Consider the following 144179-nt stretch of genomic DNA (forward strand, 5'->3'; position numbering starts at 1 on the left):
CAAGGTGAACCCATCAGGCACACACTTTCTTAAAAAAAAAAAAAAAAAGCTTCATTTTTTTATAAATAAAACTAAAATCCAAATTACATGCAAGCATTTTATAACAAATTAAGGTTACTTATATATAGACTTTTTACTATAAACCTTTCCTGTTTTTTGTTTGGTTGGCTGGTTTTTTGAGACAGGGTTTCTCTGTGTAGCCTTGGCTGTCCTGGACTCACTTTGTAGACCAGGCTGGCCTCAAACTCACAGAGATCCATCTGCCTCTGCCTCCCAGAGTGCTGGGACTATAGGTGTGTCAGGACAGGCTCTCCTATTACAAGTTTTAAGGTAACTTTTTGTTACAGATTTCACAGATCTTTTGAACCATATCCAATTAGTTGACAAATCCTAAAATACAGAAAGTTCACAGACTAGTTTTACAAATCCTTAGCTGCTGTTAATCCCAGCACTCAGGGAGGCAAAGGCAGGTAGATGGATGTGAGTTCCAGGCCAGCCTGGTCTACAAAGTGAGTCCAGCACATCCAAGGCTACACAGAGAAGCCCGGACTCTAAAATGGAAAAAAAAAAAAAAAGATGGGAGCCAATTTCTAGAGAGTTCTACAAACCAAGATAAGGAGATGATAAGCAGCCCTAATGCCTATTGGGAATAGTTTACTTTTTAGCTGTTCTTAAGCTTAGAAGTGTGTACTGGGACGTTCCGATTGTCTCCCCTTTTTCCTGTCACAGAGTCAGGTAGCCTACTGCTGGAAGCATGGGAGGCATGGAGGTCCCTGTGCTCACAGGTGAGCACTGGGGGAACCTGGAATGTTAAGCGCACAGGGGACTGTGTCATCAACGGCAGAGATGCATAACCTGTTACCCACCCAGAAGGCTGGGAGCTGACATGGTGACCTTTGTGCTGTCTATGTGTCAGCAACTCCAGATCCTCCCCAGGACCCTTTTCATGAGCTTGAGTCTATAGAACCCATCTTTATAAAAGTTGTCACACAGATCTATAAAATCTCTCTCACAGAGAAACCCTGTCTCCAGAAAACAAAAATAAACAAAAAACCAATAAAACCTGTCTCTATTGATAGGTCACATGTACTTTACAAAGAGTCTTGCTGAAATTATATCTGATCTTCGTGTAGCTTATTTTGTGCCTTAATTGTACACATAGGATTGAGTTATCAACAGGAAAGTTTTCATCAAATTGTGTTGTGCTTAAATATGTCTAAAATAAATTACTGGGGTCAGACTGCTGAAGTTTGAACCAGCACTGGCTGCTTGCTAGTGTAGTGTTGAACTGAACTGCCTCATTGCCTCAGTCAGAGCATTGCTTAGCTGGTCTGTGGTGGCTGCACAGGTCCCACACAGCCTACCTCACCCAGGACAGAGACTTTGGAGGAAATATTTTAACAAACATGCTTGGGTCTAGAGCAGGTGGGCCAAATTCCAACTGCAGGGTCAGCCTCTTTTTGTTGTTGTTGTTCAAGATAGGGTTTCTCTGTGCAGCCCTGGCTGTCCTGGCACTTGCTCTGTAGACCAGGCTGGCCTGGCTCAGAGATCCGCCTGCCTCTGCCTCCCTAGTGCTAGAATTAAAGATGTGTACGGACATACCCTGCTAGCCAGCCTTTTAGTAGAAACAATTAGCATGAAACAACTTTTCAATATTATTCACCCAAAAGACATCAGCATCTCTGTAAGACTGAACCCAGTAATGTACATATCCATAACAAATGTGTGTGCGCCTGAAAATCGGAAAGACAGTCTGAAATGCTTTTACCTCTTAACTGTTTGTTAAAGATACAAGAAAGACTTTTCAGGTTTAGGGAGGTGGAAACACAGTAGACCAAAAGCATAAGGCAAAATAATTCTATGCTCTCAGTTAGTAATAGAAGTTTGGAGGCCCAGCAGAAATGGTGGTGCGTATTCTAGCTCTGAGTGGGGTTGCAAACCAGAGCCAAGGAAAGGATTAAAATGAACTGTGTTAGGTGGGGGAAGGCCTTCTGACCATGGAAGCATTCCATCTTGTGTAGTTACCCTAAATCCATTTAGATATTAGAAATTGAACCAGGCTATGATGGCACATGCCTTTAATCCCAGCACTGAGGAGGCAGAGGCAGGAGGATCTCTGAGTTTGAGACTAGCCTGGTCTACAGAGTGAGTTCCAGGACTAGGGCTTGACACAAACACATACATACAAACCTGTCTCAAAAAAAAAAAAAAAAAAAAAAAAAAAAAAAAAAACATTCTGAATTGTCTATTTGTCCAACATGTAGGGAAGCCAGATTTGGGCCAAGAGCTGAACAAGTGAACTCAAAATGAGCTCTCCCAAATGGAGCTTTTTAGATTTGCCTGCAGCCAGCCTGAGAGTGTTTGTACTTTGGAATGGAAAATTTAGAACCTATAGCAGGGGATGAGGATCAAGGCAAACAGGGGTCAATATCCAGCCACTTAGACCATCATCTTAGTCTCAGAATGAGACTGGCATGTGCCTGGAAAGTCAGGGGCAACCCCAACTTCTCCAATTGCAGGGTCAAGAAACCTCAGGGCCAGCAGAAGGTTCTCAGAGCTTTCCGCTGATTGAGTGGTAGGCCAGTGGAGGATTCCTGGGAAATCCTGCTTGCATCCTTAACCGCTAAGAGGGGTAAAAAACTGTTTCAGACTGTCTTTCCCAGTTGCAGGCGCACACACAAACTGGTTACTTTCCTTTCATCCCATATGTTGTAGGAACTGAACTCATGTCATCAAGCTTGATGGCAGGAGCCTTTACAGACTGAGCATCTTGATAGCGTTTGGGAGGTAGGGGGCAGTGGTGCATGAATGGAGAGGTCCAAGGGCAGTTTGTAGGTTCCCAGGCTTGGTGACAAGTGCCCTTACCACTGGGCCATTTCACAGGCCCATGTGTTTCTTTTTTAATGTTAATCTTTCGCTCCCGTTTTAGCATATGTGCTGCCAAAGCAGGCACCCGAGTGCTGCTTAATAAAAGGGAGATTAGATCCCCGAGGAAAGAATGCTAGCTTTTACAAAACCTTGGCTTTAACTTGTTTGTTCGTATGTCTCAGGTAGATGAGAGGATAATGGCCTGGCTGCTTTTCTATGGAGAGGCACTTTCTTTCACAAACTCTGTCCCCTACCCCCTCAGGGGCTCCACCCAGCTTGACAGACTCCACCCATGCTGGCTCTTTCTTCTGCCTGCTAGATCTTGCCTGCTAAAATGACAAATTACCCATTTGTGAATGTGAAGCCCAGCCTTGCTGATAGGCTGAATGGGAAACCTTTCAGCAAGAAACTGCGCTGGGGTGGTGCATGGCAGCACACAGCCATGATTCCCAAGCCTCCCTCTCTCTCCCTCTCTGTCTCTCTGTCACTCTCTCCCTCTGGCAGTGCTTTTTCGCTTACATCTTGGCTCTGAAACTCCAAATACCCTTCATTTCCCAGCAGCCATCTAACAAGGACTCAGACAACCTGGAGATGGGCTCAGAACCATAGAGACAAGTGCCCCAACATGTGCCCCAACATGCCCACCTAGAAGAAGGCGCCAGATCCACCGGAGGCTGCTGTTACAGGGTCACAACGTGCTTAACATGAGTGCCAGGCTCCAAACTCCAGCCCTCTGAAAGAGCCGCAAGGGCTTTTCAAATCTCCAGACCACCTCTCCAGCTCCTCATTTAAGCATTTAGATATGAACAATGGCTCACCCCTGTAATCCTAGAACCCAGGAAGCTGAAGCAGAAGGATCACCCCAAGTTCCAAGCCAGTCTGGGCTACTGTGTGAGATCCCGTCTCTAACAAAACAAACATAAATTTAAAAAAAACAAAACAAAAAACAGGCAGATTGGGCATGATAGTGCACACCTTTATTCCCAGCACTCAGGAGGCATAGACAAGGCTATGACAAACCCTGACACGCACACACACACAAAAGAAAGAAGCCGGCAATGGCGTGTTCCCTTATTTCTAGCACTCAAGAAGGCCAAATTAGCCCTTTATTAGACCTCAACCCAGAGCATGCTGTTGCCCTTGGCATTGAAGCACCAGAGTAGGACATTTTAAAGGTGGAAGCCACAATGACATTATGTTTTGTGTTAGGGAAACCTGGTGACATTTGTTTTGGCTATACATTCAACAGATATTTCATTTACACATTTAGGCCATGGTCAGGGTCATGAAAAAAAGTCCAGAAGACCAAGACAGACCTGACTATTCAGGAGCTAGGTGATAAAAAAAAAAAAAAGCACTTGGTCAGACAAAATGGAGTTAGGATAAGATCAAGATGAAATGGCATTACTTCAGTCACTTCAGATGAATGTCTACAGTTCAGATTTGGCCTGGTCTACATAAAGAGCTCCAGGCCATCTAGGGATACATAGTAAGACCCTGTCTCAAAAAAAATTAATATTAATATAATAATAGTAAATTTATAAATAAAAAATTCAAAGGTGAAATAATTGTATTCAATTGTTTGTGTTTTTGTAGTGGGGTAGCCTAGACTCACTCTATGAGGGTCTCCAGCCTATGACTTCTTAGTCCTGGGATTACAGGTGTGTACCACCATGCCTGGCTGATTATCTTAATGTCTCTGTGGATCTAAGTCCAGGATGGTGACACAGGAATATGAACCTAGCAATTTCAAAGGAGAGACAAAAGGATCAGGAGTTCAAAGTTAGAAACCATCTCTGCCAGATAGTGAATTTGAGGTCATTGTAAATTCCATAGACCTAGACTTAAGACAACCAAAACGCCAAATCTGGACTGGTAAGTTGAGTTTGTTGCACTGTCCTGTGAATAGCTTCATGGCTGGTCTCTAGGGCCTGTCCCCCACAGTCCAGAAGATTCACACAGGCAAATCTTCCATTATGCCCAAGCCTGGTCCTGCTTTGTCATTTCCAAGGATGCTGAAGGTCCTGGGAGTCTTAATGGGGGCTGTGCACAGGGCCTTTCAGCACTCTTTTAAGACTGTATGTTTCCACTGATGGAGCACTTGAGGTCACCTTCCTCTTCAATGTCCTACCCTACTGGTACATGAGCCAGCCGGACAAAGGTCCCATGAACCAACACTGCTGGCTTTCCCCTCAGAGGCCCAGCCCAAACAAAGGGGCCTCGGGTCTGTCAGGGCTTCTGGTCCCCAACTGCCTTCTAGGCCACAGGTCTCTTTCCTAGTCAACCTCATCCATAATGCAGTGGCAGTGCTCTGAAGAAAGCCCAATTGACTCCCTCTCTCTCAGAGCAATCATGAGGATGAAGCAATTACACTTAATGACACAGAGGAAAGGAAACCATTCTGTCTGCGTTTCAGCCCCACCTCGAGAAGATCATGTGGCTTTTGCATAATTTTGAAGAATTTCTTAGCAATAGTTTCATAGGTCTTTTGTGTCCTAACTGAATCAACCTGTCCAAACAGCTCACAGTTTCTGAAGCCAAACTGTTCTTAAGTAATTGAATGGGAAGTTTCCTAGAAGTGAAAAGGACAGTGCTGTGATGGAATTTAACTGTGGACTCACCTTACAAGCGGTGCAGCAGGGCCAGCAAGATGGCTCAGCGGTAAAGGAGCTTGCTTTCAAGCTTGACAACCTGAGTTTGATCCTTGGAATCTACAAGATAGAAGGAGAACGACTCCACAAATTCTCCATATGCAAGCTGTACACACACACACACACACACACACACACACTTTCTTTTTCCCCTCCAGACAGGGTTTCTCTGTATATCCCTGGCTGTCCTGATAATTGCTTTGTAGGCCAAGCTGGCCGCAAACTCAGAGACCCACCTGTCTCTGCCTCCTGAGTGATGGGCTGTAAAGGAATGCCCCACCATCCTGGCATAGTTTTAAAATTATGTGCATGCGCTGAGGATTAAGTGCCCTGCATGTGTCAGACAAGCCCTCAGCCACCAAACTACAGCCCAGCCCTTTCTTCAGTCTGAGGGTGAAACTAAATTGTCCCACACAAGTCTGGTTATGCCTCAGACTAGGATGACTCACCTGAGGTCATTGGCATTAATTCAAGGGCTTCATGTATACCAGCCTTGACATTCTAATCATCACCTAGGAGCTGAATCACAGTAACATGCCATCACACTGAGTTATCAGGTGGACTCATGCAAGCTAGACTCTGACACCTCAGTTATACCCCCACTTCATGGTACTCTGTCATCTATTTAATCAGCATTGATTAGTGAAATTCCTGAAAACTGACCATAGAGATTTTTGTTTTGTTGTCTTTGTTTTGTTTTTGAGACAGAGACTTTCTACATAGTCCTGGTTGTCCTGGAACTCACAATGTAGACCAGGTTGACCTCAAACTCACAGAGATCCTCCTGCCTCTGCCTCTCAAGTGCTGGGATTAAAGGTATACTCCACCCTACTGTACCCAGCTGACCTTTGTTTGTTTGTTTTTTCAAGACAGGGTTTCTCTGTGTAGCCTTGGCTGTCCTGAACTCTGTAGACCAGGCTGCCCTCAAACTCAGAGACCCACCTGCCTCTACCTCCCTGAGTACTGGGATCAAAGGTGTATGCCACCACACTAAACTCAATTGAAAAATCTTTAATCCAGCTGGCTGTGACAATACCTACGTATTCAGGGAAATAGGTGTAGTAGCCTGGTGTGTCCAGAGCATGGGGCTTTTGAAGGCAGAAACCAAGTCCTGGCACCTTGTGTATCATCTTGGCAAGGAAGTAGTCTTCATGTAAGCAAATGAGAGAACCAGGCCTGATACCCCGAGGGCCACCCAAAGGTCACTAGGAACTAGACCTAAATAAGGTCACCCAAAAGTCACCAGGAACTAGTGACCCCCACCCCTACGTCACCAGGGACTAGGCCATGGGTCACCAATTCCAGAAACAAGACCAGATGATTCCCTACCCAAGGAACAATCTGAGGATAACCATAAGATAAAGAAGGTATCTAATCTCAGGGTGGGGCATTTGTGCTGAGCAGACCACTGACCTTGTAGTAGAACATTTTATGGCTCAGAAAATATCCTGACATTCCTGAAGTCTATAGGTAGCTCACTCAATGTTATGTTAGTTAACCAATCACTTTGTAACAAGCTTGCCCTTGGTCACCCAATAGTGTAACTGTTAAACAGGAAATTCCCAGTCCTTCCTCAAATCCCAATTAAAGCCCTTCTGTGCAGCTGCTTGGGGCTCTCCTCTCTGATCCACTGCATTGGTGATGATGGAGAGACCAAGCCTAAGCCCAAATAAAGCTCTTTGCTCTTGCATATGTGGGCCAGCTCCTGGTGGTCTTTGGGGATCTTAAGATCTGGGCATAACACAAGCAATTTGAAAGCATCTAAGATAGGAGGAGGTTAGCTGGAGGAGGTTCCTCCCAGTTTAACCGAAGCTAAGCTAAGTCATCTAGGACAGCCTGACCTTGGGTTCCTAGAACAGAGTTGGGTAATTTCCATGGGATTCTCCATCAAGTAGATCAAATTCTAGTTAAACCAGAAGTGGCCTCAGCAAGAATACAAGTTGGAAGGACCTCTGCACTTCCTTGCCAGTCCCAATACCCTAAAAAGATTCTAACTAGACTACAAAAGTGAACATTCCTCAGCTAGTGATTTCTAATTGTTTAATTTTTGCAATGCTAAGGCAAAAATAAAACTGCCCTGTATTATTTAGTCCACCTAGTATTTCCCTAGCAGGTATCTGTACAAAATCCGATTAGTTTAATTACTGAGCTTAAGATTGTATCAGGCATAACCATCTCCCATGAGTCCCAATTAAATAAGGCTGAATCAACTTTTTGCCAACAGCATTTGTGCTAAGAAAAAAAAAATCACCATTGCATTATTCTAAACACTGTTAGAAAACAGATAAGATACCTTTTAAAAGGCTTTTTTTTTTTTCAGTTTTACTTTTTACTTTATGTGTATGAGTATTTTGCCTGCATGTACATTTATGCTCCACATTTTTGCCTGGTGCCTGCAGAGGTCAGAAGAGGGCATCACATCCCTGGAACTAGAGTTAACGGAAAAGTTATGAATCACAATGTAGATGATAGGAACTGAATCTGGGTTCTCGGCAAAAGCAACAAAATTCACGTATTCACTGACCCAGCTCTCCAGATCCAAAAAGATTTTATTTTTATTAATTGTGTTAATGTGTATCTGTGTGTGCGCGTGCATGTATGTGAATGTGGGTCCAGGTGTCTGTGGGGGCCAAAATGGAGATGGATGCTGGGAAATGAACTGGTTCTGTGAAAGAGCAGTATACATTGCTGAGCCATTATCTCTTCTGTCCAAAAAGCTTTTCTCTTAAAGGGTTAGAACCTTGGAAATATCTATCTATCTATACACACACATATATTAATCTTGGAAAATGGCTCTGAAATTCCAAAGGGTGAGGAAGGAAACTCTGAAATCATTTTGAATGAATTTGTTCAGCAGGGCTGAAGAGCTGGCTCATTTTTCACATGGGCTGCCAAGTTCACCAGCCGTGTGTGGGTGGGGGATCTCACTCTCACTTTTTAACTTCATGTGCTATTGCTATTCTTAAACCACAGTCTTAGGGACGTGAAAAATCTCATTAGGAGCTCAGATTCTTCAGATGTATTTAATTTATATACCATTTGACCAAGTGTCTCAGACCAGGCTTAGGGGGCAGCTTTTTCACTACCCTACTGTGGGGATTGTGTAAAGAGAGGGTCAGTTTAGTGAGGGATGAATTTTCCTGTGGTTTTGTACCTAAATTGCCTTCGGGGTCCCACTTAGTGGTTCTGAGCAATCATTGTGTTGCCTAAAGAGCAAACTCTCCAAACCTTTGTCCAACCTAAGCTTCTAAAAGCTAGAGTGCCCTTGGGTTTGCTGCTGAAATTGCCCAGGGACCTGCTCTCAGACAGTGGCTTTCACTTCCTGTCTTCATAAATGTCCAAGAGTGGGCATGAGCAGGCCAGGTGTGGGAAAAGCAGAACTCTCTAAAGTCTACGCCCTCGTGTCATTCTAAAATAGAGCTGGCATCCTCACCTTCGTTTCAGAGTCTTTCTTTCCTCACCCCACACTAATTCCTGGTCAATGTAAGTTAAAGGATTTTCTGTCATACAGAGCTGAAAGCCTGTCAGGTTTTGTGAACCATGCCTGGCACACTGGTAGCCAGGATACGCCAGGATGCCCAGGCAAAGTCAGGACTCTATTCTCTACTTATTTTGTTTGTTTGTTTTTGCTTTTCTAGACAGGGTTTCTCTGTGTAGTCTTGGCTGTCTTTGAAGACTTGGACTTGCTTTATAGACCAGGGTGGCCTCTGACTCACAGAGATCCACCTGCCTCTGCCTCCTGGAGTGCTGGAATTACAGGGGCAGGCCACCTGACCTAGCTGCATTCTCTACTTTTAAGGGAAGGTGGAGCAAGCACACCTCAGGCCACTTCATTATGTCAGAAGTTTGTTCATCCTGTTAGTAAATCTGCAGAGAGCTGGGGCTTCCTGGCAACCAAGTGGCATAAATTGAAGAGATTCAACCGTCACGAGAGAGACACGTAACACTGTGTGTCATCCCTGTTTGTTCTGGCGGATGGAGCTGAGGCTCTCCATAGCCTCCCAGTGCCTCTGGAATACTGCCATCCCACCAGCTGATGGCTCAGTCAGCCCCTCCTCACCCCCAACCAAAGCTTTCTGGACCCTTCACCACATCTTGGCACAGAGGAGGTGTTTGTCTTGATTAATTGATTGATTGATTGATTGATTAACTCATCTGTTTTTAGACAAAGTCTCAATATGTAGCCCTGGCTAGCCTGGACCTTTCTGTGTACCTTAGGCTGGTTTGAAACTCACAGAGACCATCTTGTCTGTATCTTGGAAGTGCTGTGATCAAAGGTGTGTGCCAAGATGTCCACGCAATATGTTCTTTAAAGATTTTATTATCATAGATTTGGTTTTATTTATTTTTTAATGTCTGAGTATTTTGCCTGTATGTATGTGCACCCATATGTGTGCCTGTACCCACAAACATGTGAAGAGGAAGAGGCTGGAGGAAGACCTGGAGGTGGAGTCACAGAGAGCTGTGAGCCACTAGGTATGGGTGTTAGGAACTGACCTCTGGTCCCAAGAGAAGGAAGTACTCTTAGCCACTAAGCGCCTTCTCCAGCCTCAAGTGTTCAGTAAATCTTTTTAGAGTAAATACAAATCCCAGGTATAGCCACAGCTGACCAGTTGTCCCGGCTGCTGGATGATCAGGACCCTTTCTGTCTGCATGTATCTGTGGCTCTGGATTATGGCAGAGGCCATTTATCCCCTAACACGAGGGTTAGCTGTTTAAGAACATTCTCTGTACACGTTGAATTTTTGCCAGTCTGGGCAACTAAAAACCTAGTCTAAATTGGGCGCAGTGGCACACAGCTTTGATCCCAGCACTCAGGAAACAGATGCAGGCAGATCTCTGTGAGTTTGAGGCCAGCCTGGTCTACAAAGTGAGTCCAGGACAGCCAGGGATACACAGAGAAACCCTGTCTGGAAAAACCAAAACCAAAAAACCAAAACCAACTCTCACTTCCCAACCCCTTCCCCTCAAAAAAAAAAAAAAAAAAAAAAAGAAAAACTAAAAGAGAAAGAAAGATCAGTCAGAGAGGGGCTGAAAAAATGTTTAAAAATCTGCATTGGAAGCCAGCAGGAAGTCTTATTCTAAAATAGAGAATCTGTTTTGGGCAAATGAACTTCTGTTAAATTACACCTTAGTTCTAATTAGGTTGATAATTAAGTTCACAGATACCCTCTTAAGAAAGGATTATGGATAGGTCATTCAGGGAAACTGGGTGGTTCTTGAGTCTGGTGTAATCCCAGCTCTGGGGAGCAGATGCAGAATGGGCAGTTCAAAGCCATCCTGAGCTGTTTATGGCATCCACGGGGTGTGTCAGTTTTTCAGAGACGTTTTTTAGCCCAGACTGAACACCAACTGCAGACCAAATGAGTGGTCCCTGCAAGTCTAGCTAAAACTGAGTTTCTTGTGGTTACTAGCAGGAACATGTGTGACTCAGACGGCTGCATCACTGAAAAATCCACACCAGTGTGTGGTGAGACCTGAGGGAGGCTGCAGCCCTGGAGATCCCTGCACTTCTGGCAGGAAGAGTCCTGGCCTCATTTAGCTTATCTAACCTTGGGGAGTTGGGGAGGAGGTTTGGGTGACTTTTCGGTCGCCTGAGCTTGGGGGAAATCTTGCAACTTTCATGGACAATTCTTCTCCTTTCCTGGGAAGGTTTAAATTAGGAGATGATCACACAGCAATTGAAATTCAAGTTTGAGTTTGACCAGTTTTGCTACATAGGACTCTGCCCCAAAACAAAATCAATGAAATGTGAAGACACAGCCTGAGGTGTGCTAGAGCTGGGAGGCAGAGGCAGGTGGATCTCTGTGGGTTCGAGTCCAGCCTGGTCTACAAGTGAGTCCAGGACAGCCAAGGCTACACAGAGAACCCCTGTCTGGAAAAACCAAACCAAACCAACCAACCAAATAAACAAAAAAATCATGAAGACACATCCCCTGGACAGGCAGCAGCTACTTGGATTGCTGCCCTGTAAGGAGGGCCTGATAGTCTGGTCCAATAGCCTCATGGATAGAATGTTAAGACCATTTCCTCATCACATTTTAATTCTTTCTTTCTTTTATTATTTTTATTTTTTTGGAGGGGGGTGATGTTGAGACAGGGCTTCTTTTCATAGCCTTGGCTGTCCTGGATCTTGCTCTGTAGACCAGACTAGCCTTGAATTCACAAAGATTTGCCCGCCTCTGCCTGAGGGCTGGCATCAGAGGCAGGTGCCACCACTGCCCAGCTTTAACTGCTACCTTTAGAGAATCTAGAATCTAGGAGATACATCTCTGGGCACTCCTGTGAAGGGTTATTATTATCCTGATTGCTTGTGTTAGGCCCAGATCTTAAGGTCCCCAAAGACCACAAGGAGCCAGACCACATATGCAAGAACAAAGAGCCTTATTTGGGCTTAGGCTTGGTCTCCCTACCTTCACCAACGCCGTAGTTCAGAGAGGAGATCCCCAAGCAGCTGCACAGTAGGGCTTTTATTGGGGTTTGAGGAAGGACTGGGAATTTCCTGTTTAACAGTTATACTATTGGGTGACCAAGGGCAAGCTTGTTACAAAGTGATTGGCTAACTAACATAACATTGAGTGAGCTACCTATAGACTTCAGGAATGTCAGGGTATTTTCTGAGCCATAAAATGTTCTACTACAAGGTCAGTGGTCTCTCAGCACAAATGCCCCATCCTGAGATTAGATACCTTCTCTGTTTTATGGTTATCCTCAGGCTGTTCCTTGGGTAGGGAATCTTCTGGTCTTGTTTCTGGAATTGGTGACCCATGGCCTAGTTCCTGGTGACATAGGGGTGGGGGTCACTAGTTCCTGGTGACTTTTGGGTGACCTTGTCAGGCCTGGTTCTCTCAGTTTGACGGAGATGGGAAAAGCTGTCTAAAATGGGTGGCACCGTTCTCTGGGCCAGAGATCCCGGGCTATATGAGGGTGGACACATCAGGTCGGGCAATGGCCTGTATGCATTGATTTCTCTCTCTGGAGTGGGCATGGAATGTTGGAAGCTGCTTCGCGCTCCGGAGGATGTTGGGACTTCCCGGCCAGGATGGATGGTAACCTGGACCTGTGAGTTAAAGACAAGCCCTTTTTAAAAGCTTTGTCATGGTGGGGTGGGAGTGGGGTAAGATGCACCATGACATATATGTGGAGCTCAGAAGACGATTGCACAGTTTGTTTTCTGCTTCTGCCATCATGTGGGCCTGAGGGGTTGAACTCAGGTTGTCAGGTTTACAGGGCACACACCTCTACCCTAGAAGCCATCTCTTCTGCTCCCTCAAGTTGCTTGTCACATGATCCATCACAGCAACAGAGCGACAAAGACAGCAAACTCCTCCTGTAAACAGACTGCACATGAGTTCCTGATTTTCCTGCCACTACTTCCTAAGTGCCAGTTACTGTGATTCATTGTCCTTTGCCAGCCAGACATGTTCGACACGTCCTACACAGGACTGTGTCTGTCCTGTGAAATAACTTTTTTTTTTTTTTTTTTGGTTTTTCAAGAAAAGGTTTCTCTGGGTAGCCTTGGCTATCAAGGACTTGCTTTGTAGACCAGGCTGGCCTTGAACTCAGAGATCTGCCTGCCTCTGCCTCCCTGAGTGCTGAGATCACAGGCATGAGACACCATGCCACCACGCCAGGCCCTTTTTGAAGTCACAAGAAAGGCTTTCTGTGGATTTATAAAGTCCCAGGAATCTGAAATAATAATGATTCAAAACTTGCTGGGCACTGTGGCATATGCCCCCGATCCTAGTGCTGCTAAGCCGGCTCACTGGTTAATGGTACTTGCCTGATGATTAGAAGTTTCATCTCGAAACCACAGGGTGGAAGGAGAGACACCAGAAAATGACTCTCTGACCTGGACACCTATAGCATGACACATACACACACACCACGAATAAATAAGTACATAAAATTTTAAAATTTGATTCCTGTTTTTTTTTTTTTCTTTTTTTTTTTAAGACAAAACAAAAATCATGCTGGACGTGACAACATAATCCTATAATCCATTCACCCAAAAGGGAAAGTGAGAAAATAGGACTTCTGCAAGTTCTAGGCTATCCTGGGCTGCAGAATGAGATCCTGTCTAAAACCCAACAAATAAGGATGAAGAAGGTGTGCTGTGGTCAAGACACTTCTTCTAGAGGACCAGAGTTCTGTTCCCAGCACCCACATCAGGTGGCTTACACCCAGCTGTAACCTCTGCTCCAAGACCCTTTGACTTCCACCAGAGCCTAAATTCACACGCACGCACGCACAAACACACCACTAGATAAAAATGAATCTTAAAAAACAAATAAAAAATAAAAATTCAAGTTGCATATGAACATTAGCAACTGTTAATAAATTTGTATGGTTTTGAAAAATTTATTTAACTGTATGTATATTTAGGAGAGGGTTGTGTGTGTGTGTGTGTGTGTAAAATAGGATCCTTGCTGTGCAGTCCAGCCTGATCTGAAACTTGTAATCCTCTGTCATTCACACCCCTAACCCCTCAATGAAAATTAAATGCTTGCTGGGTAACGTGGTACGCACCTGTGATCTCAGACCATTGAGCTTTAGGCCAGCCTGGACTACAGAGTTTCTTTGTGTGGGCCTGGGTGTACTGACACTTGCTCTGTAGACCAGGCTGGTTTAGAATTCAGAGATTCACCTGCTTCTGCCTCTTGAGTGCTGGGATCAAAGGTGTGCTCCACCACTGCCCAAGTATTTTAAGTGTGGCTGTGGGTGAGCGTGTGAGTGCCGGATCGGGAATTTCAGGGAGTTGTGATCTGCCATATGAGTGCTATGTCCTCTGCAAGAACAGTCCATGGGCCATCTCTCCAGCCCTTAAAATATTATAGGTTTTGATTTACAAAGTTATAAGAACATATTTCAGGGCTCAGTGGAATATAATTCAATGAAATTGACTCAGAAAGTTTGAAGGGCTAGACTGAATCCCTAGGACTGAAAAACAAGCAAGCAAATAGAAACAAAACAAAACAAATGCCCCCAAAAACAAAAACAAACAAAAAACCTTAGACATTTATTCATGACAATCTTTGAGGCAGGATATTTTTCACTTGGGAGTTAGAAAATTAATTATACTTATTTAATTTTGTTTTTTTTTCGAGACAGTTTATCTGTGTAGCATTGGCTGTCCTGGACTTGCTTTGTAGACAGGCTGGCCTTGAACAAGGTAGAGAGATCCTCCTGCCTCTGCTTCCCTGAGCGCTGGGATTATAGGCGTGTGTCAATATGTCCAGCGAAAACTGATTTTTTAAAACATTTATTTATTCACTTTGTGTGTGTTGGCACGAGCCATGGCACATGTGTGCAGTTGACAGGCTAATTCTGGGGAGCTCCTTCCACCGTGTGGACTCCAGGCTTTAAGCTTACACATTGAGCTGTCTTCTTGGCCTTGTTTGGCGTATTTTATTTTCTTCTTCTGGAGGCTTGTCATGAGTTTGAGGCCAAAGTGGGCCACACAATGGGTTCCAGAAAAAAACTGGGTCTAGAACAAGATCTTTTCTAGAAACAAAAACAAAAGGATCAAGCAGACCAGCCCACCCAATGATGAAACACTGCAAAGCAGTGTCTGGTTGTGGGAAGAATTCCAGCTCAGTTCCTAGAGAGCTTCACTAGCATGCCAGGATGCTCGACATACGGATATGGCAGCATACATCTGGAACAGAGCAGGTAGAGGCAGGAGGGTCAGGGATTCACAGTCATCCTCAGCTACATAATGAGTTCAAAGCCACCCTGAGTTACAGGAGAATTTGTCTAAAGGAAAAGAATAAAATAAAAAGTGGTTTGTGACTCTTGAGCTGAGGGAACTACCTATCCTGCTCTGGTGTCAGGCTCCTCTACTGTAATTTATGTTAAAACACTTCCTTACCAACAGAGTAATGTATTTATGTGTAAATTAACTTTAATCTACCCTCTAGGGGAGGTGAGTTACCATTAGAGTTCTATTAGGAATTCACACTCCAGGGGAGGTTAGCTACAGTCTGAAGTGCCCTAATCAGGAATCCATACTCCCCAGGTGGCTACTTAAGCATTTCAAGAATTTTTATTGAAATTTATACCACAAGGTTCAATAATTAGCAGAAATGATGTCAGAAAAATATTTTCGTTGGTGAAGTGAATGGTGTCCCAGATCTGTGGTGCACTAGGGGCTTTACCACCACTTTCTCCTGAGTGTCATGTGTGAACACATGACCACAGTGGAAGGTTCATGAAAACAGGGATGTTTACTGGCTTTATTCACAGCCGCCTTACCTGGAGCAGAGAAAGGAGTTGGTGGGGCAAGGTGGCACTTCAGCCATAGATGCTTACCTACCATGACTGAGGTCCTGGGTGTAATACCCAAACTAGGGGAAAATAGGACCAGGGAGGTCTACATAGACCAGGGAGTAAAGGCACTAGCCTAGGAAGCTTGGCAGACTTGGGTTCAATCCCTGAGGCCCACACGGAAGAAGAGTCAACTCCTCCAAGTTGTCCTCTGCCTTCCACTCGTACTCCATGACATATGCATGAACTCTCTCTCTCTCCCTCCCTCTCTCTCTCTCTCTCTCTCTCACACACACACACACACACACAAACACAAATAAATAAATACACATTTAAAAAAGAAATTATATCTGGCATATAACAGACACCAAATATATTCAATGTGTATGGAAAACATGCTCCTTGGACCTTGTAGGTGAGACTCCGCCTGAGTCCTTGTTAATCATCCTCTGCTACTAGATAAGGACAGGCCTGCAAAGGAGATTGGTTGGCTGCCACTATTGCTGCTTAGGTGACACTCCGGATTGTTCTTCCTCAGCAGATTCTTTGGAGACAAGCCTGGAGACAGTGAGGAGTTTCTTAACCTTACGCAAACAGTTGTGAGACTGCTTTAAAAAACAAAACATTTAATTTTCTAAGTATTATAATCTACCACTGATAACAGTGTGATGAGGAAAGCAGGGGCCTGGGGGCCCTGGGCTGTTTGTTATTTCATCTGCTCTGGAGCAAAAGGCAGGAGGATTGCAAATTCACTGGTTGTTCCAGGAGTGAGGAAGGCAATGGCTTGCTAATTTGAATAAAGGGTAAAATGTGATTTACAGAAAAGGGAGGAATGGGGAGGAAAGTGGAGTCACAGGATCAGAAGTTCAAGCCCATCCTCAGCTACATGTGGAGTTTGAGGCAAACTTTGGGTACAAGAGTTCTAAAACTAAAAAACAGAAACAACCATGGCAAGCCAGGTGGCAGGGGCACATTCCACTTTTAATCCTGGCATTCAGGAAGCAGAGGCAACTCAACTCTTGAGTTCAAGGCCAGCTTGGTCTACAAAAACAGTTCCAGGATAGTCAGGGCTACACAGAGAAACCCTGTCTTGAAAAATAAATAAGTAAAAAAGAGAATGCTGTACTGCTTTGCAGAAGACCTGAGTTGAGTTTGCTTCCCAGCACCCATACTGGGTGGCTCACAAGTGCCTGTAACTACAGCTCCTGGAAGAGCCAATGCCCTCTTCTGGATGCCACAAGCACTTGCACTCACATCCACTCACCCCCAAACACATTCAAAATTAATTAAACAAATAAATCCTTAAAAATAATAATTCTTTTTTTTATTAAAAAGATTTATTTATTTTATTTATATGAGTGTTCTATCACATTATAGATGGTTGTGAGCCACTATGTGGTTGCTGGGAATTGAACTCATGACCTTTGGAAGAGCAGACAGTGCTCTTAACCACTGAGCCATCTCGACAGCCCCCAAAAATAATAATTCATAATAAAAAATTTTTAAAGAAAGTTAAAAGGACAATTTATAAAAGAGCACATAATAGAAGAGGCTATTTTCAAATTTTATACCTGAAAAGGGTCAAATGTCCAGAATAAATAAAGAATTCTTATATGCAACAATAAAAAAACAACTAATTTTAAAAATAAAAAATAATAATTTAAGGTCATTCTTAGCTACATATCAAGTTCAAGGTCATTTAGGCCACATGAGACTCCCTCAAAAAAACAAACAAACAAACAAAAAACATTAAACAGGGATGCAGAAATGGTTCCAAGTTAAAGAAGATTGACTGCTCTTCTAGAGAACCCAGATTTGACTCCCAGCGTTCACACGGTGGGGTCTTGATACCCTCTTTTGTCCTCTGTGGCTACCATACACAAACATGATGCATAGATATACGTGCAAGCAAAATACCAGGACACATAAATTAAGACAAACAACAACAAAGTGAAACAGCCTGGGCATGCAGCATACATACATCTTTAATTCCAGTACTCACGAGGCAGAAGCACGTGGCTTTCTGTGAACTAGAGGCCAGCCTGGTCTACAGGTCAATTTTCCAGGCTAGTCTTGCAAGGCCACATAGTGAAACTCTGTTTTAAAAACAGAAAAAGAAAAACTACAAGAGAGATAGAGATAGGCAGACAGTCAGAAAAACAGATAGTTAGAGAATAGGGAGAAGTTCAAGACTACCCTCAGCACAAAAATTCTAACCAGACATATAATCTCTTTCTATTACCTCTTAATGGGGTCAGGCAGATGCAGTCTTAAGTACCCAAGTTATACTGATGGACTTCAACTCCAAAACTACAATCACATGAAGGATGGCATGGAGGTCTTGTCTTTCTTTCTAGCTTTAACATCTACAAGATTCTATCTCTCTTCCTTCGTATTTCCTGTCAATGCCAAGGCACTCAGGGGACGAGGTCATCCTGGGACTATTGATCTTGCTCACTACGCACAGAAACTAAGTAAAGGGACATGAAACTAGGGTGCGACATTCAACTCCACTGTCAATTTTAAGAGACATTCTTAGGAGCATTAATTTGCAGTGTGGCAGGAATCCCAGCTTATAGCTGAAGTGGGTCAGTTGTTCTGTGGTCAAGCACGCCTGGACATGTCTGGTGACCTGTTGAGGCAAGACTGAGACAAACTGGCTGACTTCCTAGAACAGGACTCATTTCAGTGAAGAGAGAATGAGAGAAGCTGTGTGAGAAAGACTTAGTCACGCGATGGAGAGTCATAAAAGCCGCTCAGGGTAGCTGTGACTCAAATCCGTCACAAGTCTAGGCCCATGCAAACTTGTCTGCATCTCTCAAGGAAACAGCATTCAGAGCAAAAGCATAGGAGCTCTTTCACAGAAAGCCTGGAACCCTGGGCACAGCAGCTCGCAGGCCAGGTTTCCGCTAACAACGCGGCTCCGATCTCTCCAGAGTACGTGCTGGCTCTGCCTGTTGGGTTTGTCTTTCAGCGCCTGTCAGGCACAGTTGGTACCTGGAACAGCAGAGGCAAGCGTGGGGAGGTAATGAGATGAAGTGTCAGGACGCTTCCCAGGGGTCTTCAGTGTCCTAACTTAGGTGTGAGGGATAGGATAATCAGTGAGATCCAAGTCAGGGTTTCTTTGTGTAGCCTTGTCTGTCCTGTACTCGCTTTGTAGACCAGGCTCACTTCCAACTCAACTCCTAGCGATCACACTGCCTCCGCCTCCTGAGCGCTGGGATTAAAGGCGTGCACCGCCACAGCCGGGCTCCTGCTTCTGGAGCGCTTGCCATTACCTTGGTAGGCTACATGTTCCTTCTGCTGTATTATTTTATTTTTAATTTTTTTTATTAGGGCAGTAAATTTTGGAAACGTGAAAGTGCTTTACCAGGGAGCTCTCTGGGTGAGTGAGGGGGGCTGGGTGGGCTAAGAATGTCTGAGGGAACTCTCACTCTTTGAGAATGCCTCCTTACTCCTGAGAACCAGATGTGCCCTGGAGTCAGGGTGTGACAAGGGCTTCAGACCAGCGTTTCCTCATTATTTTACAAAACAAAGGCCCCACTTTTCCTTGGTGAAAAAGTTAGGAAGATGCTAACCTCCCTGTGGCGCTTAGGAAAGGGACGCTGGCCCAGAATAGGGAAGAGCTTTCACTAGTCTCAGTTGTTATCTTTCCATCCCGGCGTCAGACCTTCCGGAGTCAGACAGTTGTGAGCCGCTGTGTGGGTGCTGGGAACCGAGTGCCGGGTCCCCTGAAGCGCAGCCAGAGGTGTTAACGGCCGAGCCACCACGACACCCCCTATAAGTTACAGCCTGCTACAGTAGCTTCACCCCAGATTTTATTAGCGGCTCAACCAAAGTCGGAGGACTTTGAGCCAAAGCGCTGTCTGCTTCGTCTGAGCTGCCCTCCCTGAGAGGCTGGAACGTTGGGAGAGGTAAGCCGGCCCGGACGAGAGTGAGGCCTACAGCTGTGCTCTCAGGCTCCACGCCTCGAAAAAAGCCGTTTACTTTCTGCACGCTTTCTGTGGCCCGTCTTTGAGTACGGCAGGCGCTCAGAAGGCCAGGCAGACACTTGCTCCATCTACGGCCCCCTTCTGCAGAACACACTTCCCAGACTCTCCGAGCGGATGGTGTTCTCTAGAGAAGTACGGGGCTGTGAAAACCCCCGCCGACTTCGGGTTTCGGTGGCTCGTCCCGCCGCCAACGGGCGCGGGAAGGCGTGGGAAGGCAGCTAGAAACTCTGAGAGGCGGGGCCGGCGGGGGGCGTGGCCGCCGGCCGCCGCGCAGGCGCGCTGCCTCCTCCGCGTGAGTGCGCGCGTTGCGGCTCGTGTCCCAGTGCGGACCCCGTAGCGCGTGTGCAGCCTGACGCAGGCCCGCGGGCCCTCCTCCCGCTCTGCGGCGGCCGCGGCCGAGAGGAGTTCGGGGCGTGCGGGCGGGAGGGGGCGAGGCGGCGCGCCGCGAGAGGAGGCGGCGGCGAGAGGAGGCGGTGGAGCAGCAGGCGCCGCCATGGCCGCCGCGCTCGCCGACATGGCCGACCTGGAGGAGCTCTCCCGCCTCAGCCCGCTGCCGTCCGGCAGCCCCGGGCCCGCGGCGCGCGGCCGGGCCGAGCCGCCCGAGGAGGAGGAGGACGACGACGACGACGAGGCGGAGGCGGAGGCGGTGGCCGCGCTGCTGTTGAACGGCGGGGCGGGCGGCGGCGCGGGGGGCGGCGAGGCGGAGACCATGTCGGAGCCGAGCCCCGAGAGCGCCAGCCAGGCGGGCGGGGACGAGGACGACGACGAGGAGGACGACGAGGACGAGGGCAGCAGCAGCGGCGGCGCCGAGGAGGAGAGCAGCGCCGAGAGCCTGGTGGGCAGCAGCAGCGGCGGCTGCAGCGGCGACGAGACGCGCTCCCTGAGCCCGGGCGCGGCGAGCAGCAGCAGCGGCGATGGGGACGGGAAGGAGGGCCTGGAGGAGCCCAAGGGACCGCGGGGCGGCCCGGGCGGCCCGGGCAGTGGCGGCGGTAGTAGCAGCAGTAGCGTGGTGTCGAGCGGAGGCGACGAGGGCTACGGCACCGGGGGAGGCGGGAGCAGCGCGACCTCCGGGGGCCGGCGGGGCAGCCTGGAGATGTCGTCCGACGGGGAGCCGCTGAGCCGGATGGACTCGGAGGACAGGTCAGTGCGCCGCCACGGGGACTCCTCCGGGACCCCGTCCGGGGGACTCGGGGGACTCCTTCCTGACTCTGGAGGGCACTCTGTCTGCGTGGATCCCGTCTAGGGAATTCCTCCCCGACCCCACCGAGGGGACCCAGGGGACTCCCCTTGGACCCTGTCTTGGGGACTCCTTCTGAACCCTGTTGAGGCGGCTCCCTTGCCCGATCTCCCACCTCCTGGACCCGGATCCGGCCAGGGGGACCGCCCCGCAGCGAGCCCCTCGCTCTAAGTAGACTCCGGGGCTTCGCCGAGGGGACCAGGGGGACTTTCTGGCCGCAGTCCTTTTCGTGCCTTGCGCCTCCTTCCCGACCCCGCCCGCCCGTCGCTCGCTCGCTTTGGGAACGTCTTCGCCGCGATCCCTTTCCCCCTGGCCCCCAACTCTGGGACCCCAGCTCCCGGGGACTTTCCACGATCTCCCGCCCCCTGAGTTCTCGGCCCCTCCCCCAGATTTCAACTCGGAAATCCCTGGCGGCCGCCGCGCCCCTCTCTCGCCACTGAGCGGCTTCCAACTCCTCACCATCCCCCTCAACTCTCCTTTCCCCACCCTCCTTCCCTTGGCGCGGCACTCCCTTCGGACCGAAGGACGACTGTATCCCGGAGACAGCCCCCCAAAGCGGCCCGGACGCTCCAGCCGAGCTCCCGAGGCCCTTGATGTACACCTCGGTACACAAGGTTAGCTTCGTGCATCGGTGTGCGGGAACACTTGTCAGAACTGTAATTGACAAGTGTTTTCCAATATGGCTGGTCTCCTGGATCTCACAGAACTAACTTGTGCAGGGAGGAGACCCCAGCCCTGGCTTTGCTTTACTTTAAAAAAACCACTGTTGGTCCATTATATGTAATCACTGCTCTCCTATATGTCAGTTATATCGTCTCTATGGGGATTTGAATCTTGGTCATCAAATCTGGGCGAAAGTTTAAAACAGAAAGACCATTGTGGAAAGGAACAGTGAATTGATGCCCTTTACAGTAACTTTGTCGAATCGGAAAGAATTGGAGTCACTAGATAAGGCCATGAAGGTTTTAAAAAATTATGTTGTGGCTTTAAAAAAACGGCACTATACTGTGATACTTAAATCCCGCTTGGTGTTTTTTTTTTTTTTTTTTTAAGTCACGAATGGGGGAGGTTTTTGGAGGAATTAGTGCTTTTCTAGAGCACGTTCTGGATAGAACATTTAAGAAATGTGGTATGTTTGGTTGCTGCTCTAGTTTTTGATTGCTTTGTAAAATTTCATAATCGAACTGATCGATTTTTAATATACGTTTAAAAGAATCTCACGCCTATTATGTTCCTAAAGTGTATTAGCAGTTATTTTTCACCATCTGCTTGTGCTTTGATGATTGAAATTTATAAACCAATAGTGTTTTTTCTCCTTGGGTTGAATTTTGGTGGTTGGGGTGTCTGGCTAATATAACCCAGTTGAGAATCTAGCCTTTTTTATATACCTTAGCACCTGCACCCACCACCACACCTGAATTTTGGTTTGGTTTTTAAGTTAAAGCATTTTGAAATCTTTAGGAATTCTGGTTGCTAACAAAGATGAGCATGTTATATTTAGTGATAGGGAAATATTCTAGAAAAAAAAATCTCTGGATTAAAAAATAAGACAAGTAAATACTTGTTTTTTCTCCTCCCTCCAACATTGTTATGACAGGGTTTCACTTTTTAGCCCAGAAACCCTCAGCCTCCCAAATGTGGGAGCCACCATATATCTAGTTTAAGAAAGGCTCCTGAGCCGAGTTGTGGTGGCATACATTTATTATCCCAGCACTTGGGAGGCAGAGGCAGTCAGATCTCTGTGAGTTCCAGGACTGCCAGGGCCACACAGAAACCTTGTCTTGAAAAAAGCAAACAAAAACAAAAAAACTCTCCAGTGGATGTAAAACAGATTGCTCTTTAGAAAATTTACTCACTGTTCCTTTAGAAAACTTGTGCTGAACGGTGTAGGTACAGTTGGGGAAGATAGTATCTTTAACAGAAATGAAAAGTTCACGCGGGGCAACCTGTTTGGGGGGCTGCTCTCTGCTGCAGGAAGCTGTTACTCAGTAAAACCTTGTCTGTCTGTCCTTGAGAAGCACCCAGTTGATTGAAATTGCACAGTGTAGCATGTGCTGTCATGCACTGCCGTGTATGTGTCTGTCGGTGACATCTACCAATTCTTCTGCCTAGTGTGCACATGCATGTTTGCCATCTCTTCATTTCACCCTCACAGTTATGACGCACGAGAAGGGGTTATTTTAACTTCCATTTAGCAGATGGGAAGCAGAATTCCTTAAGACGCAGTTGGGTGTAAAACAAGATTTGCAACTCATTTCTTCCTCACAAGAGTTCACTTTATTTAAATCAGGTAGTTCGTAGCTAATTAAATAGTTCACTTTAATATTTAAGAAAGAAAGTTTTTTTGGCTTATAGTTCTTGGGCAGGGGTGGGTTGGGATCTGGGGAATACAGGCCATAGGGACAGGAAAGGCATTGTGGCAGGAGCAGGAAGCTGGCTGCTCACACTATGTCCACACTGTAAGACTGGGCATGGGAGGAGCCTGTGGGCCTCCCCTTTATTTTTTAGATCTATACAATCCTGTCTATCTTGGAGCTACGTGTGTAGACCGTGTAGACCAGCTGGCCTCAAACCCAGATCCTTGTGTTTCTTTATGCTGGACTATACCTGCTTTATAGAAAGCTTGGATCTGGTCATGCCTATGTTAGACCTCTGAGATATTCCTTGGGAGCTGTCCACAACATGGTTTGGGGGAGGGGCAATAAAGTCCCCCATGCAGGGGGAGGTATGGCTGGAGAGGTTTACAGCTCCGGCCAACAATAGTTCACATGAACTAACAAGTGACAAGTGTCCTAGAGCCATGTCCTCTATGTTGCGCTCCCCCACCTCCATCACTTCCTTTCAGAAGACAGTGAATTTTTTGATTAACAATAGTTAAATTGGTAAATTGTTTTCATTTGGTATTGAATATCAGTGAAGAGTAACTTTGGTGCCAAAAGGCTAAATAAGGTTAAAAAAAAAATGAGATATGCTTGCTTTCTTTTTTCTTTAATCTTTTAAACATTTATTTATTAGTGTGTGTAAGCGCGAGTGCATGTTGCACACTTGTGGAATTCAAGGAGGACTTGCTGGTTCTCTTCCAACATCTTGTATAAATTGGGGGAATCCAACCCAGGTCAGCTGGCTTTGCAGCAGATGCATTTCCCTGCTGAGTGAGCTAACTCACTGGCCCATTCTTGCTTCCTTGATGCTGTTAAACATTGGCAAATGAAAAAATGCTATAGTCATCGTTTCAGGGTAGTAGCTTTTTCACCTGTGTGGGGAATCGGTACTAGTGAAATTGGATTGTAGCCTTGATGGTTTTGAAATACCTCCTGTTGGCTTTGAGTTTTGTGTTTCAGAGCTAAAGTTTGGAAAGGATCTATACTTTGTTTTTTGGCAGAGTCTGATTCTGGTTTAGACTGGCCTGGTGTATCTAGGCTAGCCTCAGACTTGCGGCAGGCAGCCTTAATCTCCTGAATGTTGGGATTACAGGTGTGAGCTATCATGCTGCCTAGGAGGCATAATTAAACTTTGAGCTTGCCTTTATTTAGATTGCACCAGTCTGTGGACTCATTCTATATTTCATGGAAGTGAGTTGTAAGTTTCGTAATTAGAAAGATACAGTAATTTAAAAGTTCTTTTTAAAAGAGGCATTCCTGTGACAGCAATACCTTTATCTTTTGAACTTTTTGTACTAGAATCTTTAACTTTTCTGGTAGAAAAGCCCTGGTGTGGTGGTGTAAGCCGTTAATCTTAGTAATGTGGATGCAGAGGCAGAGAGAGGATGGTTATACAGAGAAACCTTGTCTCGAAAAGAAAAAAGAGGGAAAAAATGTTGAACGTTTGAGTTAATCTGCCATGCCTTAGCATTTATGGAAATTTCTTAAGTATCTGTTCTGCTTATCGAAAAAATAGAAATGCTTAGGTATTAGAATATTTAATTTAACGGTGTCATTTACAAACATGAGTTAGACATTTTTGTTTTTAAAAGATTTTTTTAAAATTAGATTTAGTTATGTGTGTGCATTTGTACTTGGAGGGTGCAAACGCTTTCAGAGGCCTGAGGCATTGGGTCTCCCTGGAGATGGAGATCCAGGCAGTTGTGAACCTGTTGTAGGACCAGAAGAACAAAAAGTGTTTGCCCTTAAACCATGACTTATCCTCCAGCCTTGTGTTAGAAATATTGTAGTGATAAGTGACCAATTTCTGAAGCGATTAAGTGACATGTTTTATCATAACAAGAAATAGGTTAAAGCATATTTGATATTATTTTAAAATATTTTATTTTTGTGTGTCTGTGTGTGTTTATGAGAATGTGATGTAAGATTTTTTTGGTCTGGAAGATAGGGTGACAACTTCTGGCTTGATCTATCTTGTATGTTGACATTTAGACTTTTAATTCCAAGGTAGATTTTCCAAAGTAGATTTGGCCATAGCTCCTAGCAGATAATTTTATTTTTGAGACAAGGTCTCAATGTTGTCTATGCTAGTTGTAGTCTGACTAGCTTAGAGCTCCTGATCCTTCTACCACAACACATTCTCCAAATGTTAGGATTAACAGAAGAGACCTATCACACCTAACACCTAGCTCCGCAAATTTAATTAATCAAAGTTGAAAATGTTAGATTTTAAGCTTTACCTCCTGTTATTTGTTATGGTGGGAGTTGCAGTGGAGAATTGGGTAGTGGTGCAGTGGACCGTATGCCATTTCAGCTTGGACTAGTGATGCAGTCAGCAGGAACTTCAGGTAGCCCAGTGCCTCAACACTTGCATAGGGCACTTTGTATGGCATCAATATAGACTGGCTGGTTTCACCCAGAGTTGATCTGAGAAGGAGCCAAGGGAAAGCCCCAGAGCTCTCTGAGCCAGATATACCTCTGGTAAGTATTTTCTTTAATCTATGTGTATGGATGTTTTGCCTGCATTTGTGTCTGCACCACATGTGTGCTTGGTTCTATTGGGAGCCCTGGGACTGGATTGTATGGGTTTTAGAATTAAACCCAGTCTTGTGGAAGAGAAGTAGCCAGTGCTTCTTACAGCTCAAAGCTTTTTCTGTTTCTCTTTTAGTCTCTGATACATTTAACTGCTTTTCACCTGTGAGAGAAACAAACTTTTAAACTCTCAAAAGCTACAGTTTACATGGGGAGTGTGGAGCTCCCCTGTAATCTCATCTCTTGATAGGTAGGGGCAGGAGGATCATCAAGCAAATATTAGGTTGGCTTAGCCCACATGAGTTTCAAGTCAACCGAGGCTCATATATACATATCTTGGCTCAGAAAACCAGCCACTCTGCCAGGTGGTGGTGGTGCATGCTTTTACTTCGAGCACTCAGGAGGCAGAGGCAGGCAGATATCTTCTGAGTTCGAGGGCAGCCTGATCTTCAAAGAGTACCACCAGGATTGCTGAGACTACACAGAGAAACCCTAAACAGCCATCCACACCCCTCTCCCCCAAACGAAACCAAATGCAAACGTCTTAACACAATTGCTGCTTTTCTGGCCACCTTGTTTTGTGTGTGAGCCTGTGTTTTGGGGCAGCCTGCTTATTGTTTAGTCCAGGCTAGCCTTTAATTCATGTTGACCCACCTTCCTTCGTGTCCCGTGGACAAGGATCACAGACATGAGCCACCACTTCCTTTTTTTCCCCCCACTACATTGGTTTATTTTGGTGTGTGTGCGCGCATATTCTGGTGTTGGAATCAGAGGCCAACTTGAAAGTTGGGTGTTTCTTTCCATTACGTTGATATTTGGGATTGAACTCAATGGCCGGATCCTCTGAAACTAAAGATATAGACAAATGTAAGACACCATGTGGGTGGGCACTGAACATCAGCCTGGATCCTCTTTACTGCTGAGCTTTTTCTTCAGTCCCCTCCCACTGTTTTTAAGGTAAGGTCTGCTAGACCAGGCTAACCTGGAACTCACTTTGTAGACCAGTCTGGCCTCAGACACTCACCAAGATCTTGTGCCAGCTACCTGGATGCTGGAATTACAGGCATGATCAGTCACACCCAGGGACAGGTTTTTCTTTGTAGCTTTGGTTGTCCTGGAACTCACTCTGTAGACCAGGTCTGAACTCAGCCGCCTGCCTCTGGCTGGATCCTAAGTGCTTCGATTAAAGGCCTGCTTCACCACCGAGTGGCTCCAGTGGCAGATTTTAAAGAGAAAATTTAAAAGGCTTTTTATACATTTATTTATTTGTGTGTAAAGATCAGAGGACTGCTTGTGGGAGTCAGTTCTCTCCTTTAACTTTTATGTGGGATTTGGGGGGTGTTGAACTCAGGTGCCAAGGCTTTTGCAGTAAGTACCTGGCAGAGGTTTTGTTTGTTTGTTTGCTTTTTTGTTTGTTTGTTTTTGTTTTTTTTTTAAATGTCATTTTCGGATTACATTTTTCTGGAGTTTACAAAAATATTTTTTAAAAAATTTTGGTTTGCATGTCTGTATCTACATTGGGTCTGTGAATGGCCAGAGACATCAGATTTCTTGGAGCTGAGTTACAAGCCTTGTTAGCCAGCCAGCCACCCAGTGTGAGTGCTGAGAACAAGAACTTGGGTCCTTTGCAGGAGCTGTCAGTGCTCTTAACCATGGTATCTCTAGCCCCCAGAACTGTTTTTACAAAGTAAAAGGTTACACTTTATTGTGTAATTAATTGTATTAAAGTAATGTGTTTCCACTGTTAGTCTGAACGCTTTGCTGTGTTCAGCCAGAGAATTGTGGCTGTAGTAGTGCTGAAGGGCTGTGTGCTTGAGAAACAAGACGCAGTGTGCAGTGTGGAGTGAGGGTGGCCAGAGAAGAAGGCAGCCTGCTTGTTTCCACAGACTGCATTTCATCATTGTTGCATAAAGTCCCTTTTGACCAATTTAGTGAAGGCTTCTGGGTCTTGGGGGGAAAATCCTTTGTCTTTCTCTAGAGAAGTCATTGTGGAGATAGACAGTTTTTTTATTATTATTATTATTTATATTCTTGATTAGAAAAACCCATTTTGGCTATTTGCTTTACTGTGATAACTAGATGTAATTAGAGTAATAATAGTAAGATTTTGGTTTTGGTTAATGATTTTTAATGTGCCTCTGATTTTTTTTTTATGATCAGCTCACTGTGACAGCCATGTATTTCACTTACCTTAAGCTATCACTCAGGCCCTCATTCCTGAGTTTTTAATTTGATTTTGAGATGGGGTCTCACTGGCCTGAAACTCAGTTATGTCTGCCTCTATTCAGACACACGGTAAAGGCGTGTACCACCATGCCTGACTAGAGGTGTCCTGGTCAGTGGCAGTATTATAGGGGAAAAGAGAAGCACCTGTTAAGAAAGTAATGTGTTTTTTTTTTTTTTTTCCTAGTTAAGAGAATAATTCAGGATCATTTGTATGGTCTTATGGTTATCAACAATTTACTGAATAGGTTGGTTATTGCTCACAAAGTTGAAGATTTGCCAAAATTCCTTTTGTAAGCTGGGCTGCACAGCAAGACCCCAGTCAAAAACCACCCAGCACAGCACAACTAGAAAGCTTACAGTTAGTTATATTGTCCACTCTGACCCTTTTTAATGCTCTTAGACCCATACTTTTTTGCCTCTATTTTATGCTTAATTGAAATGAAATTTCAATTCAATTAAAATAATTTTATATGTAGCGTCATTTGTTTATGTTTCATTCTGTTTATCCCCCCTCCATCATTGAGTCAGCGCCTCACTGTTCACTCAGACTAGCCGGGAATTGACTTGCTTAAAGCTGCTTGTCCCCAGTTGAGACTTCCTCAGGTAACTCAAGGTTGTGTCCAGTGGACAACAGAAGCTAACTAGGAGACAATCCTTGAACTTTTTTGAAGTCTCCCTTTCTAGCTCAGGGAGGGGTTCCAGGTGTGAGCTTTGCACCTGGCATTCTGAGATGGACCATTTAACCCTAGGTCAGAATTGCTGGTGATTTTTTTTTTCCTTCCTCTGGCTGCCTGAGGGTTACAGACATGTCATATCAAGGTGAAAAATGGGAACTTTAGAATACCTGTTCATTCGTTTATTCATTTATTTTCAAGACAGGGTTTTTCTGGCTGTCCTGGAACTTGCTCTGTAGACCAGGCTGGCCTCCAACTCACAGAGATCCATCTGCCTCTGCCTCCCTGAGTGCTGGGATTATAGGCCTGTGCCACCATGCCCGGCTTAGAATACTTGTTTTATAGCATATAGATGTACCACACATGCATTAGTTACCAGGTTTCATCCTTAACTCCCTAGTTGGTAGTAATTAGGTGAATTGAAGGCTCCTGAAGACTGTTCTTCAGTGAAGGCCTGGTCTGGTCGAGGTTAGGGATGATCTTAGTCTTCCTGGAAACTTCAGGTCAGATCTTCACACACACACACACACACACACCCTCTGCCCCCTTGGATTTTCGATACAGGGTTTCTCTGTGTTATGTAACCCTGACTGCCCTGGACTCACTTTTTGTAGATCAGGCCTGGAACTCAAAGAAATCTGTCTGCCTCTGCCTTCCTGCTAGCATTAAAGGCGTGCACCATCACGCCCAGCAAGATCTTCATTTCTTGAAGGAAGGGTTTGGAGTATGCATTCATGGTAGGTTCATGTTCCCTAAACTTGTGCACCTTAATCCTTTGCTGTCGTGCTCATCGTTTCCAGCCCTTTAAGAGAAGCGCTGTTATCACAGTGGTGGACCTTTTGATGTCTGTTGTTGAGAAAGTATAATCCTTTGCTGTCATGCTCATCGTTTCCAGCCCTTTAAGAGAAGTGCTGTTATCACAGTGGTGGACCTTTTGATGTCTGTTGTTGAGAAAGTATAATTTAAAAACAATTTACAGGGCATAGTGCTGCAATTTGAATAAATTCTGTGTTCCAGAGATTATTGCTGATAATCGATAGCTGGGAGAGGGTTATGGGGATGTTCATTAGCCTAGTTGGCTCCATTGTACAGTTATTGAAACATCACTTTGTCCCATAAATATGTACAACTACCTGTCATTCAAAACTAAAACAAGTTTTGAATTTCCAGCAGTGATTCAATTTTTCTTCTCAAGTGAAATTGTGAATCGTAACACATAAATATTAAAGTGGTATTTGATTAGAATTGACTTGGGCCATGTCTTAGAATTTGTTTATTTTATATTTTAATTTCCTGAAATGTGCATGTGTGGAGGCATGTATGACAAGGCATGGGTATAGAAGTCAGAAAGCTTTGCAGGAGTTGACTTTCTGAGACAGGTTTCAGACTGTAGCCCAGGTTGGTCATGAACTCATGATCCTTTTCTCCTGGCTCTTAAGTGCTGGCATTGCAGGTGTGAAGTACCATGGCTAGTTCCAGATTGTTTGTTTTAATTCACTATGTAGCTGAGGATGGTGTGGCATTTCATGGCCTTCTCTCCCCACCTACCAAGTGCCATGATTATTGGCCTACTGCCATGCCTGGTCTGTATTGTACTACACATTGAACACAGGGCTATGCATGGGCAAGCCATCTGTAGAGCAATTCGTGTGCCTGGGCTGGCATGCATGTGTATGTGGGCACATCTGTGAAGGTGAGAGGGACAACTTGCTAGACTGTTGGTTCTCCCCTTCGATCATGGGGGTCCTGGGGATTGAACTTGGGTCATTAGACTTGGTGGCAAGTGCCTTTACCTGCTGAGCCATCTTGCAGTTTCTCTTTCATTTCTCATTTTCCTTTCTGGTCCTGGAGATTGAATCAAGGTCTTCACACTTGATAGGCAGTGTACTGTGGTCTGAAACTCAAATTAATTAACTTTGGTGCTGGAAACTGGACCCTGGACATGCTGTGGAGGCCACCCTGTCACTTCCTTATAACCCAATTTGAGCTTTTTCATATTAAAAATGTGAAGAGCCAGCCAGGTATGATGGTGTTGGGAGGGGCCTGCCTCCTGATTAGGGGTGACCTTGTGCGAGTTTTTCTGTTTCCCAGGTCTTAAGGCCTTCAGGATTTAGGATGTGGGAGGTCCAGGGAATGGTTACTTTCAGAGGTTTCAAGAAATGCAAATTTATAATTTATTTATTTTGGGTTTTTGAGAGAGAGTTTCTCAGTGTGTATCCTGGCTGTCCTACAGTCACTCTGTAGACCAGACTAGCCTTGAACTCTCAGATATCTGCCTGCCTCTGCTTCCTGATTCCTAGGACTAAAAGCACCTGGCATAAATGCAGTTTTTAAAATTCTAGTTTTGGGGGCTAGAGAGTTGTCTCACAGGTTAAGAACACTGGACTTTCTTCCAAAGGTCCTGAGTTCCAATTCCAGCAACCACATGATGGATCACAACTACACAACTACGGTGTCTTCTTTTGGCGCACATGTAGGTGGAATGCTGTATAAATAGTAAATAAATAAATCTTTAAAACTCCAGTTTCTTGGTTTGCTCAAGGGCTAGAGAAGACTTATTTAGATTTTGGTAACTTCAGAGCCCTCCACACACCCCTCTCCAAAATGTTTCTGTCTGCCTGTCTCTCTCTCTCTTCCTGACTGTCTCTGTGTGTATGTGTCTGTGTGGTAGGGTAGTGTTGATGTTTGTAGGGTTGAGCTCATGCTAAGAAAATGTTCTGTCATTACCTACCTCTTCAGCCCGTGTTCCCACCTTTAATATACATATATATAATATATATATATATTCACAGCATATCTCATTTTCCCTCTCCCAAGCTGTCTTCAAATTCTTTGCAGTCCCGCCTCAGCTCCATGCTGCTGGGAGTTGTATTTGATTTTGAGGCACTGTTGTACTGTTGTGTTTTTACCTTGTACTTTATTGCCAACAATTTTCAAAGCATTACAGTTGAATAGAGAATTTTGGTCAGTATGCATCATTTGTATAGAGCAGAATGTTGCATGTGATTCACTATTTGTAAGATCATATTCATGTTGGTGAATTTCTAGGAGTAACAGCCTTTTTCTTCTCTTGTAGCATAAGCAGTACTCTAATGGATGTAGACAGCACAATTTCCAGTGGGCGTTCAACTCCAGCAATGATGAATGGACAAGGGAGCACTACTTCTTCAAGCAAACACATTGCCTATAATTGTTGTTGGGACCAGTGCCAGGCGTGCTTCAACTCTAGCCCAGACCTGGCAGACCACATCCGTTCCATACACGTAGATGGTCAGCGTGGAGGGGTTGGTTTTGCTATTCTTTTTCATTCTGTTTTTATTGTGTTCATTTATAATTGCTAATAGGTTTTTTTTTTTCTTTCATGAAAGGAATTGGGGAATTTGCCTCTCATTTTCTGTTATAGGCCTGTCTACTTACTAGGATTACAAGGAACTGGATATAATTTTTTGGGTTTCAGTTTGCTCCTAGATATGTTGTTTTGAAGAAACGAGCCCTTTAAAGCTGTGGTAGAAATATATAAATGCACGTGGTGAATCCCAAGGTTCTGGCACTGGCGAGGAAAGCATCTGGGAATCAGCATCATTCGTGCAGCTCTTGTCAGAGGCTTCAGTTACCCTGATGGGACTCAGCCAGCCTGAGCGATGGTGCCAGGGTTGTGGTGAGGCAAGGCTTTAGTCCCAGCACTCGGGAGGCATTAGCAGTTGGATTTTGTGAGTTTGAGGTCAGCCTGGTCTACATAGCAAGTTCTAGCAAGGCTACACAGTGAGACATTGTCTCAGAAAAACAAAACGGAGAAAAAAGAAATATTTTATACAGAAAGTATTTCTAAAAATCCCGTATAAAAATATTTTTCAAGGCATTTGCCTGTGATCCTTGCTTGGGAGGCTAAGGCAGGAAGGTGTCTTACCTGGTTAGATTCTGAGGCTACATTAAGACCCTGTCTCAGAACCATACAGCAGGGGCTAGAGAGGCTCGGGCTGCTCTTGAGAGGACTCAGTCTGGCCTTAGCAGTTACTTGGTGGCTAACCTTTGCCTGTAACGCTAGTTTGAAGAGAATCTAGTGCTTTCTTCTGCTCTCCAAAGATAATATGTGTGTGTGGCATAGAGGCATAACATGCAGGCTAAGCCCAGAAATGCCTTTGAAAAGAGTATTAAAAAAAAATAGCTGGGCACAGTGGTGCACACATGTAATCCCAGCACTTGAGAGGCAGAGTCAGGCCTCTCAACCTGGTCTACAACGAGAGTCCAGGACAGCCAAGGCTACACAGAGAAGAAACCCTGTCTCTAAAAAACAAAAATAAAATAAAAACAAAATAAAGCAAACCACAGCCATTTGTGAAATAGCTACAACTGTACATCTAAAGTCTTGGGTTCTCCTTTTCCTTTTCTTTTGTCCTTCCTCTTCCTTTCCTTTTCTTCTCCTTCCCTCTCTATTTGCTTTTTTGAGACCAGGTCCTTCTAAAAGCCCTAAGAGTAGTCCCACTTTGCTGGTCAGCGGTGGAACACACCTTTAATCCCAGCACTGGGGGAAAAAGTCACCTCAATCTTAGATTATTAGCAAAATCTTGCCACATGAGAGGTTGAGTCAGCCTGGACCACAATGAGGGGACCCAGCCATCCAAACAAAATTGACATAAAAATTCTCCATTGTTATAACACTAGTCTTGAATCTTGATCTTAAACATTGTGTTGATATTTTCCTTTCCTTTTCCTTTTTTTCCCCCCTTTCCTAGCTTTTTGTTACACAGTTTTTCTGTGTAGTCCTGGCTGTCTTGGAATTCAGATCCGCCCGTCTCTTGCCGCCTGAGTACTGAGAATAAAGGCATGTGCCACCACTGCTCAGCTCTGTTGAGTTTTTCTGTTGCTTATGTTACTTGGGTTGAAAATTTAAGACAGACCTGGACACACACCGGTAATCTCAGCACTCAGAGAGGTGCAGGCAGGCAGATCTGTGAGTTCCAGGACAGCCTGGTCTACAAAGCCAGGATAGCCAAGGCTGCACAGAGAATCCCTATCTCGAAAAAAGTAAAATAAAAAAGAAAGAAAATTTAAGACAGGAGATTTATTGGTTACACTCAGGACATACATGTGCTTATCAAACAGTATTGAGTTATTTTCTCTAATGTGTAGTATTTCTCTTTTCCTCCTAGGTTTATTTTGAGACAGGGTTTCACCATGTGTAGACCAGGCTAGCCTTGAATTTATAATCTACCTGCTTCTGCTTCCTGAGTTCTGGGATTAAAGGCATGTGCCACTCACTATACCCACTAGATTTATTCTAAGTAATCTTTTAAATACCTGCTTAAATATGTTCATGTTACATTTGTCCACTTGTTTTGTATGTGTGTGTGCAGGTGGGTATAGAGATCTAGGGCATTTTGCCAGAATTGGTTCTTCTACCATGTGAGTCTGAGGATCGAACTCAGCTATCAGGCTTGGTGGCAAGTGCCTTTGCCCACTGAGCCACCTCACAGTCCAAAAGTAATCTTGGAAAGGTTTTTCTGCCAGGGGTATTGAACATAAGGCCTTTGTGATTTACTCCTTAAACTTCCTTGAAGCCCATGTAGGCTTTGCATTCATTTTCCTGCCTCATTCTAATGGGCAGCTGCAATTAAGTAACTTAAAAACTTGGAGTGTGAAGCATTATGGGACAAAGAGAGGCGGGCCAGGAATCAGTGATGAGGAAGAAATGTTTTGGAATGCAATGTTTTGGGAGCAGTCAATTAGAAGGGCAGCGATGATGTTTTCTTGTTAGAATAAGTTCTGTTTTTTGAGATGAGGTCTCATGCAATCAAAGTTGTTCTCAGATTTGCTATGTAGCTAAAGATGTTTTTGTCCGAGTCAGGATTTCTCTGTGTAACTCTTGACTGTCCTGGAAGTTGCTTTGTAGACCAGGCTGGCCTCATTCTTAAAGATCCTCCCACCTATGCCTCCTGAGTGCTGTGGTTAAAGGCATGTGCCTCCACTGCAAGATCCTCTTGCCTTTACCTCCCAGTCGCTGAGATACCAGACATGGCTCATTGCACTTAGTTTCCAGGTTTTATGTATGCTTGGCAAGTACTCACACAGCAGTCACAGACTTGCAGTCCCTACTGTACCTGCTAAGGAACTGGGGTCAGTCCTGTATAATCAGGTCCAGCTTACATTAGGATTTGGACTGATTGAGGATGCACAGCTTCATCTAAGAAAACCAAAAAGCCAATGTAGATCATGGAGGCCACATGACTTAAGTCATTAATTAATAGACTGAGACATTTGCTGCACACTGGATTTTAAAGTGTTTGCCTTGGTTCCCAAGAAGCCTAGAAGAAAATGGAGTTAGATTATTGTGAGCCACCATGTGGGTGCTGGGAATTCAACACGGTACCTGCAAGAGCAGCCACACCAACTGGCTGCTTCTGATTTTGTTTTTGTTTGTGTTTATTTTGTTTTATGCTTCCTGGTATTGAGCCTCAGGGCTCAGTGCTTGGCAGTCAAGCACTCTACCACAGAGCTACATTCTTAGCCCTTAATGTACTTTTCTTCAGTCTTCTGGATATTTATATCTAGTACTGAAATGATTCTGCATATAATTGTTATCATGAAGAGTCTTGACCCTCATCCCCCACCCTCTACCCAGGAAGATTTCACTATGTGTCAGTTCTTCAGTGTGTGGAACAGTTTCGAGGATTTGGCATATTCAGGGGAAGGTTAGGTTGCTAGTGTTGGAACTTTTCAGACCTAGTCAGATTTGGTTTCCTAAGGCTGAGACTGCAGCTCTTCACAGTGATAGATTAGTCTTTGTCCATTATATTTTTATATTTGCCTCATAATTAAGATACCTGAAAATACTTTAAGATGGGAAGAGCAGTACAAGAATATAGAATGTTGGTAGGCATTTGAGAATAGGAATCAATGAGTAGAAAAATTTTGTGACAGAATTTTTATTTCTTTTTAAATCTGGATTTATGTAAAATGTATAACTTCTGACTGATTCTTTGAAGTAAAAGCTTATCTACTAGTTAATGACCATTTCATATTTTCCTAGTATTGAGAAGTAGCAAATGTTTGTTCCTTACACAAATATAAGAAAGCTTGTCTGGGCTGGAGAGATGGCTCAGAGGTTAAGAGCACTGTCTGCTCTTCCAAAGGTCCAGAGTTCAACTCCCTGCAACCACATGGTGGCTCATAGTCATCTATAATGAGATCTGATGTCTTCTTCTGACCTGCAGGCACACATGCAGACAGAACACTGTATGCATAATACATAAACAAATCTTAAAAACAAAAAACAAAAACAAACAAACAAAAAAAACCAGACAAATGCAAGTTAGAAAGCTTGTCTTCGAGCCTGGAGATTGTCATCATCTGTGCTTCTTCATTTTGGGGTATGTTAGTTCCTTCCTTGAGGGATAGGACCCAGTGTTGAGACTGGGGCAAGACTGCAGCCTGTTGGGACACTAGAGTTAAATGCATTTTGATTGAGTGTACAGTCAGTGCCTTTATCAGTTGAAGATTTTCATCATATTTGAAATTATGAGGGACCAAAGTCTTTATTGAAATAAGCGATGACAATGCTCTTTTAACAGGTGTTCGTTTGCTTGTGGAAAGGTTGTAAGGTGTATAACACCCCGTCAACCAGTCAGAGTTGGTTGCAGCGGCACATGCTGACACACAGCGGAGACAAACCTTTCAAGGTACGTATGTGAGTGATTCATAAAATCACAGTGGGAACTCCTCTCCCTTCTTCTTAAAGGTAAGGTCTCACTGTCATCTCAGCTCAGGGTGTCCTGACTCCTTATATAGGCCAAGCTGCTGCCTTGGCTTCTCCAGTGTTGGGATTACATGTTGAGCCACCATGCCTAGCTGACCTGTGTAATGAACATGCTTTGACTATTGTAAAAATCTTTTTAGTATTGAGGGGCAAATAGGGTCCTGCAGTCATTTTTCCACAGACTTGTCCCTAGTGCCTTCTGAATCCCTTTGTTAACATTTTTATTGATACTTATATTTCAAAAGTAGCTGGAGATAAAGATAATAAAATTCAGTGTGAAGAACAGAGCAAAAATCACAATTAGGGTGAGCGTCCTTTAAAACTACAAATACCCAAATAATGTTAAGCCATATCTAGCCAGTTATATCTCTTGGTATGACTGCATTGTCTCATTCTCAGAAGTTTCAGCCTTGTTAACAAATAATACTGTTCTATGGAATAAAGAATATAAATGGGTTTTTTTTTTTACTCAATTGCAAGATTGAAAATCATCAAATAGATGTGTGCTGAGAAATCTTTAAGGAATAGGTTTCTGACTTATTTTAAAATAAACACTTTTTTTTAAAGATTGATTTATTTATTATGTATACAATGTTCTGCCTACATGTAGGCCTGCATGCCAGAAGAGGGCACCAGATGTCATTCTAGATGGTTATTAGACACCATGTGGTCATTGGGAACTGAACTCAGGACCTCTGGAAGAACAGCCAGTGCTCTTAACCTCTGAGCCATCTCTATGTGCTCCCCCCAACCCCCTTCCTTCCTTCCTTCCTTCCTTCCTTCCTTCCTTCCTTCCTTCCTTCCTTCCTTCCCTCTTTTTTTTTTTTTAACCTTTCAAGACAGTTTCTCTGAGTAGCCTTGGCTGTCTTGGACTCCTTTGTAGACTAGGCTGGCCTTGAACTCAAAGAGATCTGCCTGCCTCAGCCTCCCAAAAGCTGGTATTAAAGACAAGTGCCACCATGCCTGGTTAAGAATGCTTATTTTAAGAATGTATGGCACTCAGGGAGGCAGAGGCAGGTAGATCTCTGAGAGTTTGAGGCCAGCCTGGTCCACAAAGTGAGTCCAGGATAGTGAAGGCTACAGAGTGAAAACACTGTCACAATAAAACAAACCGAAAAGAATGTATGGTGCTAAGAACGCTCAAAACCAGAGGCATGAATTTGTAGGCCTAGGAAATTGGGAGGATGAAGCAGGAGGATTGCTTGAGCCCAGGAATTTGAAGCCAGCCTATGCAACACAGTAAGATGGCCTCATTCCTCACTGTTTTATCTCCAGGAGGTTTGCTACCTCTCCTGTTACTATACAGTTGTCTTCCTGCATCTATAATTAATTGCTAGTATTGTTTCATTAATCTCTAAAAAGTCTTTTTAATGGAAAAGGTCTTTTTAATGGAACAATAGATAAATGCAGTCCCTCCTCTCAACCCTGCTTTGTGTGAGAGGGTCTTGCTCTGTAGCTTGCTGACCTGAAACTCCCAATATGTCTAAGCTGCTCTTAAATCCCTGCCTCAACCTGAGTTTCAATAACAGGCTGTTCTTACAGAAAATTTAGTGTGAACCGTATTATGTGTGTCTGCTAAACTGTTCTAAATGTAGAGTTCTTTTTTATTTTTTTCTCATACAAGGCTTCTCTGTGTAGCCTTGGCTGTCCTGGACTCGCTTAGCTTGGCTTCCACCTCAGTGATATTCACTTGCCTTTGCCTCCCTGAGTGCTGATATAGGTGTGTACCACCACACCTGGCTGAAATGCAGAGTTCTAATAGATGCACTATAACAAGTTTATCCTATTCGTATCTTATGTCTCTTGGTTTTGATTGGGAAATGTTTATTTCTTTTTGAAACAGGGTCTCACCATTTAACTGGCTGGCCTGAAACCTGCATTGTAGACCAAGCTGTCCTTGAACTCAGAGATCTGCTTGCTTCTGCCTCCCAAGGGCTGGAATTAAAGACATGCAACACCATGCCCAGCTCCCACTGGAGATAGGCAAGAGCTGTTTTTAAAGGTGTTAGGAGTATATTATAGTGTATAGCTTGAAGTTTTGCTGTTGTAGAAATTTGTATTTTCTTTTTTTAAATAAATATTTTTAATTTTTATTTACATCGGTGTTTTGCCTCTGTGTTAGGTGGTCTAATCCTCTGAGGCAGGAGATACAGACATTTGTGAGCTGCCATGTGGGTGCTGGGAATTGAGCTCGGGTCCTCTGGAAGAGCAGCCAGTGCTTTTTACCACTGAGCCATCTCACCAGCCCCAGAAATTGGTATTTTCAATATTCTAATACATTCTCCATGTTATTTGGGTTCAGCTTGATATTTAGACATGTATGTACCTAGCACGTACTCTATCAAGTTCCCTTTTCCTGGTCCCTCCTTAGGTCTTTCTCACTTGCAAGAGCAGCCAGTGTTCTTACCCATTGAGCCATCATCTCTCCATATGAAATTTTATGTGTATATAACCCATGTCTGTATGTGTGTAGGGTTGAGGGGGCATTTATGGAGGATATAGTTCATGATCTCGTTTTCCTGATTGCCAGTTTTTTGTGTTTTTTTTGTGTGTGTGTGTGTAAGTTTGCGGTTGCTCTGCTAAATGAAGCTTTTCAATTTTCTATAATTCTTGGGCTTATTTCCTGTGTTAGTAGAGTATTGTTCAAAAAAAAAAATGCCTATGCCTATATCATGTGTGTGGGTGAGAGGCATATCTGCTCATGTCTAGGCCAGATGTAAGATAGTGTCTCACAGCTCCAGTGTGGTTCAAAACTCTGTAGTTGCTGGTGACCCTGAACCAAGGCCTTGTGTGTGCTGTGTGAGCACTCTACTACTGAGCTAAGTTCCTACTCTTCTGCCTAGGGCCTCTCATTGAACCCAATCTCACCAATTTGGCTAATCTGCCAGTGAGCCTCGGCGATCCATCTGCCTGCCGCTTTGATGCTAGGATTACAGATTATAGATGTATGCCACTGTGCCAGGCTAGAGTATGGACAAGCTGGAGATCCAAATTGAGTGAGGTCAGCGTTTGCCCCACTGAGACATCCTCCTAGCCCCTGTGCTTATTTTGGAGTGTTTCTCCTAGCAGCTTCACATATCAGGTTGTAAATGAAGGTCTTTTGAAATTTTGGATTGGTTTCTGTGCAGACGAAGACATGATCTAATTTCATTCTTCTGCAAGCAAATGCCCTGCTTTGCTAACATCATTGCTAATGGAATATCTTTATATATATATAATTTATTTTTATTTTATGGTGTTGGTGTTTTGTCTGTATGTGCATCTGTGTGAGGGTGTCAGATTTATTTTCTGGAACTGGAGTTTCAGACCGTTTTAGAGCTGCTGTATGGGTGCCTGGAATTGAACCTGGGTTCTCTCGAAGAGCAACAAGTGCTTTTAACTGCTTAATCATCTTTGCAGCTCCAGGCTATCCTTTTTCTCTTTTTTTAAGGTTTATTTATTATGCTACAGTGCCTGCATGTATGCCTGCACACCAGAAGAGCATACCAGATCTTATAGATATTTGTGAGCTACCGTGTGATTGCCGGGAACGGAACTCAGGACCTTTGGAAGAACAGCCAGTGCGCTTAACTCTAGCCATCTCTCTAGCTCAAGAGCAACTTTGTTTGTTTTTCGAGACAGGGCTTCTCTGTGTAGCCTTGGCTGCCTTGGATTCGATTTTGTAGACCAGGCTGGCCCCAAATGAACCTGCCTCTGCCTCTGCCTCTGCTGGGATTAACAAGCATGTGTCACTATACCCAGCCTTTTTCTTTAAAAGAAAAAAAATTATTTTGATTTTATGTGCATTTGTGTTTTGACTGTGCAAGTCTGTGTGAGGGTGTCAGATCCCTTGGAATAAGAGTTACATTTTGAGCTGCTGTATGGATACAGGGAATTGAACCTGGTGCCTCTAAAAGAGCAGTTAACACTCTTAACCAGTGAGCCAGCTCTCCAGCCCCCAGGCTATCCTTTTTTACTTGTATGTGGTTTTATTAGCTGGTTGCATTTAATGAAAGCCATTTGATAATAACCCCATTGATAAAATTAAATTAATTAAAAAATGAATTAAGTGTTTCTACTGTTTGTTTCTTTTTGCAATATTAAGGATAGAACTTAAGGCTTTTGTGTTTGGATCTATCACTGACCTACACACCCAGCACATTACAATGAATTATTTATTACAAAGAATAGATTTATGCTCCTCTTCTGAGTTATAATAACTTGGATTTAGCTCTATTGTTGAAGTTACTAGTTTTTCTGTGTGTACCTTTTCTGGGCAGGAAGTTGGTCTTGCTTATTCCTGTTCTTGTACCTTTTATGGTAGTGCACACTGGCAAGTGTAAACACTAAAATCTTTAGTCATTCTTCTAAATTATTGAGCGCTGATAAAGTGACTGTAGAGTCTTAATAATACTACGAGGTGCTATTTTTTAAAAATAATTTATTATTTTTATGTACATTTCTGTTCTGCCTGAATTTATGTTTGTGTGAGGGTGTCATATACCCTGAGAGTTATAGGCAGCTGTGAGCTGCCATGTAGGTATTAGGAATTGAACCCAAGTCCTCTGGAAGAATAGCCAGTGCTCTTAACTACTGAGCCATCTCTCCAGTCCCACTAGGTGCTATTTTTATTAGCATTATATAAAAAGGTTGTTGAATGTTTGGGCTCTTTTCCTTTTTCAATACATTTTTTTAAAAAGATTTTATTTTATGTATGAGTGTTTTATTTTCATGTATGCCTGCATGCCAGAAGAGGCCATCAAGTTCCAGTATAGGTTGTTGTGAATTACCATGTGATTGATTTCCACTACTAAACATAGACATGTCTGTGATTAACAAGATGTTCTGGGCAAAAATATGCATAAGGGTGTTCATAATTCCAAGATGCATAAGGGTGTTCGTAATTCCAAGATGCATAAGGGTGTTCGTAATTCCAAGATGCATAAGGGTGTTCGTAATTCCAAGATGCATAAGGGTGTTCATAATTCCAAGATGCATAAGGGTGTTCGTAATTCCAAGATGCATAAGGGTGTTCGTAATTCCAAGATGCATAAGGGTGTTCGTAATTCCAAGATGCATAAGGGTGTTCGTAATTCCAAGATGCATAAGGGTGTTCGTAATTCCAAGATGCATTGAAAGTGTGAACTGTGGCATGTTTGCATGGTGAAGGCGTAAGAGCCCCAGGTGACAGCTCTTTTCTGTCTGAGACACATCTAGCTAGGCACACCGTGAAGACACTTGGGATTTTCCCTGAAAGCAGGTTGTGTTGACTGTTTCAGATTTTTTCGAAGAAGTTATGATTGATTGGTAATATTTTGGCTAGAAGAACCTGGAGCCCTGAGGGTGGTATTTTGATGTTTTGATGTTTGGTGTTGAGCTTTACCAAATACATATGTGTAATTTATTTCCCGAGACAAAAAGTAAGTAGACTGAATCTGTGAGAATGTCCTAATAGATTACATCTACAAGTCTAACAAATACATAAGAAAGATCTTCAAACTTAGTTGTTTTTCCCCCCTACTTGTTGTGGCAATATAGAAAAAAAAGTATCTGAAGATTTTGTGTCATCTAATATCTTTAGACTGTGTTTCATGGCTTTAATCCTAATACTCTGGAAAGAGAGGCAGGAGGTTCTCTGATTTTGAAGCCAGCTTAGTCTAAATAAAGTAGTAAGTTCCAGGCCAGCCAGGCTCATAGGGAGAGTATGTCTTAATACTGTTAGCAAAATCTCGGAATTGGTGCAGCCATTAGTACATCAGTTTACTATCCTCGTAAACCTGGTTTATTAAAAAAACAAAACAAAACAAAACCTCTCTTCCAGGAAGGTGATCCCATGTGTTTTGCTTTGGTGTGGTGGAAGGAGCAGCAAATTTAAGTTTGGAAACATCTGGCTATGCCACTGCCAGATGATACACTTGTTAGATAACTTAGTTGCGTTTTGAAGTGAACTCAAGAAGTGCTTCATGTATACTTTGTAGAATCGGTTGTATGGATATTTACTGCCTTCAGTTCTCATGCCTCATGCAGTAAGCTGACAGCCCTGTTTTCTTCTTTTTAGTGTGTAGTTGGTGGCTGCAATGCCAGCTTTGCTTCTCAGGGAGGGCTAGCTCGCCATGTACCTACACACTTCAGTCAGCAGAATTCCTCAAAAGTTTCTAGCCAGCCAAAGGCCAAAGAAGAATCTCCTTCTAAAGCTGGAATGAACAAGCGGAGGAAACTAAAGAACAAACGACGGCGCTCATTGCGTAAGTGCTTATCTAGAAGGCCTCTAGTGAATCTAGGGCTTCATAATAAGCAAGTCCAGTTTTCACTGGTCTGAGGTTGAATTGACAGTATGGGAAGTGTGAGAATCTGGTGAGAAATATTTGTAGAAGTTAAGGGAGTATTAAGTGTATGTGATTTTAGAATATAAACTATATTCAGAGAATTAGATAAGAGGTGGTATCTGATTTGTTATAAATTAGTTTGTGTTTCTACAAATGCTTTAGAAAATCTTGAGCAGGTCAAATAAAAATCAAATAAGTTAAATAACCCATCAACCAGGATGTGTGTGAACTGTGTGTTTACAGCATGAACATGAAGATTGTACTTTTAATTACTGGGTTCTGTGTAGGACACTCCTTTAATATTTAAGATTAAAATAATAGATGATAGGCTTACAAGTGCTGGGAGTAGGAATCAACCTTAACTAGAGCCTGCAGGGTACCATGCTTGATTCTTTGAGTCCACTGGCCAATAAGTCTGGAGTGAAGACATGTGAGTGGCGTGCAGTGGGTGATTGAGGGAAAGAATGAAGGAGTGCTGTTGTGAAAGGGAGTTCTGCAGGAGTGAAAGAGTTAGTAAATTCTCCTCACTGTGGGTTTGATTAGGGTGTGGAAGAAAAGGCAGATGCAAGTCTCACCACAAAGCTACAGTGAACAAATAAATTGATCACAAAGGGAAAAAATATATAGTTTTCTACTGTTAAAGTAAAAATATCTTTACATGCTGTCTAAGCTGGTTCTGAATACCGCAGCCATAAGTGACTCAGGGAGGAGTTTATATTTCAGCTTATAGTTCCACAACACAGTATCACTGAGGGAAGTAAGGCCAGTAATCTAGAGGCACCCAGGCATCCTGGCATCACTCTGGTCTAAGTTTGATCTCTGGAGCCCACCTGGTAGAAGGAGAGAATTAACAAGCACTGGCCTGTGCTCCCTCCCATCACCCCCCATAAATGTAAAGCAGAAAAAAGAAAGCTGCTTAATATTGTACTCAAAACGCAGGGGTGCTCGCCCTCCCATTTCACACTGTATTGCCATTTAAATCTTTTTTCACTGTCCCATTATTTAGCAATGCTTGCACAATTTGCTGCTCAAATTTGAGATCAGGTTTCACTGTGTAAACCAGGATTCCTGGACCTTCGCTCCCCTACTGTTGGGATTGCAGGTGTGTGTCACCAGACCAGGACCCCTCTTTGCTTTGCTCTCTCACCTACCTCAGGCTGGCCTCAAACTCTTGATCTTCTGATCCCTTCCTCCCCATTCATTGTATTTAGAAAGCATAGGTGGGTGTACTTCAGTACCTAGTTGGTCCTTAGAATTGGCATATGTGCTACTTAAGTAGATAATGCTCTGACCTACAGTTTCTGTTACGGTCAGCTGCTGAGGTGAGTGCTAGTGACAGGCATGGAAGGAAACACTTTTTACCTATATTGAGGGCTTTTGTTTTTTTGTTTGAAGAGGTTGAGTGTTAACTCTGAAGTGTAGAACATACAAAGCCTTGCTTTCTCTTTTGGGCACTATTCAAGCAGATAGTGCTGTGGTTTGACTTGTTTTTCCTTGTAAAACATCCATTTAGAATACTGAAGCAGCCACTTTGTCATAAATGTAGCCTAACTTTCTTATTCTCATCTCCAGTGTCAAGGCTGGATTAGAAATCAGGGTTGCCTTACCCTAGTCCCAACAATGCTTAGATATTGCTTGGAGACCATCCCTTCTGTGTTTTTGGAGACTGGATCTTGGTACATTGCCTATGATGGCCCTGAACTAACCCCGTGCTCATTCTTCCTAAGTGCTTAGTGTATACTGCTGAACCTGCCTTAAAAATGGCTTTATTTTGATATATTAAAAAAGAGATTGTTGTGACTTTGAGGCTTGCCTGGGCTATACGACAAGACTATCTCAGAAATAATTAAAAAAAAAAAAAAAAAGAAAGAAAGAAAGAAGCAATCTAATGAAGGTTAAGCCAGGTGCACAGTATGCAGTTGAGACCTGGTTGGGACTTTAATGATGAACTAGTTACTATTTAGAATTGTATTGATAGGATAGAGTGCTTGTCTGATGTGGGAGGCTCTGTCTTCAAGCCCTAGGGTTTAGTTATGTGCCGTTTTCTTACATTGTTCTTCGGACATTTGTTTGTAATCAAGAAAATACCTGTTGAAAGCTTGGAAGTAATGTTTCCTCTTTGTCACAGATTTCGAAAGATTTTGATAGCATGTGAAAAATAGAATGCTCATGAAATCACAGTGTAAGTTTGAAACCTCCTTGTTGCACAGATGGAGATGGTCATTGTAGAAAACCTCAGATGGTTTTGAGAATTTTTATGAAAAATAAAGATGGTCGAGTTTGAGGCTAAGAAGCAGGGGATAATGGAATTGATGCATTTATTATAATTGGAATTCTGCCTGTTCTCACCTATCAGAGCTCTGACTCTGAACACAGATGCATGCAGCTAGGTGCTGGGCAGGGACTTGCTAGTTCCTGTCAGTTAAAGCTGAGATCTCCAGTATTTGGAAAACACCTGAGCATTTAGTAGACTGTAGAAGTTTCTAAACTGTCTAACTTTTTTGTGTTGACTTTCAGCGCGACCACATGATTTCTTCGATGCACAAACACTGGATGCCATAAGACATCGAGCCATATGCTTTAACCTCTCCGCTCATATAGAAAGTTTAGGGAAGGGACACAGTGTTGTTTTTCATAGTACTGTAAGTATTCTGTTTTTCTTTCAAATTATATAGACTTGCAAAAAAAGTATACATTGTTTTTCGCTATTTTATTGTTGGATATGGAAGTACATGTTTGTAACCTCAGCGTTGCAGGCTGAAGCAGAAGTTCAAGGCCTGCCTGGCTGAGAGTAAGGGTAAGGTCAGTCTGGGCAACTAGTTGCTGGAAATGAATAGGGAGGTAGCCCAGTGGTAGAATACTTTCCTAGCATATCTGAGGCCCTAGGTTCACTCTCCAGCCAGTAGTTCCAAAAGCAAAAACAAACAACAACAACAAAACATTAAAAAAGGTATAACTCCACAGGTATAACTCCAGTTTTCTAGAATTGTGGCTAGCCAGCACATTGTAGAGGGTTGCTGCTTCTTGAGACTAGGTTTTCAACCCAGAACAATCAGAATGTCAGTTTGGAAACACAAAGTGGTAAGATCAGTTTGGTTGGCTAGCAAGGAACTAATTTTATTGTCTATTCATTTTTTTTTTTAATATTACTTATGTGTATGCATGTACCTGCATGTACATCTGTGCACCATATGTGTCTGGTATCTGAGGAGGTCAGATTCCCTGAAACTGGAGATACATAACTTGAATTGCTATCTCTCTAGCCTTGTTCTATTATTTTTAAATTGGTGTAGTTTGGTGTAGTGGTGTAGTCTTACTTTAGGTAAGACTTCTGGCATTTTGGATTTTTAAAAAAGTGAATGTATAATTTTGGCTTGTAAAATTATTGTTGGTGCTGAAGAGATGGCTCAGTGGTTTAAGAGTGTTTGCTGCCCTTGTTGAGTTCCTGGCACCATATTAGGTGGCTCATAGTCACCTGTGATTCCCAACTCCATGAGAGTCAATGCCCTTTTATGGTCTCAAGTGTGCGTGTACACACACACGGGTTGGGGGATTGTGGTCATGGTTTGAGATGTTTCTCTTGATAGAGACCAGGCTGGCCTTGAACCTATAGATTCCACCTGTTTCTGCCTCCCAAGTACTGGGATTAAAGGTGTAGGCCATTACCACCATGTGAGAAATGAAAGTGATTGTTGCATAGTCATGATACATGTGTGGGTGTACATACTGTAATGCAGGTGAGAAGGTCAGAGGACAAGTTTAGGGTTAGTTCTTCTCTCCACCTTTATGGTTGGTAGAGATTATAGAAATGCAGATCTCTAGGCTTATGGGCAAGTGCTTTTAGCAGATACCATTTCTTGTAGCCCAGTTTTTGTTTTGAAATATGAAATATAGTAGAATTGGGCTACTTTTATATTTATTCTCGCAACAAAATGGATGTTTTGAAGTATTAACTGTTGGCATTGATCATAGGTTGCCATCTCCTATAATGAGGTTTTGAGGGATGAATATCGTAGCTAGAGTGGAGGTTAAGGAAAGCACTCTGAGATGTCCATAGTATTCGTAGTATTTTGGGTTCAACTATGCTTAAAAAAAGGAAGGTGGTGAGTGTAAATGAAGTACACATGACAGAGGCAGGTGGGAAAGTTTACCCCAGACCTTGGCAAGTCAGTGACGTTTGAGTAGTCAGTGACGTTTGAGTAGTCACTGACTGATGTAACTACATCAGCAACACCATCCCCAGAACACACTGTCACCCCCCAGTTTTCTGAACCTGTTTCTGTGCTCATTTTATAGAACCTGCTGGGTTTTGTTTTGTTGCTTTTAACCTTTTCTTTCTCATGTAGATTTATAACTTTGTTTTCTGTGGTCTCCACTAAGCCCAGTTTCTGGCTTTATTTATTCTCTGTTCTCCCATATTCGATCCATGTAGAGATCAGAAGACACTTGGGAGTAGGTTCTCCTCCCAAATAATATAGACCAAGGGTCAGAGCAACCCTTGAAGAAAGTGCTCATAGCTGCTATCTTGACAGTCATTTTTTGCTTTAGTGTTTTTTAAGAAGTTTGTTTAAAGGAAGACTTGTTTGTTTTTTAAAATTATGAATATATGTGGGGGCTTACTTTTAAATGATAGTGTGGGGCACCTTTGCAGTTTCAGTGTTGTGGGAAGATTGGCATGTGCAAAGCAAGAAGGATAAGATTTTGTGGTGGCAGTGCCTTTCCTGTGTGGGCATGGCCACTTCATGTTCTTAGCAGTGTAGAAAAATGGTGTTTTATAAATAGTTGGATTTTTCTTTTTAACCATTTCTTTTTGTACTGTTATTAGGTAATAGCTAAAAGAAAGGAGGAATCTGGAAAGATAAAGCTTTTGCTTCATTGGATGCCTGAAGACATGTAAGTATTTTAAGAAATACTGTGTATAAGAAAGAAACCCGTCCATTATTTATTTATTCATGAATTTAGTTTTCATTTGTTGAGGCAGGGCTTTACTTAATTGTCCCCACTGTGTTAGGAAGCTTCTGATGAGGGCGTGGAGGAGGAGTACCAGTCAACGTGTGTAATGTTAGAGGGCACCTTGATAGCCGTTCCTTCAGCAAATGGGAGCAGCAGGCTCTACCTTGGAGCCTCAGACCCCTCTAGGCCCAGTTGCTTGGCCAGGGTATTAAGCCAACATAACTGTCTCTGTTGTAAGTTGAATTAGAAAGCTTTTGGTCTCTTCATGTGACCCACTGTCTGAACTCACGGTTTTCCGGCCTCAACCTTTCTGAGTGGTGGAATTACAGACATGTAATCACCATGTACTAACATGCCTTACTTAAATCTTTATTAAAATATCAAATTTAAATGTCTTTATTAAAATATCAAATATCAAAAGTGCAGATATCAAAGTACTTTGAATGTTTTTTAGGGTTAAATACCTTCAAATTCATATTTTGGTCACAGATGCGTTTTATATGGGCTCAGTCTCAGGAGAGACCTGTCCTTGGCACTGTTGGTATTTGCTGTACTAAGCTACATACTGAGCTCTCATGGATTGATGGTGTTTTCCTTTGTTAGCAAAAAACCAAAACAGATTTTCATTGATTTCATTTAGTTAAAAGCCGAGCTGTACAAATTCCTAGTCCACCCCACACTCCAAATGCTACTCATTGAATGTGTGCTGCTGTCTGTGTCTTTGCAGAAGCACACAGGTGCCCCTGTCAGAGCTGTGGAAAAGGCTGGAGAGTGAAGACAGGAATGAAAAGTCTAGGATAATTGTAAACTATTGGCTTTTCTTTTTTAATCCATAGTCTGCCAGATGTATGGGTGAATGAAAATGAACGACATCAGTTAAAAACTAAAGTAGTTCATTTATCAAAGCTACCCAAAGATACTGCCTTGCTGTTGGACCCAAACATATACAGGTAATACACTTCATGACAGAGTGCTTTTTGTTTTGTTTTGGTTTTTGTTTCAGTTGTCATTATGAACTTTTCTAAATTTTGGATATATTGGGATTTATTTTTTTCTGTAGAGATTGAATATTCCTTATCCAAAAATCTGGATTTTTGTTTTTGCCTAGACATGACTAGGTGAACATCCCTCATCAGAATATTCAAAACCATATTGGTGCTCAAAAGGCTTCAGAGTGTAGAGTTCTGAACTTGGGACAAGCAACTTGTGCTCAATTTCTCTGTCCAGTACACTTTAGTTTTTTGGGGGACCGGGCAGGGTCTATGGAGGAACCAGGGTTTATGTAGCCTATGCTACTCACACATGTTGTGTAGCCAGTGCTGCCTCACCACCCATGTTTGGGTCATTATAACACATGGCATTTATGTTCCTTTTTTCTTTCAAATAGGGAGGTGATATTTCAAAGGTCTAAGAATTATAGAATCCAGAAACAATATTTTGATAAGGTGTATGTGCTTGTTTAGATTATAACACACTAGTATTTTGCGTGATTCTGGGGCTGGAAAAATGACTCAGAAAAAGAGAGCACCTCTGCAGAGGAATGGGGTCCATTGTAAGCACCCAAGTCAACTTTGTGACTTAAAGTTCTAGATCTGAAACCCTCCTGACCTCATGGGCACCGCGGCATGTGATATTCACTCACTTAGACATACACACATACTCATTAATAAAAAAGTAAGTCTTCATTTAAATAAATGTGGTCCTTTGTATTTAACCAGACTTTTGTGAGACTGAAGAAAGATATCCTAAAAACCATGTTCTTCACTTACTTTCTCCCCAAACTTTGCAGAAGTACAGTGTAGCAGTGTGGTTGTTAAGTGCTTTCAAGTCTGACTGCTCTGTGGTGTTAGGAAGAGGAGTGCCCAGGAGTGTTCCTTAGGTGATACACATCGTGGTAGCTTCTCCTGAGTCACTGTGCATAGATTGTAGCTGTAGTAGGGTCACACAGTGTGAGCTTAACTTCCATGCTGCTGTAGCCAAATAGCAGGCTACTCTGGTAATTAAACCAGTGATTAAGAAGGCACTCAACTTTATGATTTTAAATTGAAGCTATAATTTACTGTATTTCTCATGAGAATGGGCTGTCCAGGGGTAAGATGATAATCCATAAATCCTTTACTGCATCTTTTAACTATCATAAAGTTAGCTAATTTGGAGTGGGGTAGGGTGGAATAGTGCTAATCAAACTTGAGCTCATGCCAGTCAGGCGTTCTACCAACTAATTTATATCCCTGTCCATAAAATGAGGTTACTTTGTAGTAGTTGAGCACTTGAAAAGGCCCTGTTCCTTTGTGACTTGGCTGTCTGAAATGCCGTTCAATGTATCAGGTTCTTATTGAGACACTGTTCTGAGAGAGTTCAAACATTCATGTGTCTTGTCATGAGGGAACATTGAGACTCCTGAGCTTTCCCTACTCTCTCCACTTTTTAAATAAAATAGCTTTTGTGGAAGGTGCTACATGCAATGAGACTTATTCTTTGAAAGATGGGATAGATTATAAAGAGCAGAAGATTGAGAAAATAATCTCAATTAATTAAGAAAATGGGAAAACTGTACTTTAAAAGAAAGATGGTTGGGTATTTATTTGCTGGTACTAATTTAGATTTGATTCTGCTTACTCTGGAGAGGTAATTGAAATTGGTACCCTAGGAAAGGGGCATTCTTGGAGAGCTGGTCAGCTTTAGAACTGGTTGCAATTTAGGAGCTTCAGAATGGACAATTGGAATGAGTATCCCTACTCCTGTTCTCCATTCTTTTTTTCTCCCTTTCTTTTGCACACATCAACTTATTTTTGTGCTCTTGTGCTTTGTAGAAAGCAATTTACTTATGTCAGTGAAAGCGATTTAAAATATTCTTCATGCTTAGAATTCATGCTCAGAAGTACTGATATAAATGAGGTTGGCTGTTCAAGATACACAATTCTTTTGCTTTTTTTTTCTTTTTATGTCCCTTAGTGTGACATTGTCAGATCCCTTGGAATTGGGGTTACAGACACTTGTGAGCTGCCATGTGGGTGCTGGGAATCAAACCCAGGTCCTTTCAAGAGCAGACAGTGCACTTAACCACTGAGCCATCTCTCCAGCCTGATTCTTTGTTTTTTACTGAAAGTTTCTTCTGGGGAAATGAGTATGTTCTTAAGGCACTAGGTGCTTTTCTGTAGCCCAGGCTGTCCTGGAATGCCACCTCCTCCTGCCTCAATCTCCTGAATGCTTGGCTTACAGGACTGCCTCATCACATCTGGTTTGTATATTAACTATACTATACTAAAACAGTCAGCCAGAATGAAGTAACTCCCAAAACCTTAAAGCTAAATTTTGTCTTCAGTGCTTCTCTTCTGGAAGTTGGAACTGAGGGTACTTAATAATGTCATATAGTCATAAAGGCTTGATGTTTTCTTAGTGTGAGATTAGGGTTTAAGTGTCTGGATCTTGACTGGGAAAACAATTATTTCCACTTGTGTTTTTGCAGAATGATTTCTTGCTAATATACATGTCAAATGAAAGTATGACTGTTCCACTAGAAAATGTACTTTACTTGCAAATGGGACTACAAAGAACACTTACTTGAAATTTAAAAGTAGTACTTAAAAATGCATGTTAGATATGGAAATCTTAATAATAATAGGCTACAGAGATTTTTTTATTAAAAGTTATGCAAATTTTACTCTATATCTTTTAGGAGTAATTACTTTTCCCTTCAATATACATGTTTCCTGAGATAGGGGTTTTTTTGTTTTGTTTTGTTTTGTTTTCCTGTGTTGTCCTACCTGTCCTTGAACTCCCAGGCTCAAGAATCCCACTGCCTCCGTCGCAAGTAGTTGGGCCTGAAGACATGTGCCAGCACTTGCAGATATGTTTTTGTGGTGGCCTGTCACCATCACTATGTTCAATTCTACAAGTATTTTTAGTGTTTCTTTTGAAGTACTTTGTGTTTGATTCAACTGAATAAAGAATTTTTCTTTTTCTTTTTCTAGAACAATGCCACAGAAGAGGTTGAAGAGGTAAAACACACATAAATACATAAAGCAAGCAAGCGGGGACACCTGCAGTCTTAGTCACTGACAATGGGCTTAGGGAAAGTTGCACATTAGAGTCAACCCCTTCCTCTTTTATTTTTAAGTCCAGTATTTAGAGTAATATTTATGCTTAGCGTGGACATTCTGTGAATGAAGTAGGTCTTCTGTGGAATATATTAATATATTACTGTAGTCCACAAGTCATGGAATGGCGCTGTGGGAGACTGCGCAGACACTCTCTGGCAACTCAGTTGAACAGCTTCTGAAAGGCTTTGCATGCTCACTGCTTAAGCTGCTTTTTTTCTTCGCCCTAGTGAGTACAGTAGTTTTACTGGAAAGATAAACAATTGCCCTTAAAAGCACCAAAAGCACTGTAAGATCCATCTTGACAGTGTGTATTGATTTGAAGTCCTAGTAGAAAATATTTAGACAGTGGAAATTATCAAAAGATAATTAATCTTTCAGTTATGATAAATAGATGTGATTGGTTGCCATTTGTGTTCTTTTGCAGAACTCTGATAAGAAAAATGTTCAATTTGTATTTAAGCAAACAGTGAACGACATTTGCAATCAACTAAAAATTCGTCTATCGAATTAGGTCTGAGAATTACTGTTAAAGAGTGTTGCCGTATGTCTGTCTGGTGGCTCCCTTTTCAGCACTAGGGTTTCTCTTGGGGTACAGTGTGTTAATATTTACCTACATAACTACTCTTGTCAATGGTTTTTGAAAAAAACCTCAATTTCACATTATTTGTAAAATTTCATGTTTTCATTTAACCTGATTCTTAATTTTTTTTTTCCTGAGGAAAGCGTTAGTTTTTGAGTTTTTTTAATGTAAAAAAAAAAATTGTATTTTTTTTAAAGTATCTTCAAACTGAATCTTTTATGCACCAAAGTTGGTTTTGAAAAGGAAAATAAAATCACTTTCTTGCTTGGCAGGCAAGAAGCCATATGGAATTTTTTAAACTTTTACAGAAATGGAAATATGTGTAACTTGTCAGTACTGTATCAAACAAATGTTGCATAGAGATAATAGAGCGTTGCTTGTAAATAATTCAGCAGATTTGTAATATATTTTTCTATTATGAAATGTACTGTAGATGTTTTCTAGCAGCATGAAAGTCAATGTATATATTATGTAGAAATAATATTGAAGGAAATTGTAACTCACTAGTGCTGCCAGAGGGATTGCTAACAAAGCACCTTTAATGAGAGATGTCTTTGCAGACTGAAGGACTGTGTACTACTGTTAAGTCTAAGAACAAAGCATTGGACATCCTTCCAGAAAGTCTTTGAGGGAGGGCCTAGACCCATAATGAAGGTTTATGGCACTCCCCTCTGACAGTGGCTGCGTACTTGTTCCTTACTGTTGGGAGCACCTACTGGAAAGCATGTGCTGTGCAGTCAGACTGCAGAAAGCACTCCTCACTTGGAGTTCCTACTTCCTACAGTGACAGGAAAACCAGCAGTTTTTACACTAAATTTTTAAAAGAATAGACAAATATAAAATTAAGCCTTGGTTCCTAAATGGGAGAGGTTCCATAATGCATAGATAATTTAATTTGCTTAAAAAAGAAACACCACATGCACAAAAGGTACTAAAAGTATGGGAGGCTTCAAGGGGGTAAAGAAATGAGTCGTTGACCCTGAGGGATAAGAGGGGAAGCACTGCCGGTGAGGATGCTCTGGAAAGGCCGTCTAATGTGCTCTGTAGCAAACGAGAGTCTATTTTCAAAAGAAGAAAAGCAGTGTGTTCTTACTATTTTTTTTCTTTTGCTTAAGCACTTCATCATTTGTTTTATTCTATATCTGCGAAGTACTCTGCAATCTCCTTTGTTCCTTTAAATTTTTGGTTTGTTAAAACATTGCCAAATAGAGTGTTTCAGATATATAGTTTGTACCTGTATTTTTATTTTACTGTTTCATGTTCTTGTAAGTCATTCTTAATTGACCGATGATTGTAGACCTTGCTTGAGTATTTTTTCTAATAAAACAAAGCAAATCACGCTTAGCTTCAAATTGTAACAATTCAATTTAATTTTAAGATGACATCTTGAAATACACATCCAACATTTTCTTTAGGTGCACAGAGAACAAATTAGTTAGTTTCTATCAGTTTATAGAAAAAATTAGATATCAAAATATTGCTGGTTATTGGTTAGTGTCTGAGTACTCAGTTATGGTCCCTTTGCTACTGATGTGACTTGGGTTTGATACTGTTGTTAGCACACCAAAAACAATACCAAGTAAAACATGCTAGTTTTATAACTTGTATGCATACATATTTATACACACATTCACATGTGATTGGAAAGTGTAAAATTTTAGTTTGTAAAATGTAATGTTTCTTCTTAAGCAGCTCAGTTGATCTATGCCCATGTATGACATATTTGTAGTGGGCCTAGAATTGTGTTTCTTTTTCCAAATCCATGTCTAGTTGAGCACCAGATAGTCTGCAGCCCATAGGCACAGTTATTCATTTTCATATCTGTTATTTGTTTTTTTCCCTCTGAAGCTGCATATTGGAGTAGTGAGAGTTTAGAGGCCTACAAGCCTGAGTTATTTAGTGTCTGCTCTATAAAATATATTTGTTCATTCCTTATGTAGCTGATAAAATTTTTGAGCAGTAATATAGACCACACAGTTTATACTTAATATGGTGGTGTTAATGTTGATAGCCAGCAAGGTGCTAAATTTCCAAGAAAATCGTTTCATATACTTTGCAGCAAGCACTGCCATAGCTACCCGAGGCTTATGGCATTTGGGTGGAACTTTCATGTTGGATTTCTTAATATTCGTGAAGATCTACCATTTTACCATGTGTTTTGTCTTACAGGGATTAAATGAGAATCTCTAAGTCAGATTCTGTGTTTTAACCACAAGTAACATTTGTTTTATCTAAAAGAATTTTGAAGTAGTAAATATTGTAAAATTTTAAAGTTCTTTATTTTTCTAATAAATCTTTTCATACATTAATATGGTTACACATTAATTCTGAATTTCAGATAAGAAAATAAAGTGGATAATACTTAACCCTCATGTATATTCAGATGTGTCTAACTCATTGAAAACATAAAGCTGGTGTTCTGCCTAAGCCCTGCAGTTGGGAGGATGAAGCAAGAGGATTGCCAAGAGTCCAGTGGCAGAGGGAGACTCTGAGTCAGAGCAGACCACAGGAAAGAAGAACTGATACTTCTTCCTCTCGGCCCCACGTTATTAGAGTCGGGGCCATTGAGGTGCTTAGGGGGAAAGGTGCTTGGCAACAGGCCTAATGGTCTGTGTCCATCCCTAGGGGCCACATGGTGTGAGGAGAAATGACTGACATGGTTTCTCCCAACAATTAGACACACTAGTATTTAAATATGCAAATTCTCTTTAAAAGGTAGCTTTTGCCATCGTTTAAAACAGGTTCTGTAGTTTGTTCTGAACTGTTTTCTTGATGCATGGTTAACAAGGGATGTAGGACAATACTGAGTGAATTTCAAATGGTAAATGTGGTGAGGTAGTGTAAACAGTCTGCTGAGTGAGTGGCTGTTTAGTTACAGCTTTATTTTTCTATTTTTATGATACCTCTATCTATAAGTTGTAAAGGTTAGCCAAATTTTAGCTGATGTGGAGTTGTAATGCAAAGCCTGACACGATGTGTCTAGCAAGTCCTCCTGTTACAGAGATACTATATATAGTTTATTTATAAAGAATAATTCAAATCTTACATTATTTAGAAGGCTTTTTTAAGAGGAGTTCCACTTTGCAAGGTTTTAATTTAAGATATTTTTCTATTCTATTTCCTAAAAGGATAAAACAATTGAGAAAATTTTGTGCATATTTTTCTTTGATTGTTGAAGAATCTTGTGACCTGGTATAGGACATTTTGCAATTCTAACACTGCAACTTTAATATAAATAACTTTTGTAGAGATTTTCTTTGTAAAAAAAAAAAGATGAGAATATTTTATAATTTCTAATGTTTCGTTTTGAATAGACTTAAAATATAAGCATGACTTGCTGTATTCTGATTTTTTAATTGTTAGAATTTACAAACAGAACTTACCTAGCTTGATTTCTTTCCCAAGTCAAGTTTGTACAGTGTCACTCATGGCTCTGCTAATCTGAAAACAGGTTGTAAGCAGTTTAGAGCAGAGGTTTTTTTGTTTTTCCCCTCTAGGTCAGTGTTTCCACTATCCAGTTTGCTTCTCACAGGGTGAACAAGATGATGATAAATTGTGTTTAAATCACTATGAAGTTCTCACTTATGTCCCACACAGTCTGTGCCAGGATTATACTCAACGCAAAATATTTGAAGTATTTGTCGTTTAATGAGCTGTAAAGAGGAGTGCTTGTTAGCCAGGTCCCAGAGAGCTACAGGGCAGAGGACACTAGGGCTGAGGTAAGCGGTGATGATGTCTGCCTGTACACACACACTTAAAGAAAGGGGCCTGTGTTTGGATATTTAAACATCCTCAATGGGTATGATTGTTGATGTTACATTTCATAAACTCATTTATAATGTAATTATTTTGATTTATTTAATCTCATTAAAAATACTTGTTTTTGGCCGAACCCTTTAAGAATAGAAAAACCTCAATGAGGTTGCTGTGAATGGTGTTTTCAGTAATCCTGTCCGGAGGGCCTGCCTGGCTTGTGCTTTTCTCTGGTTATAAGGCTGCAGAGCCTTACTGTCCTATTGTTATCTTTTTCTTCATTGTTTACATTCTTTGGCTGAAGAAAACTTGTTTTTTAAATTTTACAATTTTATAATTTCTATGCTTCTTGTAAAGAAAATTTTCACAAATTTATATTTGGATGCCTGTGGTTCTTGTGTGTGCTTAAGATGATTGCACTTGGGGGTGGGGGTGGAAGAATCATGTTTTGGGGGAGATTTGTGTAGCTAGGAAATACTAATAGCGTAGAAGACACAAGGGCCTGTGTACTCGGAAGTGGACCCCAGCACCTTACTCGTAGCTGGGTAAGCCATCTCCCAGTGAGTTATTCCCAGCCCCAGGTCTTCTCTTTGTTGCTGTGCCCAGTACAGATAGTTTGGCTGAGAACCCCATTGGACGTTGCTCAGAAAGGTCCTAAGGTCCTCACTGTGGATCCTCTTCACTGGAACACCTCCTTGAGGCAGGCAGTAATGTCAGCTTCTGTAGCTGCTGGTCTCTGTGGCCTCTGTCTCAGCGTAGGCCCTCTCCTAGGTCGTGTGTACAATCCGGGAGGGTGCACACACTTAATAGCAAGTGGCTTGAGCTGAGTAAACCTGAGCAGTGCAGCCGAAGACAGACATCCTAAGTCAAATGCTGCAAACAAAAGTATATGAAATTCTTAAAGCTGAGCAGGCTCAAGGGTGGTTCGGCCAAGAATGTGTAACTGCTTTGGCAGACCTAGTGCCTCTTAGGGGCTACTCACAGCCACCTGTAACTCCAGCCACATAAGATGCAACATCCCATGGGCTCTTGTACTTAACCTACAGAAATGCACACGCATTTTAAAAGAATTTGCTGTTGCTCGATGAGAACCTGTAACCAGTGGGTAAGCTACAGCTAGAATCAGCAGAGCGATACCAGAAACTTGAAAATGCCTTAAAAAATGTCTCGGTTAATAGAGAAGCAGGTTTCGTTGTGATACATTCCATTTACCCTCCATGTTCCCCTCTCCCGCACTCCCCTCCTGCTTTCATGACAGATCTCATTTCCTTTTCAAATATAAGTCTAGATAGCCAGCAGCTCTTTCCAAAAAAGAGTTCTAAATATCAGTAATATTAAGATTTTGGTTGGTTTTTTTTTTTTTTTTTTTTTTTTTTTGGTCACTCAAGTAGTTACCAAATTGAAAAAAAGTTGACATTAGAGAAACCTGGACTTTCTGCTTTTTCCTTTTAGCTATTTCTTGTAGTGTGATAGGTATCGGGAACATTAACAACCACCAGAACTCTTAAGGTTGCTCTTAAAGATTTGTTAAATGCAACATGTAAGAATTGAGTATGTGTTTGGCCTGTCTTATGACTTCTGTCAGTTTGCATTACTGGGCCTTAGGGCCTTGTGCATTTGAGGCTAGTACTAACACAGATGTACCCTAAGTTCTTGCTTTTCTGTGACAGGGGTTCACTATGTTCAGGCTATTCAATCCCCTGCATCTGACTGACTGCACTCTGACTAGTCACATATGGGTAGTGAGTGATTTGGGGTACATTTCCCTTTGCTCCCAACACTGGAGATACTAGGACAGGATTTCAGTGGTTGTGGGTTTAGTTTAGTTTAGTTTAGTTTAGTTTAGTTTAGTTTTAGTTTGAATCCCCACGCTGATACTGAGAATTTTATTTGGGGCAAGCCCACCATTGAGCTTTATTCCTAGCTGAGACAAACTCAGCTTCTTGGATCTTAACACCCTTGAAGTCTGAGTTCATATGAAAGGGCATTATCTTTGAGGAAAGTTAAGATCTGGCCTTATTGATGGGTGAGGTGACGCACACCTTCAATCCCAGCGTGAGGGAGGCAGAGGCAGGCTGATCTCTCTCTGGGTTCAAGGCTAGCCTGGCCTTCAAAGGGAGTCCAGGACAGCCAGGGCTACACAGAGAAATCTATGTCAAGAAACCATAAAAATACCATGGCAGGTTAGGAGAGGGAGGGCTAAGCTGTGCAGCCAGGAGGATTCAGATACCCAGCACCTAATGCACATAAAAAGCTGTCCACAGCAGTATGTGCATATAATTGTGCCATTGGAGAGGCAGGAAGCTGGAGCCTGTTGGCCAGTCCAGCTGAAATGTTGAGAAGTTTAGGGGAGAAGACCCTGTTCTAATACAGTAGAGTGGGATTGAAGTCGATCATAGGCCTCCCTCCTACCTTCACAGTAACTGCTGAAGAATTACACAAGGCTAAGTCAGAATCAAAGTGCAGTTAGCGTATCTTTAAAAACTTGACTACAGTAGAGATAGGAAATGGTTTTGTTAAACACGTAATATTCACTAAAAATGTTTTAAAGCTCATTTGAAGGCAAAGCTGTCGAGAGTTGTTACAGTTGTTAGTATTTGAGCACTCAAGGGCACTTTGCTTTAAACTGCTAAGAACAAACAACTCTGGGTAGTGCTGAGAGTGCAGTGCACAGCTTGGGGAGGGGTGTTCCAGGAATGACTGATGCCTTCCACCTCAGTGCTGAGCTGAGGAGCCAGCCATGCATCAGGACTGATTCAAACAGAAGGCGGTATTCCTGGCTTGTTTGCCACTGAGATTGTAACACTAAGGCCAGGTTTCTGCCCTCCTCTTTTCAAGGCATAGGAAGGAAGCTCTGAGAGGGTCCAATTAGAAAAACCAGAGAACTCAAGACACCCCATAGGAAGAGCTTTTCTATCCCCTTCTCCTCCTTTCCTCCTTTTCTTTTTCTCCTTCCTTCCTCCCTCTCTCCTTCCCTCTGTTCCTCCTTCCCTTCTTCCCCTCCTTCCCTCTCTTTAGTCCAGGCTCACCTGGAAGTTAACTTTGTTGCTCAGGCTTTCCTCGAAGTCTCCTCCTGCATCAGCCTCCCAGAGCTTACAGACATGTGACACCATATTTGGTCAGCTTTTTACATAGGATATAAAGTCTAGGGCAAAGTAGGCTATAATAAAATGTCCCTCTTACCTTTGTGCAAAGATAATAAAAAAACGGCCTTAAAAATAGACCTTGCCTTCTTGGGTGCATAGTCAAAACTAGCAGAGAAGTCCTACCTGAATGTATGTGTAGGTGGGAGAAAAGCAGCCTTAGAAAAGTAAGCTTTAGCCAGAAGTTCCCTTTCTGCTCTCTTACAAGTGTGGCTGATTTTGTCCTAATTCCTTGGGGGAAGCTTATCAACATGGCATTGCCTGAAATATGGAATGACATTTGGCACAATTGTTTCCCAGTGATCATAAGGAAATCCCAAACATTTAGTCAACATTAACTAGTTGAAAACTCAGTTTAGTGCACTTCACACCACTGCCTAGGATCATTTCATCCAACCCTTGACAAAAGTAGGAAACTTCATGTTTCTGTCCTCCACTCAGTCCAGAAGGATCTCATATGAAATGAGCAAGGCAGTGTTTGTTTTTGTTCTTTGAGACAGGGTTTCTCTGTGTACTCCTGGCTGTCCTGAAACTTCCTCTGTAGAACAAGCTGGCCTGGAACTCAGAAATCCACCTGCCTCTGCCTCTGCCTCCCAAGTGCTGTGGAAATAAAGTCATGTGCCACTACCGCCTGACTACGAGAGAATGTTTTTGAAATCGATAAAGAGAAAAGGAACAATCTGCGACTAGAGTGACCCGCACAAAGCACCTGCTGCTCAATTTTGCACGTTACTCAGGCTGTCTGTAGACAGTTCTTGGTGCTCCAGATCATGAGGCGTTTTACAGCCAAGTGGGCAGTGGCCTGTGTGAGTGGCCATCTTCAAGTATACCCCTTACAGCTAATGTTTGTCGTAAGCATTACAAGTGACACTCAGGTAATTTGCCTGAATCCATACCCAGCAAGTGGATGAACCCCAAGATACAGCCAGGCCTACCTGATTCTAAACCAGAGATATTAACCCCCCTTTAGCCAAGCATGGTACCTTATGCCTGTGGCCCCAACATTTGGGAGGCTTAGGCAGGTGTTCTAACGCAGCCTTCATTGCAGAATGATGCCCCCAAATAAAAGAATGCCTTTTTGATGAGTAATCATACATTTAAATGTATTTTTGCAAGGCTGTGTCAAAAGAGTGTCTTTATGAGAATTTATATTCATTCCTATCACAAAAGTCCTCTTAAAGATTTTTGCAGCTGGACTTGTCTTGGGCTGGTAGTCTTAAGATTCTCTGAGGTTGAGACAGGGATCTCAAGTTCAAGCCCCACCTGTCACCTTAGACCCTTTGTCACAGTAAGAAATTAAAGATAGGGCTGGGACATGACACAGTGGGAGAGCTATCATGTACCATGAGTGAAGCCCAAGGTTCAACTTCATTTCCTTACAACATACAGAATAAGAATGAGAAGTTAACAACTGGCAGTAAACACCATTTGGTATTACTTTAGAACATATATGAATAATGTGTTCCTATAAATGACAGTCTAGGGGGGTGGATTTTGGTTGAGGAGCCCTCTGGAAGCAAGTTGGTTCCAAACCAGAAAGATTATACTGTAGAGCTTGTTGGCTGTATCAAAAAATATCTAGTGTGATTTTGGAATAAAACAAAGGTAGTAAACATTTTTAGAGGACCCAGGTTTAGGTCCCTCAGCACCAATATCATGTAGCTCACCACTGCCTGTTTGACTATAGTCCATGGGATTCACTGTCCTCTGGCCTCTTTGGGCACCTCTACATACCTTCACACATGTACATGGCATGGTGTTACTTATAGTCTAAATGGGGTTTTCCTCTTCACAGCTCTCTGGAGACACCTTCACATTACTATAAGGTGTGTCTTTTAGGTGATTCTCACTGTGGTTAAATTCACAGTGAAGATTAACCATCACAATGATCAAAGTACTGACTTCATCCATTTTTTGTTGTTGTTGTTGTTGTTGTTGTTGGTCCCCCTGTCACCACTTAGGGTGTGTGTGTATTTTATGGGTGTATGGTTTTTTGTTGTTTTGTTTTTGTTTTCCTTTTTTGTTTTGTTTTGTTTCTCAAGACAGGATTTCTCTTTGTATCCCTGGCTGTGCTAGAACTCACTCTGTAGACCAGGCTGGCCTTCAACTTAGAGATACACCTGCTTTGTCTCTGGAGTAGTGTGATTAAAGCCATGTGGCACTGCTGCCCAGTGGGTGTGTGCTTCTTAAGCCGCAACTCCATTTGCCAATAATGCCTTACATTTCTTGATGCTCCTGGCAGCTCAGAAGCTTTCCAGCTTCAACTTTTTGGCCTTTGAGAAGCTTTACACTCCTTACATCTGCACACTTCTCCCAGGTTACTGACGTTTCTTTAAAGAGAGACACTGTTCCATCTCACCCCTACAGGCTTGACTTCCCCATTGTTAATTTCTGACTTGAGTCCTCTCAGCATAGAAATAAACCTGCCCATGTGTTGTTAGTGTTGACCCTGACTGCTGTGGAGAGATTGCAGTGAATCCAAAGTAGCACACCCACATCTTCCGGAAACAGCAAAAGTCATGAAGCCAGAACAGCTGTTTTACACAGTTCTAGCAAAGCGGTGCCGAATGCTGCAATTGCTGTCATTCTTTCTCTCCCTTTTAGACTCTCTGAAAATGTAGTTTAAAAATAGGGTGTTGTACAATGTACACCCCTTGATGAATAGGACTTATTAAATAAGATAGATTGACTAAAATTTTCATACTTTATAACACAGATGATGAAATAATATAGTAAAAGGAGTTAGGCATTAGTATTTGCTATTTGTTAAAAGACCAATTCAGGTATTTTTTTGTTTATCTAGAGTGCTTTAAAACTGCAAATACAGCCAGGCAAGGTGGCATACGCATGTAATCCCAGCTTTCAGGGAGGCAGAGGCAGGTGGTTCTCTGAATTCAAGACCAGCATGGTCTACAAAGCCAGAACAGCCAAGGCTACAGAGAGAAACCCTGTCTTAAATAATCTTCAGAAACTGCCAGCCTAAAAGCAGGTTGTCATATAATAAAATGTGTTTGCTTTGTCAAAGACAGTCTTTAGAATTGGTTTTATAGGGCTAATAATAAAAATCTGTTCTATTTGTACTTTTTAATTATGATTGATCTTGTCACCCAGGACATGTAATAAAAAAATCAAACACATGTTCGGAGACAAAATGATATAATCTGTACTTCTTGGATAGTCATTAGTCTGCCTTTGTTCTGTGAAACTTGTATAAATAAAGAGGCAATCTGATTGCTAGTCAGAGCTGCAAGATTCCCTGACCACTGTGCCTGGCCCACTCTTCCCTCTCCAGCTCCTTATCTCCTCTTGGCCCACCCTGTCAACCACAGCAGCAAAGCCTGACAGTTAAACTGGGTCAGATTCCTGGAAAAGAAAATAAGGTCCCAAGTCATTCCCAACATTTACTTTCCTTAGCTACAGAAACATAATCAGATGTATAGGGATGTTACTTTTTTTATTTGTTTTCATTTGTGTTTTTAAGAATTTTATTTTAGTAGTTAATAGTGGGTATTGCTCTTACAGAACACCCTCATTCAGTTCAAATCCTCAGTGTCAGATGGCTCACAATTGCCTGTTACTCAAGTCTGTTTGATGTATCTGGTCCTCACAGGCTCTGGTACTTATAGCCACATGCACATACTTAAAAATAAAACTAAGAGTTTGTTTGTTTGTTTGTTTGTTTTTTGTTTATGTATATGGGTGAGCAAACGTTATGGCCAATGTGGAGGCCAGAAGAGAATTTTCAAGAGTTGGTTCTCCTTCCACCTGCAGAGGATTGAACTCAGGTTGTTAGGCTGTGTAGCAAAAGTTTTTATGCCCTGGGCTATCTTTCTGCCCCATTTTCCTTTTGGTAAGTAATATCCCTGGCTGAAGAGAAATAATAACTTAGTTCATATGAAGTAATTTAACTTCTCGTAGGAAAGCCATAGAAAAATAATCCCCAAAAAAGAATAGCTGGCAAGAAATAAACTTAGGGCTGAAATCAATAAGATAGGGGGAAAAAAAGAAACAATACAAAGAATTAATGAAAGAAAGAGTTGGTTCTTTGAGGAAATCAGTTAAGTTCCTCCTTTCCTCACTCCTTCCCATAAGTCCTCACCTTCAAGTATATGACCATTGTATTGTTTTTTAATCTAAGTCATTGGATTCTGCCAAAAAAAGACCCAGGAGCCAGATGCTGGGGTGGAAGTCTACTACCTCAAAGAGGCAGGAAAAGCACCCAGCTGACCTTCCTACTCAGCCTTCTTTTTTCACACTGTCTGAAATACCCTTCTACTAGACGTCTCTCCTTCCTGTGTGTGTGTGTTTCCTGTGTTTTCTTAGGTCAACTGGTTACTTCCCCTGCCTCTTGACATATGGTTGGTTTTATTTAGCTCTTTTTTACAGAAAGCTCTTGGGTTAAATGTGTGTTGGGCTGAACCACACCACAACAAGAAACAGGCTTTTCCAGTTCACAATCTCAGGGTTCACAATGGAATCAACGATCCTGCAACACCCTTGTCTTTTCTACTGCAATGGAAAACATCATGACCAAGGAAACTCATAAAAAAAAAAAAAAGTGTTTAACTGGGGGCTTGCTTACATTTTCAGCAGATGAGTCCGTGGCTATCATGGTGGGGGCATGGCAGCAGTCAGGCATGGTGCTGGAATAGTAGTTGAGCTCTTACATGTTGACACAACAATCACGAGGGAGAGGGACAACATGAATGTTGAGGCTGAACCATCAAATCCTTCCCTAACAGTTCCATTAACTCGGGACCAAGCTTTCAAATACATGAGCCATTCTTATTTAAACCACCACCTGGAAAGAAAGGAAGGAAAATGAACTTTTCTAGATCAGTGTATGTACTAAATACAATGCTAAATGGTAAGCTGGGGTGCTCCCCACCTCCAGCAAACCTGAAAGCAGAGATAATTTCTGAAAATTCAGAGATGTAGATGATAGGTCTAATGACATAGCTCAGGTGATAGAGTGCCCATCCATCATGAAGCCCTGAGTTTAACTGCCATTTCCACATATACCAAGCATTTTGTGGATGCTTATGATCCCAACACTTGGGAAGTAGGGGCAGGAGGGTTAGAAGTTCAAGTTCCTTCTTGGTCACATAGCAAGTCAGAGCTCAGCCTAGGATATATGAGGCACTAAACATTAAAGAAATACTTCTAAATTTTATATACATTAAATATGAAATAAAAACAATTAGTGCTGGTTGTGGTGGTGCACACCTTTGATCCCAGCACTTGGGAGGCAGAGGCAGGTGGATCTCTGTGAGTTTGAGGCCAACCTGGTCAACAAAGCGAGTCCAGGACAGCCAAGATTATACAGAGAAACCCTGTCTTTAAAAACCAAACACCAAAACCAAAACAAAACAAACAAAAAAACACACCAAGACACATAAGAACTGATAGGGCAGAAGGAGCTGAGATAAAAACCAAATCCAGAGAACGCAGTTCATGAAATCACAGAAAACCCTGCAGATATAGAAAGAAGAGCTACTTAGAATCCCGAACACTTATGAGCAGGGATGGGCCTCCCATGATGTCAAAAATATGAAACAGTATTAAAACTAGAAAGAAAACCACAGCTCAGCCACAAAGCCAACCCATCAAACCAGCGTCAGATCTTTCTTCAGCAACGCTAGAAGCCAGGAAAGCATGGAGCTGAAAGAAATGACCGCCAGAGAGGATGACCATTCAACAAAGTTATTCTCTAACTGATGGAGAGAAAAGAATGTGTCAAGACACATATTAAGAATCCCAGCACGTGGGAGTCAGAGGCAGGAGGAGCTCTGTGAGTTGGAGGCTAGCCAGGGCCACATAGTGAGACCTGTTTTTAAAACACTAAGGCAGGTCATGACCAATAAAACCATCATTGCAGGCGACGCTAAAAGTAATACTACATACCAAAGAGTAAGAAAGCCACAATCATAGGGGTACAGGAAAAATATATTTTGTGTGAGGAAAAAAAAATCAGTAGGTCCACCATAGCCAAGAAACTTCTAATATTATAGGAGAGACATGAATCAACAATAACCTAACCAACCAACTGAAACTAATACTAAACAAAAGTACAGCAATTAGCATATATATTTTCAGTAATGTTCATGGAGTTAGTTCAACAGTAAAGAGATACACACTGCCTGAGAACTAAATCCAACAACTCAACATCTCCGTGAAATAGACCTCCTTGGTAGAGGTCCTCACAGTCTGAATCTGTGTAGTCAGCCAAGCCAATGAAAGCTGAAAACAAGCTGGCCTGGCTGTTTGGATGGCTGATCAGATAGAGTTCAAACCAAAACCAGTCAGCCAGCCAGAACATATTAATAAAGAGGACAGTTAGCTAGTTAGCTATAGCAATTGTAAACTTGGCGTTAAACACATTGTTTCATTCAGCAAACACTGATAGCTCTGGAAAGTCACACATGCTCTGATCCAGGAAGAGCAGGTGATGTCATCATCTTTGGCTGTTTCACCCAAGCTAAAAGTAGAACATGGACAGATGGACGTAACAGTAACAGACTTCTATGTGGAAGAAGTGGAATACACACTCTACTGTGCAGCCCTTGGAACCTTCTCTAAAATAGGTCATGCTCCAAGCTGGGTGGTGGTGGCACCTGAAACCCCAGCACTTGGGAGGTAAAGGCAGGAGAATCAGGCAAGAGTTCAAAGCCACTCCTAGCTACACAGTGAATTTGGCCAGCCTAGGCTGAGCTGCATAACACCATCTCTAAAAGCAAACAAACATGCCAGGTGTGGTGGCACATGCCCTTAGTCCTAGAATTTGGGAAGAGAGGCAAACAGATCTCTTTCAATAAAATCTGGTATACAAAGTGAATTGGAGGTCTGTCAGGGCTACGTACAGGCTTAATCCTGACTCAAAAATCAAATAGAAACGAAGACATTTTAGGTCATAAAGCAGTTACACAGTACAAAATAAGCATGGCACAGTGAAACAAGCCTGTAATCCCAGCACTCTGGGAGGCTGAGGCAGGCAGATCTCTGTGACTGTTCAAGGCCAGCCTGGTCTACAACGTGAGTCTAGGACAGCCAAGGCTACCCAGAGAAACCCTGTCTCGAGAAAACCAAACCAAACCAATCAAGCAACCAAACAAAATACAAAATAAAAATTAAAAAAACAAAAATCAAAAAACAAAAGATGTGAGCTGGAGAGATGGCTTGGGGGTTAAGGGCACTGGTTGCTCTTGCAGAGGACTGAGGTTTGGTTCCCAGAACCCACACATCAGCTCACAACCCTTCCTAACTCCAGCTCAGGGGAGCTGATGTGGTCTTCTGGCCTCCACAGGCACCAGGCACTTGTGTGGCACACAGACATACAAGCAGGCACCATTCCCCAGCCGTGTGACCAGCTGTCTTGGGCTCCTGCTGCTGTGACTCCCACTGTGAAGGGTCCTGGATACAACCGGGAACTGAGAGCCAGTATAAAATAAACCTTTTCCCTAAGTTGCTTTTGTCAAGGTATTTTATCAGGGCAAATGGCCATCATCTGCCACTACTGTGTTTCCTCCTTTGAATCTCTCCTTTTTTCATTCTGCTGCAGAGAGCTCTGCTTTTTAACTATTTAACAATGTATTCGTTTGCGACAAAGTTTCACTGCACAGCTCAGATTCATGTGAAACTCACTAGTTAAACCAGACTGACCTGCGTCTTGTAGTCTTGTAGTCAGCCTCCTTTCTCAGCCTATAGCTGAGATTACAGGTGTCCCTCACCCTGAGGGAGGCCCCTTTGCTGAGCCTTCAGCTCACCGATGGGCTGGATTTGGGATCCACTGTCTCTGCCTCCCCAGTGCTGAGGTTACAGGGATGTGCTGGGTATTTGACGAGGATGCTGTGGATTCAGATCCACATCCTCCTGTTTGCACAGCAAGCGTGTTACCAGCTCAGCCATCCGGTGTGTGTATGCCTGTATGTATTTATTTGTACATGTACGTATTTTAATCTCTAGGTTCTAGGAGCTGGAGAGATGGTTTGGTGGCAAAGATGCCTGGCTGCTCTTGCAGAAGACCCAGGCTCCATTCCCACCACCCACATCTCCCAGCTGTCTGTAATTCTAGATTTGGGGGATCTGACATCCTCTTCTGGTCTCTATGGGCACTACAGGAATGCAGTGCACAGACATGCCTGAAGGCAAAACACCCAAACACATAAAAATAAAATTTAGATCTAGATTCTTCATATGCGAAAATGTGACATTTTGTCTTTCTTCTTCCAACCCGTATTCCGTATATATGGTACATGTGTATTTATTACATGCATATTTATATACATACAGGAGTTGAAGATGGGGGCTGCATCAGTGCAGAAGTGTGGAGTCAGTGCGGAAGTCATACCTTCAGAGAGAAGGACAGTGTCTCCCCATCTGCTGCCTAGGGTTGCCGAGGGATGGGTGTGTGGGAGAGAGAGGTTGGAGATGTACTGCAGGCGCTCAGAGTCAGGGGTGGCTCAGCCCTCTTGGGGAGTGAGGGGCAGGCCTTGGGGTCAGGAACCTGGTGAGTTGCCCCGGAAGCTGCTGAGGAGCCCATGGAAGGGAGGGCGAAGCTGATGTTCCTCGCTTACTCCTCAGGGCCCCGGCGGTGCAGCGTGTGGGCTGACAGCTCTGCCACTGTCCCAGCTTGTGTGTTCCAAGGCCCATCAGCGTCTCCACAAGAGACTCCCAGGCTTCAGAGCTTGCTCTTCCCTGACGTGAGCAGCACTGTCAGCACTTGCTAGATCTGTTCTTTCTTGTCAATTGACTGGCTCGTCACATTCCCAGATACCGGTGGATCCGTCTGTGGTAGCTCATCGTCAAATTTCCCCCAGCTTTCCATGAAAGGTGAAGGTCGTGAATGTTGAAGGAAAGGAAAGGGCTCTGGGCCACACCCACACTCCGCCGTGGGCAGGTGCTAGGTGGACGGTGTCGGAGTCTTTCAGTTAAACCTCTGTTTTCCATGTCTGGCAGGCTGAACATATAGGGATTTGTAAATGTGAGTGAAGAGTGTTGAAGTATATGGGAAAGTCAGCTCTATGTACTCTAGTCCATTAAAAAAAAAAAAAAATCCCTGAGGGCAGGAGAGATGGTTCATCAGTTAAGAGCACTGACTGCTCTTCCAGGGGACGTGGGTTCAATTCCCAGCACCCACATGGCAGCTCACAACTGTCTGTAACTCCAAGGTCTGACAGACACAGATACACATGCAGGCAAAATGCCAATTGACATAAAATAAAAATAAATAAAATAAAAAAAATCGCAGGGGAAAATTGATAAAATGGCAGAAGACTTACATGGACTTTTCTTTTCTGGGGCATTCTAAGAATGCTGCCAGTTAGCAGGATTTTATGAACTCTCCGGGGAAGCTCTGACTGTTTTCTGTGGGAAAGTCTCTTCTGACTTCCAACTCTGGGTGTCTGGAACATTTCTCTACCTGTCACCATTCCGGAGGGATCCACGGGAATTTTGCTGTTTGATGTCAAAGACGGGAGCGCTCCGCTCTTTACCGGAGGTTCCACAGAGCGAGCGGAACACATGGTGGGGGTGAGCGCCGATTTTCATCCCCACAGAGAAGGGAGATTTTCTGGTAATAAGAGTAGTGTTTCCAGTGCCAGAATTCTATCTCATGGCAAGGCAAGAAGTTTGGGAGCTGCTGGAGTGGAGCCCAGAGCGCAGGACCTGAGGAAACAGCCGGAGTCCTCTTGCCCGTACGTGAGGCTTGGCTTCTTCCCATGCTGGCCAGGACTGTGCCTGGCCGACAACATCCCCGGATCCTGGCCTATCTTCAAAGCCTATCTGTGACATTGATGCAGTGTCTCATTTCCCCTTTCACTCGGGACACGAGAAACTGGCTCCATGCCCGGGCACGCCCTGTGAAGCTGTGGAATCGGGTGAGGCTCAGCGTGGCCAGCACCTGGCAGGCTCCGTCTTTGCTTTGAGAGAATGTTATTTCTCAGTGGCTTAATTAGTTCGAACTTAATTGGTTTCTAACTAGGAGTGAAATATTTTATCTATCTTGCATAGATTTGGCTAATTAAAAAAATGTGAGAAATATACTAATAGTGGCTGAGCTTTTCTCAAGACCACCACGTATATACAGTGATTCACATAACATAGAGAGCTGTGTGTGGTTTTTCATTTTTTTTTTTTGTAAGTATGTCTTATGATGTCACAGTGATGAAACTGCCTAATGGATGCCTTTCTCAGCAAGCACCATGGTCAAGTGACTGTATGAATTCACACGCACATGGAAATAATTTGCTAAAGGCTGGGCTCAAAGATAAAGCACTGTCTAGCAAGTGTGAAGCCATCCATTCAAGCTATAATATTGCTTACGCCAAAACAAACAAAAACCCAAAACACCCCCTCCAAAACTCTCAAAATAATATATCTCATGGCCTGCACTGTTTGTCTTACATTCAGAGATGTGGGCACATGGGAGCCATGTGTGGAAACATCTCTGATGACTTCTGAAGTTGATAAAATGCAGAAACTGAAGGCAGAGACCTTTCTAACTTGAACTGTATGAACTTTTATTACTATGGATTCGGGCCCTCCCAGCATCAAAAAAGAAAGTTATGACGTTGCATGAAGGGATAAATTCATTCCATCTTGGCAAGTATGAAACAAGATTGTTTTTTTTAAGGACGTGGGGGCATCTAGGTGGGGTTGAGAGTTGACTTCTTCTTCTTCTTCTTCTTCTTCTTCTTCTTCTTCTTCTTCTTCTTCTGGACAAGAATAGATAGAATCTCACTTTCCTGGCTCTCGGGAGACGGGGTTAGGAGTATATGATTTAACTCTAGTTGAGTTCAAGGTCAGCTTATACCATGTGAGACACTGTGTTAAGAGGAGAAAAGGAGATTTACAGAAATAATGGTATTTGCAGTGACTGTTTAGGACTGAATTTTGTGAGAAACTATCAAGACAGTTTTGCGTGTGTGTGTGTGTGTGTGTGTGTGTCTGTGTGTGTGTGTGTATGTATGTGTGTGTGTGTCTGTCTGTCTGTGTCTCTCTCTCTGTCTCTGTCTCTCTCTCTCCTCAGACATGGTCTCACTATGTAGAGCACACTAGCCTTAAATTCATGAAGACTCAGCTGCCCCTGTCTCCCAGGTGCTGGGACTGAAGTTGTGTGCCACTGGCCTAATGTTGCCCTTTTCTCTAAGAACTAACAATGTGCAGGAGGAAGTAGGACATTCCTTTAAAAGCAGCATTTGGAAGGTAGAGGCAGAAGCAGGTGGAGCTCTCTGAGTTCAAGGCCAGCCTGGGCTACTCAGACTCTGACTCGATAGCTAGCTAGACAGATAGTTAGCTAGACAGATAGATAAAAGGATTGTGTCACACATGAGAGCTAATTCTCAGAATACCCCCTGCCAGCAATCTGTAGCAGGGACGCTATAGTTTCTCTCTTCATTTTTATTTATTTTACATTAATATTTTTAATTAATTTATTTTTAATTTATGCGCAATGGTGTTTGTCTGCATGTATGTCTGTGTGAGGGTGTCAGATTCCCTGGAACAGGAGTTACAGACAGTTGTGTGCTGCCATGAGGTTGCTGGGAATTGAACCCAGGTCCTCTGGAAGAGCACTCAGGGCTCTTAACCGCTGAGTCATCTCTCCATCCCCTTAATTTCTTTCTTTTCACAAGGTCCTGCTATGCAGATCTGGCTGGCCTGGTAGCTTGTAACAGTCTTCCTGGGTTCTGGGATTAAGCCTGCCTTCCAACTTTTCTCTCTTCACATTCCTTATTCTTCCTTTCCCCCTCAGGGCACCGTACTTTCTGAAGCCATGACTGAGGAGTCAAAAATGTGAAGATTTAAAAAAAACATTTATTTCTATGTGTGTGTGTGTGTGTGTGCGTGTGTGCGTGTATGCGTGTGTGCATGTATGCGTGCACGCGCATGTAGGTATGTGCACATTAGTGCAGGTCCCCACAGAAGCCAGAAAGGACACCGGGTCCCCTGGAGCTGGGGTTACAGGTGATGGTGAGCCGCCTGATGTGGGTGCTGGGAATTGAACTCGGGTTCTCTACCAGAGTGGTACAGGCTTTTAACCACTTGCTGTCTCTCCAGCCCCCAGAGTGAGGAAGTTTGCTCCCTGTGTTTCCAGAAAAGAACCACAAGCTTATAATCTGCTAGCCAATGCCACTTTCTGAGGTTCTACGTATAATTTTGGGCCCACACCCTGTGAGTCACTCTTCCCCCTCAAAACAAAACAAAGCATGTGGTAATTGTCAGCGTTTAGACACTGAGGAACTTGACAGAAAACCCTGTATATTCTGCTGTTGTTAAAAATGAGAGGCTCGCTGGGCCCAGTGACACACACGGTAATCCCAGCACTGGGGGAAGCAGAGGCAGACAGATCTCTGTGAGTTCGAGGCCAGCCTAGCCTACAAAGTGAGTCCAGGACAGCCAAGGTTACATGGAGAAACCCTGTCTCGAAAAACCAAACCAAACCAAAAACTAGCGGCTCTGGGAATTTTATCTTTCTACTTTCCCATGAGAATAAATGGTTCTGTTTATGACTGCCCAGGTTCCAACAGCATCTGTAAGGCTGCCCACCTCATTTTGCTTATTTATTTGACCCAACTTTTAATTATTTTTCTCCAACTTGCTTGGCCTCAATCCTAATTACTGAGTCTTGTCAGTTTTGTTGCTCAGGGTCTCTGGGTGCTTGAAGAAGAACCCAGGTCCTCTTCAGGAGTTATAAGGGCTGCTAACCCCTGGGCCATCTCTTGAGGCCCCTGCCAGAGGTGACTTCTGCCATCTCCTCCCCAAAGCTGCCTTCATCAGATCTGATTGTTTTCTGTCAGTTGCTGCAATGACCTCCCAGTTACCTCCCAACTCTCATTTTATCCTTCTTCTGTTCAGTAGGATGATTTTTAAGGTTCTACAAAGTTGGTCTCAGTTATCAGTTATATCAATGAGTGGACAAAGATTACATAATTCTCAGCCTAGCGTGGAGATGGGGGTGGGGTGGGGCAGGGGAGCACTGTTCAGCCTGGGACAGTGACTGACAGAAGGGAGAGGGCTGACTGTGCCTGTGAGACATTTGAAATTACTGAATTCCTATTCTGTTCGAAGGTGAAAGGGTGACCTGGGGGAGCAGGGGAAAAAGATTGATCTTGATGCTGAGGATGCAGAAGGTGGGATGAAAGGAGCATAAGGTAAAGATTGGAATGAGAAAAGAGGAGAGTGAAGTTAGAATCATAACTTTTGTTTCTAATGAGTTGGCAAGCAGGAGGGTTTTTCTCTCTAATGCAAAGGAAATGATTTTTTATAAATCCCAGCAGTGTCTGTAACCATCCCATAAAAAGATGTGAAGAAAGGGACTCTCACAGACCCAGTGAAGAAGGGGGGGGGAAAATCTAAAACAGGGCATGGAGGTATGCGTTCTTTTGAAGTCGGAGAGAAGAGCAAAGAAACTTAACAAAAAGTGTGACTCATTCATATAATCTCTCTCTTTGTCTCAACGAGAGAGGCACTACCTTTTTTTTTTTTAATAAACTTGGGGTGACTGTTTCTGACATCTGCAAGAGTATTTCAAGATAAGCGTGTTAGGTGTTGGTGCGCACTCAGGCTGGGCGGATGAGTGGTTCAGTGAGCAAAGGTTATTGCAGCCAAGCTCAAGGTCTTGTGTTTGATGACTGGGATCCTCATGGTGGGACACAGGAGCCGACTTGTGCAAGTCATACTCTGATCATGGCACCTGCATGCTTACACACACACACACACACACACACACACACACACACACTGAGAGAGAGAGAGAGAGAGAGAGAGAGAGAGAATAATTTTTTTTCTTTAAAGAAAGGGGGGAGGGTAGACCTGACTGGAGGGATAGCATGTGGACTATGGGTCAGTCTGCTTCCTAAATGATTAAATCTAGCTCATTCTATATCAAAAGCCAAGAGTACAGTGTGAAGATTGACAGCAGATAAAAGACAATGGTGTCATGTCTCACTCTATTAGGAACAAAGACAGATGAACTATTTTAAGAACGGAATCAAAGAAGAGGTAGAGTCCCTTTTCCTGAGCTGGGAAATCTACCTGCATGGGGACACAGGGGATTTATGGGAAAGAGGCCGTACATCTATTAAAACACATCTGGCTCCATTTGAAATAGAAGCATTTGAAGCTGATGGCGATAGAGGAGCCAGAAAATAACTATCATGAAACAGTGATTTCATTGCACTGTAGCTAAAACTGCTGCCATCAAGAGCTCACTCAACAATGGCTTTGAGTTACATACGCTATAAAAAGAAAAAAAAACAGGAAAAGCATTTTACAGTAAATATGCATTAGGGTTGATGGAGGAAGCCCAGGGAAGCGAGATGAAAAGGAACACTCGAAGCTCTGTATCCACAGGGGACATGGAAAGTTCTGGTGGCATGCATGGGCGATGGGATAGAGCATGTCTTCACACCGCCTCGTCTTGGTAGCTAGCAGGAAGGAAGGGCTTTGTCTAATTTGTCTCCACAGCACAAAGAGCTTTTTGACAGCTATCTTTCCAAGAAGGGTGAATTTTCCTAAGCCATTAAAAGCCTCGAAGGAATGTAGTGGCCTAAGAACAGGCCAAGTTGGATCCTTAGATTGCTAGGTAGGGTTTGGTCCTGTGTCACTCACGAGTAAGGCTTTGACTTCTCAAATTCTTTATTCTTTTGTCCCCTTTCCTCCCTCTGTCCCTCATTTTTCCCTCACCCCCCTTTCTTCCTTTTTGGTTTTCTGACACAAAGTCTTTCTATGTGGTCCCTGATTACAGTGACCTCCCTGCCTCAGCCTCCTGCATACTGACACCAACATACCTGGATCAAAATCTATGTTGTCATCGAAAAAATAATTGGAGCCACTTCACAGTGTTGCTGTGATTACGAAATACGTAAATACTGGGACAGTGGTGGATGAGTGCTCAGAGGCCTTTCTTCCTCGTTCAGTTAGCGCGTTTGAGCAGGGGCTCTGTGCCAGGTGCTTTGCTTTGCTTTGTTGTTTTTAGCTCTGCCGATTCAACCTGGGACACAGCAGGCCTTTCCGGTGAAGGGATCACAGCATACAGGAATGGCAGACAGGCCCGTAGGCCGCAGGCATTGGACCAACGGTGTAAAACAGGATCCTGACTGGGAGAGGCTCCAAGAACCGTCTGGCTGAAAAGGCTTGGAGCTCCAGGCTGTGGTCAGGGGTTTACATGATCAAGGGCCTGGGGCACAGCTTGCCCAGCAAGCCCACGGCTCTGGTTTCACCCCTAGCAGTGTGAAGATAAAGACGATAACATAGGATAACACAGCCCCGTCGTGGTTTCCGAGAACGTCGGCTGCTATACTCAAAACGGCGCTGTGGTTGTCTAATGATGCGTTTCTCAGAGCTTAGCCGTTAAGTGATACAGTAGTGAGCTAGGGAGATGAGTGCAGCAGAAGTGTGCATAGCTAAGTGGCTTCAGCGTCACACTGTGTGTGCTCACACGCATGTACTAGAAGGCATGGAGCACCCCAGGCACTGAGCTGCCTTTCTGCACTGTCCAAAGAGCTATTCTAAAAAACTGTTCATTGCTGGGCTTGGTGGCACATGCCTGTAATCCCTGGGAGGCAGAAGCAGGGGATCGTTGTGAGTTCAAGGTCAGCCTGGTGTACAAAGTCCAGGCAAGCCAAGGCTATACAGAGAAATCCTGTCTCAAAAAACAAAAACAAAAACAAACCCACAAAAAATTGCTAATTTTATTTATTTATTTATTTGACTTTATGTGTATGAATGTTTTGCCTGCATACATGAATGTGTATCCTGTGTGTGTGTGCTGGATCCGCTCGGACTGGGGTTATGGATGGTTGAGAGCCACCTTGTGGGAGCTGGGACTCGAACCTGAGCCCTCAACAAAAATCGGTAAGTGGCTGGGATGCACACCAAGAGGGCACGCAGCAGTGATCCCGAAATTCCTTTCATTCGAAAGTCCTGTGGCCTCCGCGTCGTTTTTCTTGGGATGCTGGAGATGTTGGGCTGGAATTTAAATTGAGACCATAACAAAGGTTGCGCTTTCATTAACAGAGAAAAACAAGGATTCAGTAGTAGAGCTCTCGCGTAGAGACCATAGGCCGGGTGGCCGAATGCATTTGCAGCAGCCTCAGTTGTTAGCGGAGAAAAGGGCCAGCCTGGGCTCCATGGTAAGATTCTCTCTTAAAAGGAGGGAAATAGAAAGTACGGACATAAACAATGGAATTAGGTCGGTCCGACCGGAAAGCCGGTGCCCCGTGGAAGCTGTGCCTGTGCCGTGACCCAGCACGCCGAGCAAATGCGGCTGCACTTACTACTGTAGAGAGATTTTCATGGCCCTCGGCGAGGGAAGCCAGCCAAAACCTTGTATCCACACAAATGATTATGCAAGAATGTGAAAAGCGGAGAGGTTCCCAGAGCTGAACCGGCGGAGTAGGGAGGCGGTAACCGGGCTCGGCAGGGGACGGCATTACTTCTGGGGATGAAAAGGCTTGTGGCAGTGCGTGCTGTTCTTAGACCCGGGCTGGAAGGTCCCATCCCTGCGCGCCAAGTTCAGGGTAGTCTGGAATTCGAGGCGGAGAGCACATCAGCAGATGGTGCAGAGTTCACAGGGCTCTCGTTTCTGAGGAGGCCTGGATGATAGCATCTTTTTGCACCGCTGAGATACCTCACCAGAATCGGAAAAGGCCGACGCTTTTGGTCCAAGGCTCGGGCAACTCTGACGCTAAGAGCAGATGGACCAGTGAGGGGAGCCGAGGAAGCGTGGTGAATGCCAAGTTAAGCCCCAGGTACCTCTCGCCGGGGCCCTGCAGAAAACCTGTGTGTGCAGCAAGGGCAGCAAAGGGGAAGTGAGCCCGCTGGCTTCCAGCGAGTAACGCTGGCAGATGGCTGAGCAGAGGCCCAGGGCCACGTTCCTATAAGCTCTGGAAAGAGTCTGGTCATGTCTTTCTATGTGAAAGGTTTGCTTCTGTCCATCTCCCGTCTCGTATCTCTTCTTCAGCGAGTGGGAAAGTAAACAGAAAGGGATTGAAAACAGCCCCGAATGACTGGGTAAAGTCGGAAAGGGCTTATTAAAAGAGTGTTCAGTGCTGGGTGTGGGTGGTGGTTCGTGCTGTAACCCTAGCAACTGGGAGACTGAGGCAGGAGGATCAGGAGTTCGAGCATGGCCTGGGTGACATAGACCATGTTTCAAAACAACCTCTTTATTTTTATTTTTTTGCGGATTTTAAATTGTGCACCCTAAGCCCACTGGTCTCCCCCTCCCCTAGTACCGGCCCTCCACACGTGCCACCTCCCCTGCCCCCAACAGAGAAAAAATAAAGAAAAATCTCGCACGGAAGCTGTAGGGTGTCACCATGCATCCTAGGTCTACCTGTCTGTCCACACGTCTTTGGTTGCAGAGGTTCCCTGCAGCGAGCGACTCGCCAGTGTGGTACAAGGTCTCCGGCTTCTGCTCCTCTGTCAGTATCTTTCAGTTTTGGTCTTCCTGTGTTGGGAACTCAGCCTGGGATAGGACAGGTTTAAAGAGTACAGATCTAGCATGAGACTGCTTGGATTCAAATCTCCATTCTGGGCTGGGAATGAGGCTCAGTTCGGTGGGGAGGGAGCCTGCCCAGCATGCACCGGGCCCTGGCTGCAGTCTGCAGAAACAGACAACTGGGTGGGGTGCTGCATACCTAAAAAAAAAAAAAAGCCCAGAGAGCTAAAGGGATGTCTCTGCAGACAGCCCCCCCTCCTACCCCCACTGGAGGACCCTGGCTTGGTTCCCAGCATCCACACGTTGGCTCGTAGTCACATCTGTAACTCCAGTTCCAGGGGAGCAGGTGCCTTTTCTGACTGTCGTGGGCACCAGGCACACACAAAATAAATTTTTTTTTTAAATAACTTATTTAGCTTTTTATTTTATGTGCATTAGTGTGAAGGTGTCCGATCCCTTGGAATCAGTTTTACAGGTAATTGTGACCTGCCATGTGGGTGCTAGGAATTGAACTCTGGTCCTTTGGAGGAGTGGACAGTGCTCTTAACCACTGAGCCATGCCTGCATGTACATGTGCAAGCCAGAAGAGGGCAGTAGATCGCATTATCTAATGGTTGTGAGCCGCCATGTGGTTGCTGGGAACTGAACTCAGAACCTCTGAAAGAACAGCCAGTGCTCTTAACCTCTGAGCCATCTCTCCATCCCAAAATAAAACTTAAAAAAAAAAAAAAATACAAAAAGCAAGATGCCTCCACAGGAAAAGTCACTTGCCACTAAGCCTGACAGCCTGAGTTTGACCTTCACGGTGGAAAGAAAAGACTGAATATTGCACGCTGTCCTCTGACATTCAGTATGCACCGCGGTGCACATGTGCCTCCCCTAGATAAATACATAAATGCAATGAAAACAAAACAAAATCCGCTCTCCTCTAGGTTCCATCTTTGTTTACCGTGACAGTCTCCAGCTTGAGGCTGGGCGTTGTGAAAATTAACGGAGTTAGTTTAGGGCTGGGAGATGGCTCAGCATTAAGAGCACTGCCTGCTCTTCCAGAGGACTTGAGTTTGACTCCTTCCCCCCATGTTGTGTGCCTCCGAGATGCCTGTAACCACAGCTTGAGGGGATCCTGTGCCATCTTCTGCCCCCTAAGTTCGTGGCACATGTGCGGTATTCCCCCCCAAAAAAAACATTACAATGAGTTAGTCTAAAGAGCCCTGGGTTATAGGTCACTAGACCTGGCTTGGTCTATTTAAATTTTGAAGGCTGTATTAATTCTAATGCCTGAGGAACCATGTCTGAAATGCTAATTGTCTATTCAAGAGGGAGACGTGAGCGTGGTAAGATGTGATGGGGCTGGAGTGGAGGATGAAGGTGGTAAGGAGACACTGGTAAGAGGACACAATAGTGATCAAACACCCAGGACGGCTTCATAGTGTGGGGATTTCGGTATCTGATGTAAACACAGCTCTAGCAGAAACCACCATGCCTGACAACCTGAGTTCCATCCCTGGGATCCACATGGGGGAAAAGTTGTGGATATTAACACATTTTTGCTTTAATCCCAGGTGTGGGATGTGGGACTGATTCAGATGGTCCCACAGCAGCAAACTATTTGCCTCATGCGGGCTCTGAGAGGAGCTCTTTGACAGCTGCAGATAGTTTAAATCTGAGGACTCTGGAGAGAGAATAGATGCCAGAGCCCAGAGAGAGTGGGGGCTCTAAGAAGGAACAAGGCTGCTGCGGCTTTGTGCTGTTGATACAGTGAGACAGGAAGTTGGAGATCTCCCGAAATGAGACTGGCTCCAAGGAGCCTGAGGACCCTGACCAGCATGAAGCAGCTAAGAGCACTGTGAGCCTTTTCCCACTAACCCTTTCTCTCTTCTGCCTGGTGTTGGGATGTTGGAAGGGATTGGGGTGGAATAGGGAGAAAGAGATATAAGAAATATAAATAAAAGAAGTTTAATTAAAAAAAGTATGCCAAAAGGAAAGGAGACAGCCAACTCCTATAAGTTGTCATGTAAATCACACATGTGCTGTGGCCCATGTACACACACATGCACACACACACAAATATAATTTTTAAATTAAGGAAAAAATATTTTGCTAGAGAAGTGGTTTAGTGATTAAAAATACTTGTTGCTCTTTCAAGCTGGGGTTGGTTTTTGAGTAAAAACTTCTATTTTCCCAATGAAAAGTTTCATGCATCACTGCTTCTTGACTCAATGCTGTTCTTAGGACCTCTGGTCTGCAGTTCCATCTTTTCTCATGTAGTTTTACAATGACTTGAGTGACAGTATTGGTAGGATAGAGGAAGACACTAAGGGGTTACCACCTAGAAAAAAAACTAGGGCTGGTACTCTGTGGGTAACAGTACTTCCTGCACAAGCACGATGACCTCAGAACCCACAGAACCCACATAGAAAAACTGAAAGCATCTGTACTCTTAGCATTCCGCTTGCCTGAGTTGGAAGGCAGAGACAGGTGTCCAGAAGCTTGCAAGCCTCGTGTGCAAAGAGTAGGAGGCACAAAGAGAGACCCTGATTTAAAAAACAAAGCAGAGAGACATGACCCCTGTAAGTTATCCTCTGACCTTTATACATGCATGGTGGCAATGCACCTGTGCTCTGCCTCTGTCTGTCTGTGTCTTCTCTCTCCTTCCCCCTGCTCTCTCACACACATACTCACAAATGATAAATAGAACAAAATCAATCAATGAAAGTTATTAGCAGCCCACATGGGACCAGATGACACATTTTGCAAATGGGATGGGAACTTGCTTTGAAAAAGAAAAACCACAAACCCGTTTATGATTTCAGTCTGATGCGTAAAAAGACATACTGAGAACAGGTGGTCATTTAGTGCACTGTTTCATTTATTGATAACGAGACCCAGAAGGCATGTAATTTATTGCTTTGCATTTTAAGGTTCATTTATGTAACTACACATATGAAAATAGTATTTTTGTTCCTGAGGCAGAGTCTCAAGTCGCCTGGCTTGCCTCAGACTCCCTGTGTAGCTGAGGATGACCTTGAACTCTTCATCCTTGTGCTCCCACATGCAGGGTACGGGGACTGCAGAAGCACAGCCCACACTAGGTTATGTTGTGCCGGGGAGCAGACCCAGGGCCTGATGTGTGCTACAGAATGGACTGTGCCGCATGAGCTGCCTTCCCACCTATGAACACAGCTTTTGGAGCACTTCCGTTGCATTTCTTGCACTGTAAATGTAACTTTTATTTGCCAGATGTAATTGTCCTCTCAGAAGCTTACTGTTGAATAAGCTCACCTTTTCTAGCTCTTTCTGAACTCTTGATGGCTGGCTCAACTCAGCTGTTGTGGCTCAAATTCCTCTCTAAGCTGACTGATTCAATCTGGCTTCTCTCAGCTTCTCCTGGATTGCTTTGCTTCTGAACTGAACTGCACCAAACTGCCTGTACTGTTCTGTACTGAATTCAACTCTACTGAACTCTGCTGTATTATCTTCTCTCTCCCTACTGTACCGCATGGCTGCACTGCTCTTCAGTAGCTTCTCTTTCCTGTCTGTTCTCTTGAGAATTGGCCATAACCTATCTCTGACTTATTCTTTCAAATCCTTCTCTGATTCACTTTGTCTGCTCCTCAATTAGACATCACTTTCAAACATGGGTGCTTCCTTTTACAAAATAACTTTACCATCATCACTTGGGATTAAAGATTATGGACTAGCAGCTAGAGAGATGGTTCATTGTATAAAAATATTGTTTTTCCAGAGGACCTGGGTTCAATTTCCAGCACCCACATAGCAGCTCACAACTGTCTGTAACTCCACAATATAACAGCTGCACACAGACACACATACAGGCAAAACACCAATGCACATAAAATAAATTTTTTTTTAAAAAAATAAGAGAATTTCCATTAAAAAAATATAGACTAAGGGCATGTCTGTATTCCAGCCTAAGGGATTAAAGGTGTAGCAACAGAATAATTTTCTGGTTGGGTGTCACCACAACATGACAAACCACATTAAAGTGTCCCGGCATTAGACACATAGACCTAGAAGGTCTTTGGATGGGATCCCGTGCCAGAGTAGCCATGCTGCTGGGTTAAAAATTCTCTGTGTTCCATCTGGAATATCTTAATACCATTGAGATGTACACATGATCATGCTGCTGGTCACTCAAAGCAATGGAAGCTAGTGTCTTGGGTTGGCTTTGCCAGTTGCCACCACTGCTGGGGGCATGCACCAGTCACTAATGCTCTATACCAGGAACATTGTTGCTGTTCGTAGTCCTCAGGACCAAAACTTGCTATAAGTTACTAGGGGATTCCGAGTCTTTAAACTGCTGTTTTCAGACTGGCTGCACTTTTCACCACGGTCATTCAGCTCTGTCAAAGCCTGGTTTGTGTCAATCATACTGATTCTGAAGGCACAGAGTCTCACGGTGGATATTTTTGGGAGAACACTTCATCAGGTTTTGATTTTGTTGGTTTCCCCTGGCCCTGAGCTCGTTAAGAGATCTTTCTGTTGTGCTGATTGATTGCTGAGGCTGCATGTTTATCTTTTCTGAGGAAATTCTTCCATTCTCTGGGGCGTGCTCATCAGCTCTTCGGTGGTGGTGGTGAAACGGTCTCTCTCCCAGGCTCTGCTCCAGAGAGCGGCTCTGTCTAGGAAGGCTGTGGGACCTTCAGGAGGTGGGGCCTTGCTGGAGGAAGTGGGTCATCGGGGGTGGGCCTTGTGTTTCAAATCCTGGCCCTTCTTCCTGTCTGCCCTTTACTTCCTGACTGTGGAAATAAGGTAAGGAGCTCCCACAGGCCACCATGATGGATTGTAATCTGCAAACAATAAGGCAGAACAAAGTGTTTCTCGCTGAGGCTGCTGTTTTTCGGGTACCTGTTCATAGCAAGGAGAATAGTCACTATCACTCTACTGAGAAATTTTACCCCCATCTCCCTCCTTCAGTATACTCTCCTCTTAGGACCACTTTCATCTGCAGTCTATGTTTCTTCAGGCACTCTGTTTCTCTGATTATTTGAATGCTCCTGCTAGATCAGGGGTTCTCAACCTTCCCAATGCTGGGATCCTTTAATACAATGCATCATGTTGTGGCTATTTCATAAGTGTAATTTTGGGAATATTATGAGTCGTAAATATCTGCTATGTAGAATATCTGATGTGCAACCCCAGAAGGGATTGTGACCCAAAGATTGAGAATCGCTGTGCTTGATCTACTGGCCTTTAGAATTTGTCTCAGACAAGTGATTGGCCCTGCTTGTTTGATTTATTTATCCTTTGGTCTCGATACAAAAAAAAAAGAAATCTCAGTGTTGGTTGTAGTGTGCCCTGGAACTTGGAAGGAAGACGTAGTAGGACTTGGATGAGCTGCTCAGAAATTGCAGCTGACTTTTAGGAATATTGGAGACAGCGCTTCATTACCTGGCAATGATGTCGCTTTTAACTGCTGTTTCAAACGGATCACTGGTCACACAAGCGACCTCTCACCAGCACAGACATTTCCAATTCATCCCTTGGCCATTAAACCCTACGGTCAATCCAGAGGAGCAATTAAAAGTGAGTTGGAGAAGCCAAGTGGAAAAGATTTTTTAAAACTGTCAGTCACACTTTTCATGCTGCCGAGGAGCTAACTCCAAGTTTCACATAACGGATGGGGGAAAATTCAGGTAGTAAATCTTCCCCTTAGAATGATTTAGACAAAGCTTCCGGGCTGGTGGGCTACCTCAGTGGGTCAAGGCAGTTGCTACCGAGCATGACAGCCTGAATAGAGTCCTTGGGGTCTGTGGAGAACTGATTTCCACATGTGTGCCTTCCCAACTCCAATAAATAGGTACATGAAAAAGTGAAAAGATAACATTTCTGTCTGTCCTTTCAGAATTCAGGGAGGCCACGGAAGGTAATAGCTTATTTTTATCGTTGCCATTTTAGTTGTGAAGACCAGGTCTCACGTAGCCCAGGCTAGCCTTACATTCACTACATAGCAGAGGATGACCTTAAACTTTTTTTTGTTTTTAAGTTGCTCTTAAATTCTTTTTTGTTAGATTAGTTTTAAGCTTAATTTGTATGGAGATTAATTTCCTGGTCTTTAGGGAAGGTACGGGTTCCATTGCATCCCACACTGAAAATTGTCTAAAATGACACCCACGGAGCCAGTGGTTCCTAAGGCTCATACACGAGATCTGCAGCTTCTGCCGTCTCCATCGCTGTTCCAAGCAACCTCCCCGCTGTACAGGAGTGAAAACACCAGCCTCACAGCCATGCCCCAGCTCAAGCCATCACCATGGGCCTCAGTTATGAATGGGGAGGATATTAACATGCTGACATGTGTCAACATACCTTCCAGCTTATGACGGAACCACACCAGTTGGGTGGTGTTTTCACTCCTGTACAGCGGAGAGATTGCTTGGAACAGCGGTGGAGACAGCAGGAGCTGCAGATCTCGTGTGTGAGCCTTAGGAACCACTGGCTCCGTGGGTGTCATTTTTGACAATTTTCAGTGTGGGAGGCAATGGAATCTGTACCTTCCCTAAAGCCAGAGTCCAGATGGCTGAGAACAGGGCCTTGAGGAAAGAAGTCGAGGAGAACTCCACACTTCAGCTCCGGGCTCCTTGCCCACATAGGTGCAGCTCTGGTGGATCACAGAGAGGCGTGACCTACACCCAGCTGGTCTGGGAGACCATGGCTGCCTCCTCTCAGGGTGCTGTGAGCTTGAGCCTTAAAGAATGGAGTTTTGGCTTTGTAGTTGGCCTCTAAGGGCCTGGTGACAAGACTCTCCAGTTATAGGTAGAGAAGAAAGAAGCGGGAGACGTGGTCCTGCTTGTGAAGCAGCTTTGTGAGGCAGGAGTTGACAGTCAGGGCTCCTGCAGAGAGTGAGGACCAAGGGTAAGTTCATGGAGGCTGGGGAGATGGCTCATTGGGCAAAGTGCTCACTGTTCAAGGACCTGAGTTTGGATCCCTAGTTCTCTCATGAAAAGACAGGTGTGTGGTGCGTGGTGATAATCCTGGCGCCAAGGAAGCAGAGGCAGGGAATCCCTGGAAGTCACTGGCCAGCCAGCCTGGCTGAATTGGTATGCTTCAGCTTCAGAAAGAGATTATGTCTCAAAAAATAAGGTGAACAGGGATTAGGGAAGACATCTAACATGGACTACTAGCTTTTGCACGAAATGACATATGTGTGCACATCCTCAGAAACAGGCATATACATACATACCCCTCACCACAAACAAACTCAGTGAAAGGCAAAACTCTTATATCTGGCAAGGAGGGCCCCTGGGTGTAAGAGACATACAATGGATTCTCCACTGTAGGTCTCAGGGACGCCATTCTTGCTCAGTGTCCTGACTGTGAAACAGCTCAGCTTTGAGCGGTGCAGGTTCAAGATCTGCAGTGTCTGGTGTTCTGTGATGCCAGTGAAGCAGATGCAAGATCCAAGAGGTGTTTGGAAAGGCTGATCATAGCGGTGCTTTATCCTGTGATTGTGTCGTGTGTGCCAAATATTTGAAACACTGAGGTTGGTGTCTCCTTTCCGTAAACTTTCCTGCGTGGAGGCCAGACCGTTTGTTCTTGCCAACAGTACATGCTTCATTCCATGTTTCCAAAGTTGTTCACGAGCAAATCTCCCACCCCTTGGGAAATGAAGGGGTGATAGGGTTCTCCATTGCTTTTAGACCTAACACAGAGAAGAACTCTCCTAACTTTTCCCATTTCTTTGAGGGCCTGCTGACTGCAAACCTCTTAGTATCTGTTACCTCATGACCCAGTGGTCTGTATGAACCCCCTCTGATTAGAACGGAGAATGCTTTAGTAGGAGCATTAGGTAGCTTGCAGGACCTCTGCGATGGCCAGATAATCAGGCTTTGGCATTACAAATACAAACTCATTCCAACTTGGGCTGATTATATGCAGAGGAAATCCAGCCAATCCCTTGTTGAAGCCCTAATACCGTTTCCTTTTACCCTCAAGATAGTTTCCAGTGAGATAGTTTTGCAGAGATACAATAGCCAGTGGTTTCCTTAATCCCTTTGGCTCATATCACCAGTATATGAGAGTCAGGCAAAGATATTAAAACTGAAGGACAAATCCTACCCTCGTAATTGGCAAGAAAACTGCATTAAATGTTTTATAAACACTGCTGTAAGCAGGCCAGTGATGTATACATTTATTCTTTCCATCGCCTAGGACTGGCAATTAGCTGATTTTACCTTTTGGTGAACTTACGCTTTTGAGAGTAAGCATTTTTCCCCCTGAGCTTTAAGAGTGAGTGCTTTTTTTTTTTTTTCTTAAAGAAAAATACTTACCGTAGTGCCTATTGATTCTCTGTCTGTATTAGCTGTCTGTAGAAGGGCTGAAACCCATGTTTTGTTTCATTAAAGGCCACGTTCTCTGATAACTAACTGCACAAGAACCAGTGTTCCATACTCCTTTCAAAATGCCCTTGGAGCCCCAAGCATAGAATTTTTAAAAATACTATAGTAATTGATAATTTAGGTTAAGTGAGAAGAGCATTCTGGTCTTCTAGAGGAAACCCCGCTACACACACCCACAAGGATCTTATGCAAACACAGTAGGAAGCAGAAATGGACAGCCAGCTTGGCTATGCTGTCCTGGTGTGCTTCAGATCACTGCTCAGACCTTTCCAACTTCTGTATTTGCCAATGTCCAGAAGTTCTTGTTTTCATTCTCTTAGCAGCAGGATACTTTAGAAAATGTAGACAGCTCAGGACAGGGAATTCATCCAACCCTTTTTCTTTTTTATAAAAAAAAAAAAGATTTATTTACTTTTTATATGTATACAATGTTCGCAAGTACACCTGCATGACAGAAGAGGGCACAGATCTTGTTATAGATGGTTGTGAGCCACCATGTGGGTGCTGGGAATTGAGCTCAGGACCTCTGGAAGAGCAGCCAGTGCTCTTAACCTGTGAGCCATCTCTCCAGCCCCTAACCCTTTTCTTAGTCTGCTGTGAATTTCATGTTCTAAGAGGTTCCTCCATATCCATCCAACAGGGGCTTTCAAGAAACCCATCTTCAGTACCCATCTACACATCCTTTGGTGACCTTGATGAAACGGTCCTGTTGGTCAGCTTCTGATGACCAGTGGATTAGTGTGACATTTGAGTGCATGTGACAGCACATGAGAGGAACATGCAGTAGCAGAGGGCTCTGTGAGATCTAGGCTTGCTCGGTGTTGGTAGGAATATAGTAAAGTTCAAATCCGGTTATATGTATGTAAATGAGGAACACCTTATTGTATGGACAGGGGAGGGCTGTTCATGAGCTGAAGTGAGGGAAATGATGGGAGCACTGAGAACAGGTTAGGATTTTCTGGAATAGGGGTTTGTCCTCTGCTGTGTATGTGTATGTGTGGTATGTGTGTGTGTGATATGGAATGGTATCAGATGCATGATTCGAACACTTCCATAGGGCTAATGAGGTGAGGATGCTGTTATTAAGCAAAGGGCAGCCGGTAGCCACCTTGGTTGGTCATGTTGGTCCCAGCTGCTTCGGTGGCTGCCTCAGTCTCCAGCTGTGTCTCCAGTGACTCCATGTACCTCATGCCAGTCTGAAGTAGGATAGAAAGGCAAAGAAAACTAAGGAGACATGGAAAGGGCCCCCTCCTTTTGGAGTCTCATCAGCCGAGAGAAGTCTGGTGAGAAAACCGAGGAAGAGAAGCCCTTCTTCTCTGTTGGTGGGAATGTAAACCAGTACAGTCATTATAGAAACTACTGAGGAAGTTTCTGAAAAATAACACTAGAACTACTGTGTGATCCAGCTGTACCACTCCTGGGCATATGCCCGAAGGACTCCATGCCATACTGCAGAGATGCCTGTGGATCCACGTGCTGCTCTACTCACAAAAGCCAGGAAGGGGAACCAGCCAGATGTCTGCCAACTGATGGAAGGGTCCTGAAGACGTGGTGTGTGCATGCAATGGGATTTTCTACAGCTGTAAATAAAGATTAAATTATGAAATATGCAGGACAATGAACTGAACCGATCTGGAAAGAATAACATTAAGCATTGCGGCCAAAACGTGGAAAGATGAAAACTGCATATTCTCACTCTTATGTAGATCCTACCCAATAATGTATATGTGTGTGTATAAATGTAGGTAAAGATAAAAAAAAAAAAAAAAGAACTAAACAGGAGGCAAAGGGAGAGTAGAAAGAGGTGCTGGGGCAGGAGGAGGCAAAAGATACACATGACTTGAAAGTGGGCAGGAAACTGAAGGGAAGAGGGGTTGCAAGGAGGTATGAGGAGCAAGTGGTGGAAGAGATGAGGACAGTGAGAATCTGCCAAAAAACGTTTTGTTCAAAAATGCCACAACCATATATGATACCTCATGTGCTAATTGAAGAACCCCAGCATAATTAACAAAGCCTTCTGTGAGACTGGCTACATAGAGCTGTTGATCTTTTTATACACAGGTGCTTCCCGGTGTTGAAATAGCAACGAACCATGCTTGAGGCCCAAATGTGACCTTCCCCCCTTTCCAAATGTGTTCCTGCAGTCTTGTGGGAATCTCACAAACCTGAGATTAACTTTATTTACGTGTCTTGGTTTCCTTCCAAACCCCTGTGACCCAGACTCTCTAAATTAGAAGCTACACTGACCTTATTTACCAAAAAAGGTCCTTAGTAACCCTTTGTGCTATAACTCCAAAGCCACCTGTGGTGGTTTGAAAGGCTGGAATGCTTGGCCCATAGGGAGTGACACTACTAGGAGGTGTGGCCTTGTTTTAGCAGGTGTGGTCTTGTTGGAGGAAGTGTGTCACTGTGGGGGCGGGCTCTGAGGTCTCCTGTGCTCAAGCTATGCCCAGTGTGGCACAGTCTCCTTCTGCTGCTGCAGATGAGGAGGCAGAATCTCAGCTCCTTCTCCATCACCATATCTGCCTGCACGCCGCCATGTTTGCCACCATGTTTTCCAGGATGATGATGATGCACTAAACTTCTGAAACTATAAGCCCCAATTAAACATTTTTGTGTGTTGGTTTGTTTGTTTCGTTTTTCAAGACAGAATTTCTCTGTGTGGTGCTGGCTGCCCTGGGACTCTCTTTGTAGACCAGGCTGGCCTTGAACTCACAGAGATCCACCTGTCTCTGCCTCCTTAGTGCTGGGGTTAAAAGTGTGCACCAGCATGCCCAGCAATGTTTTCCTTTATAGGAGTGCCATAGTCATGGCGACTCTTCACAGCAATAAAACCCTAACTAAGAAGCCACCAAATCACATATATGGCTATTGTAAAGATATTCAAGTCCACTTTGGGGAAGCCCATACCCACACCAGTATGTCTCAGTCTTTTTCAGGACACCACGCTCTAACATTGTGCTTAAATCTAGGTTATAATATGTTCTTGATAACCTTCAGCCCTGCTTTGCATTGACTTTTCTGAATTTTTTTTCCTGTGTGGGAGTCAGGCATTTTGTCTTTGGGCTGGAGAGATGGTTCAGTGGTTAAGGACTCTAGCAGCTCTTCCAGAGGATCTGTGTTTGAGTCCCAGAACCCACATGGAGGCTCATAACCATCTTTAACACCTGTTTGAGGGGATCTGGCACTCTGCTGGCCTCCCAGGCGCTGCACACACGGTGCACAGACACACAGTCAGACAAAGCACCCACACACTTAAATAAGTCTTACAAAAAAACCTAAAGGTGCCAGTGGAGTGCCGGAAACACTTCTCTTGGCTGTGGTAGGCAGCGTCTTGGAGTGTGTGCAGCTCCTGCACTAGTCTCTTCTGACAAATCTGGTCTGCCGTAAAGACGGCAGTTACATTCCTCTAGAGAACTCTCCCCAAAGTCAAACATTTGAATGACCAACGCCTAGGAAAATCAGGTGAGAGACTGTGTTTCCAGCTCCAGCATAAGGAAGTGGAACGCTGTGTTGAAGAAAGCAGAAAGAAAGGAGTTTCCCACACCACTCCTCTCCCAGCCCCAAATCTAGCACTCAGTCTTACACTTAAATGTCTGTCTTGTTTGGTCAGAAATAAGAAAATTTGGTGTCTACAATACAATCAGTAATCAGTATACTGATGGCAAAGATCATTAGTTTACATAATGAATGAAATACAGGTCAGCCTGGTCTACATAGTAAGACCATGCCGCCAACAAAACAAAATGAAACAGTTACAAGGGTCAAGTAAAATCTTACTATTCCATAATTTATTATTATTAATTTTTGGTGTGTGTGTGTGTGTGTGTGTGTGTGTGTGTACTTGTGGGCATTCACAGAAGCCAGAGGCACACATTTGTCCTGCTCTAACTCTCTGCCATCTTTCTCACTGAACTTGGAGTTAGGTTGGGGTCAGCAAGCCCCACAGTGCTGGGGTGACAGGCACATGGCATGTTTTTATGTGGGTCTTCAAACTCGGATCATCCTGCTTTCACAGCAAATGCTCTTACCCACGGAGCCCTCAGAACCCAGCTTGGCCATGATAGAAACGAAACCTTTATTTCCACTTTGGATTGCCTCAGCTCTGATTCTCTCCTTTCTCTGTCCTCCCTCTGAGTAGCAGGCATGGGTGGCAGCGTGACAGGGATGCAGGTGTAGGTGGCATCAGGGAAATGGACCACCCTTGTCCAGCTCTTCAGCAGTGAAGCCACAGCAAGGCAAGCCCGTGCTGTGACGGCGTTGGGACTGAGGGCTTAAGTGTGCCGCCTGTAATAAGTCTGATTTCCGTGGCAATCAAGACTGAATTATTAGGTGACCTCTTGTTTTATTTGGGACCAGTTCACTTTCGCAAACACTTGATGTTCTGCTCAGGAAAGCCGTTCACACCACCTGAATTATGTCGTGCGGGAATGCCAGGATGTTTCAGCGCGCTTCTGTTCTTCCCTTGAGTGAGGTGCCAGGCCCATTCACTACAGAGACGGAGACATCCACAAGCCTGCGTTTCTGTGCTCTTCTGCCCTCACCTGCACTTTCTTCGCTTTCCCCTTTCACCACCCTGTGGAGTCTTTAAGCCAAGACTGGAGTCACACTGCTTAATGTCTCCCTGCAAATGGATCCCTGAGTACATTTTGCAGTGAAATTTCACAGTGAAATCAAATCCGAGGGCTCCGCAGGTCTGTTTAATCTATCGCTGCTCTTGGCTCCTACTATCCAAACGAGCATTTTACAAATTGGTCCAGGAGATGATGTGAGTAAAAGATTGCCATCCAGCTGAGGCTCAGCCAGCCTGAAAAAAAAAAAAATCTCCCTTGCAAAAATAGTTTCCATCTGAGGAGCAGAGAGCGCCAGGAGCTCTGGGTCACATGTTAATTTTGTATGAAAAGATTCATCTTCACACCTCAGGATTTTATTGCGGCCCAGATTAATTCCATCTCCAAGAGAGCAACTTGGATTTCGGGAGAATTTGCATGCCGTCTCTGTTTTCCTGCTTTTTATGGATATATGTGAAAATCATTGTGGTTTAAATGTTTAATTCTGGGAGAAGCAAAGTGATGGGGAGCTGGGTTGTTTTATGGCGGACCATCTGTTCTGCTGTTTGTCTTCTGCGAGGAGCCCCTGGGCCCACGCTTCCTACCCTTTCTCTTTAGGCTCTGATTTAGTGTGCAGCCGAGAGAGGTGAACCGTGGGTGTGGGTTGTGTACCCAGTAAGGCTCACTTGCTGTTCCATTTATTTAATTTATTAATTATGCATTAGATTTATTTTATTATATGTAGTTACCTGTCTGTGTGTAAGTTTGTGCCTGTGGAGGCCAAAAGTGTTTGATACGCTAGGGCTGGAGTGACAGGCGGTTGTGGATGCTGTTAAGAGCAACAGGCACACTTAATCCTGGAGCTGTCTCTCCAGCCCCACAGAATTAAGTGTGTGTGTGTGTGTTTGTGCACATGCGAGCATGCCTATGGAGGCCAGATGAGGAGGTTGGATCTCCTCAGAGCTGGAATTTCAGATGGTTGTGAGCTGCCTGGTGCTGGGAGCCAAACGTGGGTCCTCTGAATGAGCAGGAAATGGTTGTAAGCACCAAGTCATCTGTCTGCTTATTTTTTTTTTTTTTTGAAACAGGGTCCCATTTTGTAGCCCAGGCTACCCTCAAACCCATGCTCTTTCACTTTTGCCTTCTAAGTGTGGAGGTTAAGGCATATGCTTGCTGAGCACCATCAGTGTGTCTGTGTGTATCGTGTATTGTGTCGTATATGTGCGTGGTGCATGTGTGTGTGCATGCAGACACTTGAGCAGGACGTTGGGTGTCTTCCTCTACTCCTTTCTGCTTTATTGCCTTGAGACAGGATCTCTCACTATGAGAGATGAGCTCATCACTTTGGCTAAGTTGGCTGTACAGCAACCTCCCAGGATCCACTTTGTTCCCCAGTGCTGGCATTATAGCCATGGTAGCCATCCCTGGCTTTTAGATGGGTGCTGGGGTTTCAGACTCAGGGCCTTATGCATGCACAGGAAATGCTCGTATTCACTAAGCCAGGTCCTCTGTCCCCAGGACTGTTTTTTAAAATGACACCTTCCTTTTGAGTTTTAGATTATTAGGAGGGCAGTTTCCTACTCTGTGCCAACCATGGAGTAAAGTATTCACTTAGAAAGGTGATGTGATGTTCCTGGTTCCATAGGTACAAGACCAGAACAGGCTAGCCTTCTTCAAGTTGGTTCAATGTAAAGTTGGTCTTCAGAATACATTTAAAGTTGGGCATGGTGGCACATGCCTTTAATCCCAGCATTCCAGAGGCAGGGGCAGGTGGATCTCTGTGAGTCTGAGGACAGCCAGGGCTACAGAGTGGAGAGACCTTGTCTCACAACAGCAACAAACAACATAACACATTCACAAAATTTTAAAATTACATTTTGTTTATTGATCATGCACACATGCTATGCTGTCTGTGTGGAGGTCAGAGGACAGTTTACAGGAGTTCATTCTCTCTTTCCACCATGTGGATCCTGGGGTTTGAACTCACGCTGTCAGGTTTGGAGACAAGTGCCCTTACCTGCTGAGCCATTTCACTGACCCTTAAGAATATTTCAGAAGTGAAACAGAGGAAGCTGGGAAGAATCTGATTTCTGTGCCTCTTATTTCCCTGGGGCCCACAGCAGGCTGCGGGTTCTCACTCCAGGCTTGTGAACACGGAAAGAAGACAGCTGCTCAGTGCTGTAAAAGAGTTGGCTCCTCCATCTGGCTTGCAGTATGGCTGCCGGTTGCCGCAGATCTGGATTGGATGCCAGGCTCCTGCGAGTTTGCAAATACGACTGTCTTTTTAGTTATAAAACACGAACTGCCATCCTACACACCAGGGAATTAAGCTCGTATACAGTAGTCAGCAAAAGCGGGACAGAGAGAAGCAATCCCATTTTATTAAAACTTTTCTCTATTTAATTTCTGAAGATTTTCTGTTGTTGTTGTTGCTATTGAACAACCCCAAGGATCTGGCGATAATAGAAAAACCTGAGGACTGATTCAGGACAATAGCAAAACGAGGCCTTTTAGTGTTAAAACTGAAACTTGCCCAGTAAAGAAGACCCAACATTTTAACCCTAGCATTCCATGGTTGAGGAAGTTCTCATTGTGAAGCAAAATAATCCAGAGTTTTGAAATTTAAAGTATGTAACAATTCCTGTAATTCTTTTCTTTCTTTCTTTCTTTCTTTCTTTCTTTCTTTCTTTCTTTCTTTCTTTCTTTCTTTCTTTCTTTCTTTTTTTGAGACAGGATTTCTCTGTGTAGTGTTGCATGTCCTGGACTCACTTTGCAGACCAGGCTGACCTTGAACTCACATCGATACCCCCTGCTTCTTCCTCCCTGAGTTCTGGGATTAAAGATGTGCACCACCAGGTCTGGCTAATTCTTGTAATTCTTGTGTCAGGTATTTTAAAATCTTATAACTGGCACATCTCATAAGAATTTACTTTCCATGTCTAAATCAAAGCCATGAGGCCATTGAATCTGTTAACTCATTAAAAAAAAATATTTATTGAGGGAATTTCTGGGTAGCTGACATAATGTTGTACATCCAAATAGAAATTTCTTCCCAATCTCCCAAACCAATAAAGACTAACAAGGAAAGAAACAAACAAACAAACAAACAAACAAAAACAAAACAGACCATATAAATATCATGTGCACATCATTTACTGAGAAGCAGCTTCATGTTTCAGATAAGTAACTAAAAATGAACACCCAGCATAGATAAAACTTTCTTTGACAGTCCTTTAAGGATGGATGCAGAGCTGAACATGAGGAAGAGCACTTCATAGAGAAATAAAAATCATCCTAGAGATGGCCCAGTAGAAGAAGGTGCTTGAGGGGTGAGCCTGACAGCCTGAGATAGGAGGAAAAACTGAGTCCTTAGTGCTGTCTTCTGACTACACACTTTCAAGTGTATCCACCTGCCACTACCTCCCTCCTTCCCTTCCTCCTCCACCCCATCACACCCTAAATTGTTGTTTTTGTTTTTAATCACCAATAGAAACAGAAACTCCACCTAAGGCAACAAACAAACAAACAAACAAACTTGAAAGAACCAACAATGATGAAGCAAACTTGGAAGGAAATATCTCCTACATGTGCAATTCAGGCAATTAAGCGTTATTGGAAGGGTTGGGGAAACTCTTAGCAGTTGAGACTGCACACTCTCCAGAGGGCCTGAGTTTGGTTCCCAGAGCCCACATTGGGTGGCTCACAGTTGCCTGTAACTCAGGGGACCCGATGCCCTCTTATGGCCTTTATGGCATCTGCACCCACATAATTAAAAGGAACATCTTAAAAAATAGCGAAACAATGGACTAGAGATTACGCCACTGCAGAAAAGGGTTAAGAAGTACAGAGAGTGGGCTGGTGAGATGGTTGTGTGGATTAAAGTACTGTGCATGGCTGGTGAGTGGACCCCCATAGCTGGGACCACCCGGAAACCTGTATGTGGTGGTGTATATCTGTAACTCACCTCTGCTGTGGAAAGGAAGGAGGTGGAGGTAGGAGAGTCAGCTAGAAACTCTCATAAGCATTGCTATGGTAGAAACAAGAGAGACCTTGCCATATATAAATATATACACACACACACACACACACACACTATTAATCTATATGTTTATATATATTATATATATTTAAATAGGTAAACTGAGTCCTGCAACATTTTCCTCTGTCTTCCACACGTATGCTGTGGCACACATGCACCTGTACCTGTGCACATGCATGCACACACACATGAACAAATGCACACACCTATAAACATGCGTGCACACACATACACATACACACCCTTTCACGTTAAATAAATCTCAAACAAATCTAGACTCTGGGCTCGGGAGATAGTCGTTAATCAAGCACTTGCCAGACAAGGACCTGAGTTTGGTCCCCACCACTTATGTAAAGGACCTGGGGTTGGCAGCACATGCTTGTAATCCCAGCGCAGGGGAAGCAAGAGCTGATCTGGACTAAATGGAGACCTGGTCCAGGTCCTTGTGAGACACTCTGTCTCCAAACAGAAGATAAGCACCTGTATAGCCAAGAATGATGCCCAGAGCTAACCTCTGGCAAATGCACCTACTTAGACAGGAGCACAAACACCTAAAGGAATTCAGAGCAGAGTGAGATTGGGACTCTGCAGTGTTGGGTTGGCATTGCAGGTCAGTATTAGCTCATCTTAAAAATGTTCCCAGGAGCCTACATACATGCTGATGTATGCCTATGTTTGCACACACGTGTTCCTTAACTCAGTGCACACGGTGGTCTGTGAAATGGTTGTTCAGGTTCTGGGTACTAAGTACTATAAGTTCCCACTAAGTAGAATGTGGACCCTTGGGAAGAGGAAATAAGTGACTTCAAAGCCAAAGCAGGAAAGGGCAAACTGAGCTGAGGAGACTTTTCTAGGCCAGAAAATCAGAAACAAGGATGGAAATGAGTCAGGATCTACACTGGGCAACTCCCATTACTACCACCAGGGAATCAAAGTAAATGCTAACTTCAGACAGCCACCCATGCGATACAGAAGACTGCGAGGTGTGCCGGAGTGCGCACTTGAAGAAGAGAAAGGTTTTCCCCACAGCACATTGCCATGAAGACAGACGGCAGTTATCAGTGCAGGAATCAGGCCAGCGAGAATTGTTGGCGCACCCTAAGGGTAATGATGGGTCTTTCTTCACAGAAGCACAAAGAATACTCTTTTAAATTTTTTATTTGTGTGCATGTATGTCTCAGTGTGTGTATGCCACTTGTGTGTGTGCCCACAGAGGCCAGGAGAGGGCATTGGTCCCAGAGCAGGAGTTACAGGTGGTGTGGACCGCATGACACGGTTGCTGGGAACTGATCTCAGGTCTTCTGGATAAGCAGCAAGTATTCCTAACCACAGAGCCATCTCTCCAGCCCTGTCACAGCATACTGTTAAAAGCTGTTTATTCAGGGCTGGGGAGGTGGCTCGGCACACGTGCAGGCACGGCAGTTGTGGGTATTCCCTGAGCTCCTGAGGCAGAGGTGACGGGATCCCCAGAGCAAGCTGCCGAGGTAGGCCAGCAAAATCAGTGCATTCTGGGCCTCCACACAGATGCTCTCATTGCACACACAAGCACTCACACACACATGAACATGCATGCACGTGCTATTAAGAACTAAGGGCAAAGCCGTGTTCGTACGGTGGGAGGATCTGGGAAACATCACCTCAGTCCAGTTGGCTTCACAGTATGGCATGAGTTGCATCTTGTCTCTTGGAGATGATGCTTTGAAGAGGACTGGTGCCGTTTTTGTGGCTATTCCATTTTTGTTCCTGCCATCACTGATGTGCTATTTTGATGATGAACTTCTGCGCTTTGGTGTCTTAGAGAAATGTCTTATCTTCACATTTGTAGATGGAGTATCGATTCAGGAAATACTTTTGAAGTGTTCACTGTGTGGCTGCGATAGTTGGTTTTGATTGCCAAGTTGACATAGCCTAGAATCACCTGGGAAGGGAGCCTCAAGCGAGGAATTTTCTAGATCAGGTTGGCCAATGGGCATGTGTGTGTGGGATTGTTTTGATTGTTAACTGATATAGGAAGACCCAGCCCGCTGTGGGCAGCGCCATCCCCTAGGCAGAAGGTTCTGAACAGTTATAAGCTAGGAGAGGGTTAGCAGAGAGCAAGCAAACAAAGATGCTTTAATTCTGTCTTTGCTCTTCGGTCTGGAAATGATGTGACTGGCTGTTTTGACTCTTGCACGGAGTGACACTTGGAATTGTGAGCCAGCTAAACCCTTTCCTGTCCTATGTTGCTTCTTGTCAGGGTATTTTATCACAGCATCAGAAATGAAATGAGGACGGTGACACACAGTCGACACACACCTCCTGCCGACTAATCCCCCTTACTCTGGGTTCTGACCTCAGGGTCTGCACCAGCACCACATCTCTGCCCATGGTGCTGCTCTGCAGGAAGCCACTGCTGATGAAAGGGTGCCGCAGGGATGGGAGATGACCAGTCCCTTCATGCAGAGCAGCAGAGAGACTCCGTCTCACATGGGATGTATGGAACAAGATGGAAGCATAAAATGATGTCATGTTTAGGAGATAGAAATTCCGGAGCCTTGTTGCACAAATGACTTCTTACTCCAGGGCAGTTGTCTTAGGGGCCATCTTTTTGCTTTTAATGACAAAATGAGTACAAATATCACATGAGCAGCAGTGTCTTCAGTTCTTCTTGAAGCAGGAATTAGTGTATCTGAGTGAACTTTTATATTCAGCTCGCCCGTTGCTAGCTTGTAACGTGGTATGTGCAGTCTTGAAAGCAATGTGCGCGTCACCTGTTTCTTCCCTCAGTCAGTCAGGAATGCTCCGGCCTCACTTCTGTTGTTGAGCCTTGTGAAGTTTCCCCATGGAGGCTTTCAGGCCAAATATGAAAATACTCTGAAGACAGATGAAAGGAAGTCTGCAGGGACCCTGCCTCAGCAGAGAAACATCTGTATTTAAAAAGCAGTCATCTGTGGGCAAGGCCTTGGGTGGGATGTGCGGCATTCTGGAGCAAGAGCAGGCGGCCTCACCCTGTCCCTCCTAACCATCTTTGCCCTCACAGTCATGAGTAAACGAACAGACTACACTGTTTCGTTTTATTTTTGAGATGGTTTTATTCTGTAGTCCGGGCTGACTTGGGACTCACTGTGTAGCTTGGCTGTTCTTGAGCTCATGGCAAACCCTCTGCATCAGCCTCCTAAGTGCTTAAAGGCTGGGATGATTTTTGTGCCTCAGTATTTTGGACTGAAACCATTCACTACTTGTCTTCTACAATACCTTCATTATGGGAGGCATAATGTGTTCCAGCCAGAAACCTGGAAAACAGCTCTGCTTGGAAATAGTTGGATGTATCAAAAGCAAAGCTTTACAGATGGAAATGGGGCTGAGGTTGTAGCTGTTGGTGGACCACTGCTTTACCATGTACAGAGACTTGGGTTTGGTCATCAGCACTTCATGGATTAGGTGTGGTGGAGCACACCTGCAATCCTGGCATTCAGGACACGAAGGCAAGAGCGTCAGGATTTCACAGTCATCCTCAGCTATATAAGTGAGTTTCAGGCAAGCCCGAGTAACATGAGATGCTATAAAGAAGAAAGGGCTAAGGATGAAGCTGCCTCTCCCCTTGGGTGCCTTGTGAACGCCGAGATTCTTGATCATACATGACAACTCAGCTGAGGTGGATGAAGCCTCCTCTGGCTCTGGGTGATGTGTCCATTCCTCTTCACAAAGCCTTGCTTTGCCCCACTCCTCAGAGGCTCTCTGGGAAGCCCTGCTCTCCCACATGGTCTTCTTGGCTCATAAAGAATTAGCTTCCCACGCACCATCTCTGGCCCTCAGACTCCAGTGGGAGATGCTCACAGCTTCCCTCTGAAGTACCCTGTGCTCTCTCATCCTGGCCCGCCGTAGCTGCCTGTCTTGTTGCCACAGTCTGCTTGCTCAACCTGAGACAAGAATAAAGGACATGTGTTCAGTGACTCAGAGGGTATCTCCTCCATACAAGTGGTCCTTTGGAAGCTCTACCCACTCCCTAACTCCAGGGCTTGACACAAAACTTATTTACATGATTGTAAATAAATCTCCTCACATGCTTTGCATTTCCCACCCATCCCTTCCTCACTGTGCTGTAGTTTTGACTGCTGCTAAGAGCTATGCATTGTGGTAAACACTTTCCATGAATTCTCTCCTTTGAGCCTTTTCATCTCTCTCTGAGGTAGATGTTACAATTTGTATTTAGCAGTGGAGAAAGTGCTAAATGGAAGTGGTTGAACCAGAATATCTGGGGGTGTGGTTCTGGTGGGGTCAGTTCCCAGGGTTTGTGAAGAACTGCAGCCATGAAGGTTTCCTCAGCAAGGAGGCAGATGTGTGCTGGATCCAGGCTGCTGAGATTCAGGTGATGACCCTTCAGTGACTAGGCAAGGTGGAGTTTAACATCTGTCTGGAGAATGAATCTATCAACTGCTTCCCTATAGAGAGATCTGCTTCTCTGCTTTGCTCGACCTCATCCCAAACCAGTGATAGCAAGTGTCCGGTCTTCATGAAGATAAAGTGAGTCAGCGCAGGGAAAACATTTGGGAGAGGCCGAACACACAGTACTGGTGCTGTCCATGTCAGAATTCTTGTTATTTTAGCACAGAAGAGCAGCAAAAAGTCTTCCTGTTAGCGGATGCCAGTCCCTCGGCCATCAGTGAGAACAGGGTCCAGACTGAGCACGTGAGGGTTGTGCTTTTGCTTCTATGTGCCTACCTGCTTTCACCCTCTGCATGGAAACCAGGGACCTAGGTCAAGCTGGAAATACTAGCTTCCTTATCTTTGCTTATTTAAAACCCTCTGTCTTGTCACCTGAGTATGCAATTTCACGGGAAGCTACAGCTTCAACATGGAGAACTGGGCATGGCTTTCTGCCCTAAGAACCTTCCTTGCAGCGGGAAGCCAGGAGAGACTCCCTGGGAAAGAGTAAAGTGGGGCAGTTGGCCATCTTATCTGATCAAGAGCTTGCCCAAGGAAAGGGTGACATTTATGGCCACACACCATCTTGCTGGCATCATCTGGATCACATCAGTTCTATGGACATGTAAGGACTCATTGGTTTAGAAATAGATTGTTGAGGGCCAAGAGAGGTGCTCTATGGTGAAGGAGCCTGCCATGCAAGCTGGGCAGCCAGGCAATCCTCAGAACGCATGGAAGGGTAGAGAGGATCAGCTCCACAACTCCACAAGATTGCCCTCTGACCTCCACGTGCAGCCGGTGGCACATGTTCCCACCCCATCATGTATATGCAGCCATAAGTAAAAGACGTAGATTGCTGAGCAGATGGAGTCGCCTGCCTTCAGGGAGCCTGTGTGTGAGAGGTAAGGCAGCAGGTCAGCCAAACATGCCAGAGGTCAGAAGGAAATGTGGAAACGAAGGAGAGTAAGGTAGAGAAAGAGCCAGGTGTGTTGGCGCGTACCTTGGTGGCCTGTTCCTTGGGAGGCTGAGGTAGGAAGACTCCTTGGCTTAGGAGTTCAAGACCACCTTGACAGGACAGCCAGACTCTGGTGTCAATCAGTTAGTTAAACCGTCATGCAAATAGGGAAAGAAAGGCTTTGTTTGTATTGGTGTTAACATTTTGAAGAGATCAAGTGTACTGAGATAAATGTGGTGATTTTGCTTTTCTTTGGGAAAGCCTTTGCCACTTAGACAGATTTACCAATGTGTTATAGAGAATTTTCCTGAAGCGGTACAGGGAAGGGAAAAGAGATCTGCTTTACAAGAAGGCAAAATTGGGGAGGGGCCAGAGAGCCAAGGGTGCCGGCTGAGACAGGGTAGTGTTATGTTGGAGGAATTCACCATGTAGGGAGGTCAGGAAGTCAGGAATCTGTTTGCTTCCTTTTTTTTTTTTTTTTTTTGTTTGTTTTTTTTTTTGTTTTTTGCACATGTTGGGAAACCTAAATAATTAAAAAGTTGAAAAATTTAGCCACTCTCATAAATGTAAGCAATATGAATTTCATTGCAACGATGGGTGACAAACATAAACACATAAGTTGTAAGTGAGCCAATCCAGCGAGGTTCAGGAAACCTTCCTTCCCGGGAACAGACTCTCTCAGCAGAGAACTAGCTCCTCTGTTGCCATAGCATGGACTCAGCTTCAGGTCTACGGCCATACCCCACCACAGAATCGCCGTACCTTGCTGAGCGGTCAAGCTGTATCCCACGTCCTGTTTCCACATCATGTGCTAAGGGGCCCCATTCCTTCCTGCAGAATCATCGGCACATAATTATGTTTTTTTTTTTGGGGGGGGGAGGGGTTGCCATTTATCTGAGATTGAAATAAAATCACCAACACTTCATGCAACTTTTAGGGCTAAATCAAATCCCTTCCTCCTGTGTGTGGCTGGAGAAAAGGAGTTCTGTTAAAGCACCAACCCAGGCAGGAGGCTGGCGCTGTGTAACTCAGTATCACTTAACACTGGAAAAAGGAAAGCAGAACGAGGCCCACGAGGAGTTTTACATGAAGGTAATTATGTGCTCAAGCTTGTGCATCGGATTTCACGTACAGTGGCTTGACACAGGTTTTCCATATGTAGCGTTTTTTTATAACTAGCAGTAGATGGGACCATGGGGTTTAATGAAAGGACTTGTATGGATAGCATATGTTTCTCCTTTCAGAAAATCAATTTCTCAGCCCTGTGAAAATGCATGGATTTTTAAAGTGACCATGGAATCATTTTATTTGACCTTTAAATCATACAGTTTTCTTCTCTCCTTTTATGATGTGTTGTGGTTCCTGTGGGGGTACTTATTTTTTTTTTTTTTTAATTCCAGAGGACTATTCAGAATGAGAAAGAGGGGAGCCCCTGCATTTTGACTTGGTTTTCTGAAGCTATGTCTTTTTACCAATGCTAAAATAGTTCAGGGTGTTGTTAGGTACATGGGAGGTATATTTAGAAGTATGACTTTGAAGAGTTTAAGTTAGCCTGGGTATAACACCATTTTGAAATAAAGAGCCATCTTGACTGGGAGCTGAATTCAGGTACCAGGAAATATCACAAAACGCGCACTTGGCAGAAAACAAAGTTAACTCTCCTAACAATAGCCTCCAGGAAATATCACAGAATAAATACTTTATAGAAAATAGAGGCAATTTCCCTGGCAATAATCAATGAGAATCAGTTGGGAATCGGCTGGGAAAATTCTCCCCAATGTTTCAGATATAGTTCAGAAGAATAGCCATTGTGATTATATGCCTTAGGTAATTGTGATTATGTGCTTCAGAGAAGGTCACCTCGCCCCTCTAACTTTTACCTAATCCTGTAACATCAAGGCATATTCCTCCTTCCCCATTTGCTGTCATAGACACATGTGCCCCCCTGCTTGCTGTCATGGAAACCCCCTGCTTGCAGTCTTTCCCTTTAAAAACCCTGCTCACTCAGAGGTCGGGGTCCCACTTCTCTACTCCTGCCTCAGTGAGGCTTGGGTCTTGAGTTCCATCGCTTATGTAATAAAGCTCTCTTGTTCTTACATGGACTCGTCTCCTGGTGGTCTCTGACGGTCCGTGATCCTGGCATTACAACTTCATCATGTCCCTTGCTTCATCTATGGGGGGCACATTTAACTAAGAGCCTAAATGAGATTCTTTGCACTTACAAATGTGTGCTTCAGGGAAATTATCTTGGAATAAGTTATTGGCAAATCTGAAATTCTCTTTATTTCAAATGCCATTGGGGAAAATGATTTGAGTTGGTATAAAGTCACTTGATTTGAGGACTCACTGTCTTTTAAGCACATGTTTTACTTTTAAAGATTTATTTATTTTTATTTTATGAATATGAGTGTTTGGCCTGCATGTCTGTACCACACGCATGCAGTGCCCACAAAAGCCATTAGAGGGCCTTAGACCCCAAAGAACAGGAGTTATAGAAGGTCAATAGTTGCCATTGCGTACTGGGAACTGAACCCACGTCCTCTATAAGAGGATCACGTGCTCTTTAATTGCTGAATCATCTCTCCAGACCACAGGCATACATTTTAAATATAAACTTGAGGCTGTTTTTCCAGAGGACCTAGAATTGCTTCCCAGCACCCACATGGTGGCTCGTGACTGCCTGTTAGCTCCTGGTCTGGTGGATCTATCGCCCTCTTCTGGCTCCCATGGGTACTGCATGCATGTGGCATACTTGCAGGCAAAACATACACATGAAATAAATATAAATAAACCCCTATATACTTGCATATATTTGTAATATGACATACGGAAGGGTTTGATTTTATATTTTTATCTCGAATGTGGCATGACATTTGCAATATGTCTCCTCTTGGCTTTTCAAATGGTTGGTTTCTTGAGATTGTTATAGAAATCAAACTAATATTAGCTGAAACAACCTGACCATAGAGAGGCTGGTTGGTGCCTGGCTGAGGTGATGATGAGGACCAAGTTGTCACGGTTACTTTTCATTTCTTTTCTTTTTCTTCTCTTTCTTTTCTACGTAGCCTTGGCCGTCCTGGACTCACTTTGTAGATCAGAAACCCCCTCACCTCTTCCTCCCAGAGTACTGGGATCACAGGTGTGCGCCACTGTGCCCGGCTTGTGGTTGCTTTTCTTATTGCTGTGATAAAGATACCCGACAAAACAACTTAGGGAGAGAAGGGTTCATTCTGGATCTCATTAGTGGGCACAGAGTCCATCATGGCTGTGCTGGCTGGTTTTGTGTCAACTTGATACAGCTAGAGTCATCAGAGAGGAAGGAGCCTCAGCTGAGGGAATGCCTCCGTGAGATGCAGCTGTTAGGCAGCTTCTCGTTAGTGATCAGTGGAGGAGGGCCCAGCGCATGGTAGGCGGGGCCATCCCTGGGCTGGTGGTCCTGGGTTCTGTAAGAAAGCAGGCTGAGAAAGCCAGTAAGCAGCACCCTCCACGGCCTCTGCACCAGCTCCTGGTTCCAGGTTCCTCCCCTGTTTGAATCCTTGTCCTGACTTCCTTCAATGATGAGCAGCAAAGTGGAAGCATAAGCTGAATAAGCCCTTCCCCTCCCCACCTTGCTTTTGGGTCATGGTGTTTGATCACAGCAATAGAAACCCTAAGACAGTGGTGGTGGGTGTGGCTCCAGCTGTGGCAGCAGGACTGAAAGGAAGCAGGAGTGTGAGGCAGCTGGTTGCCTTGTATCTGCAGCCACAGCAGAAAGATGCATGCTGGACTTCAGCTTTCTCTTTCCCTTTTCCAGACAAGTTTTCTCTGTGTAGACCTGGCTGTCCTGGAATTCATTCTGTACAACTCTTACAGAACTTAGAGATGATCTGCCTCTGCCTCCCAAGTGCTGGGATCAAAGGCGTAGGCCACCACTGCAAGGCTCCTTTTCCTTTCTATTTATGGCAGTGGTTTGTCTCTGAGGTGACTCCAGATCACATGGAATTGACAAGATTAATAACCACAATAGCTGATGCTAAAACACAGCACTGTGATTAGGAAGGTTAGCTTTTTGCCCCCATGAGCACCTCACAAACCTAGGAAGTAATCTTCCTTTTGTCCTGGCTTGCCTAACCTCCCACCCCCAGCCTCTTTGTGTGTGTGTAGGCACACATCTGTGTATGTGTAAGACAGAGTCAACTTCACCTGCTGTTGCTTAGCAGATATTCATCTTGTGGCCTGTCACTGCCCTGCGGTAAGCTAGTCTGGCTCCCCAGGCACACTCCTATCTCTGCCTTTCCTGTGCCTGGCATTTTTCATGTGGGTTCTGAGGATCAAGCTCAGGACCTCATGTTTGTGTGATGAGCACTTTCATGACTGAGCGAGCTCTCCAGGCAGATAAGACACAGAAAGGAATTTCTGTCTGCCCCAGAAGCAGATGATAAGACCTCCATGGGAGAGGTCTTCTTGTAGCATCCTTTTTTTCTGCCCACAGGGACATAGAGACACATCTGAGCTGACTGGCCTTGAGAAGTTCCACACTTATTTTGCCTTTTCCTTCTCACAAGTCTCCGTTCTCCAAATCTCATGTGAGAATGGTCAGAATGCTTCAGCTCATTTGGCTTTCAGTTGCTTGTAAGTCAAAGTTTTACCAAATCCAGCTGCAATGTTATATTCTTGTTAATCTGCCTTTTGGTGCGGGACCACCACTGTGCCGTGGAAGGTGTGCAGAGGACAGGCAGGTGCTGTCTTCCTCACCCCATGCACGATTTGTGGCGCTCGTGACATTTCTTGTTGCAGTGACAGAATATGTGACAAAAGCAACTTCAGGAAGGGTGGGCTTTTTTTGCCTCTCAGTTTGAGGGCACAGTCCATCCTGGGGGAGGTGGAGGGTAGAGTAGCAGGAGGTGAGGTAGTTGGTTACAGTGTACCAGCAGTCAGAAAACAGGGACAGATGCTGGGGATCCCTTCCTTTTACCTTTTTGCTCACCCAGGACACCATTCTATGGATGGTGCAGCTCAAATGCAGGGTAGGTGTTTGTACCTCTGTTAAACCTCTCTGGAAAACCCTCGTGAACACACCAGAGGTCTGGTCTCCTCAAATCTGGTCAATCTGTCAAGGTAAACCGGCATGCCCCTTTTAAGGAGAGGGAGATTAACAAGGTAAAAGGCTAATGAACGCATTTAATGTTTGCTTTTGAGATGTAGGAGCCTTCAGGCCCAAAGTCCCAGGGAAAAGTGCATGTTTTTCTGTGCTTACGTTTCATGAAGAATGGACAGTTGTGTGGAAATTTCACTGGGTCAGAGGTGATGACCTCAGGGTAAACACGGTTGCCAAGACCTGTTTGTTGAGATGCTCTGTCACTTGGGCTAAAAATGCCTGTCCTCTGGGGAGTCACTCTGTTGGGATGGCCTTAAAATGAGGTGGTGGGAGGAGAAAATTTTCTGTTTTGCTCAAGTATGCTAACTCTTTGAGGTTAGTGTTTCATGTATCTTACTGGGTAGAAAGAAAGGGATTTTTTTTTCTTCCTACAATGGCATTTCTTTGTAAACTTGCATGATTTTGTCTTTGAAAAGTGCACGTCAGAAACTTGGACCTTAACCTCAAAAACATGCACAGGAAACTTCTCTGAAGTTGCAGTTTGAAACATAATTACCATGTAAATGCCGTTTGGGGTGACTGCTTTTAACTTTGCAAGTTTTCTTCATAACTTAATGATTAATTTCTGTTGTTACCTTATATCAACAGCTCTGGCACGGATTGTTCTGAATTTTGTGGTTCATGGGAGTTATCTCTCTCTATTTGAATTTTATGCAATGGCTTGCAAATGACATATATTATGCAGTTTTAGTAAATATAATTCTGAGAAAACTGTATCAGTATTTCCATAGTTCCTCTTGGATTTCTAGGACCCAATATATAGTTTTGCATGTTAGTCTAGTTTAAATTTTACCTTCACCATCTTCCCTCCGGTCCTCCCCTACTTTCTTCTCTTCCTCTTCTTCGTCATCTTCTTTCCTTCTCTTTCTCCTCTCTTCTTTTTGACAGAGGTCATGCTCTGTTGCCTAGGCTGCTCTCAAAATTTTGAGCTCAAGCAATCTCCCTGAAGGCTCTGGAGTAGCTTTGACCATATGTGCATATCTGTATCAGGCAAGCCACTGCACTTGGCTTAAATTGTATCTTTGATTAAAACAACAACACAAAACTTCTTAAAAAATAGAAACCCAAGCTAGGCATTGTGACAAATGGCTATAGTCCTAATGCTGGGGAAGCAGGAAGATCATAAGAGTTTGAGGCCAGCCTGGACTACAAAGGAAGTAATAAGACAGCCTGTAACTCTAATTGAGTGGCAGAAACAGTGACACATCAGAAAAAGACTTGACAGAATAGGATATGCCCATCGGGAAAAGAGCGAGGAAAGTGACAGAGAGAAAAGTAGTAGTTTTTCCAGAACAGAAATAGAGAGGCAGGTTGCAGAAAAAACACAGGTGAAGAGAATGAGAAACACAGCCAGAGAATGAGAAGGAACCAGGAGATTTGCTCTGTTTGAGGCCAAACAGAGCAATTCAGAGGCCACGAGACAAGCCAGACTGAATTAAGTCAGCCGGGAGAGGAGTGTGAGCCAGAACAGCCAGCCAGAGTTCAGAAAGAACAAGTGCGAGTGAGCTTATTAAGCAGAAAGTCTCAGAGGCTGAAAAACGCTCTAGGCCTAGGTTAGATCATGTGGAGGCTAGAGGCTTCCAGGACTAGGCGAGGTTAGCAGGCAGAGGCAGTGAGCCTCTGAGAGAACAATTGAAATAGGTGAACGAAAGTTTTTTTTTCACACCTTTCTGCAGGGATGTGCAATACAGATACCCTGCTCAGATTTCTTGGTCAGTAGAAAGCTACCCTTCCTGAGAAAGGGTGTTAAACCATTTCCATGAGAGACAGGAAGGCTCCCCTCGCTCTGTGATCCCTTAAGCCCATCACAAATCCTTTTGGGTCTGCTGTAACCACAGGAAGAGGAACACCTTCTAGGGAGAAGCCACGGGTGATTCTGCCGATCAAGGGCAGCTGCTACCTGGGCATGGTTATGTGGTCTCAAGGAGAGAGGCTTGCTTCCTTACTAAGTTAGGAGCTCAGCTGTCAGGGCTCCGTACAGAGAAAGAGCAGAGTTCTTAGACATCTCTTTCTGTCCTGGCCGATCACAGAGAGGGTCCCTAAAACAACCCCAAGGAGGGGCCGTTGTGGGCTTTGCAGCATAGGACTGTAGTGGGGTACAGGTGCTCGCTCTGATGCGAAGGGTCCTCCCCTTTGGACTCTCATCATGGTGTGGGGATTGGGGTACTTACCACGCTAATATTGACACGGTGGCTATGTTAAGGGCTTGAGAGATGCTCAGGGCTTAAGGACACCTACGGCTCTTACAGAGGAAACCAGTTAGGCTCCAGAGCCACAACCACCTGTCATTCCAGCTCTAGTGAGTCCACTGCCCTGGTCTGGACCCTGCCAACACTTACTCCATCACCAACACACACAATTAAAAAGAAAATGAATCTTTTAAAAAGAGAGAAAATGTGCAAGTTTGGGTAACTTTTGGCTTACAATAGTTCATTTTTCTCCTTAAATGAAATGCCTTTTGGACATACAATGTCTACTGTGAGGCAAACATAGGGAAAAGCAACCCAACTGTTATGGCTAGCTAATAGTAAGCTTGATTTCTCAGGGTTTGTTAAAGCAAAGGAAATACTGCAATCATCTTCACATTTCTAGGGCCACCTACGCAGAAAGACCACAGAGAGCTTAGCTTTCCTGTAGCCCTGAGACTTTGCTACTGTTTAAAGTTCTGGGTTTTCTTCAGACTCCCTAAAGTGTGTGTGACACACTCACATCCCACAGACCCAGCTCATGGTCACGCTCTGCACTCAAAACCCAAGGCTCCCAAATGAACCCAGTTTTACTTAGGCCTGACCAAACAGGTATTGAAATTCATAATGAAGGGAGGCCTGATGTGATCAGCCTGTGTCGCACCTTATTGAGTTCCTGCCGCACTCGCCTGAAGATCGCTCGATGGCTTAATTTAATTTATTTGCTTTCTGGGAGATAGTCGGGAAATAAATTTCCCACCAAAATAAAGAAGAACTTAAGGCTAAGTAGATGCAGGGGATTCAAAGGCAGAGCGAGAAATTGGAAATAATTGTACCGCGCAATATTGATTGGCTATTACAGAAGGGATTGAACAGGCTGCTAAACCCACTTGTAATTATAAATAATTTAAAAAACAGGTTTAAGAAAGAGTGATTTCACAACCAGGATTGACTGGAATCCTAGCAGGAATCAGGAGACTGAGCTGTGCCTTTAAAAATGTCACATAAAGCTGGGGCAGAGGAATGGCTGCATGAGCAAAGTGTGTGCTGGAGGACGTGAATTCACAGCCTCAGGACCCACAGACAGTGGGACCGTAGCACCCCTTCGGAGAGACAAGGCAGACATGGGAGAATCTGGAGGCATTTTGAACCAGTTAGCCAGCAGTCCACAGTGGGAGACCCAGTTCAACAAGGTGGAAGGTGATGTGCTACCTCTCTCTGCCTAAGGAGTAGGGCTCTGAAGGAAAAGGGGCAAATGTGGATGAAATCCACGGAACATGTCTGTGACCCCAGTACTGGAGGGGTGGAGGCAGGAGCATCAGAAGTTCAAGGCCATCCTCCGCTACATAACAAGGCCAGCCTGGGCCACAGGAGGCCTTGCATGAAAAGAAGGGCCACACAAAGGCTCTGTGGCTGAAGGCACTTGGTGCCTGACATGGTTCAATACCTGGAACACACACAAAGGTGGGAAGAGAACGGGTTCTACACAGTTGTCTCCTCACCTCCACTGGGCTCATGTGGCCCTCCTGCCACACACATCCAGGCACAGTAATACCGTGCTAAAATCTAAACGTCGTGAAAACAGACAATCCCAGAGTTGGTGGACAAGCCGGCCTGAACCGCTCACTCCCACAGCACCTAAGCTTACCTTAGCTACAAAGTGGTCTCCTCTCATCGCGTGTCTCCTGCAGTAGAACACTGCAGGGGGCTCAACAGTGACCTGCTTCTGAGGGTCTCAGTGCCTGCTGCCTTCAGCTCCGCAGGAGCCGCGTGGCGCTTTTGTACACAGCAGGGAGTCTGTTAGCACCCAGTAAGTGGGTTAATAAACGGGTGATATTATTCAGACTCTCGCAGCTTCGCAGTGACTTGATGGTGCTAGTAGTTCTGTAGTTCTGGTGTGTGGAATTTTTGACATAGATACCAGAGACGCTGGTATCTATCTATCTATCATCTTTCTCTTTTCTGAGGCAAGGTTTCTCTTTGTAGCCCTGGCTGTCCTGGACGCTTTGTAGGCCAGGCTGGCCTCAAACTCAGGAAGATCCACCTGTCTCTGCCTCCCGAGCGCTGAGAACAAAGGCGTGCACCACCACACCAGGACCTAGTTACTTTAAATTTATTTGGAGAAAAGGCTAACTTCTGGAGGAAAAGGCAGCATTAGAGCTCGTGCTGCCACCTACAGGACAGAAGGGGTAGCGCACCGGCCTTATCTCCTAAAAGCCGGAGACTGGAGAGGGGCGGACCACAGAGCCACCAGTCCGTTAGGGAAAGCTCCGGGGCCTAGGAAATGCAGGATGGCAGGTGATGGAGCACAGTGCATGCGCACCTGTGTGTATGCATCTGTGTGTAAGTGTCTATGTGTGTAAATATGTGTTATGTATGTGCATGTGTATGTGCGGGTAAGTGTATATTAATATATTTGCGCATGTCTGTAAATATTTGTGTATGTGTGTACATTTATGAGTATGTGTGTATAAGTGTGCATGTATATGTGTATGTGTGAATATTTGTGTATGTGTGTGTAGAAGCAAGAGAATTGGCTTCTTTTTCTGCTCAGAGAATTTATGAAAATATATCAACAATGGTTGTCTCTAAGTCATGAAATGTACTTTTCTTTTCTTTGTTCAGTTTCTCTGAAGAATCTCCCAGGCATCTTATTACTTAAATGATTTAAGAGAATAATTGAATTTTTAAGTTAAGTAAGATAAGGAGTCAGGGTCCTCCAGAAGAGCCGTGTCTGCTGAAGATCAAGTTAAGGAGCCTACTGATCAGGCATAGAGCTAATTATGTTGAAGGGTTAATAGGACATTTTGAGGTTTTTTTTCCCCCTCTTTCTTTGGAAAGGGCTGTTTCTTGGACTCAACTTCATAAAAGTTAAATTTGGGGAAATTATTCAATATAATTAGAATTGTTTTGTAGGATGAATACACAAAATCCCAGAAGATAGTCTGATAGTTACAGTTTCTGATTTCTGTCCATAAAACGTCCAGAAGGGTCATTTTCTCAGTGTGTGAGAAGACACCCCAGGAAGTTTATGGAGTTTTACTTGAGCTGGCAAGAGGGAACGAGGAACAAGACTCCTTCCCCTCCTCCTGCCGAGCCTGGCTGTCCACGAAGGGCAGGGGAACAGGTGCTAACCGTATGAAGGACAAACAAGCAATTCTCCTTGTTAAATTCTGAGACAGGATGTTGTGGTGTAGCCCGGTCTGGCCCCACACTCCTGCCTCAGCCTCTTGGGCACTGAGGCTGCAGGGTTCTTGCATGTGGTTCGACCCTTTGTGCTCTCATTGTGTTCATTGCCATCTCCTTCCTGTGGTCTGCTTTACCGATCCCGGCTCCCCTTTCCTGGGTAACCTAGGCAAGAGTTTGTCAGCTGTCTTTTTCAAAGAACACATTTCGTCCGTCTGCTGGATTGCATTTCAAGTCTTCGTCTCATTTATTTCTACTTTGATCTTCATTATTTCTTTCCTTCTAGTTTTGGGTTTGAATTAATTATTTTTTATCTATGCACACACACACACACACACACACACACACACATGTATTTGGTGTGTGTGGGCAGGTGTGTGTGTCCACGCAGGTGCATGTGTGACTCAGAGGTTAGTGTTGGGGACGTCCGCCTTGGCTGCTTCTCCATTATTATTATTATTATTTTTAGTATGTATTCCCTTTCTAAAATATTTTAAAACTTTCTCATGTGTGTGAGTGTGTGCACTGTGTGTGTGACTGGTGCCTGTGGAGGCCAGGAGATCCACTGACACGGGACCCTGTGAGATACCATGTGTGGAGGCTCTCCGCAAGGACAGCAAGCGCCCTTAGCTTCTGTGCTGTCTCTCTCCCACCGTATTTTGACGAGACAGTCTTCCACTGGACATGACATCTGCTGTCTGGACTAGACTGCCTGGCCCAGCCCTGGGATCTGCCCATCAGCCCACAGAGCTGTGCTGTGGATAGGCACTGCAGTGCCTGTCTTTATGAGGACGCTGGGGCAGTGACATCCGGTCCCCAGGCTCCTGAAGCAAGTGCTTCTACCCATGGAGCCCTCCTACCCTCATTCTCTAGTTCCTTGAGACAACATTTCTGCACGTTTCCTCTATTTCCCTTTTTGCTTCCCACCCTCACGACCTGTATTTGTTCAAATAGATTGTTGTTAAGCTCACAGATCCCCTTATTGGTTTCTTCTGATATCAAAGCCTATGATTCCACCTAGAGTTTTGCTTTGTGATTTTTTCAGCTCTGGGATCTCTGTTTGATTTGAAGATATTGATTCTACCCCCCAGTTAAGCCACTCTCTTAGAATATCTTGTCCATTCTCCTCCTTTGAAAACTCAAGGAGTTTCTGCAGAATGGCTGTTTCAAATTCTTCCCCTAAGTGTCTGCCTGCATGTGTTGCTATCCAGGCCCTTCCTGGTTCCATGTCTTTAGGTGAGTCTTCTTTCCCTGATAGTTATTGATGCTTGGTGTGATGTCACCTGTGAATGGAAGGAGTAGTCATTTACCTCAGGCTTCATAATATAACTCTGTCTGTTTTCCAAGAAGTGCTTTTCTCCTCTTCTGTAGTCCTGTATATTACATTTCAGTGTTGGTTTATTGATTGTGTGTTTGTGTGTACATGACTGGGTGTGCATGTACCATGGCACACGTGTGGAGGTTAGAGGACAGCTTACAGGATTCGTTTCTCTCCATCCACCACGTAGGTCCTGGCATCGAGCTCAGGTTCTGAGGTTTGGCAGCAGGTACATTTAGCAGTTTAGCTGTCTCACCTGTTCCTATTTCTACGTTTTGTGGAGCCCTAATCTAGGTTTGCGGTATGCTGTTGGTGTGTTGTCATTGTCTGAGCACTAGAGGGTGCTCCAGGCACACATTTGTCCTAAATCTGCTCAGCCTGAGTTGGGGAAACATGAAGTGTTTTCCTCAGCTCGAGGTAGACCCAGCCTTACCCAGTCGTGTGTACAGAGGGAGGAACTGTGGGAGCCTGCCTGGCTCTAAGGTAAAATCACTATGGAGGGACCAGGCTCAGGCTCCTCTCCACAGTTGCTGCCGTAAACTCTGCGCTCGGACTTTGCTCATCTCATCGTGGTGCGGCTTGAAACTCAGTTCCTGTGCCAGGTGGGAGGCATTTGCCCAGGCTCGCCGAGATGCCTGCCTGCCCCTTCCCTCTGCCTTTGTCAGTGCATTTTTTCATCTTTCTAATGCCAGGCCCTTGAGTCCTCAACTGGCTTCTCCCGTATCTGTCCAAGTAGATATGTTCACGGGGAGACAATAGTTAGAGGAGCCTCTTTAGAAAACAACTATTTTTCTCTCTCCTAGAAATTATATTCTCATCCTTGGAACTTTAGCCTAATTTTTAAAAACACTTTTGTACTTGTGTCATTCACTGTGGTTGTGTTTGTGTCAACTAGGCTAGAGTTAGGTCAGCTTTCAGTCAACACTGACAGTGGTTCACATAGCACCCACAATTATTTAACTTCTAAGAGATTACCCTTCATAAGCGGGTGCTGCCTCACCTAGTCAGGGGAACGCTTGTCAGAACAAAAATCGAAGGAGGCTTCTTGGACAAATTCTTCAAGACCAGCATTAATGGCGTAGGGGTTTCCAGCTTGCTAACCTGAGACACACTGATGTTTACCATTTATTTGAGTGGTAGGAATGGATTGACCACCTCCAGCTTAGGAAAGGCTGGGGGCTTCTCTGATGGAGCCCTAGGACCCAGCTCTTAGGGGTGAACACAGAAGAAAGGTAAAGAAATCAGTCCTCTGGAAAGTCCTTAGTGGCTAGCTGGTGGTTTCTGATTGGCCTAGAACCTGAGCTCGCACTGAGCTGGACTCTGCGCTCTGTTTGCATAGGAAAGCGCCACGCTGGAGCTGCAGTCTAGCGACCTCCCAGCTAACTGTATAAACAGACTCTGGCTTGCCAGGCTTCACGCTCACATGACTTAACTCTTTAATCTATCTCTGACCTCAACAGATGTATCGCTCCTAGTAAACTTGACTGTAACCCACCTGTTGGTCATCTTGCTTTCTTTGACTCCATCATGAGTTACCACTTAAGTTTAAGAGGCTCAACTGACGTTCATTGCTTTGTCTGTTTCCACTTATGGTGCTTATTTCTGTTTACCATTGGTTGTTCTTTCTGCCTTTAGGCTCAGCTGGCTTCAATGTTTCTCTTCTCCACTGTAGATCACCATTTTACGAATCTCCAAATGCCACAAAAGGTAAGACATAAAATGTTAAGATTCACCAAAATGGTTAGGAGCTGAGATAACTGATGGGAAGCATCATTTCTCTTTGTGTGAGGTAGATTTCTGGATTGTGCGGAAGTTACTTACGGCGCTCTTGGTAGGGGCAGTCTGAAGCCATAAAAGAAAAAAACACAACCTGATAACCAACATTCTTCTAGGACTTTCTACCCCACCTGCTCTGTGGGAGCACATTACATAGGTACCGCCTTTTAATTTTATTAAAAAAATTATCACCACCATCATCATCACTATTACTATTTCTGGTGCTAGGACTCAAACTCAGGGCTTCAAACAGGCAATGTATGCATGAGAGTTTTATATCGGCTTGACATGAGTTAGAGTCATCAGAGAGGAAGGAGCCTCCGTTGAAGAAATGCCTCTATGAGATCCAGCTGGAAGGCATTTTCTCATTTTGTGATCAGTGGGGGAGGGCCCAGCCTACTGTGGGTGGAGCCATCCCTGGGCTGGTGGTCCTGGGTTCTATAAGAAAGCAGGCTGAGCAAGACATAGGGAGCAAGCCAGTGAGCAGCACCTTCCATGGCCTCTGCACCAGCTCCTGCCTCCAGGTTCCTGTCCTGTTTGAGTTCCTGTCCTGTTTGAGTTCCTGTCCTGACTTCTTCCTTCCATGATGAACAGTGCTGTGGACGTGTAAGCCAAATAAACTCTTTCCTCCCCAAGTTGCTTTTGGAGAGGTTTCAAATTGCATGGTGTTTCCTCACAGCAATAGTGACCTGGCTAAGACACAGTGCAAGTGTTCTAACAGTTCTAATCCTCAGTTGCTGGGAGCATCTGTCCATCCTTTTCTCTTTAACTCTTGCCATCAACCCTTAAAGTTGAAACAGTAGACTGTGTGGGGAGAGGGGAAGAGAGGAACACCACAGTTTCTCCTGGAAATCTGCCCCAGTAGAGGACGCTTGTCAGTATCTAACCTGAGCTCCTTGCATCCCCTTCCTCTTTTTTCTTCTTGAGACAAGGTCTTACTGTGTAACTCTGGCTGGCCTGGAACTCACAGAGACCCACCCACCTCTGCCACCTAAGTGCTGGGATCAAAGGCCTGTGCCACCATGCCCCCATCCTTTGGACGCTTTCTTTGGGTCTGTGGACAGGAGTGTCTTCTCAAGGCTGGGTGTTCCCCAGCAGTCATTCGAATGTTGGTCTGAAGATTCCATCTGCAGACACACACCAGCTTTTGTGTGTGAAGTCTTAGTACGTCTCCACATAGCCCTATTGATGAGCTTTCAGGGCAACCCCTGTGCAGCTTGCTGTCTCTCCCATACCCAACACCCAGCTGCTGCTTTGTGTGTGTGTTTGTGTGTTGCTCTTTGTGTTTATTTGCCAAATGCATAGACATTTCATTTCTGCTTAGGAGGAGATATATTTTTTTTCCAAGACAGTGTTTCCTGCCTCTGCCTCTAGGCGATGGGATTAAAGGTGTGCACTACCACTGCTCAGCCTTTTTTTTTTTTTTTTCTTTTCTTATGAGGAGATTGTAACACAGATTAGTTTTGTTAGAACAAGACCCTCTGCTACATGGCACCAGTAAGTCTCCACCCTCCCTCTTCCCCCACATTAGACATTGACAATCCAATACCTAACAACTCACATACCATGAATGATGGCCACAGGCACAAGCACAGTCCTTAGGAAACACAGTTTTTTCGAACTTTGGAAGTGAAGGCTGAGCCCAGCACAGAAGGAAACCATATTTTTATGTTCTAGCAATGGTGGGGACCCAACTCTTGGTGCCACATGCACAGCCACAAATTTGTTCTTCAGCTGCTTTGGTTAGGGGGAAGCACCCTGAGGCCATCTCTCTTGCCAGGAGGTGAGGGTAAGGATCAGGCAGGCCTCCTGAGTGTCTGTGGGACTTTTTTTTTTTTAATAAAAAGATTTACTTATTTTATTACTTATACAGCATTCTGCCTGCATGTGTGCCTATGCAACAGAAGAGGGCACCAAATCTTGAGACAGATAGTTATGAGCCACCATGTGGTTGCTGGGAATTGAACTCAGGACCTTTGGAAGAGCAGCCAGTGTTCTTTTTTTTAAATTTTTTATTTAACTTTTATTAATTACACTTTATTCCTTTTGTATCCCCCCATAAGCCCCTCTCTCCTCCCCTCCCAGTCCCCCCTCCCCCCCTTTCTGCATGCATGCCTCTCCCCAAGTCCACTGATAGGGGAGGTCCTCCTCTCCTTCTTTCTGATCTTTCTTTTTTTTTTTTTTTTTTTTTTTGTTCTTCTCAATGCAGTTTATTCAGGAACCTTGAACAATCTTCTGACCCTGGGGAAAGCCAGCCCACAGCTTAAAATAGCCTCTGGTCAGCCAACCCCAGTGTGCCTCGTGGGCAATGCAGATAGGTCCACATACACGGAAGCCAGCCAGATCCTCAGCCTTAGCCAATATGGAGTTGTTTGTGACAGAGAGCACTCACCATCGGGAAGGTGGAAGGCGGAAGGTGGAAACCAGCTCCATCGTTAAGGCGCGGCATTACGCAGCTCTCTACAGTTCCCCCTTTTTGTTTTAGACGCGTCAGGCAAGAGTAGAGGTCTGATCTCTTATATTAGAAATAAATTGGGACTTTGTACCAATGTTCATTTAGGTGTCATCCACCCAAAGAGCATCAGACCCGTCCGATAACTTTTTCTCAGAGGCGGGACCTGGGGCATCAACCTGCATGCAATCAGACATGCAGCCAGTGTTCTTAACCTTTGTGCCATCTCTCTAAACCCCTGTGGGATCTATTTATTTATTTATTTATTTACTTAATTTTTGGTGTTTCAAGACATAGTTTCGCTGTGAAGCCCTGGCTGCCCTGGACTTGCTCTGTAAACCAGGCTCCCCTTGAACTCACAAAGATTTGCCTGCCACTGCCTCCTGAGTGCTGGGAGAATACAAACCCGCCTTGTACTTTGAAGCAGGATCTTACTAAGTCTTGCCCAGGTTAGACTTAAATTCTCTCTGTTGCTCCGGCAGGCCTAGAATTTGCACTCTTCCTGCCTCAGCCTTCCAAGAAGTTGGGATTACAGGCCTGGCCAAATGGACCAGGATGTCAAACTAGTGGATTTAGGGGAAAACCTCCACTTTCAAACAAATTCTTCCCACAAATCACTATTAGTAGCTAGAAATCTGGTGTTGTGTAACCTCACTATTGGTGAGGCAGTTCAAGAGCTTCATTAGGGAGTTTCGGGCTGACTCCCCTGGGAGTTCTGCTCGTGCATTCACACTGCTGTATCATATCTTCTGTTCTGGTGTTTGTATTGTAACCTCTACTTAAGCGTCTTATTGTAAGCCAAATACACAGCACACATGCTTCTTTTTGTTTACTTCCATGTGAACCACTCACATGGGTAGACATTGTCCTTACTGGAGAACTAATAGATGCTAATATTTATTTAATCTTTTTGTTTTTTTGTTTGGAGTTAAGCTTCACCTAAGAAGGCCAGGTTGGCCTCTGGTTTAGTATATATCTAGGTCTGGCCTTGACCTTGGGATGAGCCTCCTGCCCCTGTCTTTGAATGCTGGAATACAGGTATGCACAGCTAGATGTGGTCAAATGTTTTTATGGGTTTGGCATAAGCCCAACGGAAAATTCCCAAACAGACAATTTATTAGAGAAAGTGTCAGAACAACCTCAGTTTTCCTTTCTGAAACATACAAAGGAAGGGGAGAGGTTGAGAAGAAATGAATTGAGGCTACAAATAGCAGGGTTTAAGGTTAAACTCAAAGAGTTTTCCTAAGTAGGTGAGTTTTTAGCTTTGAAATGTCAGGCCCAGACAGATGGATCAGCAGTTTGAAAACACTTGCTCTGCAACCCTGAAGACCTAAGCTCAACCTTTGGGTCCCATAGTGAGAGACAAGAACCCACTTCTAAAAGTTTTCCTTATCCTACCTGTGGGTGCCATGGCATGTGTGTGCCTCTCCCCAAATCATACATACAATAACAATAAAAATAATCAACTATGAAAAGACTCCTTCATGCGTGTTGGCCTCTGCTCTAATTTTGTTGGGTCACAGAGCCTGCTTTGCTTGCTGTAGTAGCCACTGACCCCTTCAAGTGGATAGCAGTTGATCACATACTTGGTCTTTTATTAGGCTGGGAGATCTCTGCTAAAAAAAAAGTTTCCCTGTAAGTCGACGGTGGTGGTGCACACCTGTCATCCCAGCTTCTAAGGAAGCGGAGGTGAAAGGACTACTTACTATGTTAAGACTCAGCAAGAGCCCTTCTCAAAAAGCAAAAGAGCGACTCCCACAAACACCCTCAAAACCCAACCCAACCCGAACACCGACTTCTGCTGATGGGCACACATGAAATTATCTACTCATCTTGACCCGTGTAGACTAAGGCAGTCTTTTGATCTAAGTTCAGTCAGGTTTCTATATGTAAACATATACACATATGTACTTATTTTTCCTTGAAAAGCAAAGGAAAGGGGTCTCCTCTAGATCCCCCAGAAGTAATGCAGCCATGCTCACACTTTTTTGTCTGGCCTTTAGAACCTGAATATAACCATACGGGAGCTAAGCTGCCTTTTTTTTTTTTTTATTATTTTTATTTTTATTTTTTTTTGTGAGACAGGGATTCTCTTTGTAACAGCTCTGACTTTCCTGGAACTTGCTTTGTAGACCAGGCTGGCCTCGAACTCACAGAAATCAGCCTGCCTTTGCCTCCTGAGTGCGGGGATTAAAGGTGTGTGCCACCATGCCTGGCCCAAGCTGCCACCTTTGAGAGCCTTTGTTATAACAGCAATGGGAAACCACCACACCAGGCAGATGGAGATGGGAGTTGCATTCTGGACCAGGAAAGGGCAAACCTGCCTACATGCAGTGATTGTCCTTTTCCAGCACAGAAGGCATTTGTGTGTTACTTCTCCAAGCTAGAGGTTTTCTTAGATAGACACTATCTAGCTCTCTGTATCTCCTTGTAGAATTCGAGTCTTAGAGAAACTGGGTCAAATACTGATATTCTAACTACTACTATTGTGAGGAAAAAAAGTGTTCTTTGTCTGTGATTTGGGAATCTCATGTCTTCTGTCAGCATCCATAAAGCTCAGCAGGCTAGCTTGTTACTTTGCCATTAAGCCTGTCACAGTGTATTTAGTGTAAATGCTTTCCTAAAATATTTCTTCAAGAATCTATTATACCCGGGCGAAGGCACAAAGCCATGGGTAACCTTTGAGAAAATGCTTGTTCTTTTCCATCATTAAGGATCAAGGGCCATAATGTCTGTTTCTACCCTGAAGAACAGAGATTTAGGTTTGCAATAAGACTGGCAATAATAAATAAAATTATTGTCTTGTTACCATAAACAATTAAACTTCTGTTGAGATTTTAGTTTTTAAATGTATGGGTATTTTGGCTGAATATCTGTTTAAGCACCACACGCATGAAGTGCTCACAAAGGCCAGGAGAGGGTGTCAGATCCCCAGGGTCTGGAGTTACAGATAGTTGTGGTGCTGGGAATTGAATCTGGGTTCCCTCTGAGGGCAGCTATAATGCCCTTGATCTCTAAGCATCTCTCCATGTCCCTACCCTACACAGCTTTAAAGCATTTCATTCCCCACCATGGCAGCTTATAAGACATTCTCCACCTTTTTTCCTCATGTGTAGACTTCCCTTCCTGCATGCCTTCATTTGTCTTCCTTTTTCTATGATGTGCTAGAGGCAGAGAAAATTCCTGGGACTCAACTTCTCACTCTGAATTTTCTTTGAATGGTAGATTTTCCTCCTGACTACACTGTGAACGCTCTTGGTGACCGAAAGCGCTTTGCTGTTTGCAGCCTAAACTCTGGGCACTGTCTCATGAGCACTTCTGAAGTCCTCTTTCCAGGGCTTAAACTTTCCCCGCTCATGACCCCTTTTCACCAGGAAAGTTTCACACAACCTTGGATATACAGGTGTGTTAGCTATGTTTTCATTGTTGACACAAAATAGCTGACAAAAGAGAAACTTAGGCAGGCAGGCAGGTGGCAGGCAGGTAGGCAGGCAGGCGGCAGGATTACTTTGGCTCATAGTTTGAAGGTAGGTCATTAGGGAAGGGAAAGTGTGGCCACAGGCCTTTGATACCTCTTCAATCAAGAAGCAGAGAGATGATGCCCAAATTCATCTAATTTTCTCCTTTACATCTAGCTGGGGACCCCAGCTCTTGGAATAATGCTTTCACATGTATCTTTGCCTTTCATTTATTCCATGATGGAAACACTGTTACAGACAAGCTGAGCAGCTGTTTCCAAAATGATTCTAAATCCAGTGAGGTTGCTAATGAAGGCTGAGCATCGCCACAGATGTATAAAATGGGTAAACAAACCAAATCGTAAGACATTTATTATTTATGTTTTGAGACAGCTTCTCACTACATAGCTCTGTCTATCTTCACACTGGTAGAAATTTTCCCATTTGCCTCCTGAGTGCTGGGGTTGAAGGTGTGTGCTGCCACACCTTGCTAAGAAATTTAATTTAAAACAAGTCTTTGTTATATACATAACTTTACAGTTTACTGGAGATGAGAGCAAACTTCCATACCGATGAGATGTATGTACTTGTTTAAGTTGACATAAAGAATTACATCTCAACATTTTTTAGAGTAGATCAATATTTTGATTTCATAATCATCAGTTTTGAGAATAGTGCTTCACAGAAATTTGTGGTACAAAATGGCAGAAGTGTATTTAGGGCCATTTCAGAAATTGTTGGAAATTCTGTCTTATTTCCAAGCCAAAATTCATTTCACAGCTTTTTAAAAAACTCATTTATGAAACTCAAGTCAGCGACTCAAATAGCAGTTTTTGAGATCAAACCTTCTAAGCAAATCCAATCAAAGATTTACTAATTTGACACATGGGCGGGGTGACAGTAGGAAAATAGTCTTGGTTTTTTTTTTGTAATTAAATCACAATTTTTTTTTTATATAAGAGTAGAAAACTTGGTAAGTGCAATAAAAATGCTCCAGTTCATATCACATGGCAGCCTTGATTTTGAACTGAGGTGTACTAGGGGTGTTTGCTGCTGTTGTGTGGGCTGATGGCATGTTCCATGTAGACTGCACAGGTTTTGTATTCAGAACCAAGTGTAGTTATGCAGTGCAACACTGGCAATTGTTAACCCCAAATTGGATTCATTATATGTTTTATTTTTATTTTATTTTCAGTTGCAAGAATTTTCTTGCCTCCCAGGTTCAGTTGCATGACACTGGGGGCCACAGCCCACAGCTGAAGAAGCTTCTGTCAAAGCTTGATTTCTGCATAAGAAGGAAGGTCTCGATGACCAGGAGAATCTTCACACTGTTGAAGACACCCTTGACCTACCTATGTCTAGGGAGAATTATCTTCGCCATTGTCTCTACCCCATTGTCACCACCCCTGATCCTAGGATCAACCTCTTTTAGTGCTAAGTGTTGTTTCCCTCCAGTCTCTGAAAATACAATTATATCATGAAGATACAATAATAAGATACAATTACAGCCTAGGCCAAGCATGTGGCAAGAGCCCCTGACCTGTGAACTTCCAGTTGTGCTCACATTTGAGTGAGGGAACTCGTTACCTAAAGAAGCATTTGTTGAGAACCTACTATGTGCCAAGCCCTCTTTTGGAGGAAAATCTGTGTAAAACAGCAAGTATAGTGTGAGAGAGCCCCAGATCTTCATCCTGAAATAGCCAGACTCCAGGCCTTAGACTGTGAGGGAGTGTGGAGATGGGGGGGGGTTTACTTGGTTTGTCTGTGGGTTTTTTTTGGGGGGGGAGGAATAGTATTTTTTTTTTGTTGTTGTTGTCATTGTTTATGTTTTTGCTTCCAGTTAGAAACTTTACTGAAGGGGGCAGAGTTTCCATTTCTATACTGCTTTCTCTGAAATAAAAAATAGAAAACAATACTGGGGTGCTTCCCAAAGTCACTAACAAACTATCCAGACATCAGTGTGTCTACTCAGCGGTGGGTTGACTGAACTTCCCTTGATCTTTCTGGGTTCTGTTCCTGAGATGCCTGTGAGGAAACAAACCCATCAATTCCTCTAAGTGATTTGGAAGGATCTCGGGGTTAATACCTTGATTAATACATAATTTTTAAAGATTAACTTCTGTTATTTAAAAATTGTCTTTGTTGTCTAGCTCTGTACCCCATTTAAAAATTGAATTACTTGGTTTGTTGCTGTTCAACTTGAGTTCTTTATATATTCTGGATATTAGCCTTCTGTCAGATACAGGGTTGGTGAAGATCCTTTCCTAGTCTGTAGGCTGCTGTTTTGTTCTGATGACAGTGTCCTTTGCTTTATAGAAGCTTTTCACTTTTATGAAGCTTATTGATTGTTGATCTTAGAGCCTGTGCTGTTGGTGTTCTGTTGAGGAAGTTGTCTCCTGTGTCAATCTAATATAGGTTAATCATACTAAAATCTGTACACCTAAAGAAGCTGGGACCCTGGGTAAGATGATCAACTTTCATTCAGAAAGGCAAACCAGATAGACCTCGGAAGATGGACAAAATGGGGAACAGGACAGGAGCCTACCACAGAGGGCCTGTGAAAGATTCTACCTAGCAGGGTATTAAAACAGATGCTGAGACTCATAGCCAAACTTTGGGCAGAGTACAGGGAATCTTATAAAAGAAGGGAGAGATAGACCTGGAGGGGACAGGAGTTTCACAAGGAGAACAACAGAACCAATAAATATGCACCCAGGGGTCTTTTCTGAGACTGATACTCTTAACTGAGGACCATTCATGGATATAACCTAGAGCCCCTGCACAGATGTAGCCCATGGCAGTTCACTGTCCAACTGGATTCCATAGTAAGGGCAACAGGGGCTGTCTCTGACATGAACTCAATGGCTGGTTCTTTGATCACCTCCCCCTGAAGGGGGGCATCCTTGCCAGGCCACAGAGGAAGACAATGCATCCAGTCCTGATTAGACTTGATAAGGCTAGGGTTAGATGGAAGGGGAGGAGGACATCCCTTATCAGTGGACTGGGGAAGAGGCATGGGAGGAGAAGAGGGAGGGGGCTACAGCTGGGATACAAAGTGAATAAATTGTAATAAATAAAAAGAGGAAGAAAAAATTGTCTTTGTTTCTTTCTCTCTCCCCTCTCTTGTTTCTCTCTGTGTCTGTATGTGAATGCAAATGTGTGCAGAGGCTATAGGTGTTGCATCCTCTTAGAGCTGGATTACAGGCAGTTGTGAAAAGCCCTGTGTGGGTGCTGGGTGTTCAACTCAGCAAGAGCAGTACATATTCAGACAGCCAAGCCATCTCTCCTGCCTGTAACAGATCATGCACTGGGAAGAGATTACATTAAAATATGCATTAAACATAAGCTTAGGGAAAGAAGATTGGGCAGGTAGGAATTTCGTGGATTGTAGCTTCTTGGTTGGAGAAACCTCTGCAAATGGTCTTATCTACACTGGAAATATGCAGTGTCTGCTTTGTTCTTTTATAAAAAGGGAGGGAAAGCTTCACACATAGCAGAGATAGATCAAAGGCAGAAGACTATTGGCTCTTCATTCTCTACCTCACCAGCATTCAAGAGGGCTTCATAGCAATAACAAAAAAGATAACTCAGGATGCGCTATGAGTTTGTAAAAGGTAAATGAACACCTTACTAGTTATAAAAGAAAGAAAACCCCCCTTGAAGGTTGTAATGTGATAGGATTCAGAAGCACAGGAGATGACTATAGATGACATTTATGTACTATGCATTTCCAAATGGTAGACAAAAGGACATTGGAGGGTTTCTTCTTTTTTTCCCCCTATAAATAAGTGACAAACATTTAGTGGAACAAATGTTTAGTTTGATTGATTGAAACTCATACATTGGATATATACATCAAAATATTGCTTGGCACTATAAATACAGCTTTAAGAATGTCTTTATGTATCAGTTAAAAATAAATTTAAACGAAAAGTGTTCAAGGAGCTAGGTGCCTAGCACATACTTGTAATCTCTGCTCTTGGAAGGCTGGAACAAGCACATATGAATTTGAGCTAAGCTTGAGCTGCAGAAGATAACCCAGCCTTGGAAATACATGCAAGAAGACGAATATAGTATTATGCTAATTTCACTATTACACATTCCACAGATGTACCATGCTTGCCATGCCAGCAAGAGACTTGAGATTGAATCCTCAGCGTAGTATAAAGAGACAGATGTTAGGGCTAGAGGTGGAGAGGGGGGTCCCTGGAGCTTGCTTCAGGAACAGCCAGTGTAGTCCAGTGGTAGATGTAGGTTTGATGAGAGATCCTGTCTCAAAAAGTAAGGCAGGACTGATGGAGAGAGACATCCAACATCATCTAGCTAGTTTTGCTGAGTCAGGGACTCTCATGTTCACTGAGAGACCCTATCTCAAAAAATAAGGTATGTTCATTTCTAAATATTCAAGGAAGCCCTTCCCAGTCTTTGTAATATCACTTCTTAAGTATTTTCAGGGCTGATCATCTGGTGTTGGATAACCAATTGGTGTGGTCTTCCCTGGGGAGTATTTTCCCCAGCTCTCCATGTTCCTTAGTTGCTTGTAGCTCTTTGTGTAGGGATAAGGCCTCTGGGCTCCACCCTACTTCCATGTCAGAATGTCTGCTGTTGTTATCCTTTTTAGGGTATGTGGGGAGGTTTTCAGGAAGGGGGAAATAGTGTAGTGCTATCATAGTCTCTCTCTTTTGTTTGATAGAGGGTTTCTCTGTGTAGCCTTGGCTGTCTGGAACTCACTCTAGAGCAAGCTTCTGCCTCCCCAGTGCTGGGATTAAAGGCTGTGCCACCATGCCCAGCCAATATTATAGTCTCAAAAATAATTAAAAAGGAAATAAGGGGGAGGTGATCAAAGACTGGCATGTTTCTTATAAAAGTTTCTGCAGTCCAGCAGGGCTGGACTTAGAATGTTTTGAGGCTCTCTGCTGAAGGGCTAGGAGACATTTTGAGTTTTTACCTGACCATGGAAAATCTCTCTCTTTGTGTCTGGGAAGTTGGCTCAGTTGATAAAGTGCTTGCTGCGGACCTGGCATCCAACCACATCACTTGTGCAAGAGCTTGGTGTGCTGATGCATGTCTGTAATCCCAGTGCTGGGGAGATCCCAGCAACTCGCTGGCCAGTCAGTCTAGCTAATGGATGAACTCCAAATTAATGAAAAAAATCAGGTGGCGAGCAATTGGGGAAGACACTGGACACTGACATCTGCTGTGCACAGCTGTGTGTGTGTGTGTGCCCCTCTGCAGCCTAAACATATACCCACCACCCCCTTCCTCATTTCTTGTGTGTGTGTGTGTGTGTGTTGCAGGGGGTGGGGTTCGTGGGATTGAATCAGAGGTGCTTTGAAGTGAATCAGTTATCTGTCACTTTCTTCTCACTGCTTTGGTTTTAGGAGCTCTGTCTCAGGTTTTCTTCTGTTTTTTTTCCCCCCTTTTTCTGAAGGACTATAAATAGTCGCTGTGTCAGAGCTACACAGGAAATGTAATTTTAGATTAGTAGATCAGAGAGACAGGGCTCACCCTCTTGGAATGGTGTTTCGGGACTGTTTTAAGCTGGTCTGAGTCAGTGTCCCTCGTTGACTAAATTTGGGAATGGTGTGTTTGTTGTTCTCTTACTGTGGTTGGCATAGCACCTGAAGTTAGATACACCCATCAGGGTGCAATTTCTCACTGCCCCAAGGGCAGACCTGTTTGATGCCCACCTGTGAATACGTTGTAGCATCCATATTTATGCCTGTGTATCTGTGTGTGTAGAGCTGGTTTGAATTTTCCTTTGATTAGTTGTAAAATCCTCTCAATTTCCTTATTAATCAATGAACCAAATACTATCTTTGAGTTTAATGTATATTCATATAGAAGTTATTACTTTTAGAAAAGGTTTCTTTCTTTTATTTGTACAAGTGTTTTGGCTGCATTTATGTATGTGTGTGCACCACTTGCATGTCTGGTGATCACAGAGGTCAGAAAAAGGTGTTAGATTCTCTGGCACAAGAGTTATAGGTGGTTGCAAATCACCATATAGGTTCTGGGAACCAAACCCAGGGTTTTCTGCAAGAATGACAAGTGCTCTTAACTGCTCAGTCATCTCTCTGCTTCCAAAATTATTTTTTTAATTTCAACATTCATTTATTCATTCTTATTTATTTATTTATTTATTATTTGTGTATAGGTGTGTAGTATGTTTGTCTATTTGTGTGTGTGTGTGCGCCACGGTGTCTGTGTAAAGGTCAGAGGACACTTTTTCTATCATGTTCATTCTTGCAATCAAACTCAGATCATCATTCTTTTGAGTCTCCTTTTCCCAATGAAGCTTTCACTATGCAGTCCTGGCTGGCCTATGTTGACTAGGCTGGCCTTGAACTCACAGAGATCTGTCTCCTTCTGCCTCCCAGTGCAGGGACTGGGAGTGCCAGCGTACCTTTTTCTTATAATTCCTTGTTTACTACAGGTCTGAAGCAAGTTTTCAGTGTCTCTTGTGCTGCGCTGAAGCCATACAAGAAGAAGAGCTACTCACTTTGTAACTAGCCAGGCCTGAGGACTTGGGGATGCTGTGGGAGATGGTGCTCCTCCACTGGCTAGAGCCCCGTAGGGTGATAGGTGGACTCTTTTTCCCTCTCAGTACCACATGAGCCCTTCCTTTTCATGCCTCTGAGCTGTATTGCTATTTTAACTTGCATCTTCTCCACCTTATGTCTTACAGAAGAAGTCTACATTATAGACTTATGACTCTGTGTTAAGAGAGAGAGAAAAAAATTCAGACTAAAAATATTCATAGTTTTGAAAGTAATACCTATTTTAAGTTGTGTTCAAATGTAACCTGGAACCTAAAGTTGGCTCCTAATTTTAAAGTAAAAAGAAATATTTAATTTAGCTTCTGTATTTGAGTATTTTACCTGCATGTATGTACGTGCACCTTATATGTACGTATGGATAGTTGTGAGCTGTCATGTGGGTGCTGGGAACTTAACCCAGATCCTCTGCAGAACAGCAGGTGCTCTTGACTGCTGAGCCATCCCTTCACCAAGTTCCTTCTAAGCAGTTAGTGCTCTTGATGTGGAGAGCGTGGTTCTTTTGTCTACTGTTTGTCAATGTGCAATGCAGTCTGCTCTTGTCTTGATTTGTTCTTTAAGATTTATTTTATTTTTATTTATAGGCATGTATGTGTGTATGTATCTTTGTATGTATGTATGTATGTTACATGCAGTACCTACAGAGGCCAGAAGGGGTGCTGGATCCCCGAAGCTGTGTATATAAGTATTTGGAGATTCCTGGTATAGATGCTGGGAACCCCATTCCAGGCCTTTGAGGGAGCATCGAACGCTCTTAACATCCGAGCCACCTCACCAGTCCCGTGCAGTGTACTCCTTGTGCTGGACAAAATGCTTCTATGGCAACATACTGAATTTACATTCTTGCTCACTCTCACTTCATGTCCTGGGAGGAAATGCCCCATGAAAGCCTCCACTATGTTTCCCAGGAACTTTTTTATTTTCTGACTTCTGCAAGCTTTTTGGCTCTTTCTCTGGTGACACCTATGTCATACCATGTTTCTTAGGCAGCTCCTCACTCCATATGTTGAGCCCTTCTTTACTTTCAGAACAGTTTTGTTCCTCACACACAATGACTTTTTCACTTGGTTGGTACGCTCCTTGAGATACCAAAGAATTACAGTTTCTTGAAACACTGAAGAATTACAGTTTCTTGCCTTTATTGAGAGCACACGGTGATACTAGCATCACTTACCCCATCTTTTCTGAATTCAAATTTTCCCCTATAATTTATCTGGTTTCCAACATTTTCTTCCCTGCCCCGGGTTTTATTACTTATCTTTTTCTTATACCACTGTCCAGCTTGGTTGAAGGGGTAATGTTAGGGCACTTTCCACAGAGAGTCAAAGAGCGTTTTATTGCATAATAAGAGTAATTAATTGCTTTGACTGTAGAAAGCTGTGTTAAGTTCAGGCTTTGGGCCGTTGTCCAGGACAGCTCAGAAAAACCATATTCTGTGCCCAGTGTGATTTTTCTTTCTGAAACTAGACATTGTTAAGATGTTATAAGAGGCTGGAAAAATGGTTCAGTGGTTCAGAGCATTTGCCAGTACGGTTCTCAACCACCCATTTCAGGCAGTTCACAACACCTGTAACTTCATCTCCAAGCTGTCTTACACTTCTTGCCTCTCTGGGCACTTTCACACACATGATATACATGGAAACACACATACACATCAATAAAAACAACAAAAAAGTGCTCCGAAACTCAAGTGTACAGATCAAAGCTAAGACTGTGCAGTTCATAGATGTCAAAACTGAAAGCAATCCTACTTTATAAAGTGTATTGGCTGTTGAATATGCAATGTCCCCCGCAGGGTAGCACGTGTGAACACTCACTGACCACTGTTTTTTGGTGGCACTGTTTTCCTTTTGGATGTTGTGGAACTTTTAGAAGTTGAAACTTTGCTGGGAGAAGTAAGCTACAGGGATAGTAGGCCCTGAGGTTTGATGGCCAGGCTTTTAGTTCCTGTGTGTTCTCTGCTTCTTGTTTCACCAGGAATGAGGTGAACAAGGGGAGGTGGCTCTCAGAAGCACATTCCAGTGACTGTGGAAGCATTTCTGTCTTAGGATTCCTATTGCTGCAATGAAAGACCATGACCCAAAAGCAAGTTGGGGATGAAAGGGTTTATTCTGCTTAGTGTCCGCAGCACTGTTCATCACTAAAGGAAGTCAATCGGGACAGGAACCTATAGGCAGGAGCTAATAGAGGCTGTGGAGGATGCTGCTTACTGGCTTGCTCCCCAGGGCTTGCTCAGCCTGCTTGCTTATAGAACCCACCAGCCCAGGGTTGGCATCATCCACCATGGACTAGGCTCTCCCCTATTGATCACTAGTTGAGAAAATACCTTGCAGTGGGATCTCATGAAGGCATTTCCTCAGTCATTTCTCTCATGATCCTAGCTTGTGTGAGATTGACACAAAGCCAGCCAGTACAACTTGCATCCATGCCTTTCCTACCAGGATGAACCACAAACTGATCTAAAATAAAGCTGCCTTCCTCCTTCAGGCTGCTTCTTGCCAGTTGTTTAGGCAGTGCGAGGATGAGTTACACAGTGGTTCAGAATGCTGATTTCAGAATAAATAGTTTTGTGATTTAGTACTAATCACCATAATACTATATAAGAGTTATTGAAAGTATTCTATTAAGGCATGTAATACCACTTTCATCATAGGCATGTGGGGTCTAAGTCACAAGTTGAAATCAAGCGTGGAAAGACATGAAAATGATGGAGGACCTGTGTGGCTTTGCTCTTTCTTGTTTTGTTTGTGGTACCACGGGATTCTCAACCTGGTGCATCAGGAGTCCTTGAAGCCCATGGAATTAAGGCAAATATTTTAACTGCACTGTTTTGCCTTATTTTTGTCTTGAGTCCAGGCTGTCCCATCACTTGTGACCCTCCCCTAGCTTCAGAAAGCTGGCTGAGCTGCAAACAAGCAAGTAGACAGCGCAGGAGCATCATCTCTCTCTGTTCCTGATTGCATGTGATCTCACTAGCTGCTGGCACTTCCTGCCTTCACTTTTACCCAGTAATGGACTGTAGGCTGGACTCTAAGACAGACAGTCCCTCCTTCCTCCAAGCTGCTCTTCTTCAGGGTATTTCATCACAGCAGCAGAAGCATGCATGTGGTATGTTCTTTGCGCCATAACAGAGGAGTGCGGGGTATATGTTAATGTGTGCAATGTGGCCCCTTGTGCAGAAATACTGGAGGAAGGTTCTGCAGTGTTTTACTGCTTAGTCAAAGAAGTCAGAGATCCAAGCAACATTAAGAATGCGTGAGGGCATCTGTCATCTCAAACATATATAAAAAATATGTATATATATATTGTTTGTTTGTTGCTTTTTTTTTTTTTTTTGAGAAAGGGTTTCTCTGTGTAGCCTCAGCTGTTCTGGATTCACTTGTCTCAAACTCACAGAGACCCTGCGTCTGCTTCCTGAGTGCTGGGATTACAGGCATGCTCCACAGCGCCTGGTTCAAAAGTAAATTTATTTCTGGCCTTCCGTGTTTGTGCCTGCTTTAGATAATGTCCTTCTGCTATTGATCTCTTTGCCCAACTTGTAAAGCATTTGCTCCATTTTTGTTTACCCATATCTACCTTTTTTTTTGACAGAACCCCAGATGGAAACATATTTATCCTAGTTTCTCAGAGTTCTGCTCTTGGCTAGGGAAATGAACATGGACAGAGCCCAGATGTGAGTGTTTCTACCAGACCTTTCAATGGCCTAAGTTGATGGAAGCAAACCCAGGAGATGTGGGGCACAAGGTCAAGTTAGCGTGTTGGAGGGGATTACAGCAGGGCAGCTCTTCAGGGTCACGACATGCACACATTCTTTTTCTAGATGTAAGGCAGACCAGTGTACTTGGGAGAAAAATCCATTTAGCAGTGTCATCTAAAATTAGTTCCTGCAGCTTCAAGAAATCATCCTTAAATGAGTAGTTTTTGAAACAGGAAATGTAGCCATTAATATGTCTGCCTTCCTCAGTGTCAGTGTTTTGGTGGCTAAGGGTAAGAGCTCTCTGTTGGCTTTTCCTCTTCCAGACCCTATGGCTGGAGGTCATCCTCAGATATGGCAGAAGAATAAATCATGGTCGAAGGCTTAACCTTAGGAAACAATTCAGGGCACCTCTTATGGATTCATAATTTCCAAAGACCATCTCTAGTAGCACAAATAGGCTTTGACAGTGAGTAGAGTTTCCAAATTTGCTTGAATTATAGTTGCTTCTTGCTGCATGTGAATTTTGCATTTTAAGGGACGCAATTCAGCTATCAAGGACACGAATGCATAGTTTTGCTGGGAACCTCAGGCTATCTCTGCAGGTTGCATACTTTTTAAACTCAAAGATATTCAGTTTAGAATATTCATAGAATTTAAGTCACCTTATGTTTTAGAGCTCCAGGAGAAGCCTGTGGTAATCGGCTTCAGGATCGAATCTGAGCTGAATATGGTGGCTTGTATCTATAATCCCAGCACTTGCCAGGTAGAATCAGGAGGGTCAGGGTTCATTGCTTGGCTACCCAGTAAATGTGAGGCTAGCCTGTGCTACATGAGGCTTTGTCTCACAAAACAAAACATGAGAGTATATCAATTATGAATGAATTTCTAGCAAGAGTGTATCCCATGCCAGCTTCATTCTCATTTTACATTACATTTTTTAAAAATGTAACAGACATGGCATTTAAATATTTCCCTAATATTATTGGCATAATCAACTCTGTCAATGAGCCATATGGTATATGCATACACAGAGCTAATCCTGGAACACTGACATATGTAAGCTTAATTTGAAAAGCCTGTGAAAGTAGTGGGAAGCAGATGGAGGGCTGCCATAGCAATCCTTGTCACTCAGAGGAAGAAGCATGGCCCTGTGGGTCATAGTCATTTCCAGAGGAACAGCCAGACTTACAAGGTTCTCCTCCCACACAGTTTTCAGTAATTAAAGCAGTTTGGGGGATCTAAATATTAAAAAAGTTACCAGTGACTATATCATATGTTTATTAGAAAGGATGAGTCCTAAGTCCGTACATTTTCATTGGTTAAAGATTTTGAACCATTACAAGAGAATTTGTTCTGAATGATCTTAAATTGGAGATTTTTTTTTCTCTTTATGAAAGAATGAGGTATAATTTACTTGTTTTTGTTTTTATTTTTCTTTAAACTTTTTTTTTTTTTTTTTTTACAAGATCTCACTATGTAACACAGGCTGACCTGGAACTTGCTACGTAGCCCAGGCTGGACTTCAGTTCACTGAGATCCTCCTGCCGTTTCCCCAGCTAGTGCTGGGTGGGATTAAGGGTGTGCACCACTTCTGAAAGTTTTTTCCTGATGTAGATTTTTACTTTGCTAGCATAGGATATCTACCCTGAGAATTACAGTTATTAAAATGGAGGCAGAAACTTGCATTTTTGGATTGATTGTAATAACAATTAAACATAAAGACTTAAATTTGGAAAGCCAAATAAAATCAACTTAGAAATTATTTAGGCCAGATTTCTTTCTTTTTTCTTTCTTCTTTTTCTTTTCTTTTTATTTGAGGTGGGGTAGCTCAGGCTAGGCTCAAACACATTACATTGTCAAGGTTGATTTTGAACTCCTGATCCTTCTGCCTCTACTTCCAAGTGCTAGGATTATAGGTTTGTACTGTCGTTTGTCTAGGCAAAATTGTGTGTGTGTGTGCGCATGTGTGTAGTGTATGCTTGAAGGTGTGCAAATAAGCACTTCGAGGCGGGCTCCAGTATGCTGTCGTGTGAAGGCCAGAGGAGGACACTGTGTCATCCATTATTGCTCTCTCTTTCATGAGACAGTCTCTCATGAAACCGAAGCTCACCATTTTGGCTATGGTAGCTAGCCAGTGTGCTCCTGAGATCTGTCTTCCTGTTCTACCCAGTGCTGGGGTGTGTGTGTGTGTGTTTATTCCCAGTGACTTTTTTACATGGGCACTGGAGATTTGAACTTAGGTCTTCATGCTTGCTGTATAAGTGTGCTTATCCATTGAGTGTCTCTCCAACTCTCAAGGCCAGAGTCTTCATTTTAACTTAAACATCTCTTTAAAGTCCCTATTTTGGGGTCCAGGATTATTGTGGGGCACTTCATCAGCAATGACTTTATCAGAAATGTGAGTACACAATTTAATGCAAACTAATTCAGACCTTATGGAAGTCAGTTTGGAGGTTCTTCAAAAAATTCGAAAGAAACTACCATATAGCCCAGCAACTTCACTCCTGGCTATATACCCAGAGAGCCCCGTATCCTACCATAGAGATGTGCACACTCATATTTACCATAGCTGTATTTATTATAAAAAGGAAAACACAGAATGCCTGTGAATACTGACTTACTGGCCTTTAATGTCAAAGCGAAACATGCCAGGAATCTGAACACTGGGAAACTTGTCTGTCTGCTTTTCATTATATGTTATAATTCTGAATTGTTCCATTGTTGATGGAGACATGTATTTTGTGGAAAAATGATAATTACTTGATAGTGCTTTGTACTGTATGTAGTTGATTGTAAGGTTTAAAAACAGTGGGGGCTGGGCAGATGACTCTGGTGAAGTGCTGGCTGTGAACGCACGGAAACCTAAGTTTGGATGCCCAGCATGTGTGTGGGGTGTGTGCCTACAATCCCAGAATTGGAGAGGGAGGCAGAGGCAGAAGGCGCTGTAGGGAATGCTGACCAGCCAAGTGAGCCACATTGGTGATCTCCAGGTTCAGTGACAGGTCCTGTCTCAGAAAACTAAGGTGGATCATCTTGCTTCCACGAGCTTCCTCACACATGTGCACATACAGGAACACACACACACACACACACACACACGCACGCATGCACACTCCTCTCTCACCACCAAACTAAACCAAGCCAAACCAAAAAGGAAACTTGCAACAGGAAGTATTTGTATTGCTAATTTTGCACAGGGATTATTTCTGGCCTTTGGAAAAGTCATCAAGCAGCTTGTTTCTCGTTAGCGTGGGTCATTCCTAGTTGCTATGGTTCTGGTGGGTCAGACTAATCAAAGCTTAGGGTGGGGGGAGTGGCAGTTGAGACTAGAGAGGATTTGGAATGTCATCGTATCATTTAATAAAATGTCGACTTGAATTAGTGTTGTTTTTGACCCTGAAAGCGAACTATCAAGAACAAGAGGGTAAATATCAAGGACTCCAGTTTGTGGTAAGATCTCATCCTTAGTAAAGCTCTAAAATTATACAATGAAGTTCAGTGTGCATTTAAAACGGAGAATGTTGAGATCAAAGGCACACCACAGTGAATGTTTGAAAGAAGGATTTGTGTGCCATCCGTCTGTGTTTTAGGTTGGAATGGCAAACTGCCTTGCTGCATTTGTGTTATGGTTCCCATTGCAATTAAGAAATGGAAAACGAGTTTCTGAGATCCGCTAAAATCTGGTCTCATCAGTCAGTGTCGCCATGTATGGGAAGAGAAGAGGAGACAGACTGAGGAGGATGGCTAACCAGCGGGGAACCCAGGAATCCTGGGGCAGCACTCACCAGTGGTGCTGAGCCCCACTCCCAGGCAGCCTGCGCAGACGTACAGCTGAGGATGTGTGCAGTAATTAGAACCTTAACTGAACACAAGAGGAAGCGTGCTTGCTTTTGAGTTTATTTAAACGCCACCGTAGAAGAGGTCCTCTCTGTTACCTGAGCATTATTCTTATTGTTGCACAGATCTGGGGACCAGGTATCCTGGCACTGCTAACTGACCATTAGATTTGTGGGATTTAGTCCTGTTGTGTGAAACAGTTCTTGCTTCCTCCAGATTGTTGTATGCAATGAAATATTGCATAAAAAAGTCCACACCCCTCTCTCTGTTAATCCCAACAATACTGGCTGGAAAGTTCTCCTACACACCCTTAAAGGAGCACGGCAGCATGCTGTGTGTGCTTGGGTAGCATTAGTGGAGATAGCATTAGTGGAGACTGCTGAATAACATTTACAAAGCGCTTGTGGGTGAATCTTAGTACCTTATATGTGCAAGCCCACACATGTATGAAATCTGTCGACGGACTGTGCTGGAGAATGGTAAAAATATCAACTAAAAGGTGGGTGTGCTGATGCCCACCTGAGACCCTGGCACTTGGGAGGTAGGACCAGGAGGACCATGAGTTCATGGTCAGCTTTGGCTACATAGTGACAACCATGTTTATACATGCATTGGCTCATGGCTAGCCTGGGATTCACGAGCGTCTGTCTCAAGAGGGGAAAAAAACCCCACAGTCATTTATAAGCAATTAAAAGAACATAAGGTTATAAGGAAAATATTGTTTCTCATTTACGGCTAACTTTTGGGCTGTTTCAAAAAAGAGAAGGGGACCAGAGCGAGAGGCAGAAAAGGCTTTTGTGTGCCCACTGGGACATCATCTTCTGAGGTCACATCCCTCCCTTCTGAAACAGGAATAAAAACTTACGCACTTGGTAGAGCCTTGGGAGAATCACAACATTTGCCATGGAGTGTGGAACCTGAGAAGGTGTTTTCACTATCACAAGTGTGTCACACACACGGTGACGTGTCTGAACCACAGATTTAACAAAGCGCTACGTGCTGAGAAGATGACTCAGAACTTAGAGAGTGCTTCTTGTCCTTCCAGGTGACCTGGGTTCAGTTCCCAGCACTCGATTGTGGCGGCTCACTGCTGCCTGTAACTATAGTTCTGGGGGATCTGATGCTCTCTTCTAGTCTTCATGGGTGCCCAAGCACACATGATACACAGAAACTCAGCCACACACACACGCCCATAAAGAAAGTGTTTGCCTTGAGTTGTACATGTGTTGATAAGGAAGGACCCCACTACGTGGGTCACATCTGTGTCATTTTGTGATTACTTGGGATGGAGAGGATATCCTACCTATTTTAATAGTCAAGGCGGTAGGACTGTTAGACACGGTGAAAAGTCCTGTATCAGAAGTGGAAAGCAGCAGAAGCAGAAATAAGGCAAGGGTTTGAGTCCAAGGGCACAGCAACTTTACACTAGGCACTCCAGTCACTGGATGCTGTCTGAGGCAGCTGATGTGCCCAGCTGACTGACGGGGGGTGGGTAGGGAGTCTCCTGCTGCAGTGGCTGATCTGCTTAGTTCAGGCAAGTGAGAGAAAAGGGTAACATCTCTTGGCTCCTGGGGGAGGCGGGGGATGACTGATGGTTGCTTATTGTAATTAATTCTCTGAGAAGGAGCTGTGGGTGTAATTGTTATGGGATCAGGAAGTCTTTTTGATCTTACCAAAGAAGACATTGCTAAGGGAGAAATACACTTGCTGATTACAAGCATTTATACACACAAATGGCTAGTTGTTTTTGGACGATTTATTTTGATTAATCAAAACTGTAGACAGAGCCCTCAAGAAATGCCATTTAAGGGACTAGGAATAATTCCACATGGAAATTCACATTTCATTTTGATGGTGAATCATTCTGCAAACATCTAGAGCTTGGGTTGGGAGGAGCCAGAAGGGGGTAATGTGCTCTGTCTGGCAGCTTAAAACCTGAGGGCTCGCTTCTTCACGAGCTGGTGACCACTCCTAGGCCAGCACCAGCCCTAGAAAGTGACACAGGACAAGAAAAGGCCAGGACCCTTTGTTTGCCCCGGGGGAAGCCATGTTATGACAGGAAACAGAGTGGCTGTGGTGGGCAGCCACTAAGTCTATTTTCCACAAAAAGGCTAAAACTACAAAGAAGGTCGTGCTGAGACTTGAGTGTTTTGAGCCCAGCTGCAGACCTAAGACAGTGCTGGCTATCAAGAGATGTAAGCAGTTTCGAACTGGGCAGTGAAAAGAAGAGGAAGGGCCAAATGATCCAGTTCTAAGGCGATTTTGTTATGAAGACAATAAAATAAAATCATGAGCTTTTATTTACCTCAACAAAACAAAACAATAAAAAAAAATACCCCCTCCCCCAAGAGCTCTCTCCTGAGAAATGCGGGAGTTGAATTCTTGCCGTCTTTCTTTCTTCTGAAAGCAGGTGAAGTGTGTGTGGTAATCTGAACCCACAGTTCCTTCTAGGACTGAGGCATATGCTCCTTCCCACGAAGGAAACCACTCTGACAAGTATAGGCCTTTATCCAGAGACAAGCTGAGGCCTGGAATGAAGACCCAAGTCCCTCTTCCTACTTTCAAACGATGCTTTGAAACAATGATTTATTTTGTGTGTGTGAGTGTGTGTATGTGTGTGTCTTTGCCACAGCATGCATATAGAGGTCAGAGGACAACTTATGAAAATGGTTCTCTTCTTCCACCATGTGGGTGCCTGGGATCAAACTCATGTTGGCAGCAAGCACCTTTACCCACTGAGCTACCTCAGAGGCACCACACAATTCTTTAGAGACATTCTGGCCTCAGAGAGACCTGTGTCACCCATGGGTGCCCTTGAGGAGCTGCCTCAGCTGTTTCTCAGCGTGCTCTCTGCTGCTTCCAGTCTTCATGCCACAGTGTAGCCACTCCAGTATTCACATAAATCCAACCTGCAGCAGCAGGGAGTCTGGGAGGGACCTTTGCACAGTTTTAGAGTGGACACCATAACCGGTGTAATGGTTGATTTCAATCTGAATATACGACAGTGATTTGAGCCATGGAGGAATGAGTGCTCACAGAGACTCAACAGACCTGGGAGCCATTTTAAATCCCACTAAAGCTGTTACTCAATACGAATGCAGGCTTTGTTTATCTCCACCTTCTTGCTATGTACTATACATTGAAAATTAAAACACCCGAGGATGGTGCAGGCCTGTGATCTCAGCTGAGGCTGAGGATCATGAGTTAAAGGGCAGCCTGGGTAATTTACCATTACCCTGTCTCAAAATGTGAAGTAAAAAGGGGCTAGAGATGCAGACACCCTCTTCCACCATATAGTTTCTCCACAGCAGCTTCGTACTCTGATACTCAGCCTTTTTACTACTAAGCTAATTTTTATTAAAATATATTTTTTTAAAGATTTACTCAGTTTTATCTTATGTGTTCATGTATTGTTTTTCCTGAATGTTTGTCTGTATACCATGAAGGCCAGAAGAGGGTGATGGATCCCTGAAACTGGAGTTACAGATGGTTGTGAGTTGTGATGTCACTTCTAGTATTGAACTCTGGTCTCCAGGAGAACAGTCAGTGCTCTTAACTACTGAGCCATCTCTATCTCTAGTCCCTTGACTTATTATTTTTAAAGCTTCTATGTATGAGAGAAAATACATGGTGCTCATCTTTTGTTAGTTCTTAAACTCAGGATGTGGGTCAGGATCTCCCAAAGGAGTTCTTGTTTTGTTGTTAAGTTACTTTCCTATATTTTATAGTAGACTTTCTGAACTCACTTTATCGCCCACATTGGTTTTGAACCCACAATGGTCCTCCTGCCTCAGCCTCTTGAGGACAAGATAACAGGCACAAGCTACCACGCCTGGCTTCTCTAGGCTTTCTTGAATCATGATCTGTAAATGACCCAGTGGTAAAACAGAATTAACATTTTTTTTTTGGTTGTTTGTTTTTTTTTGAGACAGGGTTTTTCTGTATGGCTTTGGATGATCTGGAACTCACTTTGTTATCCAGTCTGGCCTTGGACTCAGAGACTCTGCCAGCTTGCATCTCCCTAGTGCTGGGATCAAAGTCATGTACCACTATTGCCAGACAGAATCAACAATTTTGATGAAACCTGTCTATAGCCCAGTACTAATAAATGACTACCAAGGAAATGTATTTATAGATAAACCCAAATGACGGTCCTATTTCTACTGTGCATGGTTTTGACAGGATGCAAGGATACATGGAAAGTGCTGTGTAAAGAGAGTGAGTAAAAGAACTCAGCCCCTTCATTGGGCTAATGTTTGCCCAACGTCTCATAACTCATGGGACATACAGGCAAACATTATAGAGATTCCATGACCAGTATAAAAATTTCTTCAAAAATTTGTACTTCGCAAAGCACAAATTGCTTTTGGAAGTTCTTATGAGACTCATCATTTGGGGCCATTCTACAGAGTGTGGGCTGCCTATTGGTCTTGCAAGAGGGACTTCAATAGAGAAAGCTGGCTAGAGGAGTCCCGGATGCAAAGACAGCTGGGGAGTTTATTTCTTGAGAGTGGCGGGTCAGTGGGATTGCTCAGGTACAGCCTGAGGCTGTAGCCATGGTTCCTAGTGGATCAACCATGGGTCAGGGCAGTACCTCTTCTGGATCCATTGTCGAAAACTAATGATCACTGGAATTTCGCTAAGTTGGTAGGGTGACATAGTTGGAGCACTGTAGGGTATTGGAATGAGCTAGCGGTGGATGGATATGATCAAGACGCTCTGCACACATGTATGAAAATTTCAACAAGTAAATGAAAATTATTACTAAACCCCTCAGCATCATCTCAAACAAAAGTGGGAATATAGGAGGCTTAATATGTGTGTATGTGTGTGTGTGAGAGAGAGAGAGAGAGAGAAAAGAGATAGAGGAGACAACACAGAGAGACAGAGCAAGCACATATGGGCAGTCTCTTTCTCAGCCTATGCCCTGGGGAGTTCACACAGGACCCTGAGATTCTGATTGTGAGAACACAGTTATTTTTCTTAATGAAATTCAATCTTTTCAATTTTTGCTCCAGAGATAAGCTTAGAACAAAAATAGGCTTACATTGTCTTAGAAAAGAACAGAACAGGCCCCAGTGGGCAAAGTTTCATATACTTAATTGAATCTTTTTATGAATGGCATCCCTTAATGAAATTTTCAAAGAAGATATACAGTTTTCATTTCATAGAAACAAAAGGGAAAATCACTTTATAGATACCTTAAGTGAGAATTTATATATAAAGAGCTGTACCATTTACTGAATTGAGTGATATGGCATCATTCCCCTAAGGCAAATCAGCATTTAGCCTCCTGGGTTACCCTTAAAAGTTCCAATCTTTATATGATGTCAATGGACATGAGAACTTAAAAAAAATCTCTTTGAGGAAGAACAATCTTGGGAAAGATTTATTTTACAGTAATTAAAAAGATTTATTTTTAATTACATGTACATATATGTGTCTATATGTGTGAGTACAGTTACCCTCAGAATCCAGAAGGGGGCGCTAATTTCCTGTAACTGGAGTCACAGGTGGTTGTGAACCACGAGGGTGCTTCCTGGCAATCAAACCTTAGGTCGTCTTGAAGACCAGCCAGAACTCTTTAACCACTGAGCCATCATTCCTCATTGATGTCTATATGTTTATTGAATGCCACCTAAGCCAGGCACTGTCCTATACTGTGATGTGTGGCTGATGGAGAGACAAAAAACCTTCTTCATTCATGATTTATATTCTTAGATTTGAGAAAAAGTACACTGTGCAATAAGTAACTTTTGTATATGCGAAGAGGAAGCACTGTCTTCTGATTCTCTCTCCAAAACTCTGTTAGGTTGCTTTCATTTCTTTGTCAGTTTCTTGCCTGTTGTGGTCTTGCTGTATTGTTGGGACTGTCATATCTGTGCTTAGGCTGATGGCTCGTGTGTTTTTGTCATGGGATCATAGGTTCCCACATCCAGCTGTTTACATGACTTCCATCACTTGGAACATCTCATCTCAGTCTGAGGTGAAATGATAACTCCTCAGGTCAAGTCGTACTCCTCCCATCTTCTTCCGTTTGACTGATGTTAGTTTCATTTGTGATGGTAAATATGGATTGTCAACTTGTCAGGATCTAGAATTATGACAGAGCAAAACGTTTTGGCATGCCTGTGAGGGGAGCTTTTAGATTGCATCAAATGAGGTGGGAATAAATTTCCTAACTGTGAGTGTCACTGGTCTGTGAGCTAATATCCCAGACTGAATGAAGAGAAATGAGTTAAGCACCAGTGGTCACCCACTTCTGCCTTCTCACTTTGAGTGTCTGTGACTGGTTGCCTATGCTTTTGTTGCTATACCTTCCAGGTTGATTGTAACCAAACTGAACTCTCTGACTATGAGAGAGATACAGATAGAATCCAGGTTGTAGTTAACTGAGGCAAACAAGATTGGCCCTATCTACATCAATCAAGGAAGTTAGGTCTGTATTACTGCTTGTTGATGTATTCTTAGAAGGGAAAATCATTGTCTTTAGTTGTGTACCTCTGCCGAGCCCACCAGGCTTCAGGGGGAGAGTTGCAATTCCAGGGTAACGTAGGTGGCCTTAATTTAGCTCAGTGTCACAAAACAAAACAAACAGACATAAATATATAAGAGAGATTTGTGGAGAGGATGGGCATGAATGGTAGAGAGTTGAGGGGTCAAGAGTGGTCAACATGCAAAATTATGAAACTTTAAATAAGCCGGGTCCCCAAATGAAATAGATATAGTGATTGTTCTAAGCCACTGTGAAGTAGCAAAGAAAAGGGGACAAACAAGCTTGTCAAGAGCATAGCAATCAGACTTCAGGGGTCAAAGTTCTGTTTTTTCTTCCTTTCCTTTTTAGAAAACAGGACTGATATTTATAGACTAATAGGAAAGAATCTCAGCATAGAGAGGTTAAGGTTTTGATGGAGCAATATTTTAGATGTTAATAAAGTAAAAGAAAGGAAACCTTCAGAACAGAGAGATTAAAACTGATAAAAATACTGTTCAGGAGAAGCCGGGAAACCATAGGGTGAGAGCCAAGGGCTGAAGATTAACCCTGCTCTCGAAAGGGACACATTGTTTTCCAAGAAGGAGCTTAAAGGAAATAATGTCCAGCCCTGATTTCTTCGAAGTGAGCTCATCTATTCACGCTAAAGATAGCACCAGTATGCTCTGGGAGACCTAACACACAGGAAACATTCACCAGGATTCTTTGTTTGATAATAACTTAATTAGAAATGATTAGAAGATGATTTAGGAAAACAAAGAGATGAGCTGACATAATATTGCTTTATGGATAAGACACTTAAAGCACAAGATCGTCTGGAATTTATTGCTATTTTGGTACTATTTAAAGCACTGTGGGTCTGGTCTTCCAGATACCAAATTCTGAAGTAGAAATACGAAAGCCTGAAGGTTCTCACCGGAGTGGGCTCAGGATGAACACCGTGGAGGAAGGAGAAGGATGCAGGGCAGAGCAGAAAGACCTTCCTAGCTGTTAGTCTTATCAAACGCCAGGGGATGGGTACATGCTGGGCTGGTGAGGGGTCAGGCTGTTACAGTGCTGTCTTAACCAGTCACTGATGCAGGTGGTCTCCAGGGAGATGGTGAGAGAAGCTGACACTGTGTGAGGAGGCTTTCTTCAGTCAACGTCAGTTTCTGGAAAGCTCTGATGGTGGATAGCTAGCTGGTAACGCTTCAGCGATGGAAGGGGCGAGTGTGCAGTCTTGAAGAGATGGGGTTCTACTCTTAACAACCACTTCTTTCGTTGTGCTACTCAAACATTCCTTACGCTATAACTTCCAAGAGAAGAGCTTCCAGGGCTGTGCCGAACCGCCTGCTAGTGAGGAAGCTAGTGAGAGGGGAGCGAGCTGGGTGAACCAGGTCCCGATGGAGTAACCCCTGCTTGGGTGATGGTTAATCACCACTTCCTTCCCCTGTTACCTGGGTTGCCCTCTCACGCTTCTGCTTTTGGCCCTAAGGGCTTAACTTTGGTGTGGATACCCAGACCTTTCCACATCTCTTTTAGTCTATGGCTGCTGAAGTCACCGATCTACTTTCTAATTTGGGATAAAGAAGGTTCAGAGATGCCTGGGTGGGTCGCTTGGATATGGAACAGAGGGCTTCCTGCCTGTCCTTCCTTGTCCTGATGGCCAGTGTAAACCGTTGTACACTGGATCACTCGCGCGCACTCTCTCTCCTTCCCTTCCTCCTGCTCCCTCTCTCCAGTTTTAACCATTTATTTATTTTACTGAGAACATGCTGCAGCGTGAGTTTGGAGGTCTGGGGAGAGCTCGCAGGCACCAGTTCTCTGTTTCTACCACGTGGCTCCAGGGATTAAACTGAGTTTGTTAGGCTTGGCTCCATGTACCTTTACCCGCTGAGCCCTCTTGTCAATCATCTTTTCTGCCCAATACTCCTTTAGGACAAGGATTACAAGTGTGTAGGTACCAACTATGGATTGAAATTTGCTTGGAGCCAGAAACCCTAAGTATACACTAGTTTGCATGTCTGGGAACTGCCGCTTCCATGAGTGGTCACCGATGAGCGAAAACGGAGTGACTTCTCTATTAAACTGTTCATTACAAGACCCGCTCTTCCCTTCTCGGCCTCTCGGATGAGAGTTCAGTATGCGATGTGCGAGCTTCTGACACACTGTGGCCCTGCGTTTATTGGCAACAGACTGACAGCCTTGGAGTGCTGTGCTGTGGTTGCGATGCTGGATTCCACTGCTGAATGTGCTCTGCTCTAAATGGGCCTCTAGGCTGGCTGTGAGTTACCTGTGGAATTGTGCCCCCAGGGTCAGATAGTGTGAAAACCTTTCTACTGTATTACTGGCTGATGACCCGTGGGCAGAGAAGGCGAACCTCTATGCACCTCTATCCATTGGGATTTCTGCCAATTGCCTGGTTGGTTCTTTTGAGAAAGGGGATTATATGGGGGTGTGGGGTGTGGGTGGGGGGCTGGGGCCCAAACCCAAGTCATGATGCTTGGCAGCAAGTGTCTTTACCATCTGAGCCATCCTGCTGGGTTGAAGCAGTAGGTCTTTAAGATGCATTGATGCTGACCACTCTCCCAGAAATTTAGCACTGCTTTTCTCTTGGACAAAGGGTGAACAAGATGGTTTCAGAGACTCCCACTTGGCATTCCTTTCTCATTCTTGAGGCTAAGGAACTGGCTGTACTTTTTCAACTACTAAGTAGATTTGTTTAGGTGTACACTTGACCCTTAGATCAAGGGCGAAGACTACGTATTGCCTGCCTCCAGATGTCATCCTCTAACAGAGACCATGGCATTGCTGCTTCCCCAGGCCTCAGTGTCATCTCACACTCCGACCTGCCAGCCTCAGGATGTTTCAACATATGATTACTCAAGCTAGTGGCTGAAGCTCATTTGGGAATGGACTGGAAAATCATTATCTTCTGTGTTTGTTTTGGGGTCTTTCCTCCTGGAAACTCAAACTCCACTTCAAGTAATTGAGTTTTGAGTCTCAAAATGGGGCAAGGGGTTGTGCCTTTTGGCAGGGCACCCTCAGTCTCCTGGCACTTCATCTTATACTGGTTGTACAGGATCTTGCTGGATTCCAGTATACTTTACTCCAAAGGATGCATGCCTTATTAGTTATGTCCATACCTGTGTGTCTCTCCAACTTGCCACTATTTGTGACAACCACCTCACTTTACCCTTGATGGAGAAGCAGGAGAAGCTGGCCTATGGAACTTGGGGTTTGCATCACTTCATTGCTCTCATAGATGCTAGTTTTGTAACAGTGTCCTATGCTGTCTCTTGGGGCTCTGGTTGCATGGCACCAGTGAACTCCTCAGTGATGCTCACCCACTTTTGTGAGCACAGTTATCTTTTTGCCAAATGGAGTGAGTGACTGGTACATGAGTCTTTCTGTAGTTATGTGTTGGGCTGTGTGATTTACTGTTTACTTAATCTATCTTCTTCCTAAAACCTGATGATTGCTTTTGCCATTGGCTATGGGAGTTCTGACAAACCCACTTGGGCTATCACTTTCTCTAAGCGGCTATGAGCCAGTACCAGCAATTAAACCTTCTGACCGAGGCAATGCCAGAATCTTAAGTCATATGCCCTACACAGAGCTCACAGATTTGGCCAGACTGGCTGCCACAGCCAGCCCCCGTCACCTCCTGTCTCTGCCTCCCTATTTCTGGGCTGACAGGCTCATGATGCCACAACCTTCCTTTTACACAGGTTCTAGGGGACTTCATGCTTATGCAGTGTGATTTAAGTGAGCAAGAACTCTACTCACCAGAAGCTCCTTATTGTGATGATCCAAATTTATTCAGAGGAAGAAAGCATAGGTTTAAGGGGTTCTCTGCTTCTCAGAAAGCCCCTGCCTTGGAAAGTGTTTCCTCAGTGTCAGCATACAGGAACTGACACAGCTGTGGTCCTAGGAGCCATGCTTCATCCTGAGTCCGTGGCGGAGCTTGGCTGCATCATGTATGTGCATTTCTTCTTTTCAAAAATTTATGTGTGTGAATGTGCGTGCAAAGGTCAAAGGACAACCTGTAGAAATTGATTCTCTCCTTCCATCATGTGGAGCCTGGGATAGAGCATTGGGCCATAAACTTGGCAGCAAATGGCTTTATCTGCTGAGCCATTTTGCTGGCGCCATGTGGTGCTTGTGTTTGATTGAAGGCTTGAATGATGCAAGAGTGGGATATGAAGAGCAGCTGAGCTGGGTGGTGACAGAGCACGCCTTTAGTCCTAGCACTCAGGAGGTAGAGGCAGTCAGATCTCTGTGAATTCAAGGTCAGCCTGGTCTACAAAGCAAGTTCCAGGACATCCAGTGTTACACAGAGAAACCCTGTCTTGAAAAACCAGCCCTACGTATTTCTGATGTTCAAGAGATACTGTGATGCAAACTTGAGGGAAAAAAAGAAAAGAAAAATAACAGCTGAGGCCACATGGTGTGTTGGAGGGTCAGAGTTCCTGCAAAAACCCAGAGAGGACACTGTGTAAATCTATGAAGGTGAAGCCCAAGCTGCAGTGAAGACCCAGAATACCGGAGACATTAAGATCATGCGATGTCTGACTGGAAAAGCTTAAGGCATGGAATGGAGCCAGCTTAAGAGAATCTGTGTGTGCTGCAGGCATGAGAGCTGGGGCTGCAATGCTATCTAAACCATCTGGAGCCTAGAACATGTTACATCATGAGTCCCAGGTATCGGATATGGAGCTTTAGGATCTAGTGTTTGCAACTGCTGGGTTTTGGCCTTGCTTTTGTCTAACTGTTCCTGGCCGATTAGTGTAATTGTCCTGGTTTTCCGTTTTGGAATGGGAATATTCACTCTGTGTCACTGTATGTTGCAAACATGTAACATGATTTTTATAAGAGCTCACTGTCAAACTTTGAACTTTTAAAGTGTTGGAACTATTCACAGTTCTAGGGACTTTGTACTGA

At 43.8% G+C, this 144179-nt stretch overlaps 1 protein-coding gene across 1 annotated transcript; it reads left to right on the forward strand.

Moving 5' to 3' along the window:
• Nucleotides 1-20091: 20091 nt before the first annotated feature.
• Aebp2 (AE binding protein 2) lies at nt 20092-53873 on the forward strand. The gene is made up of 9 exons (XM_021658978.2): nt 20092-20917; nt 31904-32111; nt 36396-36503; nt 42618-42804; nt 45403-45527; nt 47711-47778; nt 48675-48788; nt 51813-51839; nt 52366-53873. The coding sequence occupies exons 1-9, from the start codon at nt 20271-20273 to the stop codon at nt 52409-52411; spliced, it is 1530 nt and encodes a 509-aa protein (XP_021514653.2). The 5' UTR covers nt 20092-20270; the 3' UTR covers nt 52412-53873.
• Nucleotides 53874-144179: the final 90306 nt, after the last annotated feature.

This window comes from Meriones unguiculatus, chromosome 5, assembly GCF_030254825.1.
Source record: "Meriones unguiculatus strain TT.TT164.6M chromosome 5, Bangor_MerUng_6.1, whole genome shotgun sequence".
Classification (NCBI taxonomy): domain Eukaryota; kingdom Metazoa; phylum Chordata; class Mammalia; order Rodentia; family Muridae; genus Meriones; species Meriones unguiculatus.

What these genes read in the sequence shown, in the direction of transcription:
- Aebp2 (XM_021658978.2), top strand. Translation starts at nt 20,271, where the DNA reads ATGGCCGCCGCGCTCGCCGACATGGCCGACCTGGAGGAGCTCTCCCGC. An exon ending in GCGGAGACAAACCTTTCAAG is followed by an intron (nt 36,504 to 42,617) that starts GTACGTATGTGA and finishes TCTTCTTTTTAG; the next exon opens with TGTGTAGTTGGTGGCTGCAA. An exon ending in GTGTTGTTTTTCATAGTACT is followed by an intron (nt 45,528 to 47,710) that starts GTAAGTATTCTG and finishes TACTGTTATTAG; the next exon opens with GTAATAGCTAAAAGAAAGGA.